The sequence below is a fragment of the Lycium barbarum genome, chromosome 1 (genome assembly GCF_019175385.1).
Source record: "Lycium barbarum isolate Lr01 chromosome 1, ASM1917538v2, whole genome shotgun sequence".
In the NCBI taxonomy this organism is placed as follows: domain Eukaryota; kingdom Viridiplantae; phylum Streptophyta; class Magnoliopsida; order Solanales; family Solanaceae; genus Lycium; species Lycium barbarum.
In genome coordinates, this window is record NC_083337.1 from 38,503,919 (window position 1) to 38,648,097 (window position 144,179).

Here is a 144,179-nt window from a genome sequence, read left to right on the forward strand (position 1 = left end):
TTTAGCCAAACACAAAAGTTATGCTGGATAAAGGAAGAACTATGACCCTATTTTTATACTTCGTTCTGCCGGAAGGGGCAGACTCTTATTTTAACTAGCATGGAATTATGCCGGTAAGGGCATAACTATGACAATGAAAGTAAGTAGATTTTACCAACATACACTTCAATCTTAGTTTTATGAGCAATGTATAGTTTAAAATTAACCAAACACAAAAGTTATGCTAGACAAAGGAACAACTATGACCCTATTTTATACTTAGTTCTGCCGGAAGGGGCAGACTCTTATTTTCACTGTACAGGAATTATGCCGGAAAGGGCATAACTCTCACATAATCTGAAAATTGCCACAAAACATATCACTCATTTATATTGTCAATTTCCACAGGTAGAAAACATAACTCCCGTCAAATTTGTTGTGAAAGATGAAGGATATCAATACAATGTAGACCTGAAGAATATGACTTGTGAGTGCTTGGAGTTCCAAACTGACGAGTTACCATGCACACATGCCATGGCAGTTATAGACAAAAGAAGTTTGCCAAAATCTACATACTGTGCGGATTGGTTCAAGAAACAAGCCTGCCAAGAGACATACAAAGGTGAAATACTATCAGTTGGAAATCAAGACTCATGGATTATTCCACAAAACATTATGGATATTAAAATAACGCCGCCTGATGTTAAAATAAGACCTGGAAGAAAACAAACAAAAAGATATCGCCTAAGAAGAGAATCGACAAAGTACACATACAGATGTGGTAGATGCAAGCTCTTTGGACACACTAGGGCAACCTGTAACCACAGTCCAGCTCTCAATCCATATTCAAGAAGATACAGGAAGAGGAAACTGTCATCCTAACATCACACTCTTATACATGGTTTATATGAATTTATCTTATGATTCTTGATGCATAATGCACACTCTGCCTGAAAGAAATGGAAAAACGTTGGTATTACTACGACTGAGACTTCAAGCATCTTATCACACATTTATTCTTCTGTCCATTCTTTCTTTTATTATTTTCTTTTACTAAGTTGTTATCTTCTTGTTGCTGATAATAAAAAACTATATAATAGCAAGAGATAAATGTCCCTACATGAATTCTACAATTCTGTACCATAAAACATTGAGGAAAAAGAAAAAAAATCATCAATTTTAATTATCCAGTTTTATAATTTATGCCTCCTGTGGCAGGTATCACAGTTTTTGCCGGGAAACAAAATTGGTATCTTAAAGACTACATCCTGGTAAGTTTAATAGATGTATGCCTTGGGACATAACAATATTGTTTCTCTCTGTTGTTTTCATGTTTTACATTTATGCCGGAACCGGCAGGTCTTCCGCTTACAAAATAAATAAGTATGCCGTTAGGGGCATACTTATGTGCTTTGTTGTTTATAAAATATTTTAAAATGCTGGAAAATGGGATAAAACATTCAGCACAATACAATTAACACTAATTAAAATATTTCATTCATTCATAGCAAAATTTCATTCATACAAATATTGGAGAGGAAAAAAAAAAGAAAAAAAAACAACAACAACATAGACTAAAAATAAAAATTCATTCATACTAAAACAACAATTATGGCGTCTCAACTAATCCCAATAAAATGCGTTCTGACTGTTCAAAAAAGTTAAAAGGTTTTGTCTTTGTTGCTGGTTGTAGCAAGTTCTCTGAACTTAATTTCTGCTGGAAAGGGTGGAACTTCTATTCATAAAATGAGAAACTATGCCGACCCCGACAAACTCCTATTAAATAACCACCATAAATTTGATTCTCAACAAAATAACAGCTTTCCGTCACAAATAATCCCCAATAAATGCATTTTGGCTGGTCAATAACTTCAAAGGGTTTGTCTTTGTTGCTGGTTATGGCAAGTTTTCTGAACTTAAATTCTGCCGGAATGGGAAGAATTTCTATTTACATAATGAGAAACTATGCCGACCCCGGCAAACTTCTATTACATAACAACCATGAAGTTGTGATGGAAAGGGTATAACTTGGATTTTCAACAAAATAACAGCTTTTATGAACCGAGAAGTTGAGATTAAAAATGAACACCATGAAATTACAAAGGGGCTTAAAGTTGAAATTTATAAAACAAACAAACTGTACAATCTTATAACATTTACAAAAAACACAAGGGCGCACGAAAAAAAAATTACATAGTGCAAAAATAACTAAGACAAACTATTTTTTTCCTTTCTTCACAGATCTTGCTCAACTAAAACAAGCTATTTTTTTGCTCTCTTTTTCATGTCATACTCACACTCCATATCGTTATGCTCATGATAATCACTTCCAGCTGTATCTAGTGGCATGTCATAACCCTTTTTCAGCTTACCTTCCCATGACAAACCAAATTGATTGACCACTCTTTCATGTAGTCCATCAAACTAGAACCATCCCAATCAGCAGGATTTTGACCGCTAATCAGCATATCAGCAAACTTGATAAACAAAACGACCACAATTATAATCTCTGAAAGTCATAAAAGAGAGATGTTTTAGAACAACAGAAAAGCAAAAACAATAAAAAAATAAAAAACAACAAAAAACAACGGAAAAAGCAAAAAAATATAAGAATGAAACATACGATCCTTGCTTTGGACAGGCAGCCCAGGTATATGTCAGATTACTGAAGTTATTGTATGATGGCCTGAATAATTGAAAATCATTGACCATCAACAACTTAGGGATCATACCACAGTAGGCCTCGACAATGCGAACCAAATTATCATCGTTATGATTGAGTGAGTTATAAACTACCAATTTACGCTCATCAATCATGAAAACAGCAAGTACATAGTGAGAAATTGCTTTAGGATCATCATATCCTGGGCGAATAGGAATTAATACCCTGTCGACATTCTCCAATGATATACAACATTTTCCTCTTCGCCCATACACAATATTACTCAGCAAAAATGCATCATCACTGCCGCCAGCAAACCAGTGGTAATTAACCAGGTCTTCGTAGTATCTATTGATGTCAAATTGCACAAGATGATCAAACATCATATCTACGGTTGTGTACTTAACAGCATTGGCAGCTGGAGGATGATACATCATTTTCTTCCTCAAATAATATAGCATCACATCAATATGCTGTGTTAAGGGAAAAAAATAGCGATTCAGCGATAAACAAAAAAAAAAAGGAAGCAAGCAACAATAACTAACAGAAAAATAAGAAAAGAAAAAGTAAAAGACAATCACGAACCTCATCATTAAGCGCATAGACATCATGGTACAGCTCCAAAAAAACATCCTATATTTTGGCTTAAAATCACCCAATTGATAAACTTCACTGAGTTGGTTCAACTTTGCAGGATACATTACCTCGTCTTCAGCCCTGATTAAAGAAAAGGGAACAAAAATTACAAAAATACAGGCAGAAGTTTGGTTCACAGAAAGGGAAATTTATGAACAAGTTTTGAACAATATGCCAGAAGGGGCAAACCTTATGCTTGAAAAAGGGAAAAGTATGCCGGAAGGGGCAAAAATACAGAGATTGTACTTAAAAGACTGAAAAAGAAAAAAACATAAACCCAAAATAAGGAAGAAAAATGCAAGAAAGCACACACATAACTGACAACTTACCCAGTAGGTCGAAAGTTACTTGGTGGAAGATTTCGAGGATTGATAAATTTTTTCCAAAAGTTCACAGCAACTTTGCTTTTGATGTAATAGAATGGGCACATCCTTCTGTACTCTTCATTCCAGTCACTTTCGTCCTTCCGTGACCAAAAAGGAAGATCACTACGTGCAGAATATAGCATCCATCCGGGCGCCAGGGTATCACCCACTGCTTTCCTTTTCCTCTAGCGCCTTGTCTTCAAGGAAGATAGCACTTCCGCCACTTCAACAATAGGTTCTTCTTCAGCAAGAGGATGAGTTTGAATAACAGTACTCTCTTTGACAGCGGAAGAAGCGACATTTGCAATATCTTCAAAGGACACATATCGAAAATTGTCCTCCATTCCTTGAGAGTTATCACCCTTTCCATCAACAATAGCAAACTCCCTTGGAGTACTGACTTAAATCGAGTCTGCATTGGCTGGTTCGCTCCTAAATGGCTCAATCGCTTTAATAGGCTCGGGCATAACACCAATATGAAGAACAACAGTGCGTTCATCACCCTCATTAGAAACTTGAGCTTCAGGTGTTTCGCGTCTTATATGCTCAAGATTTTCAAGTGTTATTTGCTCGAGATTTTGAGGCATATGTCCTTTCGGTGGAAATACGTTGGATTCTTCACAATTGGCGTCACGAAACTGTTCACCGCCTAATTGTTCCTTCACAACAACCTACATAAAGTAACAAATCAAGAAACACAACATCCATCATCGAAGCAAAAATATTAAAATAAAAAATTAACAAATTCTGCAAGTGGTAAAAGATTGAAAATTATGTCAAAACAGGCAGAAGTTAGCTTCACAAAAAGGAAAATTTATGAACAAGTTTTGACAATATGCCGGAAGGGGCAAACCTTATGCTTGAAAAAGGGAAAAGTATGCTGGAAGGGGCAAGATTTAAGTTTCAAAAAGTAAAAGTATGCCGGAGTGAGCAGAAAATAACTTTCCAAAAAAGATGAGTATGTCGGAGGAGGCAGAACATGCGTTTGCAAAATAAAATGTGAAAGTATGCCGGAAGGAGCAAGAACAAAGTAAAATTATGCCGGTGTAGGCAGAAATGTAACTTTGCAAAAAAGGTAGTATGCTGGAGTAGGCAGAACATGAGTTTGAAATAAAAGGGGGGATTATGCCAGGAGGGGCAAAACTATCATTTGCATAAGCAAAACAAAAAAAAAAGCACACAAAGTGTTAATTGCTAGAAAAGCGTGCCAGGCAACTTAGGTTTAGAAAACAACAAAGTATAAATGTAAATTTACCGAAGGCAATTCAGCCTCAACTTTTCGGTTGCATTTCCTTCAGCTTGAGATACAATAGATTCATCATCATGAGGCGACACCAACGTATCACCTTCTTCTGTCTTATCATCTCTGGCAGGAGATAAATCTCGTTCGAGATGATTAGCAACCACCGCAGCATCATCTTGAGTTTGCTCTAGATTTTCAGGCATATGTCCTTTCAGTGGAGATACATTGGATTCTATGCGATTAGCGTAACAAAACTCTTCACTGCCCAATTGTTCCTCCACAACAACCTACATAAAGTAAAAACTTAAGAAACACAACATCCATCGATCGAAGCAAAAATATTAACATAAAAAATTAACAAATTGTGCAAGTGGTAAAAGATTGAAAATTATGTCAAAACAGGCAAAAGTTAGGTTCCCAAAAAGGAATATTTATCAACAAGTTTTGAAAAATATTCCGGAAGGGGCAAACCTTATGCTTGAAAAAGGGAAAAGCATGCCGGAAGGGGCAAGATTTAAATTTCAAAAAAGTAAAAGTATACCGGAGTGGGCAGAAAATAACTTTCCAAAAGAGATGAGTATGCCGGAGGAGGCAGAACATTAGTTTGCAAAATAAAATGTGAAAGTATGCCGGAAGGGCAAGAGCTAAGTTTCAAAAAGTAAAATTATGCCGGTGTAGGCAGAAATGTAACTTTGCAAAAAAGGTAGTATGCCGGAGTAGGCAGAACATGAGTTTGAAATAAAAGGGGGGATTATGCCAGGAGGGGCAAAACTATCATTTGCATATGCAAAACAAAAAAGAGCACACAAAGTGTCAACTACCAGAAAAGCGTGCCAGGCAACTTAGGTTTAGAAAACAACAAAGTATAAATGTAGATTTACCGAAGGCAATTCAGCCTCAACATTTTCAGTTGCATTTAGAGATTCAACTTGTTCAACATCTGTCTCCATAGGACATGTCACATTTGCTTGGCCTTCTCCAAAAACATCTTCAAATGTCTTGTCCCTATCAACTACCACATTTGTAGATTGAGGACCATCCGGAAGCCATGGATTAGGAGAAGCATCTGCATCTTGTAATGTTTTGCGTAATTCTTGTAAAATCGGATTTTGCCTCCCAACTCTGTCTTATCAACGGTTCTTTCACTAGAAACGGCTTGCACATCTTCCATCTGAATCTCTTGATTACTTTCAGCCTCAACATTAGACAAATCAACACCAAATGAGTTGCCCCCCTTGTCTTCGGTGACAGTTTCAGCATCCCAAAATACCTGTTCAATATCAGCAATATCTTCACCAACATGTGACTGCACCGATCTTCTTCGTTGCCCAACGGAATATTGCTCAACATTTTTACGAGACCTGGCTTGTTTAGTTTTCCTTTTTGCAGCAACACTTTTACGAACAGATCTTGTGCTCTTGCGCCTACCCTTTTTAACATGACGAGGAGAATCAACATGTCGACGAACATTTTCAGTATCAGAAGCAGTTTGGGATTCAAAATTTAACCCTGCTTTTTGCAAAGCAGAAATCAGCTGATCCATCCGGGCCTTCTCCTACTGTTGATTATTCAAAATCCTATCCAATTTAACATCACAAACATTTTCCAGGAACTGTGAAAATAAACAAATACAACAAAGTGTTAAACTCAAGAGAAAAAAAAAAAGAACAAAACTTTTAGAGGAAAAACAGACAAGAACGATGAGAAATACCTCAATGCGACGCTCTAGAGAAGAGCTTTTAGTGGATTTGCCAGCAATATTGGCATCTTCAAATTCACTTCCATCACCACTTGAATTGTCCGGAGATTCATCAACCACCCCTTTACCTCGCTATTGAAATAAAATTCATACAACAATAAATAATAATTACATCAAAACAGAAAAAGAAAACCACATTAAAAGTTGACACGAAAAGTAAAGGGCAATAAACACCATTACCTTTCCTCTCGTGTACTCTTTGGATACAAGCAATTTCTTGACATCATTGAAATGTGGAGATTTATTACTGACATACGACAACATCAGAGGTTCACGACAATCGCCAATAATTTCAACATATTGACTGCGATAGTCATTGAACCTAGACCAAACCCAAACGCTAAAGCCATAAACAAAACTAACAACACCATAATCAATGGTATGTCTGTTTATCCCTTTCTTATATATTGATTTGAAACACCTCAGGAGTTCAGCAAAACACAAAGACCCCCAATTAAACTGCTCAAACAATTCACTGTCCTCTATGTATACAATATGCTGCCACAATACCTTCTTATCAATCCTACCGCCTAATAAGACACGACCAAGAATGTATACCTCTGCTAGCATCACCGCATCAATGTCATCTTCAAAATCAACATTTTCAGCACTCATCACATTCTTCAAATCCCTCATTTCCAAATTCCTTTTACCATCTTCAACACCAAAATATCTTCTCAAAAGACGACTGCCATTGGTTTTGTTATATTTAGCATAGAAAGATCTAGGAGGTTCAGTAATTGATAACCCAGTGACTCTCTTAAATGATTGGTCTGTAAATGTCACAAGTTTATCTTGTATATTAAAATGCATTTCATTGGTTTCAGAACACCGAACTTCCGACAACAACATAAAATTCACCAAGATACCCGACATTTTTATATTATGTAATTCCATAAATTTCCCAAAAGGACGATTCTTCAAAATTACCAACTGTTCTTTTGTAAGAAATTTCTCAACAAATTTATCAAACTTTTCATCCCCTCGCCATACAACACTGATGCGTGTGTCTGTCCACTCTTCAGGAGGAATATAATAGTCAGCAACTTGTCCAAATTGACATCTCATGATTTAGCACACTGACATGAGCAAAACATAAAATTCAATCAGGAAAAAAAAGGAAAAAAAAAACACATAAAAACATTACCAACAAAAATACATTAACACAATGCATTACGAAAAACGTAAAAGAAAAAAAAAACAGAAAACCCTATTCAAATAAAATACAGACACAAACAATTTAAGGAAATAACTTATCAATAAGTAATAAAATAGTAACTAATAACTTACATATGAAATTGAAACCCCACTAAGAGAAATCAATGAAAACACTGATAAAGATGATATAGAAACGTGACAAAGCAACTGCCTTCTTCAGCTTTAAAGTGAACAAATGAAAATAAAAAGTAAATTACAGGAAGAGCGGGCAAACATATATTGAACAAAAAAAAAAATTAAAACTACACACGTGCTAACCACGTGACAAAACTTATGCCGAAAGAGGCATAATGTAAGTGTGCTAAGAATAAAAGTTTGCCATTGTGGGCATAACTGTGTGGCTTTATATAGAAGTTCAAATTAGTCGATTTTAAATTGGAATAACTGTTGAAATGATTGGATTTCAATTGAATGAGGATATAGGGAGTTTTGCAGTTTTTTCTAAAAAAAAAAAAACCAAAACAGTTAGTGATATTTGAATTGAAGTAACTATTGCAATTATTGACAAAAATACAAAGAGTTTTTCAGTTTTTTTTTTTTTTTTTTTAAAAGAATTAATACATTTTCAATTGGAAGTAAATGTAGCAATACCTATTAGAGATATTGGGAATAAGAGTCACTTCTTCATTATCTTTTTTTATTTCTAGCAAAAAAAAAAAACTGTTACTACGAATTTAGAAGTATGCCGGAAGGGGCAGAACTTCTGTTCCCAGCGGGCGAACTTATGCCGGAGGCGGCAAGATTATTTGGCTTGACTTTTGCATATTAAGCTCTTTGGATTTCAATTGGATGAGGATACAACAAGTTTTGCAGTTTTTTTTTTTTTAAACCAAAAATAGTTACTCAAATTTAAATTGGAGTAACTGTCGCAACTATTAACAAAAATACAAAGAATTTTTCAGTTATTCTTTCCATTTTTTTTTTAAACAAAATAATTAATACATTAATTGGAAGTAACTGTCGCACTTATTCGAGATGTTTTGGAACAAGAGTCACTTTTTAATTATCTTTTTTATTTTTAGGAAAAACAGTTACTTCCATCTTAGAAGTATGCCGGAAGGGGCAGAACAACTGTTCACAAAAATGGCAAAAGTAGGCCGGTTAAGGCAGACTACAATAGAGCACAGTTTGAAAAAGTGAAACTTCATTATATGTACGGAAATGAAAGACCAATTTACCTATACATCATTCGAAAAAGGGGGAAACACAATAACATAACACTTGCCGTAAATAACAACAAAAAAATCAATTCACTTTCCTAACTCTTCTGCAGTACAGTATATATCTTCAACAGCAGAACTCAACTGTTTCTCAACTGGAGTACTGCTTGGTGTAAGCAAATACCAATTAGGATAACCATCATCTTCTTTGTTTCCATCTTCGCATCTCGGACGTTTTCTACTATGTTCAACAGCAGCTGCTACTTCATTTACATTTTGTGATGCTTCATTAGAAGAAAACACATAATCTCCGCATTGAAAAGCATTATTAATTGCAGCAATTTCTTTAAGTGCTTCTTTTTTTGCGCGGTCTTCATTTTCTTTCACAAATTCCTTTTCAAACTGAGAAAGAGTTTGAGTTTTATCAGACAGTTGACTTGATGAAGAAACAGCAACATCACAGAGCATATCGAGCATGGGAGACGTCTCATTTTTGGTAGACCTTGCTTTACAAAGCATATTCTCCATACATTCCTGCAAATCTTTTCCAAGATGTGCATCTAACTTCACCTCATCATTCACTGAATAACCCAAATCAGGTTGTCTTTTACCAGATGCACAAGCTTTACAAGATTTGTTTTCGCTATGCAGTCGAACTAAACTTTCAACACAATGCATCACATAATCAAATTTACTTTCCAAACTTTCAAGTCTACTTTCTAAACAAGTTCTTTTAGCACTTTCAGAAGCTGCTACACATGACTTTGTTTCATCATGTACACGAACTAAGCTATCCACAGCATTAATCGCACCAACAAAATTTTTATCCAATTCTTCGAAACGGCTATCCAAAGACTACAAAACAAGGAAAAAAAAATTAAACAAAGAAGAAAAGAAAATGAGAATAAACAAAAACAACGAATGCGACATGCAAAGTATACATATCATATTAACAAACTCAAAAATAAAAAATAAAAGGCCATACCTTTACTTGATTGACAATTGTAGATCATTCATCATCAAGTTGTTTCTTCACACTAGACAAAACACCCTGTATAACAGATCAATAAAACAACACATTACTTTGATGTCATTAAATTAATATTGAACAAGTATGCCGGACCCGGCAGAAGAAAAGTCTAAAAATGAAAACAGTATGCCGGTAGGAGCAGAATTGAAATATGAAAGGAGAAATGTATGCCGGAAGGGGCAGATTTTAAGTTTGCAAAACCAAAAGGTATGCCTCAAGGGGCATAAACTTTCATTTCCAAAATCAAAACAGAGACTGCTAAAATGTGTTACCTACTAAAATAAGTCTGAAAATGAAAACAGTATGCCGGTAGGGGCAGAATTGAAATATGAAAGGAGAAATGTATGCCGGAAGGGGCAGATTTTAAGTTTGCAAAACCAAAAAGTATGCCTCAAGGGGCATAAACTTTAATTTCCATAACCAAAACAGAGAAGACTACAAAAATGTCTCCTACTAAAATACTCTACCAGAAGGCCTCTAACTCAGAATTCAGTTAAACAATCAAAAACACAAAAGGCAAACTACAACTTACATCAACTATCTGAGAAGTAAGTTGAGATGGCGAAACCGCACTGGAAGAACAAGAGCCTTAATCATCAGGAAATTTAAGTGCATTTGGATAATCCAACATCTCTTGTTCCGTACCAACAGTAATAGCATGGACAATAAATTTCTTGAATCTCTATAACACAATATAAACACATCAATTAGACAAAAACACAAAACATAACAAGAGGGAAAAAAAAACAAGAAAAAGAAGCATCAACAAAAAGGAAACACATACTTTTTCAGCATGGAAGAAATTATCAGTAATAACTTTATAATCAACTTGCTTTGAAGGACCCCAAGACAACATACGAGGAGACTTCAGACCATGAAAACTTGAAAACCCTCGAAAGATAGGGAAAACCTCCAACAGCCACACATTTAAAGCGTAAGGGAAACCACTAATCATATAACGTGTAGATGGCATGCTCTTGAAAGTCTTCACACAACCACAATCGACCGTACCAACCAATTAAAACTAAGAGAACCCCAAGGATAAGACACTCGAAGACTGTCATCATCAATTATCTCCATTAGATGACCTTTAACAACACATTTCTCGTTACGACCCAACAAAACCCTCTCCATTATATAGACCTCAGCAAGTCTAACAAGATCACTAGATCTTTCCGAAAAACCACCAGTACGATTACTTGACTTGATCTGTAAGAAACTCTTGAGATCACACAACCTTATTCTATCCTGATTTGGAAAATAAAGTCTCAACAATCTATTTGGTCTGCTAGACACAACACTAAAATCGCCAACACAAGAATCCAAACTAGTAATAAGACGGAAAGACTCGGAATCAAATACACACACGCGATCAAATATCTTAAACTTTAACGCACTATCATTACTAGATGAAAGTTGCGATAAGATCAAGCAATGGAAAATACTATCAATCAGGCGGACATCAACCAAATCCATAAACTGTCCAAACACACCCTTTTTCAACAACTCCAATTGAGAGACACTCAAAAAGGACAAAATCAAACTCCGAAAATAAAAATCACCACTCCACATGCCACCTCCTTCAACCCAGTGTTCAAACTTAACCAAGGGATGTTCCTCCTATAAAAGAAAAATTAATGTTAACAGAAATCAAGAATTTACATAAGAATAAACCAAAAATAAGAATGAAAATAATTAACATATAGCATAATAAAAAATCAGCCCCTAGACTGGTACACAAATACCTGCATAATAGAAGAAAGAACCAAAACACATAAGATTGCATAAAAAGCCAACATTATTAACAAAACAACACCACAAATACATAAGATTGCATAAAAATCAAAATTATTAACAAGACAACACCAAAAAACCAAGACACACATAAATTAATTTAATTCATGAAGTTATGCCGGAACAGGCATAACTTTATGCCGAAACCGGCATAACTTCAGTTTCAAAAACCAAGAACTCTGCCGGACCCGGCATATATTGCCTCAGACAAACACAGTCTTCATGAAAACACAGGTTACTAAACAAAAAAAACACCAAAAATCTTAAATTAAAGTTTATAATCAGGAAAACATATAAACTTTCATAAAAACCAACATTATTAACAAAAAAAACACCAAAAAATCAAAACACATACAAACTAACTTAAATCACGAAATTATGCCGGAATAGGCATAAATTCAGTTTCAAAAAATAACAATTCTGCCAGAACAGGCATATGTCGCCTCGCACAAACACATTCTTTACAAAAACCAGATTAGTAAACAAAAACAACAGCAACAACATAAAACAGTTGTTCACAGGCAAAACTTCAAAGATTCAACAAAGAGAAAACCAAAACGCATATCAAAATCAACTAAAACATATTACGACATTCATAATAGGACATTCAAAAAACCAGAATATATACATGGGGAACGAAACTAAAGTTCAAAAAATCATACAGACACTGTAACAAAACAATATAATTTTAAATAAAAAAGAATCAATTAAATATAAAAAAAAATGACGAAGACAAAGATATCAATTCAACAAACAACAATTTAACATAAAAACAAAAATTGAAACGAGCAAAAGATCCAAATTCGTACCTAAATTTTAGAACAGATAAGACAGACACAAAACAGAGGAGGAACGAAGAAGCAAAAAAAGAAAAAAAAAAGGGCAAATGACGAAATAGAAAGGGTTTTAATGGGGTAGGGGTAATTTCGTCAAAAAACTTTAATTAAACAGGCGGCAGGGGCAAAAATTAAAGAAGCCATAAATGAGGGGCAAAATATAAAGACCATCCCAAAACAAGGGCACTCCGCGGAAAAAAAAAAAGTCCGTTATATCTTCTGGGGCAATCGGCGCGAATTCCCCTCTTTTGGGCTGGTCTTTAGATTTTGCCCCTCAAAATGGTGGTCTTTAATTATTTCCCTTCCGAGCAAAAGCAACATAATAAAAAAACATTACTACCCCTAACCGTTACATATAAAACACAAAAATTGTTATTCTCAAATCCTTCCCTTCTTTCATATCGTTAACCCAGCCCAACTTCGTTCCTAATTTTTCACATTATTCAAATGGTTGTTTCAAGCCAGATTTCTCAATTGATTTTGCTGCTACAACATCAGTAAAAGGTACAAATCTTAATTCAACTCAATTTAACTATTTTATTGAGTTTAGATTGTTAATATTTGAAAAAGATCATCTTCTACGACCTGATTATTAAGAAACAGATAACATACAGCTCAGATTGAACATTGCGCATGATAAAATTAATCAGCAAAATCGAATTGATTGGATTTAATGCTTTGTTCTGATTTTAATTACTTTATACCTTAATTAAATTAGTATACAATGCTTATTTACTTGAAATTGTAATTATAGTAAATTCAATTTAAATCAGGCAATGCTTATTGATTTAAACTTGAATTAAGGCAAACAGTGCAAATTTAGAACAAGTATGCCGGAGGAGGCAAAAGTTCAATTTACAAAAGAGTAGAGTATGCCGTTAACGGCAATGTTTTGAACCAATTTCATAACAAGTATGCCGGAGAAGGCAAAAGTTCTGGTTTATATAGAAGTATAAATTAGTCCAGTTGAGTCAATCCTCTAATTGGAATAACTGTTGCGGGAATTTGATTTAAATTTGATGAAGGTAGAGGAGGTTTTAATTTATTTATTTTTTAACCAAAAACAGTAACTGCATTATCATCAGCAAAACAAAAGGTGCTTATGTCGGAGGAGGCAAAAGTTCAATTTACAAAAGAGTAGAGTATGCCGTTAACGGCAATGTTCTGAACCAATTTCATAACAAGTATGCCGGAGAAGGCAAAAGTTCTGGTTTATATAGAAGTATAAATTAGTTCAGTTGCGTCAATCCTCTAATTGGAATAACTGTTACAGGCATTTGATTTAAATTGGATGAAGGTAGAGGAGGTTTTCATTTTTTTTAACCAAAAACAGTTATTGCATTAAGTTAAGCAAAACAAAAAGTACTTATGCCGGAGGAGGCAAAAGTACAATTTACAAAGTAGTAGAGTATGCCGTTACAGGCAAAGTTCTGAACAAACTTCTGAACAAGAAAATACTTCTATTTAGAAGCCATTAAAGTAAAATTCTACAAACCTAAAGAAACTTACACTTCATTAACATACATTTAAATATATATATATATATATATATATATATATATATGTCCACAAAACATAAAATCCTAACTTCATAAGTACCAAACTACCATCATCAGTTCTAATTTCATGTGTACCCATTCCAAATTGCCCCATCGTAAACTTGGTCAGTGTGCTGGAATAACCTCTGCCTTACAAATCGTAATTCTCTTCGCAGATCATCATTTTCTCTACTTAGAGCACCGTAAAGAGCCCTCAAAAAATCTATGTCTCTTTTGATATCAACAATTTCATGAGTAATTTGCAAATTTGCAATATTAGGATGGATTTGGTTATGAATATGGGCATGTTCATGTGCTTGCCCATGGCCACCATTAACATGTGCAATATGTTGATTTTGGTTCATTTTGTATGTGATTATATCTGGTTTTCAGAAGTAAAGTGTTTTTTTTTCTTCTTCCAAAAGTTGTGTTGGTTTATATAGAAGTATAAATTAGTCCATTTTAAATTGGAATAACTGTTGCATGAATTTGATTTAAATTAGATAAAGACAGAGGAGGTTTTTCAGTTTCATGAAAATAACTGTTGCAATTTCATTGGAATAACTGTTGCAGAAACAGTTACTCCGTTTTTGAAGAATGCTGGTAGCGACAGAACTTCTGTTTACAAAGTGGTAGAGTATGCCGTTTCAGGCATACTTCATGACTTTACATGTCATGACCCGACCACGGGCCGCAACGGGTACCCGGGGCTAACCACCGAGCACCCCTCCTTCTACTGCTTATCACTCTCATCTAATGCTCTTATCAATATTATACTCAAGTTACAAGAAAATTATCTTTCATTAAGAAACATAAATGCTTTTATATGCACAAGCCTTTTGGTCATTGAAATAATATATATATATATATATATATATATATATATATATATATATATATATATATATATATATATATATATATATATATACATATACATATACATGCATGTGGTAGCAACCTCATGAGACCATACCACCCACACTGCGTATTTACGAGCCTCTACTAGAGTACTAGATATATGGACAGGACAGGACCCCGTCGTGCCCAAAATATACATGTACGAAAAAGGAAAATCATAAGCACCTCCGGAACAATGGAGTGCTCTCAACAGCTAACAGCTCCTACGAGTCCGGAGCAAGGTCTCCTCCCTGTCTACCTGTGGCCATGAACACAGCGTCCAAAGAAAAAGGACGTCAGTACGAACATTGTACTGAGTATGAGAGGCATAAACAATAATATCACATCAATGAAATAAAGGAAGCATCAATGAGGAACATCTGTATCTGACTGTCACATAGAAAATGAGTGATGCATGCTAGCTTACTCATAGTCATCATCATATCATTTGTGCATAAATATATAAACTGCCCATCCATATCATATCGGTGTAATAATCATTAGCCTGCGTCCAGGCCTCCCGCGTTCGGGGTATCATCTCCTGCCGCCCATTAGTGGTGTCTGCCCATGCCATTTGGCCATGGTGTATAGCTGCCCGCCTTAGCGGTGACTGCCCGGCCAAGTAGGCGCGGTGTGATATCATTAGCATAATATACTCATCATAATTCATGCATAAAGGCTCAAGGTTAGCTATGCTTTGTCGGGGTGACGTAAGGTCGTGATCCCCGATTCCATTATGGAGCACTCATTAACATCCTGCCTCACCTTGAAGGGAATAGTATATGAGGTGAGTGTAAGCAATAATGACATCATATCATGAATATTCAGAACTCATATACTCTAACTCATTACCTTGTGTAGCAAATTAGGGATATCAACTCGTATTTCTCTTTCGAAACTTAAGAGATCCATGGAGAAGGAAGAAAGTTATATTATAGGATTCATGCCATGGAAGGAAAGGACTAGCCTCACATACCTTTGTCATTTAACTATCTTATCGCTTGATCGTCCTCCTTCGATGCTCGCGTTTCAACCTTCGAGAGGAATCGCATTAACATTAGTTACTCGGCTATAAGAACATTTCACTATTTCTAGGGAAAATTGGGCAGCACTTCCTTTGTTCATACTACTTTTCCCACATTCTATATCAACTCCCAACGTTAATAACAACATCCACAATATAGGAACAACAATCATCATTTATCTACAATTACCACAATTCACCATTTCCCTTAGATTTCTCCACAATTATGATTATAACTCATTATCGCGTTTTCTCATATATAATACTTATTTCGTGGTCTAAAGGTCACTTATAACATATTCACAATCACATCATACCAACATTCATAATTCACACCAATCACTATTCACACCTTCATGACCCAATTTCTATGTCTTTCCACAATTCAAGTGTTTCAACTTTCAACCACTCAAACCATATAAAAGGGTCATAAAACTCACCTTAGATGATGGATGAAAAACCTTTGAGTCGAACTTCTCTTCTTGCACCAAAACCCTAACTCACTCTTCTTGAGTTTTCTTGGCTTAGATGAACTTTTAATGGGTTTCATAAACTTGATTTCATGGATTTGGTGTAGTTGACCATAGTTTTCCTTTGATTTCTTGTGGAGAAGGTTCTAGAGAGTTCTTGGAGAGAAGAGAGTGGAAGATTAAATGAAATAAGAAATGGAGGAGGGGTCTTATATTAATTCATGAAATCAGTCCCGTCCGAGATGTACGGTGCGATCGACGAAGCGTCGATCCAGGCGTCGAAGTCGTCAAATTTCCAGTGAGGAATCTGTCATTTCTTCTCATTCAATGGTGAGAAGGACGGCTCGTCGAACTGATCGACGGAGCGTCGACCTGTTCGTCGAGTGGTCTTTGCTCCAGCTCAGTTTTACGGCGCCATCGACGGGGCGTCGACTTGTTCGACGGTACAAAGGACGACCGTCGAACCCCCTTTTCGCAGGACTGTGGTGAAGTTTCATTTAACGGACTTTTCTCCCTTGACTTTAACTTCTCTGAAAATTTACGTTAGTCCCTTCATCGCTTAGCAACCCAAAGCTTCGAGGTGTAACATTCTTCCCCCCTTTTGGAACATTCGTTCTCGAATGTTAAGTACTCGGGAATTCTACAAAAATTTCGCAAGAGTTTCCCCTATAATATGGCGCTACCTTCCTGTCACAACAACCCATAATAATCTGCCTCACAGGGCTACAACACAATAAAACTCTAAGAAAGACTTACGAAATCTGCTGAAAGTAGGGGGACATAATTTCTGAGTAATGATGGAAATAGGGGTATTCAGATACTCTAATTATTACACTTCATTGACTGCATACATACCCCATAGTGCCGGCGTTTCATATTGGACCTCTCCTGGGGGTTGAAATAAGTGTGGATACCTAAAATTCATTTTCTCTTCTGCTTCCCAAGTCATCTCTTCTCGATTGTTATTCCGCCATAAGACCTTAACTGAAGCCACTTCTTTGTTTTGAAGCCTTCGTACTTGTCTATCTAAGATGGCAATGGGTACCTCTTCATATGCCAACTTTGCTGTCACTTGTACATCATCTACTGGAACAAATCTTTTGGGATCTCCAACACATTTGCGGAGCATTGAGACATGAAAGACTGGATGAACTGATTCAAGCTCTGAAGGCAAGTCCAATTAATAGGCTACTTAGCCAACCGTACGGATAATTCTGTAAGGTCTGATGTATCGAGGACTTAACTTCCCTTTCCTGCCAAATCTCATCACTTCTTTCATTGGCGACACCTTCAAAAATACCCAATCCTCAACCTAAAATTCCAAGTCTCGCCAGCGGTTGTCCGCGTAAGATTTTTGGCGACTTTGAGCTGTCAACAATCGATCCCGGATCACCTTGACTTTTTCTACCGCTTGCTGAATCAATTCCGGGCCTATTAGCTGTACCTCTCCTATTTCAAACCACCCAATTGGGGACCTACACTTTCTTCCATATAGGGCTTCATACGGAGCCATCTGGATACTGGAATGGTAGCTGTTGTTATAAGCGAACTCAATAAGGGGTAGGTGATCATCCCAACTGCCACCAAAATCTAGCACACATGCTCGGAGCATATCCTCCAAGGTCTGAATAGTACGTTCGGCTTGTCCATCGGTCTGTGGATGAAATGATGTGCTAATCTTCACTTGGGTACCTAGACCTTCTTGAAAGGATTTCCAGAACTTGGCTGTAAACTGCGCCCCTCTATCTATAATAAAGGATAATGGGAAACCATGGAGTCGCACAATTTCCTTGAGATACAACCTCACATAATCTTCTGCGGAGTATGTGGTCCTGACTGGAAGAAAATAAGATGCCTTTGTTAACCTGTCCACAATTACCCATATATAGTCATACTTGCCTCGGGAACGGGGCAACCCCACAATCAAATCCATATTGATAATTTCCCACTTCCAAGTAGGGATTTCCATTGCTTGCAATAGCCCTCCTAGCTTCTGGTGTTCGATCTTTACTTATTGGCAATTTGGACATTGGGCTACAAATTCTGCTATGTCTCTTTTTATGCCGTCCCACCAATATATCAATTTGAGGTCGTGGTACATCTTTGTTGCGCCTAGGTGGATAGAATATCGAGAGTAACGGGCTTCTTCCAGAATTCGTCGGCGCAATTCTGCAACATTCGGAACACACAGTCTGTCATGGTATCTAAAGACCTCATCCATCGAAGTTTTAAATGGAGATCTCTCTTCTTCATGAAATGTGTCTCTGTAGTGGCTCAACCGCGGGTCTTCATATTGACGCTCTTTCACTTCCGCATTCAGAGACGAAACCATGGGATCATTAATACCAATCCCTGCACTGCCTGTATCAATTACCCACACTTCGAGATTAACTAGCTGGTAAAGCTCATGAACTATCTCTTTCTTTTCCGGAGAGACTTCACATAAATTACCCATGGATCGGCGGCTAAGCGCATCGGCCACCACATTTGCCTTTCCGGGGTGGTATAAAATATTCGCATCATAATCTTTTAGCAATTCTAACCACCGCCTCTGCCGTACGTTCAATTCCTTCTGTTTGAAAATGTATTGGAGACTTTGGTGATCTGTAAAAATATCAACATGTACGCCATACAAGTAATGCCTCCATATCGTCAACGCATGAATAACTGCATCCAATTCAAGATCATGAGTTGGGTAGTTCTTCTCATGCTTCCGCAGCTGTCTCGAGGCATAAGCAATAACTCTACCGTACTGCATCAACACACATCCCAACCCAACACCGGAAGCATCGCAGTATACTACATAACCATCGGACCCTTCTGGAAGTGATAAGACTGGGGCTGAGGTCAATTTGTCCTTCAACGTTTGAAAACTGCGTTCACAAGCATCATTCCATTGAAATTTAGTTGACTTCTGGGTTAGCTTCGTCAATGGGGCTGAAATAGCTGAGAAGCCCTCCATGAACCTTCTATAATAACCTGCCAATCCTAGAAAACTACGAACCTCGGTAGGCGTCGTAGGCTCGGCCAATTCTTTACCACTTCAATTTTCTGAGTATCAACTCGAATACCTTCGTCTGAAATAACATGGCCAAGAAATGTGACGGAATTTAGCCAAAACTCGCACTTTGAGAATTTTGCATATAGTTTTTGTGTTCGAAGAATTCCAAGTACGATACGTAAATGATCAGCATGTTCTAATTCTGTGCGATAATACACCAGAATATCATCAATGAATACTATCACAAATAAGTCCAAGAGTGGCCTGAACACGTTATTCATCAAATTCATAAACACGACCGGAGCATTAGTCAACCCAAACGACATCACCAGAAACTCATAATGGCCATATCTCATTCTGAAGGCTGTCTTAGGAATATCTTCTTCTCTAACCCTCACTTGATGATAACCCGCCTCAAGTCTATTTTAGAAAACCACTTGGCACCCTGCAGCTGATCAAATAGATCGTCAATCCTTGGGAGAGGATATTTGTTCTTTATCGTCACCTTGTTCAACTGCCTATAATCGATGCACATTCGTAGGGAACCGTCTTTCTTTCTCACAAATAGGACTGGTGCTCCCCACGGCAATGAACTGGGTCTGATAAACCCCTTTTCGAGCAAATCTTTTAATTGCGCCTTTAGCTCTTTCAATTCTGCCGGAGCCATGCGATAAGGAGGAATAGAAATAGGCTTGGTGTCCGGCAACACATCAATGGCGAAGTCAACTTCTCTTTCTGGAGGAAGGCCTGGAAGTTAATCTGGAAATACATGCGGAAATTCATTTACTACCGGGACAGATTGGAAAGTTGGCGACTTAGCTTCGGTATCATGAACTCAGACTAGATGATAAATGTAGCCTTTGGCTATCATCTTTCTGGCCTTGAGATAGGAAATAAACCTACCTCTTGGAGACGCTGTATTACCCTTCCATTCCAGCACGGGTTCTCCTGGAAATTGGAACCGAACTACCTTCGTTCGACAATCAACATTAGCATAGCATGAGGCCAACCAGTCCATACCCATAATTACATCAAAATCTAACATCTCCAGCTCAATCAAATCAGCTTTTGTTTGGCGATCACATATCACAACTACACAATTTCTATACATTTGTCTTGCTATCACGGGATCACCAACCGGAGTAGATACCTCAAAAGGTTTGATTGGCTCAGGTTTCACCCCAATGCGACCAGCAACATACGGGGTAATATAGGAAAAAGTGGAACCCGGGTCTATCAAGGCATATACATCATAGGAAAATATGCATAATGTATTTGTAACTACATCGGGGGAGGACTCAAGGTCCTGTCGTCCAGCTAAAGCATCTATACGGGGCTGAGTGGCACCTGAAGTAGATGTTGCCCCTCTGCCTCTACCTCAGCCTACTGACACCTGAGGAGCCTGCCCTACCGAGCGCACTGAGGAAGAACCAGCTACTGAACTGTGGGCTGAACCCCAACTCTGCCACTCGCCGACGGGCAATCTCTCATCATGTGTCCCACCTGACCACAAGTATAACAAGCATCCGTGCCTTGGCGACATTGTCCGGAATGTATTCTATCGCATTGGCTGCATTGCGGTATTGGGGGTCTCCTCTGGCTATAGTCTTCCCTGAACTGAGAATCTGAGGCCCTCGAACTTTGACCCTGTCCTGAACGAAATGAGCGATCAAATCTCCTACCCGTAAATCGATGAGGTGCGCTAGTCACCGACTGGCCTGAATGTCTAGAAGATGTCTGCATTGGTCCCCCTCTATAATCACTGCCTACCCCCATAGACCTAGCCCTCTTGCCTTGCCGTCTATCAATATCACGATCACTTCTTTGTGGTTGTTGTCGCCCCTCTAAATTCTGGGCATGGGCTTGTATCCGAGAAATATCCATCCCACCTTGTAGAGAAGCTGTCAAGCAATCCTTGAATATATGTGGTCCTAAGCCACTCACGAATCTATGTACCCGATCTCCCATGTCGGCCACCATAACCGAGGCATATCTAGCCAAAGAATTAAATTGCATGCTATACTCCCGGGCACTCATATTTTATTGCCTCAAATTTAGAAATCTATCCACCCTAGCTCGGCGGACCTCGGGTGGCAAATAATGGCGGATGAAGGCGTCGACAAATTCTTGCCGAACCGGAGGAGGCGCATTCTCTCCTCTTGACAATACCCAGTTATTATACCATAAGACTGCCACATCCCGGAGCCTATAAGATTCCAACTCCACGGATTCAATTTTGGAGGCGTGGACAATCCTCAACAATCTCAACATCTCGTCAATGAAACCTTGCGGCTCTTTATCAGGCTTCGACCTGAAAAACTCCGGAGGATTTTAACTCATAAAATCACGGGCTCTGGTACTGGCTGATCGATCACTTGGGCCCGTATTCTGCCACTGTGCCTGAGCGGCAACCAGCTGCGTCAATAGATGTATGGCCTCGGTCATTTGTTGACCCGAAGCAACTGGTGGAGGGATTGGAGCTGGAGCTCCTCTTTGCTTTTCCACATTAGGCGGGGTGGAGGAAGTATTAGATAAGGCCTCGTTATGTGATTCTCCTCCTTCTATATCCGTTGGCGGCTCTCTTACTACTCGCCTGTTCGTCGGAGTCTTGCCCTTCTGGGAAGCTGTAGATTTTCCCTTTGGCGGCATTCTGAAATCACAACACACTATTAGGGAGGGTAAAATCTTATACACAGCTCTATCGCACGATTTCATAAGGAGAAAGATGGTCATTTTTCCTAAATGCCCTGTAGCCTCTTGTTTATTAGTGTGGCGCGCAACACACCATAAACAAGACTCTTCTAGACACGGCTCGTAGACACTTCCTAGGACTGAAATGCTCTGATACCACTTTTGTCACGACCCGACCAGGGGCCGCGACGGGTACCGGGGCTAACCACCGAGCACCCCTCCTTCTACTCCTTATCACTCTCATCTAATGCTCTTATCAATATTATACTCAAGTTACAAGAAAATTATCTTTCATTCAGAAACATAAATACTTTTATATGCACAAGCCTTTTGGTCATTTACGTAATATGTATATATATATATATATATATATATATATACACACATATACATGCATGTGGTAGCAACCCCGTGAGACCATACCACCCACACTGCGTATCTACGAGCCTCTACTAGAGTACTAGACATATGGACGGGACAGGACCCCGTCGTGCCCAAAATATACATGTACGAAAAAGGAAAATCATAAGCACCTCCGGAACAATGGAGTGCTATCAACAGCTAACAACTCCTACGAGTCCGGAGCAAGGTCTCCTCCCTGTCTACCTGTGGCCATGAACACAGCGTCCAAAGAAAAAAGACGTCAGTATGAACATTGTTCTGAGTATGAGAGGCATAAACAATAATATCACATCAATGAAATAAAAGAAGCATAAATGAGGAACATCTGTATCTGACTGTCACATAGAAAAGGAGTGATGCATGCTGGCTTACTCATAGTCATCATCATATCATATGTGCATAAATATATAAACTGCCCGTCCATATCGGATCGGTGTAATAATCATTAGCCTGCGTCCAGGCCTCCCGCGTCCGGGGTATCATCTCCTGCCGCCCACTAGTGGTGTCTGCCCATGCCATTTGGCCATGGTGTATAGCTGCCAGTGACTGCCCGGCCAAGTAGGCGCGGTGTGATATCATTAGCATAATATACTCATCATAATGCATGCATAAAGGCTCAAGGTTAGCTATGCTTTGTCGGGGTGACGTAAGGTCGTGATCCCCGATTCCATTATGGAGCACTCATTAACATCCTGCCTCACCTTGAAGGGAATAGTCTATGAGGTGAGTGTGATCAATAATGACATCATATCATGAATATTTAGAACTCCTATACTCTAACTCATTACCTTGTGTAGCAAATTAGGGATATCAGCTCGTATTTCTCTTTCGGAACTTAAGAGATCCATGGAGAAGGAAGAAAGTTATATTATAGGATTCATGCCATTGAAGGAAAGGACTAGCCTCACATAACTTTGTCATTTAACTATCTTATCGCTTGATCGTCCTCCTTTGATGCTCGCGTTTCAACCTTCGAGAGGAATCGCATTAACATTAGTTACTCGGCTATAAGAACATTTCACTATTTCTAGGGAAAATTGGGCAGCACTTCCTTTGTTCATACTAATTTTCCCACATTCTATATCAACTCCCAACGTTAATAACAACATCCACAATATAGCAACAACAATCATCATTTATCTACAATTACCACAATTCACCATTTCCCTTAGATTTCTCCACAATTATGATTATAACTCATTATCGCGTTTTCTCATATATAATACTTATTTCGTGGTCTAAAGGTCACTTATAACATATTCACAATCACAACATAGCAACATTTATAATTCACACCAATCACTATTCACACCTTCATGACCCAATTTCTATGTCTTTCCACAATTCAAGTGTTTCAACTTTCAACCACTCAAACCATATAAAAGGGTCATAAAACTCACCTTAGATGATGGATGAAAAACCTTTGAGTGGAACTTCTCTTCTTGCACCAAAACCCTAACTCACTCTTCTTGAGTTTTCTTGGCTTAGATGAACTTTTAATGGGTTTCATAAACTTGATTTTATGGATTTGGTGTAGTTGACCATGGTTTTCCTTTGATTTATTGTGGATGAATGGTGGAGAAGGTTCTAGAGAGTTCTTGGAGAGAAGAGAGTGGAAGATGAAATGAAATAAGAAATGGAGGAGGGGTCTTATATTAATTCATGAAATCAGTCCCGTCCGAGATGTACGGTGCGATCGACCGAGCGTCGATCCAGGCGTCGAAGTCGTCAAATTTCCAGTGAGCAATCTGTCATTTCTTCTCATTCGACGGTGAGAAGGACGGCCCGTCGAACTGATCGACAGAGCGTCGACCTGTTCGTTGAGTGGTCTTCGCTCCAGCTCAGTTTTACGGTGCCATCGACGGGGCGTCGACTTGTTCGACGGTACAAAGGACGACTGTCGAATGCCCTTTTCACAGGACTGCGGTGAAGTTTCATTTAACGGACTTTTCTCCCTTGCCTTTAACTTCTCTGAAAAATTACGTTAGTCCCTTCATCGCTTAGCAACCCAAAGTTCCGAGGTGTAACATTACATACAAAGCCTGCTGGGCAGGGCAGAACTTAAATTTTCAAAACTAACAACTTAAATACATTTCATTTTGATTTTTTCTCTAGTGAATCTCTCTTTATGCAGGAAGTTTAACAAAAAAATGACACCAAGATGCATCTACATAGCCTTCAACGGCAAATGGGACGCTGCCTACAATTATGTTAATCATGAAACCAAGCTAATACTTATCAATGATGGTGTAAATTTTCAACAATTCACTCAATAGATATTAGCGGGGCATACACAAGATACTCAGCAAAAAGAGGCCAACATATGGTTTGACACCAGTGAGAAAACATCCAAAGGGATGCGTGTAACAAACGACATTGATCTTCACACTTGCTTGTACCTACTCAACAACAATGACAACTTCAGAAATTCCCGTTTCATATTAGAGTTCAATTCAGCTGATGCGGAGAACAACCCATTACAAGAACATCATAATGAATCTATCCTAATGACAGAAGGACAATCCATAGAGGAAATTGACAGACAACTCTACATTGCTTATGAAGAAGACATGTCTGAAGTTGGATTGGATGACGAACAACACAACCCTATTAGATATAACCTTGGGATTCCACATGAGCAGAGCAAGATAGTAACTCCTAACCAGACACCTCACCAGCTACAATGGCAACCACCAAACATTGAGCAAGTTGTAAACAATGACCTTTCTCAGCATCCAACTTCAATGAATGTTGTATCACTTACTCCGAGCATGACAGTTGAAGAGACACAAACACAGCCATGCAACAAAACAAAGACACTAAAGAGGAAGAGGATACAAAATGATACACAAATTTTGACACCTAGTGCATCGATTGATCAAATAGAAGTTGGCATTTTATTCAAAGACAAAGATACCGTGAAAAAGTGCATGAATAACATTGCAATTACTCATTATCAACAGTACAAGGTAGAAAAGTCATGCACACAATGGTATTACATCAGATGTGTTGACCCAACCTGCATTTGGCGTTTCCACAATTCAAGGTTCAGAGGATCAGAACTTTTCAAAGTAGTTAACTTTGAAAAGAGACATAGTTGTTCAATAAATTTCATCACCTCTGACATGAGGAATGCAACTTCAAAAGTCATAGCGGAATACATTACATACCTAGTACGCCATACACTACAAGAGATAACACCCAAATTTGTCATTGAAGAAATGAGAAGCAAATATGGCTTGCACATTGGTTACCACAAAGCATGGCGTTCCCTCCAACACGCTTATAATGTCATAAGAGGAAGCCCAGAAAATAACTACACACTTCTACCGCAATATCTTCACATGATGAAATTAAGAAATCTTGGAACAATTGCTAACATCAAATGGACCGCTGACAATAAGTTTCAGTATGTTTTTTTCGCGTACAGAGCATCAATTGAGGGTTGGAAACACTGCAGACCAGTAATGATGGTGGATTCAGCCTTCTTAAAATCAAAATACCGCGGTGTGCTCATGATAGCAGTAGCAAAAGATGGAAACAACAGCATATTTCCTCTCGCATTTGGTATTGCAGACTTTGAGAATAATGAATCCCATAGGTGGTTCTTCAGACACGTGAAAAAGGTGTTTGGCACGCGCAAAGACCTATCAATTCTTTCCGATCGCCACTCATCAATTGCAACTGCAATCAAAGAACTGTATCCAGATACCCAGCATGGAATATGCATCTACCACATGGAGAAGAACTTGCAGAAATATTTCCTATCCGAAACGATCCTATCCCTGTTCTACAATGCAGCAACTACCTACAAACAGGCAGAGTTTCGTACCTATATGTCACAGATGCAACAAATCGACCCAAAAGCTGCAGAATACATAGAAGAAGAACCACCGGAAATATGGGCACGTTCATTCCACACCAACAGGCGTTACAACATGCTCACAACAAACAATGTCGAGACAATGAATTCTGTATTGAGGAAAGCAAGGGAGTTGCCAATAATGGCATGTATTGATTACATCCAGAACAAGCTGCAAAATTGGTTTTACCAGAGAAAATTGGACGTAACAGGACCGTCCCATGACCTGACATGTTGGGTTGAAAAGATTCTACTTGAAAAGATAACTAGAGGCTTCACAATGAAAGTAAGTACATTTTACCAACACACACTTCAATATCAGTTTGGTGAGCAATGCATAGTTTAATTTTAACCAAACACAAAAGTTATGCTGGATAAAGGAAGAACTATGACCCTATTTTTATATTTCGTTCTGCCGGAAGAGGCAGACTCTTATTTTAACTAGCATGGAATTATGCTGGTAAGGGCATAACTATAACACTGTTTTTATGCTCACAATGAAAGTAAGTAAATTTTACCAACACACTTCAATCTTAGTTTTTTGAGCAATGTATAGTTTAAAATTAACCAAACACAAAAGTTATGCTGGACAAAGGAATAACTATGACCCTATTTTATACTTAGTTCTGCCGGAAGGGGCAGATTCTTATTTTCACTGTACAGGAAGTATGCCGGAAAGGGCATAACTCTCATATAATCTGAAAATTGCCACAAAAAATATCACTCATTTATATTGTCAATTTCCACAGGTAGAAAACAAAACTCCCGTCAAATTTGTTGTGAAAGATGAAGGATATCAATACAATGTAGACCTGAAGAATATGACTTGTGAGTGCTTGGAGTTTCAAACTGACGAGTTACCGTGCACACATGCCATGGCAGTTATAGACAAAAGAAGTTTGTCAAAATCGACATACTGTGCGGACTAGTTCAAGAAACAAGCCTGCCAAGAGACATACAAAGGTGAAATACTATCAGTTGGAAATCAAGACTCATGGATTATTCCACAAAACATTATGGATATTAAAATAACGCCGCCTGATGTTAAAATAAGACTTGGAAGAAAACAAACAAAAAGATATCGCCTAAGAAGAGAATTGACAAAGTACACATACAGCTGTGGTAGATGCAAGTTCTTTGGACACACTAGGGCAACCTGTAACCACAGTCCAGCTCTCAATCCATATTCAAGAAGATACAGGTAGAGGAAATTGTCATCCTAACATCACACTCTTATACATGGTTTATATGAATTTATCTTATGATTCTTGACGCATAATGCACACTCTGCCTGAAAGAAATGGCAAAACTTTGGTATTACTAAGACTGAGACTTCAAGCATCTTATCATTCATTTATTCTTCTGTCCATTCTTTCTTTTATTATTTTCTTTTATTAAGTTGTTATCTTCTTGTTGCTAATAATAAAAGACTATATAATAGCAAAAGATAAATGTCCCTACATGAAATCTACAATTCTCTACCATAAAACATTGAGGAAAAAGAAAAAAATCATCAACTTTAATTATCCAGTTTTATAATTTATGCCTCTTGTGGCAGGTATAACAGTTTTTGCCGGAAAAACAAAATTGGTATCTCAAAGACTACATCCTGGTAAGTTTAATAGATGTATGCCTTGGGACATAACAATATTGTTTCTGTCTGATATTTTCAAGTTTTACATTTATGCCGGAATCGACAGGTCTTCCGCTTACAAAATAAATAAGTATGTCGTTAGGGGCATACTTATGTGCTTTGTAATTTATACAATATTTTAAAATGCTGAAAAATTGGATAAAACATTCAGCACAATACAATTAACACTAAGTAAAATATTTCATTCATTAATACTAAAATTTCATTCATACAATGTTGGATTGGAAAAAAAAAACAACAACAACAACAAACATAGACTAAAAATAAAAATTCATTCATACTAAAATAACAATTATGGGGTCTCAACTAATCCCAATAAAATGCGTTCTGACTGGTGAAAAAAGTTAAAAGGTTTTGTCTTTGTTGCTGTTTGTGGCAAGTTCTCTGAACTTAATTTCTGCCGGAAAGGGTGGAACTTCTGTTCATAAAATGACAAACTATGCCGACCTCGGCAAATTCCTATTACATAACCACCATAAAGTTGTGATGCAAAGGACATAACTTTGGTTTTCAACAAAATAACAGCTTTCTGTCACAAATAATCCCCAATAAATGCATTTTGGCTGGTCAATAACTTCAAAGGGTTTGTCTTTGTTGCTAGTTTTGGCAAGTTTTCTGAACTTAAATTATGCCGGAATGGGCAGAACTTCTATTTACATAATGAGAAACTATGCCGACCCCGGCAAAATTCTATTATACAACAGCCATGAAGTTGTGATGGAAAGGGTATAACTTGGATTTTCAACAAAATAACAGCTTTTATGAACAGAGAAGTTGAGATTAAAAATGAACACCATCAAATTACAAAGGGGCTTAAAGTTGAAATTTATAACACAAACAAACTATACAATCTTATAACATTTACAAAAAACACAAGGACGCACGAAAAAAAATTACATAGTGCAAAAATAACTAAAACAAACTATTTTTTTCCTTTCTTCACAGATCTAGCTCAACTAAAACAAACTATTTTTTTGCTTTCTTCACAGATCTAGCTCTCTTTTTCATCTCATACTCACACTCCATAACGTTATGCTCATGATAATCACTTCCAGCTGTATCTGGTGGCGTGTCATAATCCTTTTTCAGCTTATCTTTCCCATGACAAACCAAATTGATTGACCACTCTTTCATGTAGTCCATCAAACTAGAACCATCCCAATCAGCAGGATTTTCACCACTAATCAGCATATCAGCAAACTTGATAAAAAAACGACCACAATTATAATCTCTGAAAGTCATAAAAAAGAGATGTTTTAGAACAACAGAAAAGCAAAAACAATAAAAAAAATCAACAAAAAATAATGGAAAAAAGCTAAAAAAGATAAGAATGAAACGTACGATCCTTGCTTTGGACAGGCAGCCCAGGTATATGTCAGATTACTGAAGTTATTGTATGATGGCCTGAATAATTGAAAATCATTGACCATCAACAACTTAGGGATCATACCACAGTAGGCCTCGATAATGTGAACCAAACGATCATCATTATGATTGAGTGAGTTATAAACTACCAATTTACGCTCATCAATCATGAAAACAGCAAGTACATAGTGAGAAATTGCTTTAGGATCATCAGATCCTGGGCGAATAGGAATTAATACCCTGTCAACATTCTCCCATGATATACCACATTTTCCTCTTTGCCCATACACAATATTACTCAGCAAAAATGCATCATCACTGCCGCCAGCAAACCAGTGGTAATTAACCGGGTCTTCGTAGTATCTATTGATGTCAAATTGCACAAGCTGATCAAACATCATATCTACGGTTGTGTACTTAACAGCATTGGCAGCTGGAGGATGATACATCATTTTCTTCCTCAAATAATATAGCATCACATCAATATGCTGTGTTAAGGAAAAAAAATAGCGATCCAGCAATAAAGAAAAAAAGAAGAAGCAAGAAGCAATAACTAATAGAAAAATAAGAAAAGAAAAAGTAAAAGACAATCACGAAAACATCCTATATTTTGGCTCAACATCACCCAACTTATAAACTTCACTGAGTTGGTTCAACTTTTCAGGATACATTACCTCGTCTTCTGCCCTGATTAAAGAAAAGGGAACAAAAATTACAAAAATACAGGCAGAAGTTTGGTTCACAGAAAGGGAAATTTATGAACAATTTTTTAACAATATGCCGGAAGGGCAGAACAAGAGTTTGGAATAAAAGGGGGGATTATGCCAGGAGGGGCAAAAATACAGAGATTGTACTTAAAAGACTGAAAAGAAAAAAACGCAAACCCAAAATAAGGAAGAAAAATGCAAGAAAGCACACAATAACTAAAAACTTACCCAGTAGGTCGAAAGCTACTTGGTGGAAGATTTCGAGGATTGATAAATTTTTTCCAAAAGGTCACGGCAAGTTTGCTTTTGAAGTAATGGAATGGGCACATCCTTCTGTACTGTTCATCCTAGTCACTTTCGTCCTTCCGTGACTCAAAACGAAGATCGTTTCGTCCAGAATATAGCATCCATCCGGGTGCCGGGGTATCACCCACTACTTTCCTTTTCCTCTGGCACCTTGTCTTCAAGGAAGATAGCACTTCCGCCACTTCAACAACAGGTTCTTCTTCAGCAATAGGAGGGGTTTGATTAACAGTACTCTCTTTGACAGCGGAAGAAGCGACATTTACAATATCTTCAAAGGACACATATCGAAAATTGTCCTCCATTCCTTGAGAGTTCTCACCCTTTCCATCAACAACAGCGGACTCCCTTGGAGTACTGACTTGAACAGGGTCTGCATTAGCTGGTTCGCTCCTGAATGGCTCAACCGCATTAATAGGCTCGGGCATAACACCAATATGAGGAACAACAACGCGTTCATCACCGTCGTTGGAAACTTGAGCTTCAGGTGTTTCACGTCTTATATGCTCAAGATTTTCAAGTGTTGTTTGCTCAAGATTTTGAGCCATATCTCCTTTTGGTGGAGATACAATGTATTCTTCGCAATTGGCGTTACCAAACTGTTCACCGCCCAATTGTTCCTCCACAACAACCTACATAAAGTAACAAATTAAGAAACACAACATCCGTCATCAAAGTAAAAATATTAAAATAAAAAATTAACAAATTCTGCAAGTGGTAAAAGATTGAAAATTATGTCGAAACAAGCAGAAATTAGGTTCACAAAAAGGAAAATTTATGAACAAGTTTCGAAAAATATGCTGGAAGGGGCAAACCTTATGCTTGAAAAAGGGAAAAGTATGTCGGAAGGGGTAAGATTTAAGTTTCAAAAAGTAAAAGTATGCCGGAGTGGGCAGAAAATAACTTTCCAAAAGAGATGAGTATGCCGGAGAAGGCAGAACATGAGTTTGCATATAAAATGTGAAAGTATGCCGGAAGGGACAAGAGCTAAGTTCAAAAACTAAAAGTATGCCAGTGTAGGCAGAAATATAACTTTGCGAAAAAAGGTAGTATGCTGGAGTAGACAGAAAATGAGTTTGCAATAAAAGGGTTGATTATGCCAGGAGGGGAAAAACTATCATTTGCATAAGCAAAACAGAAAAGAGCAAACAAAGTGTTAAAAACAACAAAGTATAAATGTAAATTTACCAAAGGCAATTGAGCCTCAACATTTCCAGTTGCATTTCCTTCAGCTTGAGATATAATGGGTTCATCATGATGAGGTGACACCAACGTATCACCCTCTTCTATCCTATCATCTCTGGCAGGAGATAAATCTCGTTCGAGATGATCAGAAACCACCACAGAGTCATCTTGAATTTGCTCAAGATTTTCAGGCATATGTCCTTTCGGTGGAGATACGTTGGATTCTTCACGATTGGCGTCACCAAACTGTTCACCGGCAAATTGTTCCTCCACAACAACCTACATAAAGTAACAAATTAAGAAACACAACATCCATTATCGAAGCAAAAATATTAAAATAAAAAATTAACAAATTCTGAAAGATGTAAAAGATTGAAAATTATGTCGAAACAAGCAGAAGTTAGGTTCACAAAAAGGAAAATTTATGAACAAGTTTTGAAAAATATGCCGGAAGGGGAACTTTCCAAAAGAGATGAGTATGCCGGAGGAGGCAGAACATGAGTTTGCATATAAAATGTGAAAGTATGCCAGAAGGGGCAAGAGCTAAGTTTCAAAAAGTAAAAGTATGCCAGTGTAGGCAGAAATATAACTTTGCAAAAAAGGTAGTATGCCGAAGTAGGCAGAACGTGAGTTTGCAATAAAAAAATGGGATTATGCCAGGAGGGGAAAAACTATCATTTGCATATAGGAAAACAAAAAGGAGCACACAAAGTGTCAACTACCAGAAAAGTGTGCCAGGCAACTTAGGTTTAGAAAACAACAAAGTATAAATGTAAATTTACCGAAGGCAATTCAGCCTCAACATTTTCGGTTGCATTTAGAGATTCAACTTGTTCAACATCTGTCTCCATGGGAAATGTCACATTTGCTTGGCCTTCTCCAAAAACATCTTCAAATGCCACATTTAGAGAAACATTTGCATCTTGTAATGTTTTGCGTAATTTTCTTCTCTTGTAAAACTGGATTTTGCCTCCCAACTCTGTCTCATCAGCGGTTCTTTCACTAGAAACGGCTTGCACATCTTCCATCTGAATTTCTTGATTACTTTCAGCCTCAACATTAGACAAATCAACACCGTTGCCCCCCATGTCTCCGGTGCCAGTTTCAGATTCCCAAAATGCCTGTTCAATATCAGCAATATCTTCCCCAACATGAGACTGCAACGATCTTCTTCGTTGCCCAACGGAAGATTTCTCAACATTTTTACGAGACATGGCTTGTTTAGTTTTCCTTTTAGCAGCAGCACTTTTACGAACAGATCTTGTGCTCTTGCGCCTACCCTTTTCAACATGACGAGGAGAATCAACATGTCGACGAACATTTTCAACATCAGAAGCAGTTTGGGATTCAAAATTTAACCCTGCTTTTTGCAAAGCAGAAATCAGCTGATCCATCCGGGCCTTCTCCTTCTGTTGATTATTCAAAATCCTATCCAATTTAGCATCACAAACATTTTCCAGGAACTGTGAAAATAAACAAATACAGCAAAGTGTTAAACTCAAGAGAAAAAAAAAAGGAACAAAACTTTTACAGGAAAAACAGAGAGGACCCATGAGAAATACCTCAATGCGACGCTCTAGAGAAGAGCTTTCAGTGGATTTGCCAGCAACATTGGCATCTTCAGATTCACTTCCATCACCACTTGAATTGTCCGGAGATTCATCAACCACCCCTTTACCTCGCTATTGAAATAAAATCCATACAATAATAAAATCAATAATGCCATCAAAACAGAAAAAGAAAAACCACATTAAAAGTTGACACGAAAAGTAAAGGGCAATAAACACCATTACCTTTCCACTCGTGTACTCGTCGGATACAAGCAATTTCTTGACATCATTGAAATGTGGAGATTTATTGCTGACATACGACAACATCAGAGGTTCACGACAATCGCCAATAATATCAACATATTGTTTGCGATAGTCGTTGAACCTAGACCAAACCCAAACGCTAAAGCCAAAAACAAAACCAACAACACCATAATCAATGTTATGTCTGTTTATCCCTTGCTTATATATTGATTTGAAACACCTCAGGAGTTCAGTAAAACACAAAGACCCCCAATTAAACTGCTCAAACAATTCACTGTCCTTTATGTATACAATATGCTGCCACAATACCTTTTTATCAATTCTACCGCCCAATAAAACACGACCAAGAATGTATACCTCTGCTAGCATCACCGCATCAAGGTCATCTTCAAAATCTACATTTTCAGCACTCATCACATTCTTCAAATCCCTCATTTCCAAATTCCTTTTACCATCTTCAACACCAAAATATCTTCTCAAAAGACGACTGTCATTGGTTTTGTTATATTTAGCATAGAAAGATCTAGGAGGTTCAGTAATTGATAACCCAGTGACTCTCTTAAATGATTGGTCTGTAAATGTCACAAGTTTATATTGTATATTAAAATGCATTTCATTTGTTTCAGAACACTGAACTTCCGACAACAACATAAAATTCACCAAGATACCTGACATTTTTATATTATGTAATTCCATAAATTTCCCAAAAGGACGATTCTTCAAAATTACCAACTGTTCTTTTGTAAGAAATTTCTCAACAAATTTAACAAACTTTTCATCCCCTCACCATACAGCACTGATGCGTGTGTCTGTCCACTCTTCCGGAGGAATATAATAGTCAGCAACTTTTCCAAATTGTCGTCTCATGATTTAGCACACTGACATGAGCAAAACATAAAATTCAATCAAGAAAAAAAAAGGAAAAAAAAAACACACAAAAAACATTACCAACAAAAATACATTACCACAATGCATTACCAAAAGCGTAAAAGGAAAAAAAAAACAGAAAACCCTATTCAAATAAAATACAGACACAAACAATTGCAGGAAATAACTTATCAACAAGTAATAAAATAGTAACTAATAACTTACAGATGAAATTGAAACCCCACTAAGAGAAATCAATGAAAAGAATTGATAAAGATGATATAGGAAACGTGACAAAGCAACTGCCTTCTTCACCTTTAAAGTGAACAAACGAAAATAAAAGTAAATTACAGGAAGAGCGAGCAAATATATATTGAACAAAAAAAAAAAAAAAAAAACTGCACACGTGCTAACCACGTGACAAAACTTATGCCGAAAGTGGCATAATGTAAGTGTGTTAGGAATAAAAGTTTGTCGTTGTACGCATAACTGTGTGGCTTTATATAGAAGTTCAAATTGGTTCATTTTAAATTGGAATAACTGTTGAAACGATTGGATTTCAATTGAATGAGGATACAGGGAGTTTTGCAGTTTCTTCTAAAAAAAAAAAAAAAAAAAACAGTTAGTGAAATTTGAATTGAAGTAATTGTTGCAATTATTGAAAAAAATATAGAGTTTTTCAGTTTTTTCTTTTTTCTTTTTTTTTAAAGGAATTAATACATTTTCAATTAGAAGTAAATGTAGCAATACCTATTAGAGATAGTGGGAATAAGAGTCACTTTTTCATTATCTTTTTTTTATTTCTAGCGGAAGAAAAAAAATTGTTACTACGAATTTAGAAGTATGCCGGAAGGGGCATAACTTCTGTTCCCAACGGGAAAACTTATGTCGGAGGCGGCAAGATTATTTGGCTTGAATTTTGCAAATTAAGCTCTTTGGATTTCAATTGGATGAGGATACGGCAAGTTTTGCAGTTTTTTTTTTTAAACCAAAAACAGTTACTCAAATTTAAATTGGAGTAACTGTCGCAACTATTGACAAAAATACAAAGAATTTTTCAGTTTTTCTTTCCATTTTTTTTTTAAAACAAAACAATTAATACATTAATTGGAAGTAACTGTCGCACTTATTCGAGATGTTTTGGAACAAGAGTCACTTTTTAATTATCTTTTTTATTTTTAGGAAAAACAGTTACTTCCATCTTAGAAGTATGCCAGAAGGGGCAGAACATTTGTTCACAAAAATGGCAAAAGTATGCCGGTTAAGGCAGACTACAAAGCACAGTTTGAAAAAGTGAAACTTCATTATATGTACAGAAATGAAAGACCAATTTACATATACATCATTCGAAAAAGGGAGAAACACAATAACATAACACTTGTCGTAAATAACAACAAAAAAATCAATTTACTTTCCTAACTCTTCTGCAGTACAGTATATATCTTCAACAGCAGAACTCAACCGTTTCTCAACTGGAGTACTGCTTGGTGTAAGAAAATACCAATTAGGATAACCATCATCTTCTTTGTTTCCATCTTCGCATCTCGGACGTTTTCTACTACCATCATCTTCTTTGTTTCCATCTTCGCATCTCGGACGTTTTCTACTATCTTCAACAGCAGCTACTACTTCATTTACATTTTGTGATGCTTCATTAGAAGAAAACACATAATCTCCGCATTGAAAAGCATTATTAATTGCAGCAATTTCTTTAACGCGGTCTTCATTTTCTTTCACAAATTGCTTTTCAAACTGAGAAAGAGTTTGAGTTTTATCAGACAGTTGACTTGATGAAGAAACAGCAGCATCACAGAGCATATCGAGCATGGGAGACGTCTCATTTTTTGTAGACCTTGCTTTACAAAGCATATTCTCCTCTTTTCCAAGATGTGCATCTAACTTCACCTCATCATTCACTGAATAACCCAAATCAGGTTGTCTTTTACCAGATGCACAAGCTTTACAAGATTTGTTTTCGCTATGCAGTCGAACTAAACTTTCAACACAATGCATCACATAATCAAATTTACTTTCCAAACTATCAAGTCTACTTTCTAAACAAGTTCTTTTAGCACTTTCAGAAGCTGCTACACATGACTTTATTTCATCATGTACATGAACTAAGCTATCCATAGCATTCATCGCACCAACAAAATTTTTATCCAATTCTTCGAAACGGCTATCCAAAGACTACAAAACAACGAAAAAAATTTAAACAAAGAAGAAAAGAAAATGAGAATAAACAAAAACAACGAATGCAGCATGCAAAGTATACATATCATATTAACAAACTCAAAAATAAAAAAATAGAAAGCCATACCTTTACTTGATTGACAATTGTAGATCGTTCATTATCAAGTTGCTTCTTCACACTAGACAAAACACCCTGTATAACAGATCAATAAAACAACACATCACTTTTGATGTCACTAAATTAATGTTGAACAAGTATGCCGGAACCGGCAGAACTGAAGTCTGAAAATGAAAACAGTTTGCCGATAGGGGCAGAATTCAAATATGAAAGAGAAATGTATGCCGGAAGGGGCAGATTTTAAGTTTGCAAAACCAAAAAATATGCCTCAAGGGACATAAACTTTCATTTCCAAAACCAAAACAGAGAACACTGCAAAATGTGTTACCTACTAAAATTAGTCTCAAAATGAGAACAGTATGCAGGTAGGGGCAGAACTGAAATATGAAAGGAGAAATGTATGCCGGAAGGGGCAGATTCTACATTTGCAAAACCAAAAAGTATGCCTCAAGGGGCATAAACTTTAATTTCCATAACCAAAACAGAAAAGACTACAAAATGTCTCCTACTAAAATACTATACCACAAGGCCTCTAACTCAGAATTCAGTTAAACAACCAAAAACACAAAAATCAAAGTACAACTTACATCAACTATCTGAGAAGTAACTTCAGATGGAAAAACCGCACGGGAAGAACAAGGGCCTGAATCATCAGGAAATTTAAGTGCAACTGGATAATCCAGCATCTCTTGTTCCGTACCAACAACAACAGCATGGACAATAAATTTCTTGAATCTCTATAACACAATATAAACACATCAAATTAGACAAAAACACAAAAAATAACAAGAGGGAAAAAAGAACCAAGAAAAAGAAGCATCAACAAAAGGGAAACACATACTTTTTCAGCATGGAAGAAATTATTAGCAATAACTTATAATCAACTTGCTTTGAAGGACCCCAAGACAACATACGAGGAGACTTCAGACTATGAAAACTTGAAAACCCTCGAAAGATAGGGAAAACCTCCAACAGCCACACATTTAAAGTGTAAGGGAAACCACTAATCATACAACGTGTAGATGACATGCTCTTGAAAGTCTTCACACAACCACGAATCGACCGTACCAACCAATTAAAACTAAGAGAACCCCAAGGATAAGACACTCGAAGACTGTCATCGTCAATTATCTTCATTAGATGACCTTTAACAACACATTTCTCGTTACGACCCAACAAAACCCTCTCCATTATACAGACCTCAACAAGTCTAACAGGATCACTAGATCTTTCCCAAAAACCACCAGTACGATTACTTGACTTGATCTGTAAGAAACTCTTGAGATCACACAACCTTATTCTATCCTGATTTGGAAAATAAAGTCTCAACAATCTATTTGGTCTGCTAGACACAACACTAAAATCGCCAACACAAGAATCCAACCAGTAATAAGACGGAAAGACTCGGAATCAAATACACACACGCGATCAAATATCTTAAACTTTAACGCACTATCATTACTAGATGAAAGTTGCGATAAGATCAAGCAATGGAAAATACTATCACTCAGGCGGACATAAACCAAATCCATAAACTCTCCAAACACACCCTTTTTCAACAACTCCAATTGAGAGACACTCAAAAAGAACAAAATCAAACTCCGAAAATGAAAATCACCACTCCACATGCCACCTCCTTCAACCCAGTGTTCAAACATAACCAAGGGATGTTCCTCCTATAAAAGAAAAATTAATGTCAACAGAAACCAAGAGTTTACATAAGAATAAACCAAAAATGAGAATGAAAATAATTAACATATACCATAATAAAAAATCAGCCCCTAGACTGGTACACAAATACCTGCATAATAGAAGAAAGAACCAAAACACATAAGATTGCATAAAAAGCCAACATTATTAACAAAACAACACCAAAACACATAAAGATTGCATAAAAACCAAAATTATTAACAAGACAACACCAAAAAACCAAGACACACATAAATTAACTTAATTCATGAAGTTATGCCGGAACCGGCATAACTTCAGTTTAAAAAACCAAGAACTCTGCCGGACCCGGCATATGTTGTCTCAAACAAACACATTCTTCACAAAAACCAGACTATTAAACAAAAACACCAGCAACAACATAAAACAGTTGTTCACAGGCAAAACTTCAAAGATTCAACAAAGAGAAAACCAAAACGCATATCAAAATCAACTAAAACATATTACGACATTCATAATACGACATTCAAAAAACCATAATATATACATGGAGAACGAAACTAAAGTTCAAAAAATCATATAGACACTGTAACAAAACACTATAATTTTAAATAAAAAAGGATCAATTAAATATAAAAAAATGACGAAGACAAAGATATCAATTCAACAAACAATAATTTAATATAAAAATAAATATTGAAACGAGCAAAAGATCCAAATTCGTACCTAAACTTTAGAACAGATAAGACAGACACAAAACAGAGGAGGAACGAAGAAGCAAAAAAAGAAAAGAAAAGGGCAAATGACGAAATAGAAAGAGTTTTAATGGGGTAAGGATAATTTCATCAAAAAACTTTCATTAAACAGACGGCAAGAGCAAAAATTAAAGAAGGCATAAATGAGGGACAAAATATAAAGACCCACCCAAAAGAAGGGCACTCCGCGCAAAACAAAAAGTATCTTCTGTACAGCCTAGCAAGCCCAAAAGACCAGTGATGGGATTACGTGTCAAAAGATGATTGGTAAAGCCTCCGTGGCTACTTTTCCTCTTAACATAAAAAAAGAGACAGAGACAAGTTTTCTTTTCATTTTCATCTCTCTCTACAAAAATGCAAATTCCTTCCATCACCAATTCTTATAAATAAATATCAGAGACTAAGATCTAAGTGCCTCTTTTCCTAATTATCTCAAAAATATTCTAAAGTAAGTTTCTTTAATCTTCTGTTTCTTTTTCCTTCATTGATCAATTGTTCTATTCAACGATTCAATTTGCGGTTTTTGCATGCAAATTTATCTTCTTCTTTTTTTTAATCTATATCTACTTATCTGTGCGTGGATAGAGCTACTTTTTTGTATATGGAGAAGGGCTCAAAAGTTGGATGGTTATTGATAAGCGAATCCAATCTAATTCAGAATTGAGGGACATAGTTGTTTGTGTTTTTGTAGTCTTGTAGTACATGGTGTCACACCCCCCGTTTTTTTCCCCGGATAAGGAGGTTTTTATTTGTAAAAGTGTTTTTTCAATTGAAGTGCCTTTTGAACATAGATATTTATTTATTTAGAGTCGTTACTTGGAATTGAGTTTTGGTGTTCCAAGTCACCTAATCGAATCCCTAATCAAAATAAATTTGGTTCTTTATTTTTGGTCTGCAAAAACACCTGGAATTCTGTTGACCGGGCCAGGTGTTTGGCAACCCCCGAGTCCTATGGTTTTAGCACGGTCTCTTTATCGACTTATGCTTGGCTGAAATTAATTTCGTGGGATACATTTTGCCTATGAGCTTAAGGATGCTTATTTCCCACCTTCTTTGATTTGTTTTAAACTTGTTCAAAATTGTTGCTATTTTATTAATATGTGGTGTATTGGTAGCAGTGCTTTCCAGTCTTTACTACAGATTTGATTTGTATCTCGCGCCTTTTGAGGGATTTATGCATCATTCTCAATGCTAATTCAAGTTGATTTCGAACCCTTGCCCGATCATGTCCCTCTCTACATCAAACTGAATTCTTTTTTATCAAACTCTGCTTGTTGTCGAGCCTGTAATGCCATGAACTTGGCTCTCTCATCTTCAAATCAATTTTTCTCCCTATCAAAGTGGTCTCTCTTCTCATCAAATTCCCTCTGTTGCCGATCCACGGCTTTTGTAACGATGCCTTAATCCTCATATAATGTCTGAATGGTGGAGTGATGTTCCCTCTCAACTTTTTGTTGGGCTAACCTAATTCTAGCCTCTTGTTAGGCCAAATCTCCTCTGACACTCTTTAGATCTTAGTTTAGAACCTGCAAGTGGGGCTAATATTTTCTTCAACCTCGAGCCAAGCTTGCGTGATTCTGACCTTAGTCTCTACTTCTCGGTCTACTACCCCCTGTACCGATCCTTCTGCCATGACTCCGGGGGGGGGGGGGGGGGGGGGTTGATTGTGAAACCATGTTAAATATGCGGTCTACCTCACCTCTATCACGGTCCTCCACCATGTTGTGGAATCTTGAGAGTGTACATCTGCCCCAAACCTTAAAGATGTCAGAATTCCTGAGAGGGATGTTGGGGTAGGCAGATGCATACTCTCAAGTTTCCACAACATGGCGGAGGATCGTGAAAGAGGTGAGGTAGACCGCATATTTAATAGGGCTTCAGAGTCAACCCACCAAAAATATCGATGAAGGGGCAATAGACCGAGAAGTAGAGAAAGGTCAGAATCAAGCAAGCTCAGGTAGAGGTTGAAGGAAATTATCAGTCCACTCTGCCTCTTCTAAACTAAGAGCGTCAGAGGAGATTTGTCCGGCTAGAGTTAGGTTAGCTCGAAAAAAGGCTGAGAGGGAATATCGCTCCACCATTCAGACTTTATATGAGGATTGTCACAGAAGCCATAGGTCAGCATCAAAGGGAATTTGATGAGAATAGAGACCACTTTGAAGGGGAGAAAGCCTGATTTGAAGATGAGAGAGCCCAATTCAAGGCATCACATGCTTGACAACAAGCAAAGTTTGATAAAGAAAGAATTCAATTTGATGCAGAGAGGAACCAATTGATGATGATCGAGTAACTGTACGGAATCAACTTGAGTTAGCATTGTAAACGATCCATAAATTCCTCAAAAGGCGCGAGATATAAATAAAAAATCATGGGAAAGGCTGGAAAGTCTTTCTACTAGTACACCACACATTAATTAAATAGAGACAATTTTGGACGAGTTTAAAACAAAATCAAAGAAGATGGGAACTAAGCGCTCGTAATGTATCCTAAAAGTTAATTTAAGCCAAGAATAAAGCAATTGTGCTAAAACCTAAGTTGTACGGATTTGGCAATACGGGTGCCGGGATTCGGCTAAGAAAATTCAAAATTATAAAAAATAGATCACGTCTTCGTTCTTCCTTCAAAAGAGAAAAATAAAGCCATTCAAGGCCTTCAAGCAGCTCTCTATCTATATCGTTGCTACTGTTTACCATCCGAACTCAGAAACACGACCTTGAATTTTTGGTTTCTCTGAAACATAAAGCAGCAACAAAAGTACTATAATATTGAAGGCATGCCATTTCCCTTATCTTAAATCCGTTTAATCTTTAATTTTGAGAAATCAGAATCTCAATTTTTCCCCAAATTTGTCGATGGACTCCAGTCAAAGTATCCGAAGTTGCTTGACCGTATCCCACTCCCGTATCGAGACGGGAACGGCACCAAAAATGGAGAGTCCGCGCAACTTAGGCTAAAACCACGGGGGTGGCGAACACCTTCCCCGGTCAACAAAATTTCTTTTGATTAGGGATTTAATAAGGCGACTTGGAACACCAAAACTCAATTCCAAGTGGAGACTCTGAATAAATAAATAGTCACTTTAAATTGGAAAAACCTTTTCTTACTTAGAACGGGGAAAAAAAGGGATGTGACATATGGTGTAGAAGCGCTGGGTTATGTGTTTAGAAAAGCCATTTGTATATGGATATGAGTCCTGATTTGTTTTTGGGTACCTACTTTGATACTAAAATTAGCTTAGACTTGAGCCTTAGTTCGTAACAGAACCCATTGTTTTCTTGGAGCGAAGAAGTCCTGTCTCTGAACCCCACGTTACAAAATCTCCTTGGGGCCTTTTATAAAGTATAACAGAAACTGTAATCTTTCTAGGAAAAGCATGTCCATTTCATTAACCATTGTAGATGAAATTGTGATCAGTATGATCATAGTTAATCTGAAGAGAACTCCTATACCAGGTGTACTGGGAAATACCAATTTGGGGACAGAAATACTGAATTCCCTTTTAACCATTAGCAAAGGAGATGGCTCAGAACTTTGTTACTGAAACTCTTGTAGGAATGTATTTGGTTTCAATGTAGAACCAATACCCACTTAATTGTTTATTGGCTTGGAGTCTACTATTGTGGATAATATCTGAGTAATCCATCGTAATCTTCTACCTTCTCCTTCCCTAATTTGAAAATTATAGGTATGTAGTAAGCTTTATAGAAGTGGTACCAAATATCTAAGATTTAGTTAGATTGATCTAAGGTGGTATACAGTAATGACCGTAATTGTGGAACTAGATGGTAAATTTTGGACAAATAGATATCTTCTAGTTCATTAATTTATGATTTTCAGTTATTGATGGGTAAAGTTACAGATTAATATTTTCTAATATGTGGTAAGTAACAGATATGAAAGAGCAAAGGAACTCGGAGGGAAAAAAAAAAAAAAGAATGCTAGTTGCAGCATATCCAAAGGGCGATGGCAGCTTTATACTTTCTAACATATAAAAGAAGAACTTTAAAATGCATGAGTTCATGTATTGTCACTAGTTCTCGTTAGTAATGTGATTTACATTATTATTTGATTGTATTGTCTTTTGTTTGTTCACTGCGCTCAAGCACTTGCAGTGCTAATTTGTGTTCAAAGATCCTCTTGTGGTGATATACCCTTTACTAAAGTTTGATTTTTACATTCAAAAATGATGATTAGAAATGGCATTGGGTGGAGGTGGTCCTCAGAGAGGTTCTAATGCCGCAGCCGCTGCCAATCTACGACGTAGGAGGACAACTAGTGGTGGAGCCGCTGCTGGAGGAGCCGGTGGTACTATGCTCCAATTCTATACTGATGATTCACCAGGACTCAAGATTTCTCCTAATGTTGTGCTTGTTATGAGTATTGGTTTCATTGCTTTTGTTGCTGTCCTTCATGTCATGGGTAAGCTCTACTTTGTCCGCAGAGAAGGATAGGAGTATTGGTTTCAATGCTTGTTATGAGTATTGGTTTCATTGCTTTTGTTGCTGTCCTTCATGTCATGGGTAAGCTCTACTTTGTCCGCAGAGAAGGATAGGAGAATTTTGATATTTGGGTTCCAACTGATTGAGAATTCCTTTAAGACAGACAGAGTTATTAGATTTACCTTTCTTTATTTTCCTTGTACTGTAATGGATTTATACAGAATTTCCCATTTCGAGTAACTGGTTTTTGTAAGTTGTTCCAACATCTAGAAAGGAATTGCCGGACCAAATCATACTTCATTTACCCTTGAATGGACTTGTATTGAGTATAGCTCTTAGTAGAATTAGGTGGGAAGATTGATTTTGCTTAGTTACAAGCCTGATAGTTTTTGAACGATTCTAAAGAGCTGAGACATATATAATGGAATGCGTCATAAGTTCGACTTTACCATAGAGTGGAGAATGATATAGGGATGTGAGTTTCAAATTTGCCTCCGCCATTCTGAGTCTCTTCGCACTAATGGATGGTAAGTGATTTTTCTTGTGTGATGCTATTTCAGTGATAACTGGATGAGTTGATCTACCTGCACGTCTTACTTTTACTGTTATAGTGGGAGTTACTCCGTAACACCTGACATAAAACAGATAGTGAATTTATGTTTGTTCTTCAATAGATAATTAGATAAGTTGGTAGAGGGATGTGAGTTTTGAATCGTACGCCATCGGCGGAAGTTTCTCGATCATAAAGAAACAAGAGTTGAGATGCCGATGATTGCTTCCTGTTGATTGAGTTCAACACGGTGTGCTTTGATGACGATGTCAGATGGCAATACAATTTGAACTGCGTTCTATCTAAGCCATTACCTATTGTTTCGACAGAGAAATCACATCAAGTATAACATAATTTAATAGAATCCTGATAGAGAAAACCACATCAAGTCTAACATAATTTGATAGAATCCTGATTAATTTTGTTAAATAAACAGCGCGTTAAGTTGCCAAAGCATTTATTTTTTTGAACTTCTAATCAGACCTGACTAAACTTGTAACATAAATCAAAGCATTGTTCCTTAGCTTTACTCCTAAAATAAAGAAAAAAGAGGGATGCTGCTGAAATTTCAGTTGAACGCTCCCAACGTGCCACCACTCTCGCTGACAACCTTCATATACCGCTGGGGTATAATTCGGTTGAAATTGAAATTCAAATGTTTTGAACTTTTATTTTTGGATTACGGATTGAATACTGGATTTAATTTTTAATTTTTTTTTATTTCGAATAGGAGTTTGGATTTGGAACTTCAAATTTTCACATATCCGAAAATTCGAATTTTTTATACCTAATATTTAGCCTAATGATTGATATAAGTCTTCATATACTAAGTTTAATACCCTAATATATCAGTCAAAATACCTATTAGGCTAACGAATAGGACAAATTGAGATGCTTCTGACTATATCTTTTGTCATTTGAAGAGTTGTGACAGTGGGTCCTTAAGGGAAGGATATTAATTGATGTTTAAATCACATAAAAACTATAAGGATATTTTAGAATAGTTTCATTAGTTGATGAACATTTTATTTGGATGTTATGGTGGCCGGTGGGAATGAGAAATTATCGAGGTAATTCGAGTAAGAATATTCATTTTTATAAGAAGAAACCCAACCTATAGCCTCAAGATCGGAAAACCTGAAAATTTGAAATAGCCAAACTTAAGCAAACCGGTCCCGTTCAAACTTATTTGCATTAAATTTTAATCACATACCAACCCGAAAAACAGAATGAATAAACAGACTTCAAAAGATAAAATATAAAATGCGGTGAACGTTGATCGAAGACGTGACCTTCAGATCTTCAGTCTGACGCTCTCCCAACTGAGCTATCCCCGCTTGCTGACCCCAATATGTTTGTTTTTTATCTAACCGTTATGTTATTTTCCAAGAAAATCATGTTTAACTGTTTAAGTGCTTGGTTATAAAAACGTCTTCCTTCAATCATGGCCAGAATTCATTTTTCTTATAATTATCTGAAGGTTTAACTTAATATTGCTTATTCCAACTACTCCCTCCGTCCCAAATTAATGACTAAGTTTGAATTTCGTGGGTCTAACTTCTTTATTTTGACAGTGATAATGTACAATCTTTAAGTTCTTTGAAAAATAATTTATATATTTAGAAACTACATAAAAAATACTACAAGTCATAATGATTAACAATTAAAAAAATATTTAAACGGTATACGAATAAATCACGGTCAAGATTTTCTTTTTTGACTTTCGAAAAGTGAAAAGTGTCATATACATTGAGATAGAGGGAGTATCATTTAGATATTATTATTAACCTTTATGACTTAAAAGTATCATCAAAACACTATACGATTGCCAAAAATGACATCAATAGTACCAAACACTGATTTAGCCTTTGCTCTACCAACAGAGAAAATTTGAAAAAAATTCCGTACATTTGTTTGAACACAATTAAGCAAATTCACTTTAACAGACACAAATTAAAACGAGAACACACTTTAATTAGTAATCAGGACTAAATGAAATAAAATTTATTTCAAAGGAACATGTCATAGGAATTGTTTTTCTGTTATTTATATGTGATGCGTGTCTCTATTTCTCTCGCACTTCATGCTAATACAAATGTCTGAAAAGTCCTTTAAAGTGAATAATAATAAGTTTATAAGCTAAAAAACAATGCTATTTTTATGCACAGCCGATGGCGAGAACTATATTGTCAACAATCGAATGTTTTTCTGGTTTTAAGTTTATTCTAGGACGCATGGAACATTTTAAGTAGCTTTCAAATTAAAAATAACCTGTCAAAAATTAATAGAAATAAAAATTATAGTCTTGTGTGTTCTCATATAAAACACTCTTTAACCACTATGATAGTCCAGAAATAAATGTTTTTCTTCATAAATTTATAACCATTGTTATACCTCAGAATAGTTAAAACTTAAAACACGTTTACGTCGCGTTAATTCACTTCCCATACCTGCCAAATTCTAATCATCTTTCCAAAGAGTTCGCAAGTGGCATTTGAGATTACGAGTATAATAGACACTATATAGGTAAACGAGAGCCATGCTCACGCAGGGGCAGATCTAGGGCATAGTATATGCGTTCCCAAGAAGCAATCATTGATGTTAAGAAACTCATTAAATATCTATAAATATATGAACTGTGAACCCAATTATCATTGTATATTAATTTGAAGTTATTGTAGGAATCCATAAATTTCAAATCATAAATTTGCCTTCGGTGATCATGAACGTGGAGTATCCTTTATCAAAAGAGCCAATTAATTTGTCTTCCATAGCTCAAAGCGACATGAGAGAAAAGATACTGACTTTGCTTTAGTTATGATTCCAGAAAAATGATAAACGGATACAGTTGCGTCATTGATCAAATATAACTGAATCACAAGTGACTATGACAGACAAGTCAAAGGACTACGATACTCCTTTTAGTATTGGCTTGAAAAGACCTTCAAAGAAGTGGAGCAGATCACCTTTTTGAACATCGAAGGCTAGCAACTTCTCCACTGCATCCTGCATCCAAAAATTGTTGAAACTGATACAACTTTTTTGTTTTATTCTACTCTGGCACATTGTTTAAAATGATATTAAACCTTGTACTGCTGATCCTGAGCTACTATGTCCTCACTGCCAAGTCTCTCAACTTGGATGTCATTCTTGAGAGTATCCAATACTAATGCTGCTCGATTTAAAACTTCGTGAGGTAATCCTGCAGGAACAAATACACTTGAATTATGAAATGAAACTCTTTGATCATAAAGGATGCACAAATACTCTCCAAGATGCCAAAGAAGCTACAAGAGGATGACAATGCATGACAGTGACAAAACATTTAAAACACAACACTTTAAGTGCAGAGGCAGTTTGGTTCCATATAGGACTGTATCTGATTATTACATGCCACACTAAATTATTCTCAATTTTCTTTCTCAAGGCATATGTTCATACTGCTGATTCTGCTAGTATGAGAAAGATGATCAAAATCATATATGCAAGAGAAGAATCAAACTTCATATCACCTTCCACATATAGTTTTGAACCAAATACCTTCCTTCTTTTACCAAGTGCAAGGATATGAAAAATTTAAGCAGCTATAAAAGTTGTCGACACCGTAAGAACACACTACAAATATGTGGGGCTCTTTACGCCAAAGGAGCATATTTACTGCCCAATCAACATGTGGAACTAATTTTTCAAGCAATGTTTTAACATACCAGCCAGCCGGGCACAATGCAACCCTGCAGAATAAAAGAGTCCATTAGAAGTTTATAATTTCCACTGTTCCTTTGAGGTACAAAAGTTGCACTTACCATAGCTAAGGAGTGCACGTCCAGGGACCAACCTGTCAGGCATAAAAGAGTAGGTGATATTATCTTTCCTGGAGAAGAAATAATAACCACAAAAATTTAAATATAATATGTGGACACCGAACACGGTAAAAGTTAAAAGATCTTCAATCAATGTGTGTAGCCCTTAATGTACTGAAATGAATAGCAGAAAAGTCAATTGTAATTTAGGCAACAATAACAACATACGCGGTGTAATCCCACAAGTGGGGTCTGGGGAGGGTAGTGTGTACGCAAACCTTACCCCTACCTTGGAAGGTAGAGAGGCTGTTTCGATAGACCCTTGGCTCAAGGAAAAGCATTTCAAAGTAATTCGAAAAAAGAAATAACGGAAGTGAAGAAGCCATGGCAAAATACTAAAGAAAACATGACAAAGCATTCAGAAAAAAGGAATATTAACTACAACAAAAGAATACGATAATCAAAGTACAAGAAACACCAGCTAGTAATAGAAACCGAAGAACAAGAAACTACAAAAGTGATATTACGACTATTAGTATGGAAGGATAAGCGAAACAACACTCAACTATCTAGGAACCTTAAATCAGAAGGGTTCTTAGGTTGAATGTAAAATACTAACACTGAAATTTTGGCTAGTGACATCTAAGTTATCCATCAGAAGGGTCACTTCTCCTCAAGTGCGTACATACAAGTTGCATATGCCAAACTTGCTACATATGTAGCTAGTTGGAGGACTTGTAATGAGCTTGGTGAATATATTTGCAAACTGATCATTTGACATACAAAACTTGAAATAATGCTCCTGGGAGCATCATTCTCTAATTTTTACTAAGTGTTAGTTTATATTTATGTTATTATCTTTAAATGAATTTTTGGACACAATATAATATGAAGTCTATCTTGATTATTACACAAGTTTAATCCAATCAATCTCTCGAACTTTAATTCTTTGAGTAGTTGTTTGATTTATATGAGCTCATTATTAGGCATCACCAAGACCGTTAATTCAACTGCTGCACCAAATTTTACAATCACATTTTTTTGTTGCTCTTCCAAGACGCCAATATTATCTCCAACTACAGCACTACCCAAAAGTACATCGTCCATCAGAAGGTAACTTTGCCTAATTTGTGCTGTATACCGAAAATCTACTCATACATAATCCTTGTAAATTAAGCCTTTCCCTAGAGAAGATTCCACACGAAGAATCCAAAAACTAAGTTACAGTACTCAACTAGAAGGCAAAAAGTTCAGAAGTACCAGTGCGATAGTTCAACTCGTCAACCAACCTCCTTTATCTTTTGCAATCACTAAGAGCATCCCAAACCTAGTAAAAGCTAAACGCTTCATTACATGTACCATCTATCATACCTGTCTCCTCAAGGACGTCAAGAATATACTTATGTCGTCAATTGACAAAGGCAGATCTATGTTGAGCTAGCTCAATGCCTAGGAGACATCACAACTCATTTTGGTCCTTGATCTGAAAATATTTGAAGTGTGTGACCATCTCAACTAAAAGCTTAAGCTATTAGAGAGAGCACACTTTTATTTACTTAATTAACTCATCACACGCCTCACATGTGGGCCTGATACATTTTCATGGGCCAAGCATGTGAAAATTCTTTTTGATAATGGGTGGCTGTGAGACCTGAACCCGAGACCTCTGCCTGCTCTGATACCATTGAATTAAGACTATGGCTGTTTTTTCTTTTTTGGTTTTTCAGTCTGTACACGCTTTGGGGCGCAACTAATCCGGATTCGCGCCAAGAAGTCCCACTTTGAGAGGTTAAGCGCTTCGTAAAGGTTCACAGCAGAGAGAATTATGAAAGTTTCAATGTCTTATTCATGATGTGCAAAGTACTTTCAAATTTCAATACAAGAGATGGACCAACAATAACTCTGCACCAAAGTCGTGCGATTGACACCCTGCATTAATCATCTGTCCGTTGCTATGGTCATCTATGACAATCAAGTCATGAAAGACATTATTGAATAGTAAGGTTACAACAAATAGTTTGATGGCTTCGGATTAATTGACCACTTCCCAATCCTGATAATTATTTTGTCGGATAAACCACCATGGATAGTGAGGACTTTGTTCCTTGGAAAGATCAATCACTACAATAGACTAACTAGATACTGTCATCCTGTGATACTTCTAGGTGGCGTCTGTAAAAGGGAAAGGATTGGCATCTAGGCTTCTCCTTTTTGAACAATAAGAGTGGACAGAACTAGACTTCATATATGACCCTATTTTAATTTTTTATACCTTAATGTGGTTACATAGTAGTTTGTTTCTAGGAATACATCTCAAGAAACATTGTCCCTGGGTGATCCTGCGCGTATACTACGCAGCGCCAGTGGCGGAGCCAGAATTTTCACTAAGGGGTGTCAAAATATAAAGAAGTAAATTCACGAAGAAGCCAAGGAGTGTCAATATGTAGTATATATACATAAAAATAAAAAATTTACCTAGCTACACAGTGTAATTTTCCGACGAAGGGGTGTCGACACCCCTCAACTATATGTGGCTCCGCCACTGCGCAGCGCGTTTTGTAACTAACCCTGATGTTACATCAACATTGAGAGTTAATGGTACCCCAGAAGAGCACAGGTACAAGACCTGATGAGATCAACATAAAGGTCCAAAAATGCCCCTGAACTATCTCAAAAGGTTTAAAAATACCCTTCATCCACCCATTTTGGCTCACTTATACCCTTAAACTTAACAGCCCACTCCTTTTTTATTAAATATTTATTATATGACGCCTACTTATTGGTCAAAAATAAAAACCTACCCCACCAGATCTTTTCCTTCGACCTGACCCATGAACCATGATCCAATTCCCATTTAAAAAAAAAAAAAAAACTCCTTATATCACATCCTTTACACCCAAATTCGTTTTTCTTATACACATTTATTCACATATTTACACTGATACAAATGCATTTACACGGTAAACAAGTCATAAATAGATTTTCCAGTTGGCTCCTCTCCACCAAAATACTCATTATCTCCTTCACAGTAAATTACTCACTATTTGAATTGTTGTTGTATTGAATAACCTGCTTCTCCATGCTAAATCTATGAAGTAACTGAAACCTTTTTAAAATATTTGAAAGAACTGCAAAAAAGTAGTAGCACATACTGTTAGTTTTGATGTTATTATGATATGAATTGGAAATGTAGATAGTTGGTATTACAGTATTTGTTTTATCCTTGAGGTATAGTGCACTTAAATGATGCGATGTGCGTAGGTTTTCTTCTTTAAAATGGGAATTGGGTCGTGGGTCATGGGTCGAGTCGAAGGAAAAGATCTAGTGGGATGGGTTTTATTTTCAACCAATAAGTAGGCGCCATGTAATAAATATTAATAAAAAAATAATAAAAAGGAGTGGGCTGTTAAGTTTAAGGGTATAAGTAAGCCAAAATAGGTGGTTGAAGGGTATTTTTAGCCCAATAGATGGATAAAGGGTATTTTTGAACCTTTTGGGATAGTTTAGGTGCATTTTTGGACCTTTTCCGAAAAATAAATAACAAAAACAAGAAACAAGAAATGAGAGATCGTAATTGATGCTACCATGGACCCAAATTAATGGATAATATCCAGTTTACAAGGGTTGACTTGATGTTATCAACCTGCTATCTGTCACTAACTTTTAACAACAACAAGAACCCAGTGAAATCCCACAACGTGGGGTCTGGGGAGGGTCGAGTGTACGCAGACCTTACTCTTACCAAGGTAGGACGGCTGTTTCCGAAAGATGTCACTAACTTTTAAAATTAGAGATATGTATGAATAGATTATATAGAAGTATCTCTGATAACTAATGGTAGAATTGAAAAAGAAATAAAATAAATTTTAAAAAAACATAGTAAAGAACATTTTGTTTTAAGTCTGCAGGATCAAATAAAATGGAAAACGAGGAATAACGCGCATTGTCTTGCAGTAATTGATTTTTTACTTGGAATCAGGTAAAAAGTGCAGCATGATCATACCTATAGAGAAACACAATGTCTTCAACATCGGCACAATCTTTATCAGGGCTAAGCACACTCATCGTGTAACATTTGATTCTGTCTGACTGAAATTTATCAAAATATGGATTTTCTTGGTTCCAACAACTCGGAAAGCTTTTAAAATGACTTCAAATAAGAAACATCAAGCAAAATCATTAACATACTACCTCCAGTAAACAGCTATTATCAAATATCTCTGTCAAGTGGGTACAAACCAGGACCTGCAAAACAGACCCCTATGACTACAGATTTCAGTAACATAATAGTACACGAGTTGCAGACATGTAGCGAGGCGCAACTTTTACTAAGAAATTAGGTTACCGTGTTTCCAAGAACCTTTGATGTCTAAACTTATAACTAGACCTGTAGCAAAATATGTAAAGTGGCAACTGAAACTCGAGCTTGAAGCTCCCGAGAGTTGGTGGCTGTTGTTCACCACTACAATCAAAAAGCTCGTAATGTTGGTTTCTTTCTTGCAAGTTTGTGATGTTAGCACTTTGGTTGTGTATCTTTTGCGGTGGACATATCGGTTGGTGTTGAGGGGATGTACTGGTGGAGGCGCTGCTGGGAATTGACAGGGTGATGGATTAACCTAGAAGTAGCAGTTTTGGAGTGCTAGAGTAAGGAAAGAAGGAGGTGCTCCAGTTGAAGCGCAAGTCAAATTTGACAACTAAAATAGGCTAGTGACAGTTGAAAAGGTTGGGTTGGCAAATTATAGTTTGTGGTTTTTCAAGAATTGAACATTTAATCCTTAACATTCATAAAACAATCAATTTCCTTGTAGTCTCAAGAAAATGTCAAACAACGCTAACTGGTTTGCCCAGAAGAAGAGAAATAGTGCTGTTAAAGGAAGCAGAGACATAGCTGCTCGTTAAAATCAGTGGGAAATAATACTATTTGAAGGCCAAAAGGGCCTGCCGATAAAGGGGCCAAACTAACCAGAAAAGGGATGCATAAGTGTGTCTTCTATTAAAGGATGAGACAAGCAAAAGATGCAGTTTTCAGAAAGTAATAAACAAGGCTCTGGTCCCTTCATTTCAGTCAATACAGTACCCATGCAGGTGACAGTATATTGTCATTCTTTTCAATTCTCATATTATTTTATTGTACCTAAAGTTTGCTATCAATGCTTATCCATTACCATCAAAATTCTACGAGCATAGGAAAATCACTTATACTCGTCCCTCCTATCTAACAAAGGGCAGTAGTACCAGACCTTTGGAGGGTCATAGCATGATGCAAAGTGATTTATTGTTCCACCAAGGAGACCGATACCATCTGAAAGGAATAACAAAAATTTACTGTGAGACAACCCAAAACAAGGGAAATAACTTTGTGCTAAAACGAATGTTACTGCACTATATGGTTGTCCAATCCTTCTAAAAGAGACAACAAAACATCAAGTCTTTATGCGCTAACACTTGAGAAATGACAAAATTAGATGGCTAGGTAATTGGTATTTAAATGTCTACAAAAATCAGTATGAAAAAGCTGGAGAATAGCATGACCCAGCATATTAATCCATGGTATTTAGGTTAGCATCATGTTTCAGAAGATTTTCTAATTTTTCATATCAAAGTCCAATTTGTGAAAGATATAGAATCAGAGAAAAAATGCCAGATATTTGGAAGACCAACCTTCTGTAAGGGTGCCTTTACCAAACTCATCCATTAAACATAAGGACCGAGGACTTGCATGCCTGAAAATGGTTATCATGAAATTAGATACATATGGTTTATGTGATCTGCACATGTATATATCACGTATATGTGTTTGTCCCTTTATATACTTGTATGATACCATACTATCAGAAAACATATTGTTGATAATAAACATAGATTACATAACTCAGCATTCTGAATTTCAAAATTACTGATCAGCCATGACATTATGTTCAGATGAATATATTGCAGTCTTTCAACACGCAAAATTTCTGAAAGCATAGGTATATTGCAATTCACTGAGCCTTATTTTTTTTTTTGGAGAAGGTAACATGTTGTATGTATTAAACAATTCACTGAGACTTATTAGGTTTTAGTTAAGCATACCTTAACATAATTCCCACTTGATGGAGATCAATCATAAACGTCGATTGTTCAGCAGTCATAAACTTACTCCCCATGGCACAAAATATCCTGTTTGTCAAGTGGTATTATCACTCTTGTGACATATTAAGCAATAAGCAGATGCCCTAAAATACACACCAATGCAAAGTTGACACTCCTTGGAATTATGTTCTCGTGCTGATGAATGCAGTTGAATATAAATTTGTTACAGATGAATATGGTGCTGCACCAAATTAAATTGAACTAATTATAGTAGAAGCGCAGAAACCTGTCAGTTAAACCCACTGTGGCAGCATCTGCTGGTACATAACTTCCAATGTGGGAAAGGAAAACTATCAAGGCAACCTAAAATAATTATTAAAATGAATGCGTAAGTGAATGCAAATATGGAAATTGCATTCATTACAAATATAAGCACTTTTTAGATGAACAAAACTAGTAAACACTGAGAATAGATGACCTATTTCATTGGTGTTTACATCATAACGAGTTTGGGAATATGTTTAAACTCCAGTCTAATATATTAGTAATAGAAAATATCAGGATAAAATTCAACATCAATGAGGGAACCATATCCATGCTAATTCCATCTAGTCAAATGGATTATGTTTAAGGAGATTTAGTATTCAAAACTACAAAGTATAACATCTTGTCTCAGATCAGAGAATTATGGTTAATAAAGCTTTGAATTCTATACTACTCGGAAACTAGGACACAAACTTTGGAGAGTGAAATTGATTATAACCAGAACATCAAGACTGCAGGTGGGAGTTGCAGTAACTCTTCCACTTCGGATGTTTATGAATTCTATGAATGGTTTAGAGGGTTTATAAATCTTGACTACTTGATTAGGTGAACAAGGACAGAAAAGTTGTTTGGGCTTTTATTTAGACCTTAGTCATTCCACAAGTTTTGTCTTTATTGTATGTATCAAGTTTATCACTTCTGATGGAATTTTTATCAAAACAACAAAATCATTCACTAGAAAAAGGTCTTTTTTAATCTAGAACATATAGATTGGAATGTGTTATGGTAAACAGATTCATAAGTTCACGAGTAAATACTCTAGTTACCTCGGTAATATAACTCAGTTTTTAGATACACCTCTAAATTCAAAGTCAAACACAAACATAATGGAGTTCACTATGGTAAATAGATTCATAGATACATATTTGTTTAGGATTTTCATTACATCTGGAGAGTTAATTGTTTGGCTTCAAAACATAGGGGTTTATCCACAGCAGAGTAAATAAAATAAATTGAAGTCGAATGATCAAATAAATAAAATGAAAATTCGTATTTATGAAATTTTAACAGTGAGAATAAACATTGTTTATCATTAGTTCAAAATTTTGATTGCAATCCTATTGGAGCTAGCCAATTTGTTTGTTGCATTCTTTACAATCAAAGTGGTCTGGAAAGTAGCAGGTGTAATAAGCTTTATTAAGGTTTCAAACCCTTTGAAAATGAAGATGAAAACCTTTAAAATGGTCAATATACAAATCACGAAATAACTTAAAAAATCTTCATACATTTGTGGATCGGCCTAAGTAAGGGAGGCAATGAAAAAGTATGAAGTGTAGAAAAGCATATGATTTGACTGGTACTTATATAGAGGTTTGGAAGTACCTTGGAAAGGTTAGAGTAGTATAAGTGTATAACTAAACAAAGTTATCCAATACTATATTAAGAAGTAGAAAGATGCTATGCGAGTGGAGAGAAAGTACCTTAGTTCCAAAACAGATATTCAAAGTTGCACGGACGATTGTGGTATATGATAAAGCTTTTGGAGAGAAAATGATAGAACATAAATATAGGGATATTACAACAGTGACATATAACTGGTTCGAATTCATGTCAGCTATCTACAACAGATGCAATAGTTTTTCTAAGAAGATTGGATAAAATTTACGTGGAGAGAAAGAAGGATCTCCACACGATATTCATTGGCTTAGACGAAGAGTATAATAGAGTATCAAGAAAAGTCTTTTGGTGGGTGAAAGAAATTTTTTTTATGCCTAGTCTATGACTTCCACAAAAGATACATATTAAGAAGCCGTTACAAATGTGTGAACTAAGAAGATACATAGGAGTTTCTAATAACAGTGATTATCTTGAATTTGTACTTGTTTGTCCTAGTTATATCAGTGTTATCAAAAGCGAAAAGCGCAAAAAAGCTCTAAGGTCAGCTGGGGCTTTAAGCGCAAAGTGTAAATAAAGCGTGGGCTTTAATGAAAAAAGGCGCAATGGTGCAAATTACAAATCTATATATGTTTAGTCCAAGACTAATAATAATAAGCATGAATAACAGTCATATGGACAAAGGAATTGTAAAAATATTACGATAAAGTGAAATATGAATTATCTAGTGTCACCCCTTCAAGAGATGCTCATTGGCAAGGAAAAGTATGTCTTAGAGCCTTGATGATGACACTGAAGCGCACAAAAAGCGAGGCGAAGCGCTCAACATGGTTTGAGCCTCGCTTCAAGGCTTAAGCGCGCTTTAAGCGCGCCTTTGACAACACTGAGCTATATAAGGGCTGACAAATAGTACAAAGGATGAGGTTCCCATTTGTGTGTTAATGCGGATGTAATTGAATTTACTGATAAAACTAGCTAAGAAGTCAACAAAAGCTGGAATAATAGAGAAACATTATGGTGATTAAGTATTCCGGGATAAGTAGAAATAAGACAGAATATATGCATTGCATGTTTAGCACCATAAGAGTAAACCAAAATCAAACAGAATTAAGGTGCCTTATAAAGAAAACTCAGATATTTAAACTGAGTCTTCCAGAAGAATTGGCATGACAGATGCAGATATTACACATAATTGAAATAAAAATGGTTGAAATGGAAGAGTTTTATGAGAGTGTCCATGCGATAGATACCTAATACAATAAAAAGCCAGTTTATAGGAGGTTACTGAGACCAGCAATGTTAAATGGGAGGGATGTTGAGGCCTAATACTTAATACACCCACAAGATGAAAGTTGTAGAATTGTTTTTTTTTTTTTTTTTGTATAACCATCCGGTATCTGGAACCCACTGGCTGGACTAATCCATTAAAGGGCACAGCTCTCCCTACCAGGGTTCTCCATTCCCAAGGATCAAACCCAGAACCTCAGGTTAAGGATAAAGGGGTCCTATCCATCCAACCACACCCTTGGTCTAAAGTTGTAAGTAGATGCAAAGTTACAAAAGTTGGAAACAAATTTACAAGTAGTAGACAAAAGGTCGCTATCCAAATTGTCAAATCTATGACTAGGGAGCTAACGAAATCCAAAAATTCGTCAGTGCTAAATACAAGGGTTAACCCAACTAAAAAGACAAAGCAGACATTTAGCTTTGAGGGAGGAGATTGGAGTTGAGATACCATCAAAACGTCTTCGGAATGTTAAGATGGATATTCAATGATATACGATTGGACAAGATTATAGAAATGATTATATGTGAAAGGTGATGCAAGTAGCATTGCTACATAAAATGAGTCATCTGTGATGGTTTGGCCATATTCAACGTAAACCTCCCAATTTATCGGTCAATAGGTGTGACTTGAACTGTAGAGAACTCTAGAAAGTGAGGGTTTAAGTAGAAGTAAGACTGAATATATGTGTTGTAAGTTTAGCCAAAACAAGAAAAGTGAAGTAGAAGTGAGATTGGACAATATTGTGGTGTCTAAATACAAACAATCATATACCTAAGCTTGATGCTCCAATAAAATGGTACATAGAATCAAAAAGGATAGTTGAAATGAAGTCCAGTGGAGTGCTATACTATCGGAAAATACCTACCAAAGTAAAAGGAAAATTTTATACAATGTTCGTAAAGCGTAAACCGATAATATTATATGGGAGTCAACATTGGGCCTCAGAAGCCATCATATCCACAAGGTGAGTGTTGTGAAATATGAATGTTAAGATGGATCACAGGCCTACAAGATCAGACGAAATTAGAAATGACCACATTCGATAGTACACCCATAGTATACATAGAGGATAACATGACGAAAGGTCTTTGAGATGGTTCGCTCATGTTCTACGTCGACTTCCAGATGCACCAGGTCGTGTGTGTGAAAACATAGTGAATGAAGGTGTTAAAAAGAGACTAGATAGACCTAAAATCGAAAACAGGGAGGCTGTCTTGAGAGATCTACAATCTCTTGGAATCCATGTAGACTTGGTGTAAAGTAGGTGATGCTGTTAGGATTTGTATGCCAGTAGAAAATGTAGAGGATTTGTAGTGCCAGAGAACCTAAACTAGTAAATATTAGACTGATACGGTCTAAATGGAGCGACACGGCTAGACATGATTCATCAAGCTGACCCTATGAGCTTGGAAATGAGCCGTGGTTGTTGTTGTTTGTTGTGTTTACCAAAAAGTAAACACTATAATTGGAGGACATTATTGTGTGAAAACATAGCATACTGAAGAAAGGTCTGTAATGTATAACAGATATGAGAAACTGGCAGGTTCTTAGGTAGCCATAGGTGCACAAACATGTCAAAGCACCAAATTGAAATTGTGTGTAGTGAGAAAAACAGAGAGAGTTCGACCTGCTTGATGTAGATGCTTTTTCCCGAATAATTAGGGCCTGTGATGATATTAATTCTTCCTGGAAAACATATTAATCAGCCACGTGATATAATGCTTGGCAAGAATAGGTGAGTCCAAAATGGCTTCTTCAATGGACATTCCATTATACCTTCATGAGAAATTTTTGTGTCATTGGGAATAAATGTGTCTACAGTCATCTCCTGCAAAACATGTCTGGAAAAAGAATTGTATAAACTGGCATCCCTTAACAGATGCCCTAATGATAAATCTAACTGCATTGGAATAAGGGATAGTCTCAGTTATTGGCATGTTTCTTACCTTCCACTCCTTATATCAAGTGAATCTTCTGCAGTCAAATTTGGCCTTACATAATTGTTCTGACGTGCAACCAAGGCTAAAGCTAAAATGCTACATGGAAGCAGAGGACAAATGTAAAGGGGGAATAGAAGACAACAGGGAAGAAGTGTCATCGAAATGCTCACCAGTCAAGCTCAGCTGCAAAACTAACAGCCTTATGCACATGCACTGAGAATTGAAGAATATGTGACACTAGGTCTCTTGTAATAGCTCTCTCCATATCTTCAGAAAAGTTCAAAAGAGTAACAAAGGAGGAGGAAAATAAACCAAAATACTCTATGGAAGAAACTCTACTGAAACTGAATCTAAATATTTGTGCCATAAAAAAGTTGGTGATCGGTAGTGATAAAGTTTCAAGGTGTTAGCCATCATACATAGTGATTTAAGGTAGCACTCAAACTTGTTCCTCTGTTACTATTGAACCTTGTTGGAATAAACCATATTTTTTTTTTTTTTTTTTTTTTTTTTGGAATAAGAAATGTCAAGTCTTTGATAAGTATAATTGTGAAAACTGAAAACTAAGGATAAGAATCAAAGAATACATACCCAGGATTTTATGATATATATCTCCAAGAAGGTTATCCAATTCTTTTGTCTTGGCAGTATGATAAAAGGACCTCCTATGTTCTCCCTCCTCATCAGCAAACTAGGTATTTGATAACCATTACTAATATAGATCAGAAGACATCTAGTGATTCCATATACTGCTTTACAAATCAGACAATGACATACTGCAAAATCATAGTCCTGAAGATTCTCCAGCATTTCTTCACCAAGTTTTTCATTGAAAATGCACATTAAGTAACCTGTAAGTGGAAAAGCATAGATATTGATCACAACTAAAGATGCACAGTTTTATCCTAGGTTTAATAGGTTTGAAAAATAAGATAGCATATGAAAATTCTCTGAAACTGACAGGAACAATGTTAATAGATGTGAGTATAATTGAAGCCCGTGTGAGGCAAGATGCACAACATCTCTTGGAACTGGAAAATAATGCAGAACAATTTTACTTTCAAGAAGTTATCCACTTTATCATCTCTCTCTGAAACGTTAGTAGGTTGTTATGTTTCATTAGATTTCAGTATTTTACATAGGTGTCATATCTGGCAGACCAGAAATATTCATTTAATCGTTGTTGCTTATGCAGAAGATCCATATGAAAGCATCATTCAACCAGGTTGAACTACATACATTTTTTTACAGAGATGGAAGGGGAGGGTAGGGGAATTTCTAGAATGATTAAAGTTAGAACGATTGATGCTCCAGCTCCATGTCTGGCCATAAGAATGCAACATTATCAGGTCAAGAGACTTCTTTAAGGTACAGCAAGTGACAGCCAAGTACAAAGGATCATCAGGTACTGAATGAATATGTCCCTAGTCAACAGTCCGCTATCTAGCTTACTGTAAAGATGGTATGCTAGCTTAAAATATCTACTGTTCACACAGATTCACAGGTATTCAAATTGAGATCCATCCGTTTACTTTTATTCCGATCACTTAAGTACGATTGAGAAAAGAAAGACTTTGCTTTGTACATTAAGTACCTATTTTCCTGTCAAAGCCTAATGCAATAAAGTATATACCAAGTGAAATTAAACTGCCTGAATAAAAGCAAATAGCTGTCAAAAATTTTAAAGAACAGACAAGTTCCTACAAAAAGGAAAAGGGTTTAAAAGCTAGATCCACCTTAATATACAAGTGAGATTGATATCTGAAAAAGGAAGCATCACAAGGATCTAGTTGGGGATCAGCAGTTATCAGTATGCTGAATCACCTATGTAGCTTCAAAGCTATTAAAAATATGAAAACATGAAAGGATGAACAGACCTATCTGATGTATGTAAACGATAGAAGGAACCCCCTTGTCTCCATACATGCAAGGAAGTCGTGCAAGTTCCAAGGCCGAAACCTGCAAACCACTACTAATATCAAATTCAATAGCCTGCAGCCTCAACTTCAACAGGAAGTGGTTTACTTAAGAAAATTCAAAAGTTAGAGAACCTCTTCCAGAAATTCTGGCAATCCCTCATATATCTGCCTCAGCTCATCCAGCTAGACAAACAAGATCACACTCATAAACCATAAAGAAAAAAATGCCAAAACAATGCAGGGAAGATAGTAAACCCACAAGTAACTGCAGCTGTATATCCTACCTCATCACAGAAACCTTCTTTTACTATTGTCTCATAGCCCTTCTCTTTACTTCTATCAACATCAATAACACCAATTACCTGCACATTGGAGGCACACAGACATGTGAAAAAACTCTAGCAAGTGTACTAATGGTAGTGTACTACCCATGAGAAAATAGACACTTCTTTATGACAGAAACGACTGTGGATGAAAATCTAAGACCATTTTGGCTTGATCATAGTTCAAGCTCCAATATATAAAGATGTTTCCAGAATATGAGTGTAGTTAGATTTCCGTACCTAAAACCAGAAAACAAACGCATTCATGGGCAGGGAGAGAGGTCAAAGGTGTGGGAATTTTCTCGAAGAAAATCATGCTCATTTATCTTTTTGGCTTCTCCTTCATAGAATCAAGCTGACCGTTTTGGATGATAATAACAAAGATTTCAAACTTCTACTGTGAAACTGTTCCTATCCAATCAAGTCCCTCTCTGAGAGGCCTACAATATGGAACTAGTATTAAACTGATAACAATACTAACCAATTCACAGACATAAGCTAGATCGAGTGAAATGTGAAATCCAGCCTGCATAAAGAGAAAGCTGCTTATGTAGAAAAAGATAGTTGAAAATTAGAGAAACTAAAGTGAAACATAATAACAATGGTGAAGTTTAAACATTAATTTGATACCCGCTCAACAATATCCAAGTCCAAATACTTCAATTCTTCTAGCAGAGATCCAGAAATGCCTACTTCAAATATTTTGCTGATATGCAGGAGAGCACATATACTCTGCATGCAATTGAATTCTCAAATCTGGGTAAAGCATACTAATGGGGACTAATAAAGCATGTAATAATGTAGATTTAGAAGCAAAAACTTTTTTCCCTAAGGGTACACCAGAAACGAGAATGGCACTCCTATCTCATTTTTTGTGCTAGTTTGGGGTCAAAGACTAAATGTAATTGTATAAAGTAGAAATATCTAACAGGTGATAAATGCTTAGTGAGAATACAATTCTCAAATTCAGGTAAATGATGAAGGGTAACAAACATGCAATACTACTTTTCTTGTCTAAACAACAAAAGAAAAATGAAACTTCTTTTAGGTTAACCTCCAAAGAAAAGTAGACAATGGCACTGGCATGAGGCCCATGACCCAGCATACATCCATGTTTGTTCCTAAAAGCTGTGCTACTTTAGCTCAACTGGATGTAACTGTAAACTTCAAATACTTTAAAGTAGAAATCTTGATGGATGAAGCTAGAGGAAAAGGCCGTACGTAAAGATATCTTAGGATCGAATGGGTCAATAAAGTAATATAGAAGCAGCGGACATATCTACCTTCAGAAAAGCTGCCCAGTCTGCACTTGTAGATATAGAACTTGGAGAGTTGAATTTCTGCGGAAGCAAGAAAGGAGGAAGAAACTAAACAAGAAGAAAAGAGAATTAAAACTACTAATGACACAATGCTAAAATTCATTGGAAAGAGAGAAGAACTTGCATCAAACAGACAATCAGTTTATATTCACGAATGAGGCATGCACAAAAATGACATCTTATAGATATTTTATGCACACACAAATTTAAGAAATAGATTGTGGGTTAGTTTGATTTACTTTTATACGTTTGGCCTAAGAAAATAGTTTAAAATTTTTGAACAAATTGTAGAAGGCATTGATAGTTTTGTCCTGTTATGAATTCCATCCTCTTACTTGTTCCAAAACTGTTTCTTTGAGTGACACTACAAGAAAACAAAATGACAAAACTTGAATAATAAGTACATGAAAAAGAAAAAAACAAAGGAAATATGAACCTTGAGAATGCAGGGAATATCTTTTACAGACTTCAGTGTTTCACGTAAAGAGAGCGAAATTGCTTCAGCAGACAAGAAGAAAGATATCTTCAAAAGTCATGGAAAAAAATACCTTTTCATGTGTTTTATGAATATATCAGTTGCACAAGAAATCATAATCTTTCATGGTTATGGGTGTTTCAAGTTTTGAGAGTGCTCCCACAAAAAGTATAACCCTTATCTATTCAGTGCCTGAATTGGTACAAAAAAAGCCTTTTCAGCTGCAGAAATGATAGTGACCAAAGCTTCCATGTCAAAACGTTTGGTAAGGATACAGTGTCAAGACGCCTATTCAGGTTATCAAGATCCAATATAGGCCTCAGAAACCAGCTCCTGATGAAAGATGAACTATTAGACCAGAAGGCATCAATTACACTTTATTTTTGCAAGAACCACATCAAACTATTTCAAACAAAACTAACCTCAAGAGTCGTCTACCCATTGGGGTTACACACTGAGAAAAGTAAGCAAAAATTAGTTGAATTTTTCTTCCAGCTGCTTAAGAACCACCAAAAGCAAATGGTTAGAGATTTAAAACCGCCATCCTCAAACCTTATTCATCATCCCAAATACGGAGAACCTGCATAAAATTTTTGATTAGTCAAAACTTCTATGTTTGACTAAACATAGGGAGTGTGGTGCGTCACTGACCCTTCTTTTGCTCTGCCTATCCCCATATGGCTAGGATGCTTGTCTATTTGGAATATTTGTAAGGCTTCATGAGCAGCTGAATCAACTTTGAGAAATTTGTCACTTGATGTGATAGTCAAGGAACACATCATTGCACAAATTTTATCCCCAACCAAAACAGAGAAATATGAATGAGGAGAGAGATGAATTAAATAGGGCTAAGCCATTCCAGGAAAACTATAGCTTAGAAGATACAGAGAAATTTCACAGAGGCAGTCAATTGCAATTGATGCGCTCCCACTTTCATTTAGTTCGAGACTGTCTATGATCCGCTCATTTTCCAGTACAGCTAATAGGCCCCCACTTGCACGCACTTGAACATCACTACTGACATCCATCATAGAACTTAGCTGCAATGTTTGAAAAAGCCAAATCTTTAAACTGATATTTGTTGAAACAGAAATGCAACATCCTAAAAAACTAGAACTTTCTCTCTCCTCTCTCCTCAATTAACAGCTAATAACGGCTCTATTTTGGCAAGTGAACTTCACGCTCCACCGGGATGGAGCCACCGGGAGGCTCCCTTCCGGCAGTTCCAACTGTGAATCCTCCTCCTCTTGATGGGGCGACACCATCCAACACTGGAAATTATGCAAAACTTACCTTTGCAAATGCAATTACAGCTCCATCTAGCTCAAATCAACTTCCTTTTGGCAGAGAAAAGGACAAAGCCGATGCACGTCAATCAATACATAATGGAGTTCCTGCTGTTATATTCAAAGCTTCGGAATACTATGGTGTAGTGGCAGATGAATGTCGCTACACTTTAGTGGGTCGATTTCTCAAAGCCAGACTTCAAATTGATCGAATTAGGTCAAGTTTTAAGGAAATGGTTACTCTAAAGGGATCTTCCCAAATTGGGGCTTTTGACAATTTTAATGTTTTCATTGATCTGAAAAATGAAGCTGACTTCAAAAATGTTTGGTACCGAAGGGCGATTGAAATTGATGGAATGCAAATGTGGCTTCAGAAATGGACACCGGATTTCAAGCCTTAAGAAGATTTACCTTTGGCTCTAGCTTGGGTGCTCTTACCAGGTTTGCCATTTCATTTACATTCTTGGCATTACATCAAACAACTGGTGTGCTCTATTGGTACACCTCTTACTCTAGATGCTGCTACCTCTGGTCGTACAAGGCCTAGTATGGCTAAGGTCAGAATTGAACTTGATTTTCTGAAACATAGACCTGACAGTATTTGGGTTGGGTCAGAAGATACTAATGCACCTCTAAGAGGATTCTACCAGAAAATTGAATATGAAGGGGTGCCAAAATATTGTAAACATTGTAGAAAGTTGAGTCATAATATGGAGGATTGTAGAGTTCTCGAGAAGAAATTGAAGAAAGGGGAAATGGCTAGGAATGGTGTTGGGCAAGGAGGACCCTCCAGGGTGATTGTAGAGGATAAAAACAAGGATATGAAGACGGATGATAGTGTGGTTAATCCAAAAGATAAGGAGGGACAAAAAAAAAAAACTGGTTGAGTCACAAAATGTTGAAGATGCTGGTAATGAAATGCAATCTGATGGTGTTAAGACTGATATGCAAAAGGACTCTTCAAAGGAGTTTCAACAAGATTCTACTGTTAGAAGGATCAAAAAGAAGAAGAAGAAAGAGAAACACAAGAAAATGCCAAAAAAGAAAAACAAAGTTCTCTTTAAAACTGTATCATTACTGGAAACTAGCAAGAGGAACAAGAAGCATAAAACTTCTAAATTCCCCTTGAACTTATCATTACAGAATGAGTTGGTGAATGTTATTGAAAGTACCAAGGGGAAAAAGTCAAGACCATGCCACTGTTAATAGAGAAAAAGACAATAAAGACCAGAATTTGGGGTCCCAGACTGATCAAACACATGTTTGACACTGGAGACAGTCAGTCTGAACATGAAACACTGAAAGATTTTATCAATAGGAAGAAACAAAAGGATCAAGCTATTGAAGAAGGAGAAATTTTATCTCCAATTGCTGAAAACTCTACATCAAGCCTCCCATGTGTTGATCCTACTTGTGAACTTGAGATGAAAGATGTGGTTGAAGGCAAAAGGGATAACAACAACAGTATCAGTAATCAACAAAGTGCTCCAGGAAGTTTTAAAGGCAGCAAGAAAAACAAGGGAAAAGGAATCACAACAAGCATAGTAGTGACAAAAATGTTCCCAACCAGTCCACAATGAAAAGAAGTCACTCCAGATCAGGTAGACTTCAAACTGTTTCAGAGGAATCAAGAACTACTACCAAGGACATGCAAGATACAAATCAGAGTCAAGGAAAGTTTCTTTCCACTGATTCTAGGGGAAGAAGTAGAAGCAAAAGTAAGACAAATAGAAAGAAGTCCAACACTAGAATAAAAAACAACAGAGAGTCCCACAGACAAAGTGCTCCCTCCCCCCCCCCCCCCCCCCCCGAAATTATTCATGATTAGTACAATATTTTGGAATATTAGGGGAGTAAGGAGTAGAAAGGCAATTCATAGATTGAAACTGCATATTAGAATCAACAAAGCCACTTTTGTGGCAATTTCAGAACCTTTTTCTCACAAAAGCAAAATTGAGGGGTACAAAAGATTTTTGGGCCTCCATCACTGTGTTGCTAACACCAATGGCCAAATCTGGTGTTTTTGGAAACATTGTGACAATTTTCAAGTTGTGGAGAATAATGACCAGCAAATTACCATCAACTTTAAAAAGAATCCAGGTGACACTGGAACATACATTACTTCTGTTTATGGTAAGTGCACTGCTTTGGAAAGGATTGATCTTTGGGAGAGCATCACTAACTGTTGATTTGGTATTAATGACTAAGATTGAGATGTTGATTTGATATTGATGATTAAGATTGATAGCTTAATTTTAGGAATATATTGTATTGATGTGAATGATTAGGAATTGATTGTGTAATATTGTCTTTCCTTATTTAGTCTTAGAACTCATGTATAAGTACCCATTCTTATGGATTGTATATTCATTCAGAAATACAAGAAACCCTTTCTTCTTGCTAAAAATCTTCATGGTATCAGAGCCATTGCTGTCTTTTTGAGGTGAGTTTTCTCCCTCGCAGCACTAGGGTTCCGTGTTTTATCAAAGAGGTCGAGTTTTTCTCTCTCTTTGTGGCTGTCCGCACAAAAAACTCCTCCCGTTCAGTTCGTTTCTGGATTATTTTTCTCTGTTGGGTCGCTGGAACATTCTGAGCCTATCCCTATCAGTTTTGATTTTTTTCCGATCACCGGAATTAGGATGCCGGCGTGGCAGCCAACTTTCCGGCGATTTTTTTTTGGAATTTTTTTTTTCAGTTCTCGGGTCATAGGCCTATTCTAACCCTTCCCATCCAGATAATATGGGTGACACTACTTCTGGAGAGACTTTGTCTCAAGATGAAGTTCAATATCTTCGCCGTCTTCTGAACAAACTTGGCTCTTCTAATGTTGCTAGCCCCAATTATGTGCAGTCAGGTATTGCTTTTAATGCTCAGCTTAATTGTTGGATTATTGATTCTGGTGCGAATAGACACATGACAGGCTCTTCTAAAGGCCTTCAAAATTACTCTCCTAGTCCTAAAGGAGATTATGTCAGAATAGCCAATGGCTCCCTAACCCCTGTCTCTGGAACAGGTTCAATCTTTTGTACTCCTGATATTACCTTATCATCCATTCTTCATGTGCCTGATTTTTCTATTAACCTATTATCTGTTAGCGCTATCACCAAAGAACTAAACTGTAGTGTCAGATTCTTTCCTGATTATTGTGTTTTTGAAGACCTTCATACAGGGAAGAAGATTGGCAGTGGTAGATTGCATGATGGCTTATATTTGATCGATGGAACTCGAGACTCTGGTCAGGCCTTTTTTGTAGGAAATAAGGATGTCAACCGAGAAATAATACAGTGGCATAGACGGTTGGGACACCCATCTTTTTTTGCTTTAAAAAAGTTATACCCTGGTTTATTTTCTAGAACTGAGTTTGAATCTGTCTTGTGATGCATGTGAATATGCCAAGCACACTAAAAACTCTTATCCTCTGAGTGACAATAAAAGCACAATTCCCTTTTCGACTATTCATTCTGATGTCTGGGGTCCTACTCAAACACTTTCTTTGTCTGGTAGTCGATGGTTTGTTACTTTTATCGATTGTTGCACTAGAATGACATGGGTATATCTGTTAAAAGCCAAAAGTGAAGTTTTCTCCTGTTTTAAGTCATTTCATAAGATGATTTGTACTCAGTTTGAGGCTAAGATAAAGATATTTCGAACTGACAATGGCACAGAATACATGGATAAAACTTTTGGAGCTTAATTGGAGTCTTTTGGGATAATGCATCAAACTAGTTGTCCTTATACTAGTGCACAAAATGGGGTTGCTGAAAGAAAAAATAGGCATTTGTTAGAAGTAGCAAGATCCCTTTTGTTTACTATGAATCTGCCGAAGCCTTACTGGGGGGATGCCATTCTAGTAGCTGCCTACCTTATCAATAGAATGCCACTTAAAACTCTTAATTTCCGGAGTCCTTTAGAAGCTTTAAAGGGTAAAAATGACTATATTGTTCCTCCAAAGATATTTGGGTGTGTTTGCTTTGTTCACGCTAGGAACTCTGAGAAACTTGAACCTAGAGCTCTTAAATGTGTTTTTATTGGGTATTCTCCAACACAGAAAGGGTACAAATGTTATCACCCTCCTTCTAGGAGATTCATTGTCAGTATGGATGTTACCTTTCAGGAATCTGAGCCCTATTTCAGTATTACACCATCACCTCTTCAGGGGGAGAATTATAAGAAAGAAGAGATGGTTTTTCCTAGTTCTATTGTTGAAACTACTGCCACAAGGGAAAGTGAAATTGGAGAAAGAATTCAGGGGGAGACTATTGAAACTACTGCCATAAGAGAAAGTGAAAGAATTCAGGGGGAGACTGTTGGACGTTTGGATAGGCCTGATTTGATTACTTACTCAAGGAGAAATAGAGCAGAAGAAGCCATCATGCAACCTGCCGAAGCCGAACCTTCTTCTTCTGGTGAATTATCTATACTTCCTAATGAGTTAGATTTGCCTATTGCTCACAGGAAAGGAATCAGATCTTGCACTCAACACCCTTTATCTAACTTTGTTTCCTATAATTCTTTATCGCCCTCCTATAGAGCCTTTTCCTTGTCTATTTCTTCTGTGTCTATTCCCCAGAATTGGAGGGAAGCTTTTGCAGATTCTAAGTGGAAGCAAGCTATGATGGAAGAAATGAAGGCCTTATCAAAGAATGAGACTTGGGAACTTGTCGCATCACCACCAGACAAGAAGTTGGTTGGTTGCAAATGGGTCTTCACTGTAAAACATAAAGTTGATGGTTCCATTGAAAGGTTCAAAGCAATATTGGTGGCTAAAGGATTCACTCAGACTTTTGGAGTGGATTATCAAGAGACATTTGCTCCTGTTGCAAAAATGAATACTATTAGAATTCTTCTATCTTGTGCAGCTAATCTTGACTGGGACTTGCAACAGTTTGATGTAAAGAATGCATTTCTTCATGGAGACTTAGAAGAAGAGGTGTACATGGAGATTCCTCCTGGTTTTGGTACTGAACAAAGTCAAGGAAAGGTATGCAGACTGAAGAAAGCCCTGTACGGATTGAAGCAATCTCCTAGAGCTTGGTTTGACAGATTCTATAAAGCAATGATCTCCTTTGGTTACCAACAAAGCAATGCGGATCACACCCTCTTTATACGACATTTAAAGGGTAAACTCACTCTTCTCATAGTTTATGTTGATGACATAGTAATGACAGGAGATGACAAAGAGGAGATGACCCGATTGAAGAAGTTGTTGGCACAGGAATTTGAGATCAAGGATCTAGGAAAATTGCAGTACTTCTTGGGAATTGAAGTTGCTAGATCAAAAAGAGGAATCTTTATTTCTCAAAGAAAGTATATTCTGGATCTCTTGAAAGAAACAGGTATGACAGGTTGCAAACCAGCAGAATCACCCATTGAAAGCAATCACAAACTACAAAGCGGAGTTGGAAAGTCAATTGATAAAGAGAGATATCAGAGGCTAGTTGGAAGACTCATTTATCTCTCTCACACTAGACCAGACATAGCCTATTCAGTCAGCCTAGTGAGTCAATTTATGCATGATCCTCGAGATCCTCATATGCAAGCTGTCTTTCACATCTTGCGGTATCTGAAGTCTGCTCCAGGAAAAGGTCTACTTTACTCCAGACATGGTCACCTCCAAATAGAAGCCTTTACCGATGCAGATTGGGCTGGGTCTTTAGATGACAGAAGGTCTACATCCGGTTACTGTACACTTGTAGGAAGAAACTTGGTCACTTGGAGAAGCAAGAAGCAAAGTGTAGTTGCTAGATCAAGTGCGGAGGCAGAATATAGAGCTATGGCCCAGGGTGTTTGCGAACTTTTGTGGTTACAAAAGTTACTAGAAGAATTGAGATTGTCTGAAAAAAGGAAACTTTCCTTGTATTGTGACAACAATGCTGCAATCAGTATAGCTCGAAATCCAGTCCAGCATGACCGAACAAAGCACGTTGAAATTGATCGACACTTCATCAAAGAAAAAGTTACAGGTGGTGTCTTGAGTTTATTCCACGTGTCATCAGAAAAACAACTAGCTGATGTGTTTACTAAAGGCCTTAACAAACGGACTTTTCATACACTGGTTTGCAAGTTGGGCATGTGCGACATCTTTGCACCAACTTGAGGGGAGTGTTGATTTGGTATTAATGACTAAGATTGAGATGTTGATTTGATATTGATGAATAAGATTGATAGCTTAATTTTAGGAATATATTGTATTGATGTGAATGATTAGGAATTGATTGTGTAATATTGTCTTTCCTTATTTAGTCTTAGAACTCATGTATAAGTACCCATTCTTATGGATTGTATATTCATTCAGAAATACAAGAAGCCCTTTCTTCTTGCTAAAAATCTTCACTAACATGAGTAACAATATAAATGGTCCATGGTGTATGGGAGGTGACTTCAATGTTATCATGGAACAAGATGAGAAGTTAGGAGGAAATCCACACAGAACTTATGGTATACCCGGTGCAATAATTGGAGGCCAAGCAAACGAGTGTGGAAAAGGTTGGATAGATTTCTAATCAATGATAAATGGGCTATCAAGTTCCAAAACAATATGGTAGAACATCTTCCCAGGACAGGTTCTGATCACAGACCTTTGGGTTTTAAATGCAACAGTGACCAACACAACAATATCAAGTACTTTAATTTCCTGAACTGTTGGGCTGGTCAAGATGATTTCATGGAAGTTGTTAAGGAATCCTGGAATATTACAGCTAAGGGCAATGCTATGTGGAGACTACGGTGTAAACTCAAGAATCTGAGCAGACAACTCAGCTACTGGTCAAGAAATAGTATCGGGGACATTCAGGAAAATGTTAGCACTTGCGAGGCTAAAATGGAATGTAACACCTCGTAACGTCGGACGAAAGTTTGACTCATAAGATGATAATATAATGGAACCAATATGAGGGTTATAGGAAGTGTTTTGAAAACCAATTAAGTCATAAGAAATGTCTTTGGGCAAAGAAAAGTTGGAAGCCACTCTACGGGGCATGTTTGCAAGTGAGTTTATGGAAGGTCTTACTTCCAACGAGCATAACCCCTCAATTAATTTGGATTTTGGGAAAACTTCCTTGATGAAAGTTGTAGCCCCTTGAAATAGCTTTCCAACGGTATATTATGGGCCTCAAAGGGACATCTGTGCAAAGCGTTATGCCCATTATACGACAGACTGTCCGAGCAGAAAATTTCGACGGACCATTTGACGGTCCGTAGAACAATTTGACGGTCCGTCAAATTGACTTAGGCCAGCGTAAAATGGTCACAGAAAACCATATTTTGCTGGGCAGTTTTACGGTTCATTTTGACGGTCCGTAAAACAATTATACGGTCCGTCAAATTGACTCAAGCCAGCGTAAAATGGTCACAGAAACCCAATTTTTGCTGGGTAGTTTTACGGACCATTTTGACAGTCCGTCAAACAGTTTGACGGTCCGTAAAAATGGGCGTAGAATTGCCCGATGGGTCAGATTTTAAGATATTAATAAGAGACCCAAACTCATTTTTTTCATTCCCATTTCTCCTACACGACTCAAGGGTTCTCTAAAGCCATCCAAACACTTCATATGCAAGAATCCAAGTGAAACTAAAGATCCACTTCATCAATCCACAAAACTAAGTGTGAGAAACACATCAAATCCATTCAAGTCAAGAAATTCCATGGAAGGTGGAACTAGGGTTTTGTTCAAGTGAAGCATTTCAACTCAATGCTTATTCCTACAATAACTAAGGTAAGTTTTATGATGTTTCATGATGATTAAAGTGTTGATAAGTTCTTGGGAGAATAGTAACTGGGTTTGATAAAGAGAATTATATGAACTATGCTAGGGTTTTTGGATTTTTGACTTGGGATTGTTGTATTCATATGGGTGATGAAGAATGATGTTAATTACATCTAATTAAGATTGTAGAATCACCTAGAAGTAATAGAATGGGAATTGGGTGAAGAAATCACCATTGATGGAGACTGTGGAGTTTCATGCCCACTAAGTGTTTGATAAAATGCTTAGATGACCAAAGCATGAATATTATTGCTAATATAGAATCCATTTGACTTGTATTGATATAGATCAAAGTTGAAAGGGGTGACGAACATTGTATTACGCTCAAAGGCTGGAATCAAGGTATGTGAGGCTAACTATCTACGTTAGGGAATATTCACGATTCTCCCTATGCCTCATTATTCATGCTTGTCAGCAATTTGACTCAGAACATAGTTTAGCCCTAGTTTCATGACATGATATAGAACTGTTATCTTCTAGGGTTGCAGTTACAGAATTCGTTCATGGTTGTCACTTTGCACATCATGAACTCAGCACGTAATCTTTATAGACTTATGCATTATTATCACATGAGTCTCAGTCAGTGTATAACCAGTTATTTGCAAGAGTCCCATAATCAGAAACAGTTATCATGCTATCAGCTATAGCCAGTCTCAGTTTTGTAAATTGTTAATGTTGAACACCTGTATCTGTACTTTTGGGCCCTAGGCCACAGTTTATGCATACGTATTGCTTGGGCCAGAGGCCACAGTTTTTGTGCACATTATTTGGGCCCCAGGCCACAGTTATATTTACAGTTTTACAGGTGATTCTTCATCCAGAACAGGGAGTACTTCAGCTTCTTGCTTTCCTGTTTAGTTCAGTTTCAGTTTCAGTTTCAGTTCCAGTATTTTATTGCTTCAGTTGCTTTATATACCAGTACAATTCAAATGTACTGATGTCCCTTTTTATTGTTTGGGGGCCTGCATCTCGCGATGCAGGTAACGATACACAGGTTGACGACTCAGCTAATTAGGAGTGCACGTATCAGCTACTGGTGAGCCCCACATTCCTTCGGGGCGTTGTCAGCTATCCAGTTATTTCAGTTTATAGACAGCTCTATTATTCAGTACTCTTAGAGGCTTCATAGACACAGTTCAGACAGTCAGACATTTATTATGTTAGCCTTGTTGGCAGTTGTTCAATCGTTTTGGTTTAGCCGTGTTGGCTACAGTCAGATATATTTCAGATTGTCTAAGTATTTCCGCATTATGATTTCAGCCAGACCTTTAGTATATCATCATGTGTTTAGTTGTTTCCATATTCAGTCATGTTTTGATATCACATGTTGATTCAGTCAGCCAGTTGGTTCGCTCGGTCACATGCAGTCAGGCACCGGGTGCCGTGTTACGTCCAGGCCCAGGTTCGGGGCGTGACATGGAACTTCTGGAAAACTGTGACATCTTGCAAAATACTGATCATAGTAGGGAGAAGTTAAATAAAGGATATGCTGAGTACATAAGGTGGTTGAACCTGCAGGATAATCTCTTAAAACAGAAAACTCGACTCACATGGTTCAAAGATGGTGATAAAAACACCAAGTACTTCCACAGTGTGCTAAGGAACAAAAGAAGAAGGCTTCAGATTCAGGGGATCAAAAATCACAAGGGCAGATGGACACAAGGGGAAGAAAAGATTGCTAAAGCTGCTATCAGACATTTTAAGAAGCAATAAAACCTTAATCATCAACAGAGAACCAATAGTATGCTGAATTGTATCCCTCACATCATCACTGAGGAACACAATGCTAGACTCACTAGGATACCTTGCAAAGAGGAAATTAAAAATGCGATTTTTGGCATGAGCAGTGAGAGTTCAGCAGGTCCTGATGGTTTCAATGGCAAGTTCTTTTAGGTATGCTGGGACATTATAGAGGATGATATTTATGCTTTTGTCAATGAATTTTTCTTGGGAAAGAACCTCACCAAATTTTATACTCATACTTGTTTGGCTCTGATCCAAGATAGACTCGCCTAATAGCTTTTCTGATCTCAGGCCTATAAGTTTGAGCAACTTCTCTAACAAAATCATTTCCAAAATTTTAGCCAATAGATTAAATCCCTTACTTCCTGCTCTTATATCTGAGAACCAAAGTGGTTTCATTTCTGGTAGACTTATCACAAATAATGTGATGTTGACACAAGAAATTGTCCACAATATTTCAAAGAATAACAAAGGGGGAATGTTGTTCTTAAGCTGGATATGGCTAAAGCCTATGATAGGCTATCTTGGACTTTTTTGAAAGATGTTTTAAAGAAATTTGGCTTCAATAATATCTGGATTGATCTTATCTGGAGGAGTATTTCTAATGTGTGGTATTCCATTATAGTAAATGGTTCTAGGCATGGTTTCTTCACTTCTTCTCATGGTTTAAAATAGGGAGACCCTATTTCCCCTTCACTATTTGTGCTAATTGTTGAAGTTTTGTCGAGATCACTCAATAATCTTCTTTTGAATCCTAATTTCATCCCCTTCACCATGAACAGAAATGGCCCCAAATTACTCACCTTGCTTATGCTGATGACATTGTGTTACGGCTATGCGATATGGATCTTGTCACAGGGCGATTCACTGAAAAGTCTATGCTTAACAGATCCTTTCCCTTGTTTTTATTCCGTGAACGACCTATTTTGCTGAAGGAAACAAATAAGCTCGTTAGAAGGGAGCCTATAACCTTAGGACTCGTTAGAGAGAGTCCAGACCTCTTGTGTTTTTTGATAGAAATTCTCTCTCTTCTTTTATTCCATCTGTGTCTTTAAATAGAGAACCCTATTACAAGATATTAAGAAAATCTAGGAATCTACTAACATAGAAAATCTATTCAGATAAGAATTATAGTAAGACTAAACTATTCCTATTTATAAGAATTCTAGTAAAACTAAACTACTGCCTATTTTAATGCGAATAAAATCTGCCAGCTGCCTCAGATCTCCTTATCCTCTTTGACGTCACTATCTTTCTCAACTTGAGGGCCCCGCCTTGCATACACCTTACCCACGAATGAGTCTATAACATTACCCCCTCCTCTGTAAAGAGCTTGTCCTCAAGCTCAAAGTCTGGATAGGCGTTACGAAAATGTGCAACATCTTCCCAAGTAGCATCTGATAAATCAAACCCACACCAGTGCACTAAAATTTCCCAAGTTCCCCGATTAAGACGAGCACGTAGAACAGAACAAGGCATAGGAACAACACGACCATCCTTCAATAGTGGCAGGGTCGGAGGATCTGTTGGAGCAGCACCCTTAAAAGCCTTGAGGAGGGACACATGAAACACATTATGCAACTTACTATCGCTGGGCAGTTGTAACTCATACGCAACTTCTCCTATTCGACGCAGCACAGGAAAAGGCCTAAAGAATCGGGGTGCAAGCTTATGGCACAATTGACCTGCTACAGATTTTTGACGATAAGGATGTAAACGCAGCCAAACTAGTGAACCTGGATCATATGCAACCTCTCGGTGCCCTTTGTCATAATATTCTTTCATCCTAACCTGTGCTTGTTGCAAGTTGTTGCGAATGTCCCGCAAAACTGAATCACGATCCAGCAAGGAATTGTCAACAGCCTCCACTCGCGAAGAACCAGCGACATAGGACAATAGACGAGGAGGATCTCGACCATAAACAACCTTAAAGGGAGTTGTTTGCAATGCAGTATGAAAGGAAGTATTGTAACAATATTCAGCCCATGGCAACCATTCAACCCATTTCTTTGGATAATCCCCAATCAAGCAACGTAAATACATTTCAATAGTACGATTCACAACCTCTGTTTGACCATCCGTTTGAGGATGATAAGCAGAAGAGAATGCAAACTTCGTGCCACATAGACGAAACAATTCTCTCCAAAAGGTGCTCGTAAAAACCACATCCCTGTCACACGTAATCGATTCGGGTATCCCATGCAAGCGAACAATATTCTCAAAGAAAACGTAGGCAACACGAGTTGCATTATAAGGATGAGACATGGGTATGAAGTGTGCATATTTGGAAAACCGATCTACTACCACAAACAGTACTGTTTTGCCCCATGCCTTTGGTAAGCCGTCAATAAAGTCCATTCCGATATCAGCCCAGACCTGCTCAGGAAGTGCAAGTGGTGGTAGTAAGCCTGCTGGACTTAGGTGTTCAGCCTTGTTGCGTTGGCAACCTGGACAAGCAGCCACATAATCCTTAATAATCGACTTCATTCCCTTCCAGTAGAAATCTTGTCGTATGCACTGCAATGTTTTTTGTACCCCTTCATGGCCATTATCATGGTATCCTGACAGAATTGTTGAGATCAATTGGGAGAAGGCAGCAAGTAGACACGACCTTTATAAATGAGTAGATCGTCTTTGATTGACCAGGAAGCATCAAGCTCGTGACGGAGCACTTGTTGGACTAATTCTTGCGAGGAAGCATCCGTGCGTGTCACCTCTCTAATCGCATCAAGTAATAAAACACGTGGTTGACTGATAGCATGCACCGATTCCTCCATAGTAGGGCGACGAGACAAAGCATCAGCAGCCTTATTCAAGTGTCCAACCTTATACTCCACACAAAAATCAAACCCCATAAGCTTGCTAATCCAATGTTGTTGGGGTGAAGTGGTTAGCCTTTGCTCCAACAAATACTTAAGGCTATAATGGTCTGTGCGAATCAAGAATGGCCTGCCCCATAGATAAGGACGCCAATGTTGCACTGCTTTAGCTTAGCCAATCAATTCGCGTTCATATGCAACCAATTTAAAGTGTCGAACAGCCAGTTGTCTACTGAAAAAAGCAATTGGATGGCCATTCTGTTGCAACATTGCTCCTATACCACTTCTCGAGGCATCACACTCAATTATAAACGGATCATCAAAATTTGGCAATTGTAAAACAAGAGCAGTTACAAGTGCTTCTTTAAGAGCGTCAAAAGAAGCCAAAGCTACATCATCCCACTGGAACGAGATCCTTTTAAGCATGTTAGTTAGAGGGGTTGATAATTGACTGTAACCTTGTATGAACTTACGGTAATAACCTGCTAAGCCCAAGAATCCGCGCAAGGTAGTGATGGACTGTGGTTGAGGCCAATCATTAATGGCCTGAACTTTGCTTGCATCTGCTGCCATGCCTGTTTCAGACACCACATGGCCAAGATATGCTACTTCTCTCTCTCCGAAGGAGCATTTGGACTTCTTGAGGTATAGGTTATGAGCACACAACAACTCAAAAACTATGCGAACATGTGAGAGATGATGGTCCCATGCCTTGCTAAATATTAAAATGTCGTCAAAGAAAACCAACACAAACCGACGCAAGTATGGTTTAAATACCTCGTTCATAAGTGCTTGAAATGTTGATGGTGCGTTTGATAAGCCGAATGGCATGACCAAGAATTCAAAGTGGCCATGATGCGTACGAAAGGCTGTCTTCTCAATATCCACCGAATCCATGCGTACCTGATGATAGCCAGACGTTAAATCCAGCTTCGTGAAGAATCTTGTTCCATACAATTCATCTAATAATTCATCCACCACTGGAATTGGGAATTTATCCTTCACTGTCTTGGCATTCAATTCGAGGTAATCAACCCAAAAACACCAAGTTCCATCATGTTTACGGACCAACAAAACTGGGGATGAGAATGGTGATTTACTAGGCCGAATGATCCCTTGTTGTAACATATCTTCACACTGTTTTTCTATCTCGTCTTTTTGTAAATGAGGATAGTGGTATGGTCGAACCACTACTGGTTCGGAAGCAGGTAACAAACAGATGCGATGGTCACAATTTCTCATAGGAGGCAGCCCTGTAGGTTCTTGAAATAAGTCATTAAATTCAGCCAAGAGTTGCTTCAATTTAGTGGAGTTCTCACCTGAATCATGCAATAAATGAAGCTGCATTTTCGAACTGGTTTGCTGCCCATGAAAGACAACTTGCTTTCCATCTGAAGTGAAACTCATTGTGAGTGAAGCAAAGTCCCAGAGAATGGGGCCCAGCGTTTGTAACCAGATTACCCCCAAAACAATGTCAAAGCCCCCTAACGGAATAACAAAGAAGTCGGCTTTAAAAATAGTATCATCAATATAAAAAAACACCGCACGGCAAATTCCTTTGCTGTAAACTTTTTCTCCATTAGCAACTGAAACATTAGCACCTGTCCCAGGTTATACTTGTATCCCCAAGTGTTGGGCTGCTTTATAACTAATGAAATTGTGTGTGCTGCCTGAATCAACCAAGCTCAACAATGCTTGACCCTTCATGAGTGCCCGTAACTGCATTGTTCTTGCGCTCTTCTGTCCCGTGATGGCATGCAAGGAAATTTCAGGTTCTTGCACATCCTTATGGTCAGTATTTTCATCATCTGTCTCAGCTAGTTCCAACCAAAACAGCTTCTTACATTGATGCCCAGTCGAATACAGTTCATCACAATTATAACACAATCCCTTTGTCTTTCTCTCCGCCATTTCAGCCCTTGTCAATTTCTTTATAAAAGGAGCAGATGAACTTACAGATTTTGATTCAATAATCCCACTTAGTGCATTGCTGCCCTTAGGAGTTGGAATTGTTGAAGTCGCAGTATTATTGAAATAGCCTTTAGTCCCTTGCCAGGTCTCCTTCCGAGAAGATGTTGCCCGCATTACCTTCTGTTTCTTCTCAAATGTTCAAGCTATATTCATGGCATGAACCAACTCTGGTGGACTCTGCATCTCAACATCAAGACGAATGGAATCGATCAGGCCGGCAGTAAAGAGACTAACTTGCTGGTGTACGCGAACAAATTTGTTGGCCCTGGCTAACCGTTCTTGAAATTGTCACTGATATTCTTCAACTGAGCCTGTTTGCTTCAAGTTAACCAGATCACCTAATGGATTACTTCCCAGTGGAGGCCCGAACCTGAGAGTACAATATTCTTTAAATTCCGACCAATCAACTGCGTGATACTCTTGTTCTACTTGATGATACCATAACTGTGCCTCACCTAGAAGATGGAATGCAGCCAATCCCACCTTATCCGCTTCAGCTATTCTCTGATTGGAGAAGAATTTCTCACAGCGGTGTAGCCAAATCAATGGGTCATCGGATCCGTCAAAAGTAGGAAAATCCAGCTTTGTGTATCTTGGTACCACACTATTTCCTGTCAATTGATTGGATCGATTTTCTGGTCTGCCGGGCTGGTTACCCATGTTGCTGCTCACTCCAGCATCAGAATCACTTCCTTGATTTTTGCTAAACCCGACCATGAACTCCTGCAATTGTAACGTTAATTGTTGCAATTTAGTAATCATTCTTGATTCAGATTGTGCCACTGCTTTTGCGATTCGCGCTTCATTGGCAACCTGCGCCTCTTGAAGGAAAGTTTGTAACTCTTCAAGTTTGCTTGGATCGCCCATCGTGTTTGGCTCTGGTACCAAGTTGTTACGGCTATGCGATATGGATCTTGTCACAGGGCGATTCACTGAAAAGTCTATGCTTAATAGATCCTTTCCCTTGTTTTTATTCCGTGAACGACCTATTTTGCTGAAGGAAACAAATAAGCTCGTTAGAAGGGAGCCTATAACCTTAGGACTCGTTAGAGAGAGTCCAGACCTCTTGTTTTTTTTGATAGAAATTCTCTCTCTTCTTTTATTCCATCTGTGTCTTTAAATAGAGAACCCTATTACAAGATATTAAGAAAATCTAGGAATCTACTAACATAGAAAATCTATTCAGATAAGAATTCTAGTAAAACTAAACTGTTGTCTATTTATAAGAATTCTAGTAAAACTAAACTACTGCCTATTTTAATGCGAATAAAATCTGCCAGCTGCCTCAGATCTCCTTATCCTCTTTGACGTTACTATCTTTCTCAACTTGAGGGCCCCGCCTTGCATAAACCTTACCCACGAATGAGTCTATAACACATTGTCATCTTCAGTAGTGGGAACACCAAATCTGTCAAACTGGTCATGAAGCAAATAGTCAAGTATGAGAGGGTCTCTGGACAGTTGGTTAATCCTGATAAAAGTTGTTTTCTAACTTGTCCAAAAACTTGTGCTTATAGAATCAACAGATCAAGAAAGTGTACTGGTTTTAATGGACAAAGAATTCCCTTTTACTTACCTTGGGTGCCCCATATATATTGGAAAGATGAAAATTAGCTACTTTGATAGTATGGTGACTAAAGTTTTTAAAAGGCTAAATGGTTGGCAAGGAAACATGCTAACTTGTGGGGGTAGACAAATTCTAATCAAAAGTGTGATACAAGCTCTTCCTACTTATATTCTCAGTGCCATTAATCCTCCAAAAAGAACTTTGGAACTTATTGAAAAACATATGTGTAACTTTTTTTGGGGGACTGACAATGGTACAAACAAGTACCACTAGTGTGATTGGGATAAACTTTGTTTCCCCAAAGATGAATCTGGTATTGGCATCAGGAATATGATGGATATCTCAAATACTCTTGCCGTTAAGAGATGGTGGAGATTTAGATCAATGAATTCACTGTGGGCTGATTTTCGGCAAAATATTGCATCAGAAAACATCATGTTGCTAAGAAATGGGTTCCTAGTGACTCTCAAGCATGGAAACATTTGCTATGGGCAAGAGACAAAAGTGAAAAGTGCATTAACTGGAAAATCAACTCTGGAGATTGTAAGTTTTGGTGGGATGACTGGACAGGAATGGGCCCTTTAGCTCAAATATGTCTTGACTTCATGATTGGTAATGGATAAAGGATCAAGGTTAGAGATTTTATGAACAATAATAGGTGGAATGACCAGAAGCTCTACAACACCATGCCAGGTCACATTGCTCTTTTCATTAGGTCTGTTGGTATTGGAGATGTGAATGACAAGGATTATGCAGTGTGGAAGGCTACTGATAATGGTCAATATTCAAATAAATTTGCTTGGACCATTATTAGAAGTCTTAGACAAAAAGCACCTTTGATTACTAAAATCTGGCACAATGCAGTTCCCTTCAAGATCTCTTTCCTTAGTTGGAGATTGTTACACAACAAATTTCCTTTCAAAGATGATGTGGCTAAATTTGCTAAACAAGGCTTCAAAGACTGTATATGTTGCATCTCACCACAAGATGAAACACTTCAACATGCTTTTATTAAAGGAAAGGTTGCTCATCATCTGTGGAACAAAATTGGAGCCCCTTTGGGCTTTAAACATCACAATATTCCTTTCAGGGTTTACTTGAAGAATGGTGGAATAGAAAAGCCAAAAACAAGGTCCACAAATTTACTATGCAAATTGCTCCAATGATGATATTGTGGGAGATATGGAAAGCTTAGAGTTCTTGCAGATTTGGGGAACAAAAGAAGTTTGATTTATACAAGATGGAAATGCAAATCACCTGGAACACTCAAAGCTGCAATAACTATTGCATATCCCAACATCAATGTAGAAGGCAACTAGTGTAACAGTTGTGATATGATTGAAAAACTTAGCCCTGTGGTAAAATGTATCCCTGTATGTTGGAGAAAACCAGAGATGGGATGGTTTAAACTTAACACTGACGGCAGTTTTGTGGATATTACTAATAGTGCTGGTATAGGTGGCATTCTAAGAAATGAGGAAGGGGATCTAATAATGGCTTTTTCTATCTCTATGGATTGTGAGAGTCACAATGTTGCAGAAGCATTAGCTGCTGAGCATGGCATTAGATGGTGCATGAATCATGGCTTTGATAATGTGCAAATTGAGCTAGACTCCCAAAGCATAGTCAAGATGCTGCTCAACAAAGATACAGACAACTTGAAGCTCAAGCAGACCATCAACAATACAAATGGCTTTCTTAAAGATGCAACTGTGCATATTACTCACTGTTACAGAGAGGCTAACATGGTAGTTGATTTCCTTGCTAAAATGGCTTCAACAAGTAGAAGGAGGACCTTATATCTTTCTCAAAAGGGATTTACCAAGAGAAGTCAAGGGGCTAATTCAACTTGATAAGCAACAACTTCCTACTTTTAGAAGAAGATTTGAAAAATGTAACTTCTTTGTAAGCTAGAATATCTTGATAGCTAGGGAGGATTCTGTTCATTTGGCTATCTCCTCCCTTTTAGATTGTTTTTACAATCTCGACTAGAGGCAAGGTTCCATGTCCCCCTCTAGTCATTGTAAATTATCTTTACTTATATCATACACAGTAGGGGTCAAGCCAAACCCCCCACACCATAGGTTCACAACCTAATGGTGATGGCTTAATATAAAAAAAGAAAAAGAAAAAAGCAATGCAACATCCTAAAAGACCAAACAACAGGAAAAAAGTAAGCAATTGGACCATCATTCATAATTTGCTAGCATATTTTATGCCTAGCTAAATCGTTTTTATAATGGTTTATCCTTAACTGAAGTAAAAGATATTGCACCAGGAAAAATATGCTAAACACTTGTAAACCTGACTAACCTAGATATCAAGATTGAGTTTCCAACCATGAGATTGAGCAACTAAACTAAAGGTGATTTGCAGTTGAAGAAGAAGAGCAAATGTTACTGAAGCAAAAATGAAACCAAGGATATCAGCTAACTGGAACTAAAGCATGTTTGTTAACATTGCATATTAATGATTTTGTACTTGAAAGCAATGATTGGGATAATATTGGAAATGATGCTCTTGGCTCGACATCATTGGTTCTGCTTCAGTAGGACCCCTCTTTTATTTGTTTTGGAATGTAAATAGTCCATGATGGAGCTCGAGTAGAAAAGTAGAAGTTTCTATAGCGATAAATGTAAGATGAAGGTTATTGGTGAAGTCTACTTGTCATAGGCATCGAAATTTGCCAAGATAAACCCCATAGAGTTTTAGATTTATCTCACAAGGCTAAAATCCAAATGAAGTCAAGTGTTAGTTACAATTTAACTTTGCAGTTCATGATATTCTTGTTCCAAAATTTATCAGTTCACAATATAATTTACTACTTCTAGACCTAGTTAATGATTAGTAAAACTTCTAACTGCATTCAACATCTGTATAAATGATATTCCTACAGTATACTAGAAATAAACTATTATGTTTTTAGACATTATTTTATTGCATTAACAATCAGAAAGAAAATCTCTCTGCACGTGCATGCAAGTACCGGAGCTGTTATTTAATCATCCAAAGTTGGCGGAGATAGAAGTAAGCCGTAAAGATTGTTGTATGGACTTCTGGACTAAAAATTGAGTATGTCACCTGTTCTTCATAAAACCTCATCCACAACGTAGTTTAACTCATAATATTTGCAAATGGTATAATTCCCTCATCATGGAGCCAATAACTCCAGATTATATTATGAAGTTCTACCGGATCAGCGAAAGCTAATTGGAACTACATCCAGCAATATTAGCTTGATGAGCACAGATGATGAAGTTGTGAGCGTCTGTGTACCAAGGTTCTTATACCAATGTAAATCAACAATTTGAAAAAACGGAAATATGTAACACTTGACAAATGATTCTAGCAATCCCAATAATCAACTGAATTTTTTACCATTCAATGAACCCAAGTCATTTTAATCCATGTGTCAATGACAACCAATACAATTGTATTGTCAAAGAACAGATGATTTCCTACAGCTCTTATCAGAAAGCAGGACACCCAAGCATATGCTGAAGATAAAGATGCTTTCCGGTAAGCATTCTTCAAGGCATAATTCTTTGTTTTCTTCAACGTTATTTTATTCCGGGTAAGAACTTTCTAACTATGTTAAAAAAAAAAAAAACTGTAATTGGTAAATGATGACATCATGGCTCTGGAAACCCATATGACCATCCTGCTTATATCCAAGTCATGTTTCCTTCGAGAGCTGTCTTCTCCTTTTATTTCTCTTTCAGGGGCATGTATCCTATAGAAGGGCATATTTTGGGCAATGACAACCAAGACAGTGTTTCCAAATATCGTACACCAAGTCAATAACAATAAAGAAGGTAGAGGTTATTTCTCATTCTTTCTTGCTCTTAATCATTAAAGTTAATAATGTACTTCCAGAAATGCTCGTCGAACATGGATCTGAAAATAGCATTGTGGATGTGTTACTGTGCACCTCTTTTTATAAGTAAAATTAGTTACTATGAACCTTAGCACTCCCCTAGTCCACTTCAATAGAAAGTATAGAAAGTCTCAATCAAGTGTTGTCCCCACTTTGCTAAAAGATAGACTGTAGAAGCCACATCCATAACCATTCACTAGGAGATATATATATATATATACACACACACACACACACACATATGCTCTTAAATGCTATTCTCAGTTGCAATTGCTACGATTGTACAGGAGATTTTATTGTCTCAGGAAGTTCTCAAACCAAGGTGACAGCCATAAGGCATCATTATTTGGCAGAAACAACAAAATAGCACCTACTGTAAAAGCACTCCTCGTGTCAACAAGAAGAAACACGTATTCAGATAATATAAAGTTGCATACTGAGTTGAGGCAGTAAACATTTGACTCACAAAAGCAGTTCTCTCTTTTATGTTCAAACCATCATCCATCCCTGTGACTTGAAGGTACATCAATCTGTGATCCAAAAACAGCTCCATAGTAAAACTCTTCAGAAAGAACCACTGAGAAACAGGTCAATCCATCAAACCACAATGTTAACTTATAAGTTGATGAAGCAAATTAGAAAAAATAAATATGGTGTGCCTTGTTTTCCTCTACCATGGTAATAATCTACCCATAGAAAGTCATATGCAAGAGAAAAAACCTCAATCCGAAGGCTGCACCGCCCCTATGAAAAATATAGAAATCCTACAGTCTGCAATCATCTAGTACTGCATATGTTCCTAAGGTACTTTACTGTCCATGAGCAACTGAAAGGAGCATTGAGATAGTTTTTCACCTAGTAGTTATGTCAGCCAGGAATAAACATATATAATGACATCCTAATCTCATATGATTAACCAGATAGCTACTGCTTTTGATGCACCAAGGATTTTCTTTGCTAGAACTAAATTCATCTTGGATAAGCAAACAAAAAGACTTGGAATAAAGATAATGAAAATCACTGTGATATTCTTCCAACAGTGTTTCATACCTATGCCATGCTTGCTCATGGCTGAAAACTGAACTTTTCACAAGCTTTACAGAAGGAGCGTCACTTGTACCATCTGTGTCACATCAGAGAGTAGATAATGTTTCCACAAGTAGAAAGATCAACATGCCAATAATAAACTGAGCACGTACCACTTCTCTGTAAGGCTGCCAAGAAAGATTCCTCACTTTTAGTACTGGTATAGATTGTTCCAGGCCTAGCCTGATATTTAACTGAAAAGGAATCCCACCTTCAGCGAACATCATATAAAACGCACAAAACAAGAAGCCAAGCCTGCTTTAGAGCAGTTTCTCTTGAATATTTTAGTTGGATGCTTTAAAACTACTGTTTCCTCAAGAATGTAAAACAAAGAGTTCATACCCATATCAATCAAGGAAAAATCATGACTTCCATCTTCCCAAATTTCCAGCACATGGAGTTGGCGTGTACTGGCATCGTAATAGGAAACTCCAATCCTTAAAGAATAGTTTAATTGTTAGTCAACAACTAATTCAGCATTCACTCTACAGCTAGCATCTCTTTTTTATTTTCCCATCCTTCATGCAGTTTTTTTCTCCTACAATCAAGTTCAAGAACAAGATTTTCCTTTCCTTTTTTTGACTGTTTTTCCCTCTTCTTTTAATCAAATATAAATGATACAATTCAAATTATCATATTGAATCTTTTTTTTAATGATATATATAACGTATGAAGATGGTATATATCATTATTATCATTTTCTGTCTCCCTTAAATCCATTCATTCAAGAAGGTCCTAAAGCAACTGGCAGCATTCTAACAGGTATTAAAGGTAGTAACCGTCACCAATCAAGAACAATAACCTCAAGAAGCTCACCTGTGTCCATGCATAAGACATGCCATATAGACCTGCAGTATAAACCACAACGGCAAAAGGTATACACGTTAGGTCACTTGACATTTTATATCAGTTAGATTGAATGTAAGAAGAGAAGTAGAGTTTCTTTAGTAAAGCTTTAAAAAGTGAAGTAGCACGTGTTTTGCATGTGAATATAGCAAGCACCGATATTTTTGCTCCAAAACATAATAAGCATAATTCTTAGGAAAATCGAAAATTCCATTACCACACATTCAAAGACTTGAAAATGAATAGACAGAGAAGACAAAGTGTTTCAACTTTCCAAAGTGAGTAGGAAACAAAAATTACATCATATCCATTAAGAATATCATCCAAAATCCAAACTTCTCAGTCCTCAATCACATAGGCAATGGAAGTAAACTTATTGTGCTATGTCCAGAACAGAATTTTCAAATGCTTAACGTAAATTGGCCGATTTACAGGGCTGAAATTGCTCAGAAATTACTATCATAAGCTTATAATAAAGCCTCATTTGTTGCTTCAAACAACATATAATTATTTAAATCTATCCAGTTCTCAGTAACCAGAGACAATATCGACATTTAGATATTATGATCAATCCAATGTTTGCTTCCTCAGGTAGATTTCCATATCTGCTGAACAGATGATGCTCACTTACATAATGCAATCTAATTTCAGTACACTAATCAGCTGGTTGACGACTAATTTTAATTGGCTTCTCTGAGTACCTCATCCACAACAACAACGACGCAAGCAAACACAAAAGCACAAAATAAGGGGAAAATTACGCTCTATGTCTACTGGGAGAAAATATTTATGCCACGTAGCACGTATTTTGAGTTTGTTACCCGGTTTAGCCCATATTTGTGTATAAACACCTTTTATACACTTTCATACAAGGTTGATACATTATGTATAATGCTTTCCTGCAGGTATAATATTGTATATTGGGCTACGTGGCGTAATATTTTGTGTTGGGCTGAAAAACTGGGATCACAAATTTGTCTTAAAAATGTACTATTAGATTATGTATCAACTGACGACTAAAAGCAAAATGCGTTACATTCTGCTTTCTGATACACAATGAAATAGGTTATGAACTCCACAATAACAGACACAGAAACACAAATTAAAACTTGGATCACAAATTGGTGTTAAAAATGTATTAAATTAGGTCTCTCTTACATTCTGCTTTCTGCAAAACAATGAAATAGAGGTTACGAACTCCAAAGTAAGCTTGTACTTACGGTGGACTCTTCGTCTTCAGGCATAGACGATGATCTTATCTGCGATTGCTCCTTACCATCTATATTTCATCCCATTTTCCACAAACACAAAAAAAAAAAAAAAAAAATTACGTATAAGAAAAAAAATTCTGTAACTAGACAATCGAACAATGTAATTGTTAGATGATTAATTGGTACCTCGATCATGTGTAAATGACGGTTCCATTTAGCAGGAGAGCGAAATTTCACTTGGAAGGGAAAAACGAACCGAAATTTAAAGCGGAGGTGAAATGGTGGTGAGGCAAGAGGAAATCCGGGGAATGCTTAAACCGGAGGAGTTTATACATGGAGCCATGATTTGAAATTGAAGTTTTTTTAAAAAAAAATTATTTTTTATTACATAAGTGGCGGGCGAAGGAGAAATGGGGAAGAGATTACAATGTGGGGATTCGAACCCTCACCAACAAGGTGAAAATTCAGGTAGTTAACCAACTGAGCTACTAGATCCCTACGTATTGAAGTTTTGTTTGGAAAATACAATTTGGATTTTTTAAATTATACTTTTTTTTAATAAACATAAAAGCTTCACAAGTGAAGAAAACTATTAAAACTTTTTCAATTCTTGTACAATATTATCAAATGAGCAAATCATAGTTCATAACAAAATTAATACGTTACTAGAAGGTCTTTCTAAAAAATTTAACATAATGATTTAACTTTAGTTCAACAATAAGGAAAATTGAACATGAGTTATATAAGTAAATGCAGTTGGTAAATGATTGCTAAGAGTAAATTTATCATAAATATACTACCAACTTGCATGTCTTTTAATATTTAATATAAATGGTTGGTAACATGGTTGATAAATATATCTACTAACTTACGGGTCTTTTTTTATAAAATATAAACTTATGGTCAAGTTTTATATTTAAAATAATTTGAAATCAGATCATACCGTTTTGGAGAATTTTGGATTTGAAATCATGATATGAAGTTGAAGTTGAAATTTTATGCAAATTGTATAAATAAACGCTCATTTGAAACCAAAATATGCATGGTCAAATGCCTACTTTGGTCATAGATTCCAAACATTTTTCACTCTATTTAGGACCCATTTGGCCATAAGAATTATTCACTTTTTTCCAGAAATTTTTTCACTTTTTTCAAAAATTAGCGTTTGGCCATGAAAATTCCAAATACAACTTCAAGTTGTATTTGGAATTTGAAAAACAACCAAAACCTTGTTTTTCACTTTTTTCACAATCAAAACCTTGTTTAAAAAGTACATTTCAACAACAAAATATTGTCACGACCCAACTAGTGGGCTAGGATGGGTACCCGGAGCTGACTATCGAGCATCACTCATCCTGCTATCTATCATACTCAACCTGGGCATACATCATTCTCAATGCAAAACTTATCATGAAACAATCTCCAAATATCTCCCAAAACACGTATATGCACACAAGCCCCCGAGGCTAAAAACAATGATGTACCGAACATACAATGAAGGAGTCATATAGTATCTACAACCCACACATAAGTATCTACGAGCCTCTAACTGGAATACGGTAACCATAAGGACGGGATAGGACCCCGCCATACCCCAATACGTACACGAAAGAATATACCAAGAAATGGCGACTCCGGAGTAGTGGAGTGCTCCTGCAAATCTGCTGAAAAAGCTCCTAAGTGTCTGCACCATCTCCCTGTCTACCTGTGGGCATGAACACAGCGTCTATAAAGAAAAGGACGTCAGTACGAACAATGTACTGAGTATGTAAGGCACGTACAATAACATAATCAAGAAATAGGAAAGCATAAGTAGAAAAGAGAACTTGTAATTGATTGCCTCTTAGGGCAGAATCATGCATACTAACAAAAGAAAACATCATAGCATGTATACATATGTATAAACTGCCCGACCATATAGGTACGGTGTGATCATCATTAGCCCGTGTTCGAGGTAAACATCTCAAGCCGCCCACTAGTGGTGTCCACCCATGCCATATAGACATGGCGTAATCATCATCATAGCTGTCCACTACGCCTGTCGCAGTGGTGACTGCTCGGCCATATAGGCGCGGTGTAATCATACGTATACATAACATAATGCATGCATAAGATCTCAAGAAAAGCTATAACTCTATCGGAGTGACGTAAGGTCAGTAACCTCCGATTATGTTATGGAATAGTCATGATTGTCATGTCTCACCTTGAAGGAACTAGTAACATGAGGTGGGACTAACAACAATAAGCAATCATCAAGGGAAACATAGAATAAGATCATAAACCTTATAAAAGCATCAATTCATAAACTTTGGAGTCTTTTGAATTAGAACCATCAACCTCATCATTATCATAAAACACACCTCATCTCTATCTCACAAGAAGCTCTTAAGAACCTTTAACCTTCATTTTTTAGGATATAAGATGATCATGGGAATATAGAAAAGAAATCACAATATATGAGTCATGCCTTTGAAAGAAGGGGACTAGCCTTACATTCCTTTACGTCTCCTTAACGACTAAGCGCTCTCCTTCCAAGCTCACAACTCTACATCCAAGAGAATTCGTACCAAGGTTAGATCATTAGAAGCACACTTAAGTCTAAGCTAAAGCGACTAAGGGCTAGCGAAAATTGGGCAACATTTCCTTTGTTTTGACAAATTTCTCCATATAATACACAACTCCCAAATGGCAATAGCAACACCCATAATATCATAACCAATAAACTCCTTCAAGTTAAACATTATTCAAGCCTCACAATTCTCTTTCCACCCATTCATAACTATAAGTACAATACAACACCATTTTCATTCTTCATATAATACTTCTTCAATGCTACTAACATCATTCATGACGATATTATACTCATCTCATACAAATAATCATTACTCAAATTAATCTACTACTCAAAGTACCATTATTTCTATATTTGAGCTCACCTTCTACATTCTTATCCAACCCAAGTCTTTCAACCACTCAATACCTTTAATGACATGAAATAAGTGTGAAACTCACCTTTGATTATGTCGAAATGATCTTTGGATGAAGATACTTCACTTGAGAAGAATCCCAACTTCAATACTAAAGAAGTTCTTGACTTGTATCAACCCTAGTGAGCATCCACGCACTTGGTTTTCTTGATCCTTGGTTTTTCCTTGGGTATGTGTTGATATGGTTTGGAGAGGGTTCTAGAGGTTTTGAGAGAGTTGGAGAAGATGAGATATGAGAGAAATGAATTTAGGGTCCTCTTTTTATAAAATTAAAAGGCTGCCCGACGAGGATTATACGGACCCTTATACGGTCGGTATAAGTGACTGTATAATACCTCCAATGAAAGACCCCTCTCTGGACAGGTTATACGGTCCCTTATACGGACCGTATAAGTTATACGAACCATATAACTGGCCGTATAACTCACATTTTCCGAAGATGATCCCGTTGTTTCGTTTGACTTCCAATCCTTGTGGAACCTTCTTGACACCTCTATAACACTTCATTAACCCTCTAAGGAGCCTTATAACTCCTCCTCAAGGCATTACTAAATCAACGTTAGCTTGGTTGTTACGAAATCTTCCCGAACACAACTTATAGTTCACTTCCTTTGACGAACTTAGTTTCTCCAAGTCGTATGACTTCAAAATCTTGTCGTATACTCTTTGAGACTATCAAGTACTCTCCTTAAGGCCATGTGGACTCTATGTTCCCTCAAGCTTGCGTTAGTCTATTCACAGCTCGACATACGAAAAGTCCGAGGTGTAACATTCTTCCCCCCTTAAGAACATTCGTCCTCGAATTTCGCCAGAGTTTCCCCTGTAATATGGCACTACCATCCTGTCATAACAACCCACAATAACATCGCCTCACAGGGCTACAGCCACAACAACAACAACAAAACATGGCCACACACTACCAAAAGCATTAAAAGAAAGCATTGCATACCTTATGCCAATGGCGTCTCGTCTCAAACCTCTTTTGGGGGTGGAAGAAAATGCAGATATTTGGACTTCATATCTTCTTCTGCTTCCCAAGTCATTTTCTCTCGCTTATTGTTTCTCCACAAGACCTTAACTGAGGCTACCTCTTTGTTTCTGAGTTTCCGCACTTGGCTATCTAGTATGGAAATGGGCACCTCTTCATAGGCTCACTTGAGTTCCCAAACCTTCTTGAAAAGACTTCCAGAATTTAGCTGTAAATTGTGCCCCTCTATTTGTGATAATGGATATTGGAACACCATGAAGTCGCACTATCTCTTGAAGATACAACTTTGCATAATTTTCTGCTGAGTATGTACTTCTGACTGGAAGAAAATGAGCTGATTTTGTGAGTCTATCAACAATCACCCATATGGAGTCATACTTACGCCGAGAACGAGGCAAACCTACAATAAAATTAATGTTGACCACTTCCCATTTCCAGGTTGGAATTTCCATAGCTTGTAATAAACCTCCTGGCTTCTGATGTTCAATTTTCACTTGTTGACAATTTAGGCATTGAGCTACAAACTCTGCTATATCTTTCTTCATTCCATCCCACCAATACATTAACTTGAGATCGTGATACATCTTTGTCTCTCCTGGGTGAATAGAATAACGGGAGTAATGAGCTTCTTCCAGAATCTGACGACGTAGTCCTGCAACATCTGGAACACATAGCCTACCTCGGTACCTGAGAATCCCATCTGCAGAAACCTCAAGTGGTGACTTTTCCTTCTGGGGAAGTGTATCTCTATAGTGACTTAACTGGGGATCTTCATATTGGCGCCTCTTCACTTCCATGTCTAAAGATGAAACAGCTGGGTTATGAATACCAACTCCTGCATTGCCTGAATCAATTAAATGAACTCCTAGGCTAGCTAACTGATGGAGCTCGCGAACTAATTCTTTCTTCTATGACCGAACATCACATAGACTACCCATAGATTTACGGCTAAGAGCGTCGGCCACCACATTTGCTTTCCCAGGATGATATAAGATACTTACATCATAATCCTTCAATAGCTCTAGCCATCGCCTTTGCTGAAGGTTCAACTCCTTCTGCTTAAAAATATATTAGAGACTCTTATGATCCGTATAAATATCAACATGAACACCATACAAATAATATCTCCACATCTTCAGGGCATAAATAACTGCAACTAATTTGAGGTCATGGGTCGGGTAATTATTCTCATGTTTCCGCAACTGCCTGGAGGCATGGGCTATAATTTTTTCGTGCTGCATCAACACACAGCCCAATCCGACACCGGAGGCATCGCAATAAACAACATAACCTTCTGATCCTTCTGGAAGCGTCAGGACTGGGGCTGAAGTCAATCTATCTTTCAATTCCTAGAAGTTACACTCACAAGCATCGGTCCACTGAAATTTTGCTGATTTCTGAGTTAGCTTCGTCAATGGTACGGAAATAGAGGAAAATCCTTCCACAAATCTTCTATAATAGCTTGCTAATCTTAAAAAGCTACGGACCTCTGTAGGTGTTGTAGGCCTTGGCCAAGTCTTCACGGCTTCAATTTTCTGAGTATCAACCCGAATGCAATAGCTGAGATAATATGGCCCAGAAAAGTTACAGAATTCAACCAAAACTCACAGTTCGAAAATTTTGCATATAATTCCCGAGTCCGAAGAATTCCAAGGACAGTACGTAGAATATCTACATGCTCTGCCTCTGACCGAGAATATACCAAAATGTCATCGATGAACACGATCACAAATAGATCTACAAAAGGCCTGAATACATTATTCATCAAATTCATAAACACACTGCCGGAGCATTAGTCAACCCAAATGACATCACTCGAAAATCATAATGGTCATATCTAGTTCTGAAAGTCGTTTTCGGAATGTCTTCTTCCTTGACTCTCACTTGGTGATATCCCGATCTTAGATCAATCTTGGAAAACCACTTAGCACCCTGCAGTTGATTAAACAAATCGTCGATTCTTGGAAGCGGGTATTTATTCTTTATCGTCACCTTATTCAACTGTCTATAGTCAATGCACATTCATAGAGAGCCATCTTTCTTTCTTAAAAACAAGACAGGTGTTCCCCATGGCGATGAACTGGGTCTAATAAATCCCTTCTCGAGCAAATCCTTCAATTGCGCCTTTAGCTCTTTCAATTCGACCGGAGCCATTCTATAAGGAGGAATAGATATAGGTTCAGTGTCTGGCAGACCGTCAATGGTAAAATCAATTTCCCGTTCCGGTGGAAGGACTGGAACTTCATGAACCCGGACCATATGATAAATGTAGCCCTTAACTATCATTTTTCTTGCCTTGAGCTAGGAAATGAACCTACCTCTCGGAGATGCTGTGCTACCCTTCCATTCCAACATTGGTTCTCCCGGGAATTGGAACCGAACCATTTTCGTTCTATAATCCACATTAGCATAACAAGAGGCCAACCAATCCATGCCCATAATCACATCAAAGTCCAACATATCCAGCTCAATCAAATCAGCTATAGTCTGATGATCACATACCACAATCACATAATTTTTATATACTTGTTTAGCTATTACTGGATCATCAGCCAGAGTAGATACCTCGAAAGGTTTGATTGGCTCGGGTTTCACCCCAATACGACCAGCAATATAAGGAGTGATATATGACAAGGTAGAACCCAGATCAATCAATGCATAAACATCATGAGAAAATATGGATAGTATACCTGTAACCACATCAGGGAAGGACTCAAGATCCTGGCGTCCGGCTAAAGCATAAATACGGGGCTGCTGAGGGTTGCTCGAACTGGATGCTCCCCCTCTGCCCCGGCCACAGCTTGCTGAAGCCTGGGGAATCTGCTCTACGGGGCGTACGGATGAAGAGGAACCTGCTACTGATCCTGTAGGCTGAGCCCCAACTCTACCACCTATCGATGGACAATCACGCATCATATGCCCAGTCTGACCACATGCATAGCAAGCATCTGAACTTCAGAGACACTGACCCGAATGTAATCGCCCACACTGGCTGCATCGTGGTAATGGTGGTTTCCTCTAACTGGGATCACCTTCAAACTAGGAGCCCAAAACTCTCGAGGTCTGACTTTGTCCTGAATAAATGAGGCGGTCAAATATCCTGCCCGCAAACCGAGGAGGTGCACTAGTCGCAGACTGGCCTGAATGTCTAGAATATATCTATCTCTGACCCCCTCTATACTCGCTACTAGCACCAGCAGATCTAGCTCTCTTACTATGCCCTCTATCCATATCACGCTCACCCCTTTGCTGCTGCTGTTGCTCTTCCAAATTTTGAGCGTGAGCCTGAATACGGGAGATGTCCATCCCCTCCTAGAGTGAAGCTGTCAAACAATCTTTGATCAAATGTGGCCCTAAGCCACTCACAAATCGATGTACTCGGTCTCCCATATCGGCCACCATGGTTGGAGCATACCGAGACAATGAATTGACGCGAAGACTATACTCCCGAGCACTCATATTCCTTTGCTTTAGATTCAGAAACCTATCAGCTCGGGCTCGACGGCTTCGGGTGACAAATAATGGCGAATAAAAGCATCTACAAACTCCTGCAAAACTGGGGGAAGTGCATTTTCCTTCCTCGCAGATATCCAATTATTATACCATAGAATGGAAACATCTCGTAATCTATAGGACGCTAACTCCACCGACTCAGTATCAGAAGCATGTATTATTCTCAGCGTCCTCAACATCTCGTCTATAAAACCTTGCGAGTCTTCATTCGGCTTTGAGTCGAAAAATTTTGGCGGGTTCAAACTCATAAAATCACGGACTCTAGCACTAGCTGCTCTGTCACCCGGACCTGTACTCTGTCGCTGAGCTTGAGCAACAACTAGTTGAGTCAATAGCTGAATAGCCTCGGTCATCTGCTGACCCGAAGCACCCGGTGGAGGAACTAAAGGCACTGGAGCTGGAGCTGAGGCCCCTTCATGCTCCTCTAAAATAGGCGAAGTGTGAGAGGTATGAGACGGAGCCTCATTGTGGGACTCACCCTCTTCTATATTTACCGGTGGCTCCTGTTCAACCTGCCTTCCTGCCGCAGTATTGCCCTTCTAGGCGGCTGTTGCTTTTCTCTCTACCAGCATCACTGAAATCATAACGCATAATTAGGGAAAAAAATGAAATCTTATAACATAGCTCTATCGCACGATCTATGAAGAAGAAAGACGATCAATATTCCTAAATGCCCCGCAGCCTCTTGTTTATAAGTGTGACGTTCTTCATACCCATAAACAAGACTCTACCGGACACGGCTCGCAGGCACACCCTAGGACGGAATTGCTCTGATACCACTTTTGTCACGACCCAACTAGTGGGCCATGACGGGTACCCGGAGCTGACTACCGAGCACCACTCATCCTGCTATCTATCATACTCAACTTGGGCATACATCATTCTCAATGCAAAACTTATCATGAAACAATCTCCAAATATCTCCCAAAACACGTATATGCACACAAGCCCCCGAGGCTAAAAAAATGATGTACAGAACATACAATGAAGGAGTCACATAACATCTACAACCCACACATAAGTATCTACGAGCCTCTAACTGGAATACGGTAACCATAAGGACGGGATAGGACCCCGCCATACCCCAATACATACACGAAAGAATATACCAAGAAATGGCGACTCCGGAGTAGTGGAGTGCTCCTGCAAATCTGCTGAAAAAGCTCCTAAGTGTCTGCACCATCTCCCTGTCTACCTGTGGCCATGAACAATGTACTGAGTATGTAAAGCATGTACAATAACATAATCAAGAAATAGGAAAGCATAAGTAGAAAAGAAAACCTGTAACTGATTGCCTCTTAGGGCAGAATCATGCATACTAACAAAAGAAAACATCATAGCATGTATACATATGTATAAACTGCCCGACCATATAGGTACGGTGTGATCATCATTAGCCCTTGTTCGGGGTAAACATCTCAAGCCGCCCACTAGTGATGTCCACCCATGCCATATAGACATGGCGTAATCATCATCATAGTTGTCCACTACGCCTGTCGCAGTGGTGACTGCTCGGCCATATAGGCGCGGTGTAATCATACGTATACATAACATAATGCATGCATGAGAGCTCAAGAAAAGCTATAACTCTATCGGAGTGACGTAAGGTCAGTAACCTCCGATTATGTTATGGAATAGTCATGATCGTCATGTCTCACCTTGAAGGAACTAGTAACATGAGGTGGGACTAACAACAATAAGCAATCATCAAGGGAAACATAGAATAAGATCATAAACCTTATAAAAGCATCAATTCATAAACTTTGGAGTCTTTTGAATTAGAACCATCAACCTCATCATTATCATAAAACACACCTCATCTCTATCTCACAAGAAGCTCTTAAGAACCTTTAACCTTCATTTTTTAGGATATAAGATGATCATGGGAATATAGAAAAGAAATCACAATATATGAGTCATGCCTTTGAAAGAAGGGGACTAGCCTTACATTCCTTTACGTCTCCTTAACGACTAAGCGCTCTCCTTCCAAGCTCACAACTCTACATCCAAGAGAATTCGTACCAAGGTTAGATCATTAGAAGCACGCTTAAGTCTAAGCTAAAGCGACTAAGGGCTAGCGAAAATTGGGCAACATTTCCTTTGTTTTGACAAATTTCTCCATATAATACACAACTCCCAAATGGCAATAGCAACACCCATAATATCATAACCAATAAACTCCTTCAAGTTAAACATTATTCAAGCCTCACAATTCTCTTTCCACCCATTCATAACTATAAGTACAATACAACACCATTTTCATTCTTCATATAATACTTCTTCAATGCTACTAACATCATTCATGACGATATTATACTCATCTCATACAAATAATCATGACTCAAATTAATCTACTACTCAAAGTACCATTATTTCTATATTTGAGCTCACCTTCTACATTCTTATCCAACCCAAGTCTTTCAACCACTCAATACCTTTAATGACATGAAATAAGTGTGAAACTCACCTTTGATTATGTCGAAATGATCTTTGGATGAAGATACTTCACTTGAGAAGAATCCCAACTTCAATACTAAATAAGTTCTTGACTTGTATCAACCCTAGTGAGCATCCATGCACTTGGTTTTCTTGATCCTTGGTTTTTCCTTGGGTATGTGTTGATATGGTTTGGAGAGGGTTCTAGAGGTTTTGAGAGAGTTGGAGAAGATGAGATATGAGAGAAATGAATTTAGGGTCCTCTTTTTATAAAATTAAAAGGCTGCCCGACGAGGATTATACGGACCCTTATACGGTCGGTATAAGTGACTGTATAATACCTCTAGTGAAAGACCCCTCTCTGGACAGGTTATACGGTCCCTTATACAAACCATATAAGTTATACGAACCGTATAAGTGACCGTATACGGAACGTATATGAACCGTATATAGACCGTATACGAACCGTATAAGTTACACGGACCGTATAAGTGGCCGTATAACTCACATTTTTCGAGATGATCCCGTTGTTTCGTTTGACTTCCAATCCTTGTGGAACCTTCTTGACACTTCTATAACACTTCATTAACCCTCTAAGGAGCCTTATAACTTCTCCTCAAGGCATTACTAAATCAACGTTAGCTTGGTTGTTATGAAATCTTCCCGAACACAACTTATAGTTCACTTCCTTTGACAAACTTAGTTTCTCCAAGTCGTATGACATCAAAATCTTGTCGTGTACTCTTTGAGGCTATCAAGTACTCTCCTTAAGGCTATATGGACTCCATGTTCCTCTCAAGCTTGCGTTAGTCTATTCACAGCTCGACGTACAAAAAGTCCGAGGTGTAACATTTGCAAAAACTATGGTCAAACACAACTCCAACTCCAAAATTCCAAAAAAAGTGAAAAAGTTTTTGATTTCTATGCCAAACGCCTGCTTAGAATTTTGGGAGATTAAGTTGAAAATTGAGTTGTGTTTGGTTATGTTTTTTGAAGTATTGAGAAAATTACATTCTATGTCAGCTGGAAGAAAATATTTATGCCCACGTAGCCCATATTTTGAGTTTTTTAAACCGATTAGCTCATATTTGTGTATAAATTTTATTATAAAATACTCGAAGAATATATGTTTGAAATTGAGTCAAGAAAGAGTTGTTTGACTCCCTAAATAGGTCAACCCTCGTATAAATTGAGATGGAGGGAGTACGCACTTTTATACAGGATTGATACATTATGCATAATGATTTCCCCCAGATATAATACCGTATAATATTGTATATTAAGCTACCTGGCGTAATATTTTATGCTGGCTGTATATTAAGCTAGTAAAATGCAGGAGTGAAATTTCACTAGGAAGGGAAAATGGTATTGAAGGAGAGGAAATGGCGGCAATGCATAAATTAGAGGAGTTTAGGAAAGTTAAATATGGTGGTTCATGTGACTATCATGGACTTAACAGGCGTTTAGACATGCGATTTCAAACCATGATTTCATGTTATGAGATGAAATCAGCGTTTGGGCATGCGATTTCATCTCATGGTTTCATGTCATAAGATGAAATTTCAAATCATCCAAAAAGGCATGATTGGGATTTCAAACCATGGTTTCAAAAAAAAATATGTAAAACTTGACCCACAAGTTTATATTTTGTAAAAAAAAAAAAACTGTAAGTTGGTAGATATTTTTAACAATTATTCTCGCCAACCATTTATCAACCACATTAACTTCTACCAGCCTTTATTTATGTTCTAACTTCTACCAAGTCATAGTTACATTACTATTCATGTTAAATTTTCTTTTTTATTGAATCAAAGTCTGATCAATTGATGCTGTATTTTTTAGAAAGACTTTCTAGTAAAAGTCTTTCTAGTAATGTATTAATTTTGTTATGAACTATGACTTGTTCATTTGGTTAGATTGTATTAAAATTTGGGAATGTTTTGATAGTTTTCACAACTTATGGGGTTTTTATGTCTATAAGAAAAAATACAACTTAAGAAATCCAAATTGCATGTTGAAACATGATTTCAAATCATGTCCAAACGGCACCTGAGGATTTGTATTTTATAGAGAGAAGGGGCAAAAATAGAATTGGTGCGCTGATATTTCTTTAGGAATTGACCGATTACTCCATAATCACTACCTTATAAGTGTTGAATGTTGATTATCCAACTTGCAAGTTTTTTTTCTCTTTTCCTACTGTAGTATTTTCCCATTAATAGAGTGTATAACCCACCAGATCTTTCAATTAATAGATATCTTGAAAAGAAATCAAGTTGTTAGTGACTTATTTAAAAGGACTTCTTTTTATGCCTATTAATGGCACATATTCTAAAAGTTCCAACATTTTCTTATTAAGACAAAGCCCTGCTCTTTCTCTCCTTCATCCTCTTCCCTTCCTCCTCCGCCACCTTCAAACAACTAATGAATATCTAACTATGTAATGACACGCTCGGTTGTTTTGAGCATTAGGTTTCTTTTTCCTAAAGGACTCTTCACATAGCTTTAAAATGATGTTTGTGACTTGCGAGGATGGATGACATGACTCTCGAGGCAATCGGGTGAGTATCCGAGAAGAAAATTCAAATTTTGAAGTTCTTAAGTTAAAGTAATCAAAAGGTTTGACCAAAGTCAACATCTGAGATTAATGAACTCAGATCTGGGTTTTGACAGTTCCGTGAGGTCGATTTACGACTTAGCTGGATGGTTTGGACGAATCTGGAGGGGCTCGGGAGTGATTCAGACACTTGGTCGAGTTTCTTGTTAAGTTCATGGATTTGAGTTGACTATAGTCAACATCGGGTCAAGGCGGTATCGAATTGGTGTTTTGGGTGTGGGAGGAGGTTCGTAGCATATTTTATGATCGAAATGCATATTTGGCTTGTGTTCGGGAGGCTGAGAATAAGTTTTGAAGGTTAAATCCGTGAATCAAGGTGTTTGGTAGTCTTGGGCTAAGCTGTTCTATTATGGTGCCATCACACCTACAAGTATCATCCGCTCCTTTGGAGTCTCTTCTGCGAGAATTGTTGGAGTGGTTGTGGTAATCACTTGTAGAAGATTCACCGTATAAACGATGTCGCAGGTGCGAGGTTTAATTCTTCCGCGTCTGCAGGATTTTGGGATGTAAGAGGATTCTGCACGTGCGATGGTTTTTCCGCAGGTGCGACGTTGCTGGACTTAATGGATATTAGAAACAATCACATTAAGAAAAATAAATAACAGACAAACAATATATAGTAATAATAATAAAGATAAGAGAGAGTTGAAATTGGGAAAATCGGTCCAAGACACGTCATGGATGACACTATTTTCAGAGTAGATTTTCGTCACTACCCCAGTGCAAATAGCAAAGTGACGCGTTCTACTCCTAAGATACAATGAACCACTCAGGACAGGGGCTGAACCAGGGTGGCTGAAGGGATTCAGATAAACCTCCTTCGCCGTAAAATTACACTGTAAATATAAGGTAAATTCTGACATTTTTGTGTGTGTGTATAAAAACAATAATTCGTATTGAACCCCCTTGACACGACTGAGAAGCTTAGCTCAGTGGTCAAGGGGGTTCAAATTTGCATTAATGTCCTGGGTTCGATTCTTGGTCACTGCAATTTTTTCACCTCTTTTAGCTTTGGCCATAGCTTTCATGCACAAGCATAAAAGGTACATTAAATGGTCCCGTTTCCATATATCCTCCGACATTTAAAAGGCCCGAGTATAATTTTGCGAAAAGGACATATATGGCCGGTCGGGTGAAACTAATTCCACCCGGTGGCCAAAGTCCTTCTAAACCCAAATTATACCCACTAAACTAATCCCATCCATTAGCCAAAACTTAAATAAGACAATTTTCAAATACAAACCCAAATACAAAAATGTTTGAGGCGATTTTTATATATAATATGTGTCATTTGTGTATAAAATATGTATCAGTACCTATCTGTAATGTATAGAAACTGTATAAAATATGAATCACTAAGGTATGTATCATTTTTGTATATAATACATATCATTTTTGTATATAATATGTATTAGCACAGTGCAATTGCCCTGTATAGAATAGAAAATTGTATCATTTTTGTATATAATATGTATCATTTTTCTATAGAAAGTGTATATATAATTCCAGCATATGTATATAAACTATATCAATCTTGTATAGAAAGTGTACCATACGTACAAAAAATGTATTATAGAAACCGTATCATTGTGGTATATAATATGTATCACTATTGTATACGATTATACGTAAAACAAAATCATATCATTATTGCATAATATGTGTATAATAAATGTATAATTAATGTATAATTTATGTATAATAAATGTATGATTAATTCCAGCATATGTATATAAACTGTATAATTCTTGTATATAAAGTGTATATATAATTTCAACATATGTATATATGCTGTAGCAGCCCTTTAGTGGCGACTTAGTCGCCATAAAAAGTCTTTCTTTTTAAAGCTCCTGGGCAGTTGGGCCGACCGGACACCTAGTGGGATTAAGCCCAAATAGTGGTTAAATGTGAGATTAGTTTGGCTGAATGGACACACAGTGTCCTTTTCCATTGATTAGAGTAAGGGCCGTAAACTTGTTTTTCATTCTCAGCTCAACAATGCTTTCTTTTGGCTAAATCATTTAGTCCTCCATTAAAGTATATCACATGAAAAATAAGCCAAAAATATCAGGGTTTTTTTTTTTTTTAAAATAATTTCTTCCATGTAATTTAGAAAGTGACTAAGGCTTAAAAATCTACACAGTTTATATTTGTTTCTTGCATTTCTCAATGTACAACTCTAAGGGCCTGTTTGGAAAGCCACCCAAGTAATTGGAATTGGGTATAATTATACAGTTTAACCTGTTTGTTTGACTAAGTAATTACACAGTTAGGTAAGAATTGAGTGTAATTGAGAGGGTGGTGTAATTACACCCTGTAATTACAGGGTTAATTTTTAGTTTATTTCTTTTTTGTTTATTTTAATTTCTTTTTATTTTTAATTTATTTTTTATTTCTATTATTTTAATTTGTTTCTTATTTTTACTTTTTTAATATTTTTATTTTTTAAAATGTATTTTTATTTTTATATTATTTATTTTTCATTTCCTTTGTTTTCATTCCTAACCTTTACTTCTTGTGGTTCCATGTAATTGCTCGTATTTTTTTTAATTCATTTAGCATAACCGTGTTATTATTCTAATTTTTGAAACTACACCTCTTAATATTGGAAAGAATGAGTCATTAACAAACTTGACATATAACGAGTGACATTATTAAAGTAGAATTTCGTTGTGAATGAGGTTACAGACTTATATTTTCTCTTTCTTTCGAATTATTTACTTATGTTACTTTGAAACTTACTTATGTAATGTTCGAATTTGACATAAGAGTATTATGTTAAACTTTTTCTTTCGGATTTTGAATTAGGTTATATTTTTAATTTTAAGTTATTTGCTTTCACATTGCATGTTGTTTATTTTTCACTTACATTTGATGGATTTTTTGTGTCAAACGTTTGAATAATGTTATGGCATTATATTTATAAATATTATTTTTTTGTCAAATATCCAATCCATGACGTTTTCACAAAAAAAGTCTTCTTTAAGTTTTATAATTAATTAAAATTAAATATTATTAATTTGAAATATATATATCAATTATTTTTTACAATATTAATTACAAATATATGATTATTAATTAATATATTTTCAAGAAACAATGTGTTATTAAATAACTAATTTCATAACATTTATAAAGGAAAATATTTTTTAAATATTAATTTTAAATTTTTTAATTAAACTAACTGTGTATTTACACTTGTGCAATCAAACAACACGCTTGTAATTACATTATAACAAACAAACAGGTCGTTGTAATTACACTACTGTGTAATTACTAAGCTGTGTAATTACTACCCTAGTAATTACACCAATTCCAATTACCAGGTGGCTTTCCAAACAGATTCTAAGGATCTGTTTGGAAAGCCACCTGGTAATTGCTTAGATTAATTTGTTCTTTATTTTTTTTGTGTATCAAATGATATATATTTTTATATATATTCTATAACGTTGTAGTGTAGGAACTGATACAACTATAGATAAATAAAGAGAATGTTCGAATTGTTGGGCGAATTGTTGGGCTTCAATCTAATAAGAAAATATTTATATTAATATCATTATTTTTGGATTTTTCAATAACAACAGATTTTATGACGGATGTAGCATATTAAACAAAATAGTAAATAGTATCACTTTTATTCGTATATTCTACTCCCCCAAATTAGGGATTACGTTTAGATTCTTATTATTTCATTCCTATTTCTCTGTCATTCACAAATCATATCAATTATTTTCCATTCAAGAACCTTGGCGATTTTCAACAGTATAATTTGATTGAAGGGGCACTTAAGAAAAAAATAAAAAACTTTAAAATAAAGTAGAAAATTGCAAAGTGAAAGGAAAAAAAAGCGCAAGAAATTTTAAGAAGACTCGAAGGAGCAGGGCAAAAATAGGAAGAAATGTTAGGGTACATGAACAAGGCGAGTTAAAATTGTCGGGTTACGGTTAGTCTTGCCCTTCCCCGTTTTGTCATTCTTTAATTTTCGCGTGTTTACTTTTCATATTTCGAATTCCCTTGATGAAAATCATGCCTCCGCCAATGACTAGAAATCTTCTAATATGCACTCAAATAGGAGTTCCAGTGAACACTTTTAATCTCTTAACTGCTTTTGTGGGAATTCAAAATAAGAAGAAAAACAGACTCGTGAAGAGAATGAAATGATAAAGAGCCTAAAGATCTAGATTTCCCATTAATATTTTCTGCAATGGGATATGTATTTATAGAAAGTGAAACACACCTTTTCAAGAATGGATGTACCTCTTAAGATTAGATGACACCTTTTCACAATATATTGTGTCTTCTCAAATGGTGCTTTTAAATTTTGAATCACTTCTAAAAACATTCCATCAACCCCCCACATGTTTCAAGAATTTAAAGAATACAAAAGTAGTCTTCTATAATAATGTTAGTGAAGGTGACTTGTGGATAAATTTAGTATGATGACATTCAACCGGAAGGACCACAGTGAACTTAAGTCTTAAACTAGGACCTTGTAGCCCGATCTTCAATTCAACATACACATTATACGATATTTTTATCGAGTTCATAAACGGGAGCGCACGTTAACGGCTTTGCACTCGTATCTTGATTCGCGAGTGGTCTAGAGAAAAGCCCAATATCATAGGTTGCACCTCACAACCACACTCGAATAAGTGAATTCTTCACAAATATGTGTAACGGAAGCATATCCCGTGTCATTTGCTATGAATTCATTCAGAGCATGTATTCTTCCTAGCCGTTACATCACGTACCATGATAATAATTAATCACTCATGAAGGGACTAATAAAGAAGATAAGTTATTGAACTTCTTCAATTACTAGATAGCTTGTTGTTACTACATTGAACCTTCGTCATGGGATTTTCAATCAATAAGGTTGGATTGCCACCTTCGATAATTACAAATTAAGGCTTTAGTCCCATCCCTTGTGAGAAGTACGACTTGCTTTATGCAAGTTCTTTGCATTAGTTGATCCACAATCACTACTAAAAAACTGTCAAAAACTGATGGAAAAAACCGACGCGGGCCATCGGTTTTTTCAATGAAACCGACGGGTAACTGATCCATTACGGTCCGTCGGTTTACATAGCGTCGCTTTTTTAAAACCGATGGACCGCGTCGGTTTTTTGCGACGGACTGCGTCACTTATGTTGTCCATCCATTTTTTATCCAATAATAAAATAAAATTGAAAAAATTAAAAAAACCGATAGACTGCGTCGGTTTTTAAATTTCTGATTTTTTTTATTTTAAATAAAAACAATATAAATTCTATGTGCGTCGGTTTTTTATTTAATTTTTTTATTTTAAATAAAAAACCGACATAATGCATCGGTTTTCTGGAAAATTTTCAGAATTAATTTCCAGAAAACTGACGGACTGAGTCGGTTTTTCGTTTGTTTAATTTCCAAAAAACCAACAGACTGCGTCGGTTTTCTGGAAAATTTCCTGCATGCAATTGCTGCATTTTCTGCAGCTACACCTGCACAAAAACCCGTACCAAAAGCTGCTCAAAACTAGCATTAAAATGCTCCAAATCAATTCTAAAAGAGCTACAACATATAAAATCATCCTAAGTAACAATAAAACACATCAAACACTATCTAAACACATCAAATATGATCTAAATAGACCTTCAAAGTTCAAAAATACTTAAATGTCCAACCAAAAGTACTATTAACTAGTTTTAACATAAGTCCATAAAACATAAGTCCACTATTAAATCCAAACTACTACAACTGATCATCCGGTGTCCGGGCTACGTAATCAACGTCATCATCATCTTCTGGGTTGGGGGGGGGGGGGGTTTAGGAGAAGGGGGCTCACCAAATTGTCCACATGCAATATGGCTTTTAACTTGTGCCTTAAGCGATTCAAGGTTCACTTTCATGAAGTTTTCTTCAACTCTTTTTGCCTTAGTCTCAGCTAATTTCCTATTAAGTTCAGCGATTTGCTGCGCCATAGCTGCGACCTGAACACCATCAACTCCCTCATCTTGTCGAGAAGACCCTTCACCTTGAAATCCTAACTGAAGGCGACTTAAGTTGTTCCTTGGGCCTAGACCGTATGCTCTACCCTTTTGTAGTACCCCAACTACTCTACACCAAAAATCTATCTCTAATTCCGGTGGAGGACGGCTCAAGCGATCAGGCTGAGTTTGGTTGTACTAGTCCACATCTTGCATAAATTGCGTCTGTATATTAAAAAATGAAACTTAGTATATAACAAATATATCATAATTAAACTTATATATAATTACTTAAATAATAAAATTATCACTTACATAGGAATCACGAGCCTTGTCCTCAACCCATATGATCGGATCCGACCCATGCTTCTTCTTTTTTGTGTGGGTCTTAAGGAATAGCTGATCCTGAGTTGGCATCTGTCCCGTAGCCTTTTTCTGCAAAAAAAAAAAAAGTTAAAGATAGAATTAATAACTCCATAATGATATATTGATCGTAGGTAACTCTAAAAGTATAAAACTACTTACCATTATCCTAGCCACGTGCCCCTGACTTCTTGCACCCGCAGTATGTAAAGAGCCACCTTTTTGGGAAGCACAGGCAGCCTTTGCCTGCTCAGACTTGGCGATAAACTCAGGAGTTCGCCAATATGCCTTAAGTTTCTCCCACTGTTCGTTGTTTAGCCATTAGGGCTTCCTCATATACCTTCTAGCCCTCGAAAACCAATCAGACAACCTTGCACTCCCCTTCATCTCAAAGTTCATAGCAACCCTATGATTGTCCATTGGATCCCATGTACAATACATCTGCAAATCAAATGGCTAATGTAAGATAATTTATATAAAAGTAAATTCAAGTTATGAAATGTATAATAAGATGCATACGTTAAACTCTCTAAGCATATCCTGTCGAGTATTATATTGGATTTCACCCCATGAAGTATAAAACCGATCGCCATAAAGCCGTTAAAAAATGTAACACATATAAGATTAAGATGAAATTAGGAAAACTTAATAAAAGACAATCTTACCCAGCTCCCTCAGGCACGATGAAAACTCGACCGATCGAATCTCTATCTCCCGGCTGTAGACCTTGATATACCGGTACCTGTACAGGAACCGGTGCAAATGCATGTGCAGGTGCAGAAGGACGAAGATGGGTCTTACACTGGCTGTATGGCAGTGACTCAGGCTCAGAGCTGCTATCTCTAAGGCGCAAATTAGATACACTGGGAGGTGTACCACCAGGAAAAGGAGAAGGAGACAAAGTGGCCGATGTGCTAGGAGATCTGCCACGTGGTGGGCAATACATAGGTGTAGGTATAAAAGTAGGATGGGGAAATGATGCCGGCTGAGGTGGTGCTGGCTGAAAGACCCACTGACCAGACTGGGCCTGCATAGAAGAGCCAGGCATAAAAAAAGGAAGCAGAGTAGACTGCATATATGGAGTGGAGGGAATGGACTGACTACTAGTAGCTGTAGGATCTATAGGTCTCTTATCTTTTTTCTTACTAGTACCTCGACCTCTACCTCTACCTCTACCTCTACCTCTACCTCTACCTCTACTTTGATCACTACCACCTGATGACATCTGCATACAAATGAACTAATATAATTACCAAGTACAGAAAGTTAATAACGTTAGAATAAAAATTTAACAAGTATAGAATTGTGTCATTATCAAGTATAGAATAAACTAACATGCAATTAGTCATCCTCCCACTCATTCTCGCTTGTTTCATTTTCATCAGATGATTCTTCCCCATCGCTTGTTTCAGGTCCATCGGTCGATTATTCCTCAACATTTTCTATGATAGTTACATCATCTTCATCAAATTCTTCTAATATGTGTTGAGGATGTTCCAAACTATTTTTTAACTATGTGTCCACTGTTTGATGAACAACTAGTACATCATTTTGATACGCCACATCTAATGCATTATCGACCTCAATCCTCCTCACAGGATTAGTCTTTATAACCACTCACCAATCATCCTTATCCTTACGCAAAGGATATAGAGCATAATACACTTGCTTAGCATTTTGTGCAATTATAAAGGGATCATAGCGACTGTATTGTCTTGTGTGTTTGACTTCAATTACGTTATGTTGACGATTCACCCTTGTACCTCTTTGGCTTGGATCAAAACACTTGCACCGAAATAATGTTATCTTCTTCTTAGGGTAACCTGGATACTTAAGTGTCACGACCCAACCGGAGTGCCATGAAGGGTACCCGGTGCTAACCCACCCGGGCACCTCTTATCGTACGTTCACATTTACATCTAGGTGAGCCACATAGCTTAATCATACTTTCTATCTATCATTCATACTAATCCCATTGGGCAACAATACATTTATATCACCATCAACAACTATGCCCATATCAATGTACATAAGCCGACGAGGCTAACAAAATGATATACAAAATATAAGCCGATAAGGCTAAATACATCTAACTATATACACATGTCTACGAGCCTCTAAGAAGAGTATGTCACATCATATAGGCAGGACAGGACCCCGCCATGCCCATAAGTATATACACAAAAGAATAGATACCAAAAGTTGTAGCTCCGAATGAAATGGAGCTCCTCTACGTAGTCCCTGAGTAATAGAGCTATGGATCAAGCCTATCTCCCTGGCCACCTGCGGGCAGGACGCAGCGTCCACAAACAAAAGGACATTAGTACGAATAATGTACTGAGTATGTAAAGCATAATCAACATCATTATAGAAGCATAAGAGACAACATAAGAAATAGGGTAAGATGGGAGATAGTAGAACCATCGTCATAAACACTTACTTGCCTTTCATAGAGACCTTCCATTTCTAATGCGTGGTTGTGTACATACACGTGTACATATACATATATCCATATCCGTATTCGTATCCGTAGTTATATTCATATTCGTATTCATAGCATACCCGACCATGAAAGTTCGGTGTTTCACATACTCGGCCATGGCATGGCTCGGTGATTATACATACCTGGCCCTACCATGGCTCAGGGTTATCCGTATCCATCTGCAGTGGTGTGCGCGCAATACATATCATACCCTGCCGTATAAGCTCGGTGTTACATAATAGTCATACATAGACACATATACATAAGAGCTCATAAGCATCTTCGGCATCATTACTATAATCGTTTCATTACATCTATCCTTAGAGGATCACCCATCATATAAGGAATTTAGTAGAATCGTAAACATAACGAGAATCATGAGCTTTAGTAGCTTTAAAGATAGAATCATTTGGAGGACATTACAGACTCATGAAAGGATAGATATATAGCCAAGGAACCATGTCTTATTGAAAGAAAGGTTAGCCTTACATACCTTTTCGTTTAGCTATTCTATCGCTTGGACGTTCTCCTTCAATGCTCACGTTTCTACCTTCATTAGAGTTTATACTAACATTAGACAATCGATATCTTAGCATACTTGACCAAAGCTAGAGAAAATTGGGCAGCGTCTCCTTTGTTTATACAACTTCCTCCATATCGTATATCAACTCCCAAACCTACATTATCCATATTTCCCAATTCACTTCTAATCATCCATATCCATGGTCATAGCACACTATTACATTCAGTCATATACAATGTCTATCCCATGTTCTTAATGTCATTTATAACATAATTATAATCACAACATATAAAGAATCATGACTCATTCCAAGCTACTACTCAAATATGATACTATTCTTACATTCATGACCCATTTTCTATCTCCTTCTACAATCCAAGTCTTTCAACCTCTCAATATATTAAACAACATGGAAAGATCATAAAACTTACCTTAGATGGCGTAGGAATGGACTTTGGGTGGAAACACTTCACTTGAGCAAAAACCCTAGTTCCACTTCTACTTGGATTTCTTGTCTTGGATGGGCCTTAATGAGTTCCTTGCACTTGATTCTCTTGGTTTGATGAAGTTGATCAGCAATTTCCTTTGAATTCTTTTGGAAGAGGTGTGGAGAAATATTCTAGAGAGTTCTTGAGAGACGGGGAGTGAAAATGAAATGAACTTGGTCCCCTTTTAATAACTTCCAATCTGTCCCGACTCAGTTCTACGGACCAACATACAGTCCGTATAATTTATATGGACCGTATGTGTGGTTGTAGATTTGGTCCAGAGAAGGCTGCAGTTCTGGGCAGAATATACGGCCTAACATACGGCCAGTATGTTGGACCGTATAATGCCCAGCTATTCCGAAACTCGTTCTCGTCGACTCATTCGATCTCCAATCCTTATGGAACCTTCTTAACACTTGTTTAACACCTCATTCCCAATCTAAGGGACGCTATAACTCTTCTCCAAGACATCATTAATCCATCATTAACTTGTTACTCGTAAATCCTTTCCGATACATAACTATACCTTGCCTCTCTTGGCAAACTTTATTCTCTTACCTCGAATGTCTTTGAAATCTCAATTAGGGTCATCAAATGATATTTCTTACTTATTGAAATATTGTATACTTCGTGCCCTTCGTTAGTCTATTCACTGTGCATCAACGGAAATTTTTTCGAGGTGTAACATTAAGTTGTATGATCTCCTGCAGCAGACCTTAATAATCAACAGTTACTCCGCTACCATCAGCATCGCCTTTAATGCACACTCCACTATTATTCGTCTTCTTATATTGAGAAACTTCTTCGGTTTGAAACTTGTAACTATTAATAATGTACTTTTTCATTGTCTTAACTTTATTGCATGGTCCAAGAGCTATATCTTTCACAAATTGGGAATGTTCTCTTGTATGATAAACCTATATAATAAGTAGGAAAATTAAAATTCAATAACTTATATGTAGCCTACATTTAATTGAAATTATTCAATGAATTTCCACACTTACAAAATCGTACAGCCAATGGGAAAACTTCGAATATATGGTTTCATCGCCCTCAAGTGAGGAGCAGAACTCGGCGATGCAAACAAACTCTTTAACCTAGGTATAATAGGTAAATAATGCATCGCCTTAATTGGAACCATCTTCCCACTAGGTGTCCGCTTATAACGCGCATGTCCACATAATTTACATTCATTTAAATCAACATCTTTCTTATAGAGCAACATACAACTGTTTGGACAACAATGAATTCTATTATACGACAATCCTAATTTTTTCCAATCTCTTTGCTTCATAGCAACTCTTAGGTATGTCGAATTCCGGACTAACTAGTTCCCCCACAAGCTTAATCATTGAGTCCATAGCAGCTTCAGCAAAAGTCCAATCTGATTTGATATTAATTATTCTAACTGCAATAGACAACTTAGAATGCTGACTCCCTATCCAAAGTGGACGACTAGCCTCTTCTAATTCTTGATAGAAGCGCATTGCTTCTTCATGAGGAGGTTCCTCAAAATTTTGCTCAGGTTCAAATCCAGACTGTATGCCAAAAGAATCATTAACCATATCATTAACTCTATCATATTGTACATGCCTATATTCCTGCGACACACTACTTTCACCAACAACCATATTATAAAATATACCATTGACCCCATCAGTCTCTCCATGATCAGTCCAAACATAATATTTCTCCTTAAATTCACGACTATATAAATGAACCCTAACCGCTTCCGGTTTCAAATATTCCATACACTGGCAACGAGAACAAGGACACCTAATTACCCCTTCATTTTGAAAAGGGTGAAGTGATATTGCATGTGTGATAAACCCATTAACACCTTCAACAAATTCATCATGTACACCCACACGATCACTATTATTCATATTATACATCCACATACGATTCATTTACAAAAATATACCCACAAATTATTGAGGTTATAGAAATATATTATAACTTAAGAATTCTAACTTAAAATATAACTTAAGAAAACACAATCCCAACCAATTCTAACTTTGAATTCTCAATAACAATTCTAACTTTAATAACTTATGGATTCTAACTTTAATATAACTTTTAAAAGCACAATCCCAACCAATTCTAACTTTAATAACTTATGGATTCTAACTTTATTTCTAAAAATTGAAAAGTAAATCTAGTCAAATAAAGTCTACATTTTAGTTTAGAGGTTATAGAAATATTATAACTTAATAATTCTAACCTTCAAAGCACAATCCCAACCACTTCTAACTTTGAATTCTCAATAACAATTTTAACTTTGAATTCTCAATAATAATTCTAACTTTAATAACTTATGGATTCTAACTTTAATATAACTTTGAAAAGCACAATCCCAACCAATTCTAACTTTGAATTCTCAATAACAATTCTAACTTTAATAACTTATGGATTCTAACTTTAATTCTAAAAATTGAAAAGTAAATCTAGTCAAATAAAGTCTACATTTTAGTTTTGAGGTTATAGAAATATTAACTTAATAATTCTAGCATAACTTAGTAATTCTAACCTTGAAAATCACAATCCCAACCAATTCTAAAATTGAAAAGTAAATCTAGTGAAATAAAGTCTACATTTTAGTTTTGAGGTTATAGAAATACTATAACTTAACAATTCTAACTTTGAAAAGTACAATCTCAACTAATTCTAATTTTGAATGATCAATAACAATTCTAATAACTTATGGATTCTAACAAAAAGCACAATCCAACCAAAAAAAAAAAAAAAAAACTAGTCAAATAATTAAAGTATACATTTTTGCACATATTCAACATCAATAATATTACAAACAATGATAACTAAGCTAACACAAATACATTGAAAATGAACATAAAATATAGCACAATCTCAAGCAAAAAAAAAAAAAAAAAAAAAAAAAGAAAGAAAAGTAAACTAGTCAAATAAAGTTTACATTTTTTTCACAAATTCAACATTAATAACATTGCAAATGATGTTTAACAAAGCTAAATAGACTAACATTAGGCCTAAAATCTACAAATAAAACTAAAATTGAAAGAATTTTAAAAGCCCTAATTTAAAAGCAACTAACCTCAATTTATTAAGTTAAAAACGGGCCTGGGGTAGGTGGGGGTGGGCTGCGCAGGTGGCGGGGCTGGGCGGACAGGGGTGGGCGGCGGGTAGGGTTTTAGGGGAATGGGGTTTTTTGTTTGGGAAGAGAAGGAGAAATGAAGAGTGAACCCGTTTGGCCATTTTGTTTAAAAATAAACCAATGGACAAAACCGATCCTGTCCGTCGGTTTTTTAAAAAGTTGACCAGCATTTGACCAAAAAAAAAAGAAAAAATTAAAAACCGACCCGTCCGTCGGTTTCCTAAAAAAATTACAAAATGAATTGTAAATTATTTAAAATATTTTTAAAACTAAAACCGACGTTGTCCATCGGTTTTATATTAATTTCTTTTTTTTTTTAATAAAACCGACGTCTGGCGGAAATATATTTTCAAAATTCTGCCAAAAAAACCGACGTCGTCCGACGGTTTTCTAATTAAAAAAATTAAAAAAAATTAGAAATGCAAAAATCAACGCACTGCGTCGGTTTTCCGTCCGTCGATTTTTGGCTGTTTTCTAGTAGTGAATTTGGCCTGATGGAGTGCGCTCCAATACGATTACTTTGATTTTAAGTTACTCATAATTTGTTTCCTACCTCAAGCTCACATATCTCTTCCTTTTTGAACTTTGCAATAGCAATTCGATGATTACAAAGAAAAACAAACAATTAGAATATGATGTTCAACAATGGTAATATCGATCTCAAATCATTCTACATGTCATAACATCACATGAAGACTATATCAAGAAATACATTTTTTATTGAAATATTTTCACTTGGAAGGAAGTGTTTTGCCTTAATGATATCTCTCACATCTAACTTTCTTTGATTTCAACCAAAATAATTATGTAATAAGCCCTGACGTTGCAAAGATTTAATTTCTCGCATTTAAACGATTTGAGCATATCCATCACTCTCAAATACATTATAACAATTATTCACACACTAACCCCCACATTTATATGTCAACATATGAACTTCAATATTCATGTTATTATGCACGTAGAAGTAAGATCACACATTAATACTATGCATAATCCCTTATGTAAAGTCAAAATAGCTTGATCACATGCATAATTGATCTTGAAACAGATCCATCCAAAAAAAAAAAAAAAAAAACGTACTTTAATAGGTGCCAACATGGAATCAAATACTCAAAAAATATATTATGTTCTTCACAAGTCACAAGAAAGACTTCAGATATTGTAAGGTTTTAAACCTTTAATAAATCCCAAAATTGTGTCTACATGAAAATATCGTTTTTATGACCTCAAAATGCCATGACAGTTTTCAAGTATACACATATTTCTTTATAAACAATTTTACTTCATATCATTTCACTTCCCCGAAAGTAAACTAGACAAAATTTCATGCGTGTAATATATATATATATATACACACACCAAATTTGCATATTGAAAAACAAATTAAAGCATATTCCTAATCATAACATGCATGTATAACACAATATTGGTTAATCTTGAGATACTCATGTTTATCAAATGTCTACCCAATCATATCATTGACCGAAGCTAGAGTACTTCTCGGTTCCTCTCTTAGACTGTCCGTGGCACACTGGCACTCCGTTGTTAATGCCAATGCAATTTGATGTATGTTTTTATTGATATAACTTAATTTCTGATTTGTCAAAATCGGGCATGAGAAGTGTGACATTTTTTTTATCAAAGATAATTGAAGGAATTACGGTCTCATGAACTGTTAGAGTTAGAAATTCCGAGCACTCCCACTATGACAATCCTAAGTAGTCGTTTTCCAATCTAAATGGGCTCCCCACTATTGTGAAAGGAAAGCAGAAGACAAAGGGGCAAAGTCCTCAATTGTAGCCCCTTATTCTTCACTCGTATTCCATTTGGCGATGGAAGAGCAAATGCACCAGAAACCTTATTTTAGATAAAATAATCCTGTCAGCGCTAGCAATATCGTTTTTTGATCAACTTCTCTCAAGTTATGCTCTTCTCAATAATCATCTCTTCTTAACCAAAAAATAGAATTTACTCTAAAATTGTTGGAAAAATATTAGAAATGATCAATTAAGAAGAACAAATAACAGACAAATAAAATATATAGTAATCTATACTATTTTAAAACCACGAAGGACCTTAAAAATATTGATTGAACTTTTTCCCTTCATTGAAAGACACTACAATAGACAAAATCGTCATTTACTATTTTCCTCAAATTATTATTTAATTATTTTACTAATATTACAATTTTACAATCAACTTAGTTAAATTTTGGCTATTATTTTTTCCTTATTTAAACTATGTAAAAACTCCTATTTTAGTAAGAATAGAAGTCTAAAAAACAGGAGTATTAGTTACCGTAAATCACCTTTTCGTAACTAGGATGTTTTTCACGTTATTAGGCTTCAATAAAGGGCTAATGTTTTAGATTCCAGCGAGTAGTGACTAAAGGTAACATATATACACACCCCTTCAATGGTAAATTAATTTAAAATTCTGCTCAATATTTCAAAAACTCTCAAATTATGCCGCCATTTATTTTTAAAATATTTTGCCAGTCTTTTTAAATTTATGAATTCACGTGTTTTAGGCTGATAAGTCGCCAGAGAATCGTCATGTTATTAGGGGTACTCGAAGATAGCATTTGGTAAATTTTCTTTTCTCGATCGTTAAATTATGTTATTTCGAATAGCATTATGTTATTTGCTTCTTTTGGTGTATGTATTTTGAATAAAGTTTTGTACTTTGATTCTACGGTAAGGATGACTTTGTTAATTTAAATACCATAAAGCCGTATAGTTTTTCAACCATCTGTTGTAAAGACTAATTGGATAAATGCAATTAGAGTTTCAATTTGAGAATCGTGACTCTGGACGTCGAAGGATGAAACCTTCGGTGTTGCAATCCTAGAATCATACTTTGAGAAGGTTTAAGAAACGTGAGATCCTTGACTGCATCTATGGAGGAAGATGGTGACTACTTTTGCTTACGATTGGAACAACTCCAAGTCTCCCCTTTGAAAATATCAGCATATATAGTCCTGCTTCAGGTAATTGTCCTTTCTTAATCACGTAAATTCTCTCTTAAATCCAAAATTTATTTCATATATGCATCTCAATTCTCAATTTATGTTGTTTCACGAAGGCCATAGCAAAATGTTATTCGCCTTTTTTACCCTTTAAAAATATAGTTGACACTAAACAAAATAGAAAATATTTAGGATTTTGAAATCAACTAAAAGTTAGTTATTAAATATTTTCTTATTTAAATTATGTAGTAAATCTTAATCTTCAAGATTTTAAAATTCATTAAGAGTTACCTTAATCTTCTTGGGAATTACTAAATGGAAGACTTTGTTCTGAATTGTTGAGTCCTTGTAAATAGGGGTGTTTATCGGGCGGTTTGGTTGGATAATTGTGCTTAACGGTTCGGTGTCACGACCCAACCGGAGGGCCATGATGGGTACCCGGTGCTAACTCACCCGGGCACCTCTTATCGTACATTCACATTTACATCTAGGCGAGCCACATAGCTTAATCATACTATCTAACCATCATTCATGCTAATCTCATTGGGCAACAATACATTTATATCACCATCAACAACTATGCCCATATTAATGTACATAAGCTGACGAGGCTATCAAAATGATATACAAAATATAAGCCGACAAGGCTAAAGACATCTAACCATATGCACATGTCTACGATCCTCTAAGAAGAGTATGTCACATCATATAGGCGAGACAGGACCCCGCCATACCTATAAGTATGTACACAAAAAAATAGATACCAAAAGCTGTAGCGCTGAATGAAATGGAGCTCCTCTACGTAGTTCCTCAGTAATAAAACTATGGATCAAGCCTGTCTCCGTGGCCACCTGCGGGCATGACGCAGCGTCCACAAACAAAAGGACGTCATTACGAAGAATGTACTGAGTATGTAAAGGATAATAAACATCACTATAGAAGCATAATAGACAACATAAGAAATAGCATAAGATGGGAGGTAGTAGAACCATCGTCATAAACACTTACTTTTTTTTCATAGGGACCTTCCATTTCTAATGCGTGATTGTGTACATACACATGTACATATGCATACATCCATATCCGTATTTATATTCATATTCATATTCGTATTCACATTCGTATTCACATTCGTATTCACATTCGTATTCATAGTATACCTGACCATGAAGGTTCGATGTTTCACATACCTGGCCATGGCAAGCCTCGGTGATTATACATACCTGGCCCTACCAAGGCTCAGGGTTATCCGTACCCAACTGCAGTGGTGTGCGCGCAATACATATCATACCCGGCCATATAAGCTTGGTGTTACATAATAGTCATACATAGACACATATACATAAGAGCTCATAAGCATCTTCGACATCATTACTATCGTCATCTCATTACATCTATCCTTAGAGGATCACCCATCATATAAGGAATTTAGTAGAATCGTAAACATAACGAAAATCATGAGCTTTAGTAGCTTTAAAGATAGAATCATTTAGAGTACATTATCGACTCATCAAAGGATAGATATATAGCCAAGGAACCATGCCTTATTGAAAGAAGGGTTAGCCTTACATACCTTTTCGTTTAGATATTCTATCACTTGAACGTTCTCCTTCAATGCTCACGTTTCTACCTTCATTAGAATTTATACTAACATTAGATAATCGATAGCTTAACATACTTGACTAAAGCTAGGGAAAATTGGGCAGCAACTCCTTTGTTTATACAACTTTCCCCATATCATATATCAACTCCCAAAAGTCTATAATAACACTCACAACATCATAAGCAATAGTCTATATTCACCTACATTATCCATATTTCCCAATTCACTTCAAATCATCCATAACCATGATCATAGCACACTATTACATTCACTCATATACAATGTATATCCCATGTTCTTAATGTCATTTATAACATAACTATAATCACAACATATCAAGAATCATGACTCATTCCAAGCTACTACTAAAAAATGGTACTATTCTCACATTCATGACCCATTTTCTATCTCCTTCTACAATCCAAGTATTTCGACGTCTCAATACATTAAACAACATGGAATGACCATAAAACTTACCTTAGAGGGTGTAGTAATGGACCTTGGGTGGAACACTTCACTTGAGCCAAAACCCTAGTTCACCTCCAATGAGATTTCTTGTCTTGGATGGGCCCTAATGAGTTTCTTACACTTGATTCTCTTGGTTTGATGAAGTTGATCATAAATGTATCTTGAGTTCTTGTTGAAGAAGTGTGGAGAAATATTCTAGAGAGTTCTTGAGAGAAGGGGAGTGAAAATGAAATGCTATGAAATGAACTTGGGTCCCTTATATTAATTTAGAACCTGTCCTGACTCAGTTCTACGGACTAACATACGGTCCGTATAATTTATATGGACCGTATGTGTGGCCGTAGATTTGGTCCAGAGAGGGCTGCCATTCTGGGCAGAACATATGGCCTAACATACGACCAGTATGTTGGACCGTATAATGCCCAGCTTTTCCGAAACTCGTTCTCGTCGACTCGCTCGATCTCCAATCCTTATGGAACCTTCTTAACACTTGTTTAACACCTCATTAACAATCTAAGGGACGTTATAACTCTTCTCCAAAACATCATTAAGTCATCATTAAATTGTTACTCGTAGATCTTATCCGATGCATAACGTATACCTTGCCTTTCTAGGCAAACTTCTTTCTCTTACCTCGAATGTCTTTGAAATCTCAATTAGGATCATTAAATGTTATTTCTTACTTATTGAAACATCGTATACTTCGTGCCCTTCGTTAGTCTATTCACTGTGCATTAACGAAATTTTTTCCGAGGTGTAACATTTTTTTCCCCCCATTTTAAACATTCGTCCTCGAATGTTAGTGCTCGGGAATTTTATGAAAATTTCGCCAGAGTTTTCCCTGTAATATGACACTGCCATCCTGTCACAACAACCCATAATAGCAATGCCTCACAGGGCCACAACATCATAGCAATAAAGTTTGGCCACACACGACCCAAATGCATAAAAAGGAAAACATACATACCTCATGCTCTTGATGTCCCATCTTGGATCTCTTCCGGGGGTTGAAATAAGTGCGGGTACTTGGATTTCATATTTTCTTCCGCTTTCCAATTCATTTCTTCTCGATTGTTGTTTCTCCACAAAACCTTAACTGAGGCCACTTCTTTGCTTCTAAGCCTCCGTACTTGCCTATCTAATATGGCAATGGGTACCTCTTCATAAGTTAACTTTTCTGTCACTTGAACATCATCTACTGGCACGATCCTAGTAGGATCTCCAACACATCTACGAAGCATCGAGACATGGAAAACTGGGTGAACTGACTCCAAAGCAGGGGTAGTTCTAGTTCGTAAGCCACTTTGCCTACTTTGCGCACAATCTCATAAGGCCCAATGTACCGGGGACTAAGCTTCCCCTTTTTGCCAAATATCATAACGCCTTTCATTGGCGACACCTTTAAGAATACTCAATCTTTCACTTGGAACTCTAAGTCCCTTCGACGATTATCCGCATAGGACTTTTGACGACTCTGAGCTGCTAGTAGCCGATCCTGTATGAGCTTAACTTTCTCTATGGCTTGCTGGACCAAGTCCGACCCTATCAATTTAGTCTCTCCTAGCTCAAACCACCCAATTAGGGATCTACACTTTTGCCTATATAAAGCCTCATACGGTGCCATTTGGATGCTAGAATGATAACTATTGTTATAAGCAAATTAAATAAGTGGTAAGTGATCATCCCAATTACCTCCAAAATCCAATATACATGCCCGTAGCATATCCTGGAGGGTCTGAATGGTACGCTCAGCTTGTCCATCAGTCTGTAGGTGAAAAGCTGTGCTAAGACTCACCTGAGACCCCAAACCTTCTTGGAAAGATTTCCAAAAATTGGCTGTAACCTGAGTCCCTCTATTAGAGATAATAGATACTGGAACACCGTGAAGTCGCACTATCTCTTTAACATAAAGTTTTGCATAATCTTCTGCCACACGTGTAGTTCTGACGGGTAAGAAATGAGCTGACTTCGTGAGTCTATCCACAATCACCCATATAGAATCATGCTTACGTCGAGAACGGGGTAAGCCTGTAATGAAGTCCATGTTAATTAATTCCCATTTTCATGTTGGAATTTCTATAGCTTGCAACAATCCGCCCGACTTTTGGTGCTCGATTTTCACTTGTTGACAGTTGGGACATTGAGCTACAAATTCCGCTATATCCTTCTTCATTCCATTCCACCAATATATAGATTTAAGATCATGATACATTTTCGTTGCTCCGGGGTGAACAGAATAACAGGAGCAATGGGTTTCTCTCAATATTTGGTGGCGTAAACCTGCCACATCAGGAACACATAATTTGCCTCGGCATCGGAGAACTCCATCTCCAGAAATCTCGAATGATGACTTATCCTTCTAAGGGAGTGTATCTCTGTAATGAATTAGCATGTGATCTTCATATTGTCGCCTTTTCACTTCCACTACTAGCGATGAGACTGCTGAATTCTGCATGGTAGCTCCCATACTACCTGAGTCCACTACTCGAACTCCTAGGCTAGCTAACTGCTGGAGCTCACGAGCCATTTATCTTTTCTCTGGCCAAACATCACACAAACTTCCCATAGATCTACGGCTAAGAGCATCAGCCACAACATTCTCCTTTCTGGGGTAGTACAGGATATCAATATCATAGTCTTTCAACAATTCCAACCACCGTCGTTGCCGTAAATTCAACTCTTTCTGCTTGAAGATATACTGAAGGCTCTTATGATCGGTATAAATATCCATGTGGAAACCATATAAATAATGTCTCCACATCTTCAATGCATGAATCACTGCACCCAATTCAAGGTCATGGGTTGGATAATTTTTCTCATGTTTCCGTAATTGCCTTGAAGCATATGCAATCACCTTATCATGTTGCATCAACACACAACCTAGCCCAATTCCCAAAGCATCACAGTAAACAACATAACCTTCCGATTCCTCTCGAAGTGTCACGACTGGGGCAGAAGTTAACCTATCCTTTAGCTCTTAGAAACCACGTTCGCAAGCATATGTCCATTGAAACTTTGCTGATTTCTGGGTCAGCTTTGTGAGTGGTGCAGAAATAGAAGAAAAGCCTTCTACAAATCTCCTGTAATAACCTGCTAAGCCCAGAAAACTACGAACCTCCTTAGGAGTCGTGGGCCTTGGCCAATTCTTGACGGCCTCAATCTTTTGGCTATCTACCCGAATACCATCGGCTGAAACAATGTGCCCCAAAAATGTCACTAAGTTCAAAACCAAAACTCACACTTAGAAAATTGGGCAAATAACTCTCGAGTTTGGAGAACTCTGAGAACAGTACGCAAATGATCCGCATGCTCTGCCTCGGATCTGGAATACACCAGGATATCGTCGATGAATGCAATCACAAATAAATCTAGGAAGGGCCTAAACACATTGTTCATCAAATCCATAAATACTGCCGGTGCATTAGTTAGCCTAAATGACATTACCCGGAACTCAAAATGGCCATATCTTGTTCTGAAGGCTGTCTTAGGGATATCTTTCTCCCTAACTCTCACTTGATGATACCCGGATCTTAAATCTATCTTTGAAAACCATTTGGCGCCTTGTAATTGGTCAAATAAGTCATCAATCCTCGGAAGAGGATATTTATTCTTAATCGTCACCTTATTCAATTGTCGATAGTCAATGCACATTCGCAAGGAGCCATCTTTCTTTCGGACAAACAACACGGGTGCTCCCCACGGGGATGAACTAGGCCTAATAAAGCCTTTCTCAAGCAAGTCCTTCAATTGCTCCTTAAATTATTTCAACTCTGTGGGAGACATTCTGTAAGGAGGTATAGATATAGGTTTTGTGTCCGGTAGCACATCTATAGCAAAATCAATCTCCCGCTCTGGAGGCAGGCCTGGAAGATCTTTCGGGAACACATCCGGGAATTCATTCACCACGGGAACAGAATGAAGAGTTGGCGGTTCAGCTTCTACATCTTGTACCCGAACTAGATGATAAATGCAACCTTTTGTGATCATTTTCCTTGCCTTTAGATAGGAAATAAACCTACCTTTTGGTGACACAGTATTTCCCTTCCATTCTAAAACTGGTTCTCCCGGAAATGGAAGCGAACCATTTTCATTCTACAATCAACATTGGCATAGCAAGAAACCAACCAATCCATGCCCATAATAATATCAAATCCACCGTTTTTAACTCATGTAAGTCAACCATAGTACGATGGTCACAAATCACAACTACACAATTTCTATATACTCGGCTAGCTATTACCGATTCACCAACGTGTGTAGACACCTCAAAAGGTTTGATCGACTCTAGCTGACTCCAAACCGACCCGCAATATATGGAGTAACATATGACAAGGAGCCCGGATCTATTAAAGCATATACATCATAAGAAAATACTGATAATATACCTGTGACAATATCGGGAGAAGACTTAAGATCTTGGCGTCCAGCCAAAGCATAAATACGGTGCTGAGGACCACTAGAACCGGGGACTTTCCCTCTGCCTCTACCATGGCCGACTGGCGCATGTGAACCTAGCCCCATAGGGCGTATAGATGACGAAGATCTGCCTACCGACCCTGAAGGTTGGATCCTACCTCTACCACCAACCGAGGGGCAATCACGTATAATATGGCTTGTCCGACCACATGCATAGCAAACCTCTAAACCTAATCGGCACTGGCCCCAATGTAACTTCCCACACTGGGAACATCGTGGCACGGGTGGCCTCGCCTGACACGAATCACCCCTGAACTGAGAACTGGAAAAACTCTGACTCGGCCCGGAATGAGTAGATCTATCAAATATCTGGCCTGTAAACCGTGGAGGTGCACTAGTCATAAAATGGCCTGAATGCCTAGAAAACTGTTGTCTGTGCCCGCCTCTAAACTCACTCATCCAACCCGAAGATCTAGCCCTCTTGTTATACCCTCTATCATGCTCACGCTCACTTCTTTGTTGTTGTTGGCTTTCCTCTAAATTTTGGGCATGGGCTTGAATACGTGAAATATCCATGTTGTCCTGAACGGACGCAGTCAAGCACCTATCCATCAAATGTGGCCTTAAGCCTCTCACAAATCGGTGCACTCGGTCACCCATATCCACTACTATGGCCGAAACATACCTAGCCAAAGAATTGAAGCGGAGACTATACTCTAGAGCGCTCATACTCCCTTGCCTAAGATTCAGGAATTTATCGGCTCTAGCCCGCCAAACTTTTGGTGGCAAGTAATGTCGGAGGAAGGCATCTACAAATTCCTGCCATACCGGGGGAGGTGCATTGGCTCCCTGTGAAGCCATCCAAACTGTGTACCAAAGAACCGTAACATCCCCCAATCTATAGGATGCTAACTCCACCGATTCGATGTTCGAAGCATGTATCAACCGAAGTGTCTTCTACATCCTGTCTATAAAATTCTGAGAGTCCTCATCCGGCTTTTATCCGAAGAATTTCAGAAGGTTCAAGCTAATAAAATCACGAGCCATTGCACTAACAGCCTTATCACCTTGCCCTGTACCTTGCCGCTGAGTCTGGGTGGCAACCAACTGAGTAAGCAAATGAATGGCCTCTTTTATATCTTGGCCTGAAGCATCCGGCGGAGGAGCTGGAGGTGCTGGAGATGGGGCTGAGGCTCCCTCATGCTCCTCAGGAATAGGCACTGAATGAGAAGACTGAGATTGAGCTGCATTCTGGGACTCACTTCCCTCAACAACTGTTGGCGGTGCTCTTTTAGCCCGCTTTCCTGCCACTGTCTTGCCCTTTTGGGATGCCGTAGCTTTTCTCTTTACAGGCATCTCTAAAATACATAATCCACAGTTAAGGAAAAGAGAAATCCTTATATTATGGCCCTATCGCACGATCTTATGAAGAAAGAAGGACATTTACTCCTAAAATGCCAGCAGCCTCCTATTTATAAGCGTGGCGCACAACACACCCATAAACAAGACTGTATTGGACACGGCTCGTAGAATCACCCTAGGAAAGAATTTCTCTGATACCACTTTTATCACGACCCAACCGGAGGGCCATGACGGGTACCCGGTGCTAACCCACCCGGGCACCTCTTATCGTACATTCACATTTACATCTAGGTTAGCCACATAGCTTAATCATACTATCTAACCATCATTCATGCTAATCTCATTGGGCAACAGTACATTTATATCACCATCAATAACTATGCCCAGATCAATGTACATAAGTCGACGAGGCTATCAAAATGACATACAAAATATAAGCCGACAAGGCTAAAGACATCTAACCATATACACATGTCTACGAGCCTCTAAGAAGAGTATGTCACATCATATAGGCAAGACAGGACCCCGCCATACCCATAAGTATGTACACAAAAATATAGATACCAAAAGCTGTAGCTCTGAATGAAATGGAGCTCCTCTACGTAGTCCCTGAGTAATAAAGCTATGGATCAAGCCTGTCTCCCTAGCCACCTGCAGGCATGACGCAACGTCCACAAACAAAAGGACGTCAGTACGAAGAATGTACTAAGTATGTAAAGCATAATTAACATCATTATAAAAGCATAATAGACAACATAAGAAATAGCATAAGATGGGAGGTAGTAGAACAATCGTCATAAACACTTACTTGCTTTTCATAGGGACCTTCTATTTCTAATACGTGATTGTGTACATACACATGTACATATGCATACATCCATATCCGTATCCGTATTTATATCCATATTCATATTCATATTTGTATTCACATTCGTATTCATAGCATACCCGACCATGAAGGTTCGGTATTTCACATACCTGGCCATGGCAAGGCTCGGTGATTATACATACCTGGATCTACCAAGGCTCAGGGTTATCCGTACCCAACTGCAGTGGTGTGCGCGCAATACATATCATACCCGGCCATATAAGCTCGGTGTTACATAATAGTCATACATAGACACATATACATAAGAGCTCATAAGCATCTTCGATATCATTACTATCGTCGTCTCATTACAACTATCCTTAGAGGATCACCCATCATATAAGGAATTTAGTAGAATCGTAAACATAACGAAAATCATGAGCTTTAGTAGCTTTAAAGATTGAATCATTTGGAGGACATTATCGACTCATGAAAGGATAGATTTATAGCCAAGGAACCATGTCTTATTGGAAGAAGGGTTAGCCTTACATACCTTTTCGTTAAGCTATTCTATCACTTGAACGTTCTTCTTCAATGCTCACGTTTCTACCTTCATTAGAATTTATACTAACATTAGATAATCGATAGCTTAGCATACTTGACTAAAGCTAGGGAAAATTGGGCAGCATCTCCTTTGTTTATACTACTTTCCCCATATCATATATCAACTCTCAAACGTCTATAATAACACTCACAACATCATAAGCAACAGTCTTTATTCACCTACATTATCCATATTTCCCAATTCACTTCAAATCATCCATAACTATGGTCATAGCAAACTATTACATTCACTCATATAGAATGTCTATCCCATGTTCTTAATGTCATTTATAACATAACTATAATGACTACATATCAAGAATCATGACTCATTCCAAGATACTACTAAAAACTGGTACTATTCTCACATTCATGACCCATTTTCTATCTCCTTCTACAATCCAAGTCTTTCGACCTCTCAATACTTTAAACAACATGGAATGACCATAAACTTATCTTAAAGGGTGTAGGAATAGACCTTGGGTGGAACACTTCACTTGAGCCAAAACCCTAGTTCACCTCCAATGAGATTTCTTGTCTTGGACGGACCCTAATGAGTTTCTTACACTTGATTCTCTTGGTTTGTTGAAGTTGATCATAAATTTATCCTGAGTTCTTGTGGAAGAAGTGTGAAGAAATATTCTAGAGAGTTCTTGAGAGAAGGGGAGTGAAAATGAAATGATATGAAATGAACTTGGGTCCCTTATATTAATTTAGAACCTGTCCCGACTCAGTTCTACAGACCAACATACGGTCCGTATAATTTATATGGACCGTATGTGTGGCCGTAGATTGGATCCAGAGAGGGCTGCCATTTTGGGCAGAACATACGGCTAGTATATTTTATGCGGCTAGTAAGTTGGACCGTATAATGCCCAGCTTTTCCGAAACTCATTCTCGTCGACTCGCTCGATCTCCAATCCTTATGGAACCTTCTTAACACTTGTTTAACACATCATTAATGATAACATCCAAATCCACTCCTCAAAGAGAAAGTGTACACGGTCGTATGCAATATAATTTACCCAACTATGAGTCGGGGTTGATCCCACAGGGAACAATATACTAGGCGATTCAGAAAGTAAGGAACTTTCACTTACTAAGCTAAGCCAAACGATAGATAATATTTTGATTTTTGGAGAAAATTATAACTAATGCGGAAATGTAAACAAACCTAGAAAGCAGGTAAAATGATCAATGGCCACTAGAATGGATACAAAGGAAACTACGCTCAAGTAACGATCCAATGTATTTCATGATTTACAAATAATGGTGAGTTTATATTACTTAGCCTCGGATAATGACTCTAAATTAGCTTCTTCTGAAGACTAACTAGACTACCTAATTGAATATCCCTAAAGCAATTAAGAGCATTAAGAACACCCGAATATGGCTACAAGTGGTGTCGCCTATCCCTAGGTCGATTTCCATTAGATGAGGGTTAACGTCCCAAATTGTTGTTAATTATTCTTTCCCAATCTCGAGTTTTCCTCTTCTGAGTTTAAACCGAAATAAATGGGCGAGTCCTAGGGTTAGCAATACCCTTAAGAAACATTAAAGAACAAGAATAATTAAAACAATATTAACTCACTTCTATTAATTATAAAATCATTCAACACATAAGCAAAACAAGAGATTCAATCCAAACTTAAACAATGTATACTTCCATAAACAAGGTTCACGTATTGAAATGAAATACTACACACATAAATATTCAATAAATAGCAAGAGATGAAGAAATGGGTAAAGAATTTCTCATTGTGTGCCTCCAAATCTTCAAACCCTAGTGTAGTTTCTTGCTCTAAGCTTGGAAGATGGCTAAAGATGATAAATAATTTCACCAAGTCTTGCTTTTATAGTTGCCTAATTTTTCCAAATCCAAAAAATGACAAAATATGCCCCAGATTTCAATTTTTGCAGTTCTGCCCATTTTTGCAAATCTGTCCCCTTTTTGCAAAACTGTCCAGTTTTGACAGTTTTGCAAATCTGTCCAATTTGGCCTCGTTTTTACTTTATTTTCACTTGATTTCTTCCGATCACTTCTAAATCATATAAAACCTGTAAAATAGATGTAAAAGATATTAAATTCACTATTTTCTCAATCAAACATAGCAAAAATATAAGATTAAAAAAGAGAAGTTGGTAAAATACCAACTTATCAAACCCCCAAACTTAAACTATTGCTTGTCCTCAAGCAATTCAAAACATACAATCTCCTTCTAAGGAATCGACTCAATAGTGCACCAACATCATACCAAGTCAAAAAGTCTACTTTAAGCACAAAAACATGACTTTGATTAGTACCAACAATTAATTCAAAACATATGAATCACCAACTTCTTCTCAAAAACTTCATTTTCATTTCAAGTACTCAAACACCAAGTTAATCAAAGTAGCAATCAAGTCATGATACTAAAGCTTCAAAATTTTCCTCATTATCACAAAACGACTTTCTTTTGTTCATTCCTCTCAATTGGAAAATGGAACAAATTCACAACTTAAATTCTCATGTGCCCTCACACTCAAGAGAGAATCCCACACTTAGAAAATGTAATTCAAAACACAAATGGATATCAAATAGAAAGAATTAACTCTCTCTCTCGCAAAGATGTTCACATGCACACAAGTAGTACCATAAGCTTGCCCTTTATGTATTTCTCCATTAATGTAGACACACTTGGTTCAAAATCAATTAGGACTTAAAGGGTTCTAATGTAGGCTTTCGGTTAAGGTAGGACACAATTTGGGTAAAAGTGACTCAAAACCTCCCTAACCACTACAATTTTCAACATTCAAAGCACACTTCCTTTGAAACTTTTCTACCCCTTTCTTCATTTTTCATTTCACCACCTAGTCTTCTCTTTACTCACAACTCTTATTATTCCCTCCTTTTTCTTTTTCTCTTTTTTTTTTTCCAAAATAACAAAGAAGCTTTCATTTTTTTTTTCACCTTTTCACATTTAAAGTAACTCCCACATAACAACTTTTTCCAACCATCACCCCCAAACTCAGGCATTTAGCCTATGTTTGTATTTTCAACGCACTTAAGGAGGTAGGGTACCAAAAGATGGATCAATGAAGAACGGGGTAAAACTTGTAACATGGTTGTCAAAGAAAAGGTTAAAGGCTCAAAAAGGGTTGACTAGGGAAAACATGTAAGGGTAGGATATTTAAGGCACAAAAACGGTCCAAGGAAAGCCTAACATCATTTTTCAAACCAAGTTGGTCTAGGATTTCGCCTTGAAACACATTTCGGGCAAGTTCTAGACCACAACTAATGCAAAAGAACTCACAATTAACCTCACCACACATGGCACATGAAAAATCCAGTGAAAAATGTATCCAAAATCCAATTGAAACAAATGAACTCAAAGAAAGTCACTTATAGTATAAAGAGACCATTAGTGAACAAAAGAGCCAAACATTGAATCTAAAAGTCACAAAAGAATCCTTACTTCAATCATTTTTTTTTTTGTTCAAAAATCAAGAATTCATATGCCAAGGTTTAAATATATTGGTACCAAGCAAGCCAAAAATTAGTCAAGGGACAAAAATCACATCCCAATACCATTCCTACAACTAAACTACAAAAAAACTAAAGAAGATAGTAATAAAAAAAATTATACTAATATAAATGTCATTAAAAAAATAATACCAAAATAACATCAATCTACCAAATTATCATCCATCATGACATATCACACCCCATCACAAAAATATCTATCGAAATAAAGCCTCCCCCAACTTAAAATGTTGCATTGTCCCTAATGCAACTACACAGTTAAAACCAAAGTTAGAAGTGACTCCCTGTTGCTATGGTAGCATCAGAAACTTCGTCCTCCATGACTTGATCCGTTCCTCGTTGAATCTTCAAGAATGCTGAGTTCCAACACAATCAACAACTCATAACAAAATTAGCTCCAATCATAGCAAAGAAGATTTCTTAACACCGCTAAATGCTTCATGAAGGACAAAAGAATGTTTAGAAATGAAAAAGATAAGCCTTAGAGGACTATACTATTTGCTGCCAAGTTTCAGCATCTCTGCAATTAACTTTTAGATTAATGCAGAGGTTGCATTGCACTAACCTCACCTTTCTTTTAAACCATAGAGTAAGGTCCCCATTTCACATGTCAATGTAATCATTTTGAGGTGTCCATGCTTCAATTTAAATCCCTGTGTCACTTAGTCTTGGGCAATATTAGGATACTCCTTATTAGCCTAGACAGTTAACAAACAATTTCAATATAGCTTCAGTCAATGATCAAAGAAGAATTATATGCAGGGCACAGTGACTCAAGTATTCATACTCTCAGCGATTCAAGAACACCAAGTAAATAATCACAATATGCCATAGCTAGTTCAACACCTTAATTGAATTTAGTGAAGCAACGAGATGGATGCCAGCAAGCCTAGCTACACTTTGACGCCAAACAGATGGTCTCTTTCAATAGATGGAATGTATAGCTCAAGCAATCTGAATAAACACTTTAAAATCAGGCCGAACTACCCCAAAACTTACTCAACGCCAACTCCTAATAGCGCTCGGTTACTCAGACTTCACCAGCGAATCATTTTTTATTTCAGACAATTTGTCTAGCAGTTTGTGTGCTTCACTTTAAACAAGTTCTTTGTGACAACGTAATAATTGAATTACCCTCCCAATTTAATGGGAATTATAGTTCAATGAAGCACAATAACATTTCAATCAACCAACAACATCAGAATTTCACAATTTGAGCTCAAACTCCACATCAAAACGAACCACAAGGAAAGGAAAAATAAAAGTACTGCTAGCATAGATAAATTGAGGGGAGAGAGAGAGAAGAGAAGAGAGAAAGGTGGAGTGACTTACCTTGCCGTGGCAGTGACGGGTGGAGATCAGTGGTGGTGAAGGGTGAAGAGGAGGGGAGGTGCAGATATAGGAGTTGGGAGTGTTTGTGAAAGCAGAGGAAATAGCACTGGTGGGCTGCTGGTGTTTTAAGCAAAGGAACCCAAGTTTGGGAGTTTTAAGCCAAGGCTGAAAAATAACCCCCAAGTGCCTATATTGCAATGCCAATGACCAAATTTTCTACACTTTTTTTGCACTGTCAGTGGTTTGCACATGCACAGTATTCCTTTTTTATGCAATTTCCCGACTCCTCTACCCTTTTAAAAGAAGTCCAAAACTTATGAAACTTGGTAGAATGATTAAGAATAATAAGAAAAACTTACCTAAAAATTAAAATTGCAAAAGTAAACTAAAAATTAAGAAAATATGGGTTGCCTCCCATAGAGCACCGTATTTAACGTCGTGGCACGACGTGAGTTAACTTTACCACTTTTCCTTCCGCTTGGAGGACATGAATTTTCGCCCCAACTTTGAATCAAGATTACGGTGATGCTCGTGGGGCGGTGGTAGGAAAGCAAAGAGGCCAACTCTCGGGTATCGCATTTTGCACTTTTTGGCCTTTAAGTGAGGCATGTCATTTTGTCTTCTTGGTATAGCAAACTTCAAAATGAAAACACTTTGTTCTTCATCTCCAAAATTCTCCATAGGCTCGGTTAGTTCAACTTCCATATCACCCACCAAGCACAACGTTGAAAAATGGTTAGAATAAGGTCCAACACGCTCAAATTCCAAACTTGCATGACTTTTGACATCCTCACCCAAAAATGAACTAGAGTCTTCAAAAACTATTTTATGAACTTTTTTATGCAACTCTAGTATCATTTCTTCAACTTCGGCATCATTCACTATTTTTGGGTTAGTCGGTTGGCAATTCACCATTAGCTCATGAAAATTAATCTTGACCTCATCTTCATTGGAAACCAACTCAAAACCACAATCCATGGCCTTTTGATATTGGACATCACATGCGTCAATCTTTGCATTCAATTCGGCCTCCAATTTCCGGATAGCAATTTCAAGTAGCTCCACTTCTTGACTTTGCTCAACATGCATTTTTAGATATTCTTCCATCATCCGTGAAAAGCCTTCACGGTGATCCCCATAGACTTCAAGTTGTTGAGCTTGATTCATTAGCCAATCTTGGCTCACAATATCCACTTTGTCAAGTTTTTCTTCATGGTGAGAATCGTCCAAAGCTTGTAAAAATCCTAACATGGTGAAATCCATGTTTTGGATAGTTTCATCATCTCCATATTGAACTACTTCCCACCATTTGGCCACAATTTTTTCATATTTTTCATTTCTCCCCATAATGCCACTCAACATTTCCTCAATTTTCTCTTTTCGAGTATTGAAGATTTCTTCTTTATGACTTGGCTCATTTTCTTCAAGTTGAACCACTTCTTCAATTTCACAACTCTTGTTGTGGTCACAAGAATTTTCGGGCACATCTTGTAAATTTGAAATCTCTTCTTCAACTACTTCATTTTGAGGAATAGGCACATCCATGTAAAGTGAAATTTTTTCATCCTCAAGTGATTTGTTCATTTCCAAAATGGATTGCCCGACGAGTTCTCGCTCCTCCTCCCTTTCCCGGTCAAAGTATGCTTGGAGCAATTCCATGACACCTTCATATCCGGTACTTTGCCCTTCGTTTACCATACCATTGTTCCTATCAAACTCAAAAGCACAACTAGTATTTTCGTTAGAACAACTTGGGGGAGGGGAAGGAAAATAATTAGGACAATCACTCCAATGTCCATTTTGACCACCACATAAATTACAAATATTCCCATCATAGGATTGAGACGGTGCACACATCTCTCTCCCGGGTGCATTTTTACAATCATGCCAAAAGTGAGGTCCTTCACAATACGGACATGGGTCATCAAAATATGAATTGTAACTATCAAACCCATTTTCATTCCAAGATGCCATAGTGACACAAGCAAAAAAAATTTATCACAAAAATAACAACTAACACAAAGAAACACGAAAAATAACAAACACATATTCACAAATTTGGATCAAAGCAAGTAAGCTTAAATTCCAAACTAACCTAAATACGTCAAATTGTTCCCCGGCAACGGCGCCATTTTTGATAACGTCCAAATCCACTCCCTAAAGAGAAAGTGTACACGGTCGTATGCAATATAATTTACCCAACTATGAGTCGGGGTCGATCCCACAGGGAACAATATACTAGGCGATTCAGAAAGTAAGGAACTTTGACTTACTAAGCTAAGCCAAACGATAGATAATATTTTGGTTTTTGGAGAAAATTATAACTAATGCGGAAATGTAAACTAACCTAGAAAGCAGGTAAAATGATCAATGGCCACAAGAATGGATACAAAGGAAACTACGCTCAAGTAACGATCCAATGTATTTCATGATTTACAAATAATGGTGAGTTTATATTACTTAGCCTCGGATAATGACTCTAAATTAGCTTCTTCTGAAGATTAACTAGACTACCTAATTGAATATCCCTAAAGCAATTAAGAGCATTAAGAACACCCGAATATGACTACAAGTGGTGTCGCCTATCCCTAGGTCAATTTCCATTAGATGAGGGTTAACGTCCCTAATTCTTGTTAATTATTCTTTCCCAATCTCGAGTTTTCCTCTTCCGAGTTTAAACCGAAATAAATGGGCGAGTCCTAGGGTTAGCAATACCCTTAAGAAACATTAAAGAACAAGAATAATTAAAACAATATTAACTCACTTCTATTAATTATAAAATCATTCAACACATAAGCAAAACAAGAGATTCAATCCAAACTTAAACAATGTATACTTCCATAAACAAGGTTCACGTATTGAAATGAAATACTACACACATAAATATTCAATAAATAGCAAGAGATGAAGAAATGGGTAAAGAATTTCTCATTGTGTGCCTCCAAATCTTCAAACCCTAGTGTAGTTTCTTGCTCTAAGCTTGGAAGATGGCTAAAGATGATAAATAATTTCACCAAGTCTTGCTTTTATAGTTGCCTAATTTTTCCAAATCCAAAAAATGACAAAATATGCCCCAGATTTCAATTTTTGCAGTTCTGCCCATTTTTGCAAATCTGTCCCCTTTTTGCAAAACTGTCCAGTTTTGACAGTTTTGCAAATCTGTCCAATTTGGCCTCGTTTTTACTTTATTTTCACTTGATTTCTTCCGATCACTTCTAAATCATATAAAACCTGTAAAATAGATGTAAAAGATATTAAATTCACTATTTTCTCAATCAAACATAGCAAAAATATAAGATTAAAAAAAAGATAAGTTGGTAAAATACCAATTTATCAATTAACAATCTAAGGGACGTTATAACTCTTCTCCAAAACATCATTAAGTCATCATTAACTTGTTACTCGTAGATCTTTTCCGATACATAACGTATACCTTGCCTTTCTTGGCAAACTTCCTTCTCTTACCTCAAATGTCTTTGAAATCTCAATTAGGATCATCAAATGCTATTTCTTACTTATTGAAACATCGTATACTTCGTGCCCTTCGTTAGTCTATTCACTGTTCATTAACGGAAAAAATTTCAAGGTGTAACATTCGGTTTATCGGATATCGGTTTTTAAATATCTCAATCCGCTAACCAACCAATAAGATATCGGTTGGTTCGGTATGGATTTAGCGATTAACGGTCGGTTTATCGGTTAATCAATAAAGTATACGAGATTTTTTTCCCTTCTATTGCTCGGACTATTGCATCAATACAAAATTATCAAAACACAAAAGGCTCAATATTGATAGTTTATAGGTTGCAAACTCACATTTGACCCTATTTGCTTCACATCGCAAAATTTAAATGGATGTATTATTCATGGTGGGTATTCTTGGGACACATGAATTTAAATTATTGGAAATACGAATTAAGCCGAGGGTATGTTGTTGACCTTTTCTCATCATGTTTTCTCTTGAGCCGAGGGTCTTTCGAAAACAACCTCTCTATCTTCCGAGATGGAGGTAAGGTCTGCGTACATTTTACCCTCCCCAGACCCCACACTGTGGGATTTCACTGGGTATGTTGTTGTTGTTGGAAATACGAATTAAATTTTCACTAAAGTAACGTTATTAAATAACATGTGCAGATTAAGTATGCGATTTTCATACTAAAGTGTGTCAATATCCATAAGAAACTTATTTCTTTCAAACAACTACTAGTAATTCTATCTCGTTCTCATCTTCACCATAGAAAAAGGAAGAAACATCCAAGGAAAGTAAAAATGTTTTGAATGATTCTAGTTGGTAACATGAGATAATAAGAAACAAACACCAGGCAGAAACAATAAGGAAAATGAGAAACTGCTACCATGTTGCGGGAAGAAAAATGAGTTTTAGGCTCAAAAATTAGTATTTCTAATCTTTAGTACTTTATATACATAGGGATATATTTATAATTTAATTATTCTTAACGGGTTAACGGCTAAACCGATAAGGAAAATGAGGAAACCGTCCCCCGCACCGTTAAGTCGTTAACTATAAAATTCCAAACCATTCCCCATCCGTTAATCCAATTACCTGATACCAATAAACCAATAAATCTATTTTGTGATTGGGTTATCGGTTGCGGTTCGATTTTGAACAGCCCTACTTGTAAAAGATAAAACATAATGGATGGGCTAGAAAGGAGTGTAGGCCTCCTTAAAAGCATTTTATAATTTTATTCATACACAACTGCGTACGGGATAAAAAGAGTTTAAAAGATTTCTAAAATAATTTGTTTTTTTTTCTTATGAGAAAATAAAATGAATTCTAACAATTACTAGAAAGGAATCAAAAATAAAAAAAATACTTTTGCATCTAGGCACTTTGAATTATTGGGAATATCTAGAAAAATATTTACGTTGAAAATAATAACTAATGATTGAGAAGTTAATTCACAGTTTCTTTCTTTATTGAATTAACTTTTTGTGATCAATATTTATCATCTTCAATAATCTACACTTTTTTATAATTCAAACTCAATTTTTAACATAATATTTATGTGATCATTCTTAAAAAAAGTAATATTCATTGAGACAAGGTACACGCTCAATGCGCGTATTTGTTAAAAGCATGAAGGGTCTTAAAAATATTTATTGAACTTTTTTTCCTTCATTAAAAGACTCTACAATAGAAAATATTGTCATTTACTATTTTCTTCAAATAATTATTTAATTATCCTTTATAATATTTCAAGTGTCTCACATCGGCTGACATAAAGAAAAACTAGGAGCCGGATGCCTATACAATCAGCTCACAAAGCAACATATGTTTGACACTACTAATAGGTGGGGTCTGGATTCGCGCGACTCCTATCAAAGTTATCAACCAAACTTTATAATTTAATGAGCTCCATATGATATATCCAACTGTTCAGAGTACTCACAAATAGCTAATTTTTTATGTAGTCCGTCAGCTTGAAACAATCATTTTAACCTCCAAATATCAAGCAATCAATTAGAAAATTTTATTTATTGAAATTGTATTGCTTTCTTTCTTTCATTAATTTTGACAAGTTTCATGATTTCTTTTTGTAGGAAATCAATCCGTGATCTGTATTGATGTATGAAAGTCATTATATACAAAGTAGGTATCTCACTAGCAGCATAATACTAGGCTAAATTATAGGACCTAATTACTATACATATGGAAGAGAATATTTACAATATTTACGTAGACTTATTACATAGTCTATCACACCCCCGCAGTCGAAGCGGGAGGTTGTCGTACGCTTAGACTGTCCCTGAAATCATCAAAGAGCACGCGCGGAAGACCTTTAGTGAAGATGTCTGCGATCTGGTAACGGGACGGGACGTGAAGAACACGGATTTCTCCACGGGCAACTTTCTCACGTACGAAATGTATGTCCATCTCAATATGTTTAGTGCGTTGGTGCTGAACTGGGTTACCTGATAGGTATATGGCACTAACATTATCACAATAAATCAATGTAGCTGTCCGGATGGGACAACGGAGCTCTAATAGAAGGTTGCGAAGCCAACAGGACTTAGAGACGACATTAGCGACGCCACGGTATTCGGCCTCGGCACTGGACTTAGACATAGTAGGTTGCCGTTTCGATGACCATGAGAGGAGATTATCTCCAAGGAAAACACAGTAACCGGATGTGGATCGGCGAGTGTTCGGACAACCACCCCAATCTGCATCTGTATAAGAAACCAGAGAGGCAATGGAGGATTTGTACAGATGGAGACCAAACTCAATAGTACCTTGAATGTATCGGATTATGCGTTTAAGAGCATGCATATGTGCAACCTTTGGATCATGCATGTGAAGGCATACTTGCTGAACCGCATAGGAGATATCTGGTCTTGTGAATGTAAAGTACTGCAACGCACTGGCCAACTTGCGATATTGTGTGGGATCATCACAAGAAAGTCCGGCCGTGGCACCAAGTTTGGCCTTGGTGTCGACCGGTGTCTGACTCGGCTTACAGACAATCATGCCCGCACGCTCTATAATATCTGCTGCATAATTTTTCTGAGAGAGAAACATACCGTGTGAAGTCTGGGTAACAGCAATACCCAGAAAATAGCTTAAAGGACCCAAATCCTTCATAGCAAATTCGGCACTAAGCAGAGACATGATGGATTTTCTGAGGGCATCTGAAGAAGCCGTGAGAATAATATCATCAACATATAGCAGAATGTAAGCAGTGTCAGAACCTCGACAATAAATAAAGAGAGAGTGATCAGATCGGCTATGTGAAAAACCAATAGTAGAGACATAGTCTGCAAAGTGTTGGAACCATGCACGGGGAGCTTGCTTAAGTCCGTACAACGATTTCTTCAAAAGACAGACATGATGGGGATGCTTTAGATCCTTAAACCCAATAGGCTGATGCATATAAACAGTCTCATTAAGATTACCATGTAAGAAGGAATTCTTGACGTCCAACTGATGAATGGGCCAAGAGTGTGCGAGTGCAATGCTCAAGACAGTGCGAATAGTAGCCGGTTTGACAACCGGACTGAAAGTCTCGTCGCAGTCAACTCCAACCTGTTGAGACCTGCCATCACAGATAAGACGGGCTTTGTGCCTCTCAAAAGAACTATCAGATTTCTTTTTATGACGAAAAATCCACATAGAACGAATCAAATTCACATCAATGGGACGTGGAACCAACTCCCACGTCTTATTTTTAGTTAGAGCATTATATTCATCAACCATGGCAGCTTTCCAATTGTGGTCATTTAAAGCACGTATAGGATTTCGTGGGATAGGCGAGATGGTGGCAGTGTTTAAGTTAAATGGTTGTTTGGGCTTGAAAATCCCATGTTGGCTTCTAGTGACCATACGGGTGGGCTGCTGGGCAAGCACGGGTGGGGTAGTGGGGAGAGACTGCTGGGCAGTGGCCGTGCGGGCAGACTGCTGGGCAATGGGGGGGGGGGGGGGCTGCTGAGTAGTCACGGGTGGAGCAGGAGGGGGGAGGAGCTGGGCAGTGGGGGGGTCGGGTTGTACCGAGGGAACGACGGGTGGAGTAGGTTGCGACAGAAAATGCAGGGTGTATGGAGAAATCCCATGGTCCAAAAAATCATAAGAAGTTTGGGTTGGGGAGTGCAACTTTGAGAAGGGAAATTGAGTTTCCTCAAAGATGACATGCCTTGATATGATGATTTTGTTGGTGGATAAATCATAACATTTATATCCTCTATGATTCAACGGATAGCCCAAAAATACACACGGGGTGGATCGTGCTTGCAACTTATGAATAGTTGTAGATGGGAAAAGTGGATAGCATAGACACCCAAAAACCCGGAGATGAGAATAAGAGGGGGTTCGTTGATAGAGAACTTGCGTTGGTGATTTATACCCAAGGACTTTGGTGGGAAGGACATTAAGGAGGTATGTGGTCATTTGGAGAGCATGATGCCAAAAGGAGGGGGGCATGGAGGAGTGGACAAGAAAAGTGCGCACTATGTTGCTAATGGATTTAATTTTTCTTTCCGCTTTTCCGTTTTGAGGAGAGGTATGGGGGCAAGAAAATCGGAAATTTAAACCATTGGAGGCGCAAAAAGATTGAAAATGCCCATTGGCGAACTCCCGCCCATTGTCACATTGAATGTTTTTAATGTCTCTTTCGAATTGAGTCCGTATTAATGCCTTAAAAGATAGAAAAGTGGAATAGACTTGGGACTTGTTAGAAATTGGAAAAGTCCAAAGAAAATTACTATAATCATCAAGAAAGAAAACATAATAGCGGTGCCCATTAGAACTTAAAATAGGAGATGTCCATAAATCACTATGAATTATATCAAATGGCATAGTAGTAGATGACAATGAATCATAAAATGACAATTTAACATGTTTCCCCAAAGGACAAGAGGTACAAAAAGAAGTTAGTGTCACGACCCGACTAGGGGGCCACGACGAGCACCTGGTGCTACCCCACCCGGGCACCCCCTTATCATGCATATCATAACATCTAGGTGAACCATAATTCATTTCATGCATTTTAAATCATTAATCAAGCTAGTCCCATTGGACGACCATCATCAATTAACATATCATGGGCATCTATGCCATGTCAAATATACAAGGCCGACGAGGCCAACAAAAGATATACAAAACATAGGCCGACATGGCCAAACATCTCTACCCACATACACATGACTACGAGCCTCTAAGAGTATGACATATCATGAGCGGGACAGGACCCCGCTATGCCCATAGTTATATACACAAAAGAATGAGTACCCAAAAGATATGGCTCCGAAGGAAATGGAGCTCTCTATGAAATCTTCAAATAGGCAGCTATGGGTTAAGTCTGTCTCCCTGTGCACCTGCGGGCATGACGCAGCGTCCACAAACAAAAGGACGTCAGTACGAAGAATGTACTGAGTATGTAAAGCATGATTAACATTGATATACAACATAATGAACAATATATGGAATAGCATAGGAGGGGAGACAATAATATCATCATCATCATGTCGCTTACTTACTCACATCGTCATCCGTGCCCCATAATAAAACTCGTACCATGCTTGTGCTCGTATTAGTGTACATATCCTCATTCGTATTCTTATACATAGTCTCATCACATTCTTTTACATAATATATATACATACATAACCATTTCGTATACATGGCATTTACATAGCGTACCCGACCTCATTGGATCAGTATTTCCTATACATACTTGGCCAACCAAGGCTCAATGTTACTCATACCTGGCCCTACCAAGGCTTCAGGGTTATCCGTACCATCTGTAGATGTGTGCGCGCGTTTCGAAATCGTATACATATTCTATACATATTCATACACATATATTCTACCCGGCGTTATAAGCTCGGGGTTTCATTATAGCCCTTCATGGGCACGTATGAGCATAACAGCCCGTAGGCACTTTTAGCATCATTATTATCACCATCATCATTACTATCATTATCGTTATTGTTACTTCTATATCGTAGTCCTACTCGTCACCTGAGGTGCGTAGCGCATTCGTAGTACCAATCAAGGATAGTGAGCTTATGAGCTCGGAATGTGAAACATTTGTAGTCAACATGCTCATATAGAGGGATTAAGAGTTTGGCCCAAGAACCATGCCTTATGAAAGAAGGGTTAGCCTTACATACCTCTTTGTCGAATTATTCTACACTTGCACGTACTCCTTCGATGCTCACGTTTCTACCTTCATTAAGGCCATACTATCATTAGTATCGATAACTAGTGCACATGGCTAGAACTAGAGAAAATTGGACAGCATCTCCTTTATCTATACAACATTTGTCCATATCATAATTCAACCCCAAACGTCAACAACACATTTATAATATCATTTCCATGGCCATTAATCATCTACATTATCCACATTCTCAATTCACTTCCATTTGTCCCTATTTAGGGTCACAACACCCAACTTCGTTCATCCATATACAATGTTTATTTCATGATCTTAACGTCATTTATAACACACTCATATCACAATACAACAACAATCATGATTCAATTCAAACTATGTCTCAAAAACGTCACTATTCATCATTCATGTCCTAGTGGACCATGTTTTCTACAATCCATGCATTTTAATTCTCCAATACCGTAAACATCATATAAAAATCATGAATCTTACCTTAGAAGTTGTAGGGACAAGCTTTTGTTGATAATACTCCACTTTGAGTAAAACCCTAGTTTTTCTCCATTTGGGTTTCTTGACTTTAGATGATCCTTGATGGGTTTCTACCTTGGATTTACTTGTTTAATGTGGTTGATGGATTAATACCCTTGAAAACTTGTACAAAAGTTGTAGAGAGATGTTTTAGAGAGAGTGAGGAAATGTGGAAATGATTTTCATGAACTTGGTCTTTATTTATTAAATCATCACCGAACTGTCGGGTTCCATTATACGGTCCATTATACGGTCCGTATAATGGTTATACGGTCCGTATAATAGACCGTGAAATGGGTCTGCCCAGCACCCCTTCAATGTGACTACTTGACGGTCCGTTATACGGTCCGTAAAACAGTTTTACGGTCCGTATAACTGACCGTAAAACGTTACCAGTGAGCAACCTTTCACTGTGACCATTCGACGGTTCGTTATACGGTTCGTATAAATTTTATACGGTCCGTATAACTGACCGCAAAATTCCACCAGCAACCAACCTTCACTGTGATGGTTTTACGGTCCACTATACGGTCCGTATAACATTATACGGTCCGTATAATGAGCCGTAGAACTCATCAGTCACTGAACTTAGTTTCGCCACTTCGTTTGATCTCCGATCCTCATGGAACCTTCTTAACACTTGTTTAACACTTCAATACTAATCTAAGGGACGTTATAACTCTTTCCCAAAATGCCCTTAAGTCATCATTAACCCGATACTCGTATTTCTCTAGTTCATTCACTTGCGTACCAATGGAAGATTTTTCCGAGGTGTAACATTCTCCCCCCCTTAAGAACATTCGTCCTCGAATGTCGAGAACACCCAGGATTTTATAAAACTTTCGCCAGAGTTTCCCCTATAACATGGCACTAACAACCTGTCACAACAACCCATAATATCGATGCCACACAGGGCCACATCGTAACAACATGAAAATTTGGCCACACACGACCCAGAAGCATAAAAGGAAAACATCCATACCTTATGATTTTTGACGTCTCATCTTGGACTTCTCCCAAGGGCTGAAATAAATGCGGGTACTTGGATTGCATATTTTCTTCCGCTTCCCATGTCATTTCCTCTCGATTATTATTTTTCCACAAAACTTTAACTCAGGCCACTTCTTTGTTTCTAAGCCTCCGTACTTGCCTATCTAATATAGCAATGGGTATTTCATCATAAGTTAACTTTTCTGTCACTTGAATATCATTCACTGGGACGACCCTCGTAGGATCTCCAACACACTTCCGAAGCATCGAGACATGGAAAACCGGGTGAACTGACTCCAAGTCTGGAGGTAAGTCTAATTCATAGGCCACTTTGCCTATCTTTCGCACAATTTCATAAGGCCCTATATACCGGGGACTAAGCTTCCCCTTTTTGCCAAATCTCATAACGCCCTTCATCGGCGACACTTTCAAAAACACCCAATCCTTAACTTGAAACTCTAAGTCCCTTCGACGGTTATCCGCATAAGACTTTTGGCGACTTTGAGCCGCCAACAACCGATCTTGTATGAGCTTGACTTTCTCTATGGCTTGTTGGACCAAATCGGGCCCCATTAACTTGGCCTCTCCCGTTTCAAACCACCCAATCGGGGATCTACACTTTCGCCCATATAAAGCTTCATATGGTGCCATTAGGATGCTGGAGTGATAACTATTATTGTAAGCAAACTCAATGAGTGGCAAATGGTCATCCCAATTTCCCCCAAAATCTATCATGCATGCCCGTAACATATCTTCAAGAGTCTGGATGGTGCGTTCAGCTTGCCCATCGGTCTGTGGGTGAAATGCCGTGCTAAGGCGCACTTGGGTCCCTAGACCCTCTTGAAAGGACTCCCAAAATTTGGCCGTAAACTGAGTTCCTCTATCGGAGATAATAGACACTGGGACACCATGGAGTCTCACTATTTCTTTAACATAAAGCCTTGTATAATCTTCTGCCACATAGGTCGTCCTGACCGGTAAGAAATGAGCTGATTTAGTGAGTCTATCCACAATCACCCATATGGAATCATACTTGCGTCGAGAATGAGGTAGCCCTGTAATGAAATCCATATTAATCACTTCCCACTTCCAAGTTGGGATTTCTATAGCTTGCAATAAGCCACCCGGCTTTTGGTGTTCTATTTTTACTTGTTGGCAATTGGACCATTGGGCTACAAACTCCGCTACATCTTTCTTCATCCCATTCCACCAATATATAGACTTAAGATCATGATACATCTTCGTCGTTCCAGGGTGAACGGAGTAACGGGAACAATGAGCCTCTCTCAAAATCTGGTGGCGTAAGTCTGCCACATCGGGGACACATAGCTTGCCTCGGCATCGGAGGGCTCCGTCTCCCGAAATATCAAATGGTGACCCCTCTTTCTGAGCGAGCGTATCTCTGTACTGTATTAGCCTGGAATCCTCACCTTGCCGCTCTTTTACTTCCGCTACTAGCGATGGAACTGCCGAATTCTGAATGGTAGCTCTGCTGCTACCTGAGTCCACTACTCGGACCCCTAGGCTGGCTAGCTGCTGAAGCTCACGGGTCATTTCTCTCTTTTCTTGTCGCACATCGCATAAGCTTCCCATAGACCTGCGGCTAAGAGCATCGGCCACAACATTTGCCTTTCCGGGGTGGTACAGGATTTCGACGTCATAGTCTTTTAGCAACTCTAGCCATCGTCGTTGCCGCAAATTTAACTCTTTCTGCTTGAAGATGTACTGGAGACTCTTATGATCTGTATAAATATCCACGTGGACACCATATAAGTAATGTCTCCATATCTTTAAAGCATGGACCACCGCGGCCAATTCTAAGTCATGGGTAGGATAATTCTGTTCATGTTTCCGTAATTGTCTAGAAGCATACGCGATCACCTTACCATTTTGCATCAATACACAGCCTAGCCCGACACCTGAAGCATCACAATAAACAACATATCCTTCCACTCCCTCTGGAAGTGTCAAGACTGGGGCAGAAGTCAATCTGTCTTTCAACTTTTGGAAACTACGTTCACAAGCATCTGTCCATTGAAACTTAGCTGACTTCTGAGTCAACTTTGTGAGCGGTGCAGAAATAGAAGAGAAACCCTCAACAAATCTTCTGTAATACCCGGCTAAGCCCAAAAAGCTACGAACCTCTGTAGGGGTTGTGGGCCTTGGCCAAGTTTTCACTGCCTCGATCTTTTGACTATCCACTCGAATACCATCAGCTGCAACAATATGGCCCAGGAATGATACCGAGTTCAACCAAAACTCACATTTGGAGAATTTTGCAAACAACTCTCGAGCTCGAAGAACTCCAAGGACGGTTCGCAAATGCTCCGCATGCTCAGCCTCAGATCTAGAGTACACTAGGATATCGTCGATGAATACAATCACGAATAGGTCCAGAAAAGGCCTGAATACATTGTTCATTAAGTCCATAAACACTGCCGGTGCATTAGTTAGCCCAAACGACATTACTCGGAACTCAAAATGGCCATATCTTGTTCTGAAAGCTGTCTTAGGGACATCTTTCTCCCTAACTCTTACTTGGTGATACCCGGACCTCAAATCAATCTTTGAAAACCATTTGGCACCATGCAATTGATCAAATAAATCATCAATCCTCGGGAGGGGATACTTGTTCTTAATTGTCACTTTATTCAATTGCCGATAATCAATGCACATTCTCAAGGAGCCATCCTTCTTCCGGACGAACAATACGGGTGCTCCCCACGGGGATGAACTAGGCCGAATGAAGCCTTTTTCAAGCAAGTCTTTCAATTGCTCCTTCAACTCTTTCAACTCTGCGGGTGCCATCCTATAGGGAGGAATAGATATGGGATTAGTGTCTGGCAACACATCAATCGCAAAATCTATCTCTCGCTCGGGAGGAAGGCTTGGAAGCTCTTCCGGGAACACATCCGGAAATTCGTTCACTACCGGAACTGATTGAAGAGTCGGCGACTCAACTTCTACATCTCGAACTCGCACTAGGTGATAAATACACCCTTTAGTGATCATCTTCCTCGCTTTTAGATAGGAAATAAACCTACCCTTTGGTGACGCCGTATTCCCTTTCCATTCTAAGACTGGTTCGCCCGGGAACTGGAAACGAACCATCTTCGTTCTACAATCAACATTGGCGTAGCAAGAAGCCAACCAATCCATGCCCATAATAACATCAAAATCTACCATTTTTAGTTCATGCAAATCAGCTACTGTACGGCGGTCACATATCACCACTACGCAATCTCTATACACTCGGCTAGCTATCACCGATTCGCCAACGGGCGTAGACACC

The 144,179-nt window shown here is 37.4% G+C and overlaps 4 protein-coding genes, 1 long non-coding RNA gene and 1 other non-coding gene across 20 annotated transcripts in view; 3 read left to right on the plus strand and 3 right to left on the minus strand.

The window, feature by feature from the left end:
* LOC132611376 (uncharacterized) overlaps positions 1–2,235 on the plus strand; it is a 3,918-nt gene extending 1,683 nt beyond the window's left edge. The window contains exons 2-3 of the mRNA XM_060325810.1: positions 1,198–1,250; positions 2,221–2,235. Coding sequence (XP_060181793.1) covers positions 1,198–1,250; positions 2,221–2,235 — 68 coding nt within the window. The remainder of the gene's footprint in view (positions 1–1,197; positions 1,251–2,220) is intronic.
* A 23,043-nt stretch (positions 2,236–25,278) lies between these two features.
* On the plus strand, positions 25,279–27,499 carry LOC132611384 (uncharacterized). The gene is made up of 3 exons (XM_060325820.1): positions 25,279–26,664; positions 26,764–26,856; positions 27,320–27,499. The coding sequence occupies exons 1-3, from the start codon at positions 25,279–25,281 to the stop codon at positions 27,497–27,499; spliced, it is 1,659 nt and encodes a 552-aa protein (XP_060181803.1).
* An 11,989-nt stretch (positions 27,500–39,488) lies between these two features.
* On the plus strand, positions 39,489–43,928 carry LOC132635031 (protein transport protein Sec61 subunit beta-like). Its single transcript, XM_060351240.1, has 2 exons — positions 39,489–39,647; positions 43,394–43,928. The coding sequence occupies exon 2, from the start codon at positions 43,396–43,398 to the stop codon at positions 43,648–43,650; it is 255 nt and encodes an 84-aa protein (XP_060207223.1). The 5' UTR covers positions 39,489–39,647; positions 43,394–43,395; the 3' UTR covers positions 43,651–43,928.
* A 1,524-nt stretch (positions 43,929–45,452) lies between these two features.
* On the minus strand, positions 45,453–45,525 carry TRNAF-GAA (transfer RNA phenylalanine (anticodon GAA)). Its single transcript has one exon. It is a non-coding gene; the product is annotated as a tRNA-Phe (tRNA).
* A 1,283-nt stretch (positions 45,526–46,808) lies between these two features.
* On the minus strand, positions 46,809–87,640 carry LOC132635040 (DNA mismatch repair protein MSH5). Of its 15 annotated transcripts, none has more exons than XM_060351283.1 (36): positions 87,342–87,640; positions 87,165–87,223; positions 85,915–85,946; positions 85,441–85,535; positions 85,212–85,226; positions 85,063–85,135; positions 84,479–84,542; positions 63,869–64,023; positions 63,635–63,736; positions 63,536–63,563; positions 63,406–63,437; positions 63,259–63,316; positions 62,945–63,031; positions 62,473–62,556; positions 61,820–61,921; positions 61,671–61,715; positions 61,151–61,228; positions 60,999–61,049; positions 60,825–60,906; positions 59,725–59,798; positions 59,539–59,638; positions 59,118–59,214; positions 58,954–59,043; positions 58,784–58,848; positions 58,635–58,693; positions 54,347–54,423; positions 54,061–54,147; positions 53,650–53,711; positions 53,229–53,290; positions 52,180–52,248; positions 51,992–52,077; positions 50,464–50,556; positions 47,992–48,059; positions 47,896–47,919; positions 47,275–47,390; positions 46,809–47,194 (listed from the first exon to the last, which is right to left on the minus strand). In XM_060351283.1, exons 1-36 carry the CDS (start codon positions 87,367–87,369, stop codon positions 47,096–47,098), a joined length of 2,598 nt encoding a protein of 865 aa, XP_060207266.1. In that variant the 5' UTR covers positions 87,370–87,640; the 3' UTR covers positions 46,809–47,095. The 15 variants fall into 15 exon arrangements, 12 of the variants coding, with proteins under 12 accessions (XP_060207266.1, XP_060207259.1, XP_060207236.1 ...); XM_060351276.1 differs by having other exon boundaries at positions 47,992–48,023; positions 85,212–85,292; positions 87,342–87,525; XM_060351253.1 differs by having other exon boundaries at positions 85,212–85,292; positions 87,342–87,525.
* Positions 87,641–126,499: 38,859 nt separating this feature from the next.
* LOC132635114 (uncharacterized) lies at positions 126,500–129,985 on the minus strand. Its single transcript, XR_009580441.1, has 2 exons — positions 129,735–129,985; positions 126,500–129,100 (listed from the first exon to the last, which is right to left on the minus strand). It is a non-coding gene; the product is annotated as an uncharacterized LOC132635114 (long non-coding RNA).
* Between the last annotated feature and the right edge of the window lie 14,194 nt (positions 129,986–144,179).

What these genes read in the sequence shown, in the direction of transcription:
- LOC132611384 (XM_060325820.1), top strand. Translation starts at nt 25,279, where the DNA reads ATGTCTGAAGTTGGATTGGATGACGAACAACACAACCCTATTAGATAT. An exon ending in ACATGCTCACAACAAACAAT is followed by an intron (nt 26,665 to 26,763) that starts GTCGAGACAATG and finishes TGGTTTTACCAG; the next exon opens with AGAAAATTGGACGTAACAGG. An exon ending in CTAGAGGCTTCACAATGAAA is followed by an intron (nt 26,857 to 27,319) that starts GTAAGTACATTT and finishes CAATTTCCACAG; the next exon opens with GTAGAAAACAAAACTCCCGT.
- LOC132635031 (XM_060351240.1), top strand. Translation starts at nt 43,396, where the DNA reads ATGGCATTGGGTGGAGGTGGTCCTCAGAGAGGTTCTAATGCCGCAGCC.
- LOC132635040 (XM_060351253.1), bottom strand. Translation starts at nt 87,369, where the DNA reads ATGGAACCGTCATTTACACATGATCGAG. An exon ending in CATGAGCAAGCATGGCATAG is followed by an intron (nt 84,543 to 85,062) that starts GTATGAAACACT and finishes TTTGGATCACAG; the next exon opens with ATTGATGTACCTTCAAGTCA. An exon ending in ATGGGTAGACGACTCTTGAG is followed by an intron (nt 63,317 to 63,405) that starts GTTAGTTTTGTT and finishes ATCTTTCATCAG; the next exon opens with GAGCTGGTTTCTGAGGCCTA.